This window comes from Hydra viridissima, unplaced genomic scaffold (genome assembly GCF_058129835.1).
Source record: "Hydra viridissima isolate aposymbiotic clone 2 unplaced genomic scaffold, HvirCarnegie_v1 scaffold_3, whole genome shotgun sequence".
In the NCBI taxonomy this organism is placed as follows: domain Eukaryota; kingdom Metazoa; phylum Cnidaria; class Hydrozoa; order Anthoathecata; family Hydridae; genus Hydra; species Hydra viridissima.
The window spans coordinates 16,305,879-16,408,050 of NW_028324302.1; the positions used below are offsets into that span (position 1 = coordinate 16,305,879).

At 28.2% G+C, this 102,172-nt stretch overlaps 10 protein-coding genes across 27 annotated transcripts; 6 read left to right on the top strand and 4 right to left on the bottom strand.

The window, feature by feature from the left end:
- Positions 1-571: 571 nt before the first annotated feature.
- On the top strand, positions 572-16,024 carry LOC145180716 (uncharacterized). Of its 15 annotated transcripts, none has more exons than XM_090082343.1 (10): positions 572-675; positions 2,432-2,551; positions 6,330-6,427; positions 10,065-10,145; positions 11,653-11,814; positions 11,995-12,154; positions 12,389-12,522; positions 12,751-12,849; positions 12,953-13,066; positions 13,389-16,024. In XM_090082343.1, the coding sequence occupies exons 2-10, from the start codon at positions 2,439-2,441 to the stop codon at positions 15,146-15,148; spliced, it is 2,721 nt and encodes a 906-aa protein (XP_089938469.1). In that variant the 5' UTR covers positions 572-675; positions 2,432-2,438; the 3' UTR covers positions 15,149-16,024. The 15 variants fall into 15 exon arrangements, with proteins under 15 accessions (XP_089938469.1, XP_089938470.1, XP_089938472.1 ...); XM_090082344.1 differs by lacking the exon at positions 572-675 and adding an exon at positions 749-767; XM_090082346.1 differs by lacking the exon at positions 572-675 and adding an exon at positions 1,452-1,771 and having other exon boundaries at positions 2,432-2,611.
- A 644-nt stretch (positions 16,025-16,668) lies between these two features.
- On the top strand, positions 16,669-25,532 carry LOC145201825 (prickle planar cell polarity protein 3-like). 2 transcript variants are annotated; one of them, XM_090082356.1, is made up of 8 exons: positions 16,669-17,074; positions 17,294-17,370; positions 22,032-22,209; positions 22,384-22,614; positions 22,701-22,916; positions 23,635-23,821; positions 24,261-24,459; positions 24,589-25,532. In XM_090082356.1, the coding sequence occupies exons 1-8, from the start codon at positions 16,934-16,936 to the stop codon at positions 25,079-25,081; spliced, it is 1,722 nt and encodes a 573-aa protein (XP_089938482.1). In that variant the 5' UTR covers positions 16,669-16,933; the 3' UTR covers positions 25,082-25,532. The 2 variants fall into 2 exon arrangements, with proteins under 2 accessions (XP_089938482.1, XP_079930917.2); XM_080074791.2 differs by lacking the exons at positions 16,669-17,074; positions 17,294-17,370 and adding an exon at positions 21,505-21,951.
- Positions 25,533-26,705: 1,173 nt separating this feature from the next.
- LOC145180718 (eukaryotic translation initiation factor 2 subunit 3, Y-linked) lies at positions 26,706-31,752 on the bottom strand. The gene is made up of 13 exons (XM_090082357.1): positions 31,468-31,752; positions 30,962-31,025; positions 30,681-30,742; positions 29,974-30,039; positions 29,564-29,685; positions 28,712-28,806; positions 28,403-28,561; positions 28,145-28,279; positions 27,962-28,056; positions 27,429-27,743; positions 27,142-27,314; positions 26,976-27,040; positions 26,706-26,776 (listed from the first exon to the last, which is right to left on the bottom strand). The coding sequence occupies exons 1-12, from the start codon at positions 31,531-31,533 to the stop codon at positions 26,986-26,988; spliced, it is 1,407 nt and encodes a 468-aa protein (XP_089938483.1). The 5' UTR covers positions 31,534-31,752; the 3' UTR covers positions 26,706-26,776; positions 26,976-26,985.
- Positions 31,753-33,867: 2,115 nt separating this feature from the next.
- LOC145201991 (CTP synthase 1-like) lies at positions 33,868-46,479 on the top strand. Its single transcript, XM_090082279.1, has 16 exons — positions 33,868-34,262; positions 34,645-34,815; positions 34,989-35,089; positions 36,120-36,236; positions 37,205-37,285; positions 37,368-37,448; positions 37,625-37,779; positions 38,243-38,375; positions 38,630-38,718; positions 38,977-39,071; positions 39,465-39,527; positions 39,799-39,842; positions 39,964-40,060; positions 42,567-42,622; positions 44,340-44,436; positions 45,977-46,479. The coding sequence occupies exons 1-16, from the start codon at positions 34,097-34,099 to the stop codon at positions 46,282-46,284; spliced, it is 1,854 nt and encodes a 617-aa protein (XP_089938405.1). The 5' UTR covers positions 33,868-34,096; the 3' UTR covers positions 46,285-46,479.
- Positions 46,480-53,594: 7,115 nt separating this feature from the next.
- Positions 53,595-68,314, top strand: LOC145202202 (PC3-like endoprotease variant B). Its single transcript, XM_090082048.1, has 18 exons — positions 53,595-54,050; positions 56,857-56,961; positions 57,183-57,272; positions 58,696-58,804; positions 58,941-58,978; positions 59,241-59,314; positions 60,924-61,012; positions 61,377-61,549; positions 61,839-62,060; positions 62,459-62,559; positions 63,162-63,383; positions 63,554-63,801; positions 63,913-64,082; positions 64,240-64,862; positions 65,829-66,050; positions 66,164-66,411; positions 66,542-66,714; positions 67,821-68,314. Exons 1-18 carry the CDS (start codon positions 53,739-53,741, stop codon positions 68,160-68,162), a joined length of 3,561 nt encoding a protein of 1,186 aa, XP_089938174.1. The 5' UTR covers positions 53,595-53,738; the 3' UTR covers positions 68,163-68,314.
- Positions 68,315-69,491: 1,177 nt separating this feature from the next.
- On the bottom strand, positions 69,492-78,916 carry LOC145180216 (uracil phosphoribosyltransferase homolog). Its single transcript, XM_090082546.1, has 8 exons — positions 78,382-78,916; positions 78,257-78,299; positions 78,054-78,123; positions 77,757-77,819; positions 77,549-77,643; positions 71,964-72,030; positions 71,759-71,857; positions 69,492-69,958 (listed from the first exon to the last, which is right to left on the bottom strand). The coding sequence occupies exons 1-8, from the start codon at positions 78,591-78,593 to the stop codon at positions 69,852-69,854; spliced, it is 756 nt and encodes a 251-aa protein (XP_089938672.1). The 5' UTR covers positions 78,594-78,916; the 3' UTR covers positions 69,492-69,851.
- Positions 78,917-78,992: 76 nt separating this feature from the next.
- On the bottom strand, positions 78,993-79,783 carry LOC145180217 (large ribosomal subunit protein uL18m-like). Its single transcript, XM_080055073.2, has one exon. It carries the CDS (start codon positions 79,781-79,783, stop codon positions 79,040-79,042), a length of 744 nt encoding a protein of 247 aa, XP_079911199.2. The 3' UTR covers positions 78,993-79,039.
- Positions 78,993-87,522, bottom strand: LOC145180215 (protein FRA10AC1 homolog). 2 transcript variants are annotated; one of them, XM_090082543.1, is made up of 14 exons: positions 86,979-87,522; positions 86,336-86,437; positions 85,295-85,340; positions 85,043-85,119; positions 84,498-84,542; positions 82,678-82,716; positions 82,427-82,511; positions 82,156-82,201; positions 81,663-81,721; positions 81,530-81,584; positions 81,415-81,457; positions 81,260-81,339; positions 80,183-80,291; positions 78,993-80,093 (listed from the first exon to the last, which is right to left on the bottom strand). In XM_090082543.1, exons 1-14 carry the CDS (start codon positions 87,035-87,037, stop codon positions 80,051-80,053), a joined length of 888 nt encoding a protein of 295 aa, XP_089938669.1. In that variant the 5' UTR covers positions 87,038-87,522; the 3' UTR covers positions 78,993-80,050. The 2 variants fall into 2 exon arrangements, with proteins under 2 accessions (XP_089938669.1, XP_089938670.1); XM_090082544.1 differs by having other exon boundaries at positions 85,227-85,340; positions 86,979-87,145.
- Positions 87,523-87,645: 123 nt separating this feature from the next.
- On the top strand, positions 87,646-93,243 carry LOC145180212 (uncharacterized). 2 transcript variants are annotated; one of them, XM_090082542.1, is made up of 2 exons: positions 88,865-89,000; positions 89,198-93,243. In XM_090082542.1, the coding sequence occupies exons 1-2, from the start codon at positions 88,986-88,988 to the stop codon at positions 92,342-92,344; spliced, it is 3,162 nt and encodes a 1,053-aa protein (XP_089938668.1). In that variant the 5' UTR covers positions 88,865-88,985; the 3' UTR covers positions 92,345-93,243. The 2 variants fall into 2 exon arrangements, with proteins under 2 accessions (XP_089938667.1, XP_089938668.1); XM_090082541.1 differs by having other exon boundaries at positions 87,646-93,243.
- A 4,353-nt stretch (positions 93,244-97,596) lies between these two features.
- On the top strand, positions 97,597-99,323 carry LOC145180260 (beta-1,3-galactosyltransferase 5-like). The gene has a single exon (XM_080055119.2). It carries the CDS (start codon positions 97,899-97,901, stop codon positions 98,886-98,888), a length of 990 nt encoding a protein of 329 aa, XP_079911245.2. The 5' UTR covers positions 97,597-97,898; the 3' UTR covers positions 98,889-99,323.
- Positions 99,324-102,172: the final 2,849 nt, after the last annotated feature.

Consider the following 102,172-nt stretch of genomic DNA (forward strand, 5'->3'; position numbering starts at 1 on the left):
ATCTTAGGAATATTAAAATAACACGTAATCGGTATTATTCTTTGATCACCATCGGATCAGGCTTGTTTTATCAAATTGCATAAACCACGTTGTTTTTTTTTTATTATTAAATGTTTAGGAAGCTATTATGCTATTATGGTTATATTTACTTTTATTGCTACCCTCGTTATGGTTAAATAAAAAAAACGATTGCTCTCTTTTTTCACATCTTCTAAATGCAGTTGTCGAAAAACATACAAAAATACTAAATTAATTAACTATACCACCACAGCAGTTCTGCTCATGCCAATTTAAATGCCACTTAATTTTAAAACAAAAGAAAATGTGATGTAAAAGTTTTATTCTCGGTGCTTTTTAATGTAAGGTTTTACTTTTTCTATGCGAATTTATCCGTATCATACGGTTTTAAAAGCTAATAAAACAAAAATACCACAATCGCATTGTTCACTTGTTTCAGTATCGTAAATTTGAAAAAATTTAAATTTGTTTTTTTTTTTTATTTTAAAACTTTCTGGTAATTAAAATAAAAAAAAATCATCTTAATTTTATCCGCTGGGAATTCCGTCATGTCAGGGAAATAAAGTTTAATGGCTATTTTAGTTATTGCTCAAATATTAATTTGGTTGCATTTGAGTTTTTATCGAGGAATTTTCTATATCACCTTTAAAAAGCGAGGTTTGTTATAAAAACTTTAATATGTTAGAAAAAGTTTTGGGATGAGATGCCTGAAGAATCATTATTACCATTACTATTCGCAGCAAACTTTCGTAATTTTCTTTTTGTAGTGTTAAAATGATAATACTTTGTAAATACGAGTGTAGTTACTTTTTTTTGTAAATATTTAACGAGGTGAATTTTGTTCGTTATAAGTTGAAACATATTCTTTCTACTGTGTTTATAAAATATTTGGGAATCAAACATTTTACATGATGTAAAATAAATCAAAAGAAAAACATTCGCAAAATTTTATTTGGGTGGATTTTAGACATTTCTAACTTCTCAAAGTTTAGAGTGGACTATTTTTTAAATCATATATATGTATATATATGTATATATATATTTATGTATATATATATATGTGTATATATATATATATGTGTGTGTGTGTGTGTGTGTGTGTGTGTGTGTGTGTGTGTGTGTGTGTGTGTGTGTGTGTGTGTGTGTGTGTGTGTGTGTGTGTGTGTGTGTGTGTGTGTGTGTGTGTGTGTGTGTGTGTGTGTGTGTGTGTGTGTGTGTGTGTGTGTGATATTTATTCGAATACTTGGCAATAGATAAAAGTCAGTTTGTAGTTATCATTAATAACTATAAAATCCAGAAGTATCAGTAAGTAGCTTAAAGTGACGTTACGTTTTACGGCAGAGTTTAGATTTATTTACGCTTTGTGCTTATCAAAAACTAGCTTAAGTTCGCACATTTTTGTTAATGTATATTTGTTTAATAAAGAGACACTCAAAATACAAGGATGCAGCTAGGCGCTCGCTAATAAGATTTGTTCCTTTTGTATTTTTTGGAATTAAGATTGTAATTTTACAATTTGACAAGTAAACACTCTTGTTGATAAGTGAAAAGTCTAACAACGTATAGTGGTTTGCGTTTTCAGTTATTTACTTTGGAAACTGCAACTAATCATGTAATTCGACTTTTTAATATAAACATTTGTTTGCTCTTCAATAAAAAAAACCTATTCATTGTCTTCAATCGCCAAAATTCAAAGTAAATCAGTTATTCTTGAAATTCGATGCGTTTGTTTCTACAATTGATACATGTTTGGGTAAACTTGAAGATATTGTATATATTTGTATAAAGTATAACGGTTCTTTAAATTTTTCTATTAAAGTTAGAATCGGGCAAAAAGATATCGTAAGTATTAAAACTTAAAATATTTTGCATGTTCAAAAAGTCTTAGGAATTTACCAATATTTTTGATTACAAAAAAATGACATAAGAATATTACCACGTAATGGGAATAACACGCTCTCATACATGTTAATGTTTTTATATAATGTCCTCTATCTTTACTTTATTATATTTTTAATAGTCTAAAGAAAGATTTTTTTAACCGATACATGTCACATTGATCAGTAAATCGGCCTATAGCCCCGATTTAGACCAATGCGACAGGTGGGTGTTTTTAAATATTTGAAGAAATCTCCCCGACAACATGATTTTGCGTGTGCAGAAAAACGCGCCGCAATGGTTCCAGGTCACAACCAGCTGATCGATTTGAAATGGAACAATTGTATGTCTATTGTAAAGATGTCATTAGGCGCGATGGAGGCTACATTACAAGGAAATAACATGCTTTCTCATGAGCTTATGTAAAAAAAAAAAAAATATTGGTAAACTCCTACTACTTTTTCACATGCAAAATGCATAAAAAAAAAATAATTTTTTTTTAGCTATCTTAACTGCTCTTTTACTTAACTTTTAGGCCAATTATGACAACAAAAGAAGACACCATACTTGAAGAGGACTCTGTAAATGATGAAAAGTCACAAAGTAATTTCAAAAATAGAGTTGGCGATGTGCTACGAAGAAGTAAAAGATTCATGTATGGTTGATCTTAATGTATTCAAATTTATTTGCTTTTGGATAACCGAAATAGCCAAAGGTAGGTGGCTAAGACGGTTTCAATTGCTCTTGATTCGAATTGGCTTTGTTTTTTTTAATTGGACTTAAAATAAAATGATTTAAAATCCAAAGGGTTACTGGCTGCCTAATTTTGATAAACACGTGTATGGAAAATTATATTTATGGTAAATGTATGAATTAAGTTTGTATCGTTGCCAATCAACTGTTATATTTATGATAAATGTATGTTCTGTAGAATTATGGTTGTATGGTCGGTAATTAACTGCTATAGTTAGACTACTGTGTTTATCGGGGCAAAAATTCAGAAATTTCTTTCCATTAGATTGGCGTGGGTCAGTTGAAAATTAATTTACGCTTTAACAACATTTGAATATTCGTTGAAAGATTCTCAAGAAAAAAAAGAACTATAACGGATATAAAAGTCTTTTAAACCCGATAGGAAAAATATAATTTTTTCTAAGTAGTAAATAAAATCATAATTTATTGTCTAAAAAAGAAATCATATTTTTGTATTACACAAGTCACATAAAGTGAATCACTAAATTTTCTACGGTGATTTAATACTTTTGAAAAACGAAGTTCATATGAGAAAGGAAATAAAGTAAACGACATTGTCTTTTCTAATATATAGACTTGAATCTCCGAAATTTTTCTGGGCCATCTCATACTATGTTAATTTTAGCAATTTGTAAAAATGGAGAATATAGTGAGTATCATAAGTAAACTTGGGCTGGCAATTTTCATTTCATATATATCTTTCAATTTTTCTTTGTTAGTTGTAACACGGGTTGAAGTCCGATTCTTGATATTACAGCAACCCTTCACCAATTTCACTGATTTTTATTTGTTTTATTTCACTGATTTTTTTATTATTGATAATTAATTGTATTCTACCTTAACTTCTCAATTAAAAAAAAAAAAGTGAAATTAGGTTATTCATTTTGTTAATAAGATAGAAATAAAATGCCGAATAAACTTGTTTATACATTTCCACTTTTAATCAGCAACTTCTTATGTTATGTTTAAGCTTGAATTAGCATCATGGTACCTTAGATAAACAAGTAATGCTAAACCAAAGACGACGAGCCAACTGGTTGTGAATTCGGTCTTCTATTCGATAGCATTTTGTAAAAGTAAAATTCGATAACATTTTGTAAAAGTTCGATAATTCGGTCTTCTATTCGATAATTCGATAACATTTTGTAAAAGTTCTAAAAATGTTTTTTAAATTACAGATTCTTTGTCTTGTTCAACAACAACAACAACATCTAATTTAGAAAAGTCTTAAATTACAGATTCTTTGTCTTGTTCAACAACAATTTAGAAAAGTCTTAAATTACAGATTCTTTGTCTTGTTCAACAACAACAACAACATCTAATTTAGAAAAGTCTCAAACCTTTATGAATGGCATAAGTACCTATCAAAAGATGCAGCGAATCCATGATTAAAAATAAAATTAATTTTTTTATAGCATAAAAGTTTCAGAATAAAAGTAATCCAACAGCATCAATGAAATGCAGCAGAGAGTATTTAAACGATTTTTAAAATGCAATTATGTTTCAGACTTGTAGTTAGTTTCAGACTTGTAGATTGCAAATAGTAATTATTTTACAGATTTTGGATCAATTTCAGTTTTCAAAACATGATCCAATTAAAATTGTTTTAAATCTCACAGCAAGTCATAAATTGAATAAGAAAACAAGTAAAACAGAATTGCATTCTCTTGATTTAATCATAAAGCATGTTAAAAACCATACAACATGTTAAAAAGTTTATAAAATGAAACTCACAAATGTTAAGAAATATATCATCGTTCTTATATAAAAATTTCGAATATTTAGCAAGCCTCCAGGTGTCACCAAAGACTTCAAATTGATTGTCCATAAGTTTCATAAAAGACGTCAGATTGCTTGCTATTAACTTTTATAAAAGACATCAGATTGGTACAAGACCAATAAGTTTCATGAAAACTCAAAATATACGTGCTATCAAAATAAAAGATGTAGAAGTTTTTTGTTTTTCGCAAAAATCAATTTTTTTAAAATGAGCAAAATTTTAATTTGGGCATATATTTCTTTATTTACTAAGTCTATAAAATGTATCGTAAAAAAATAAATATTTTAAACGTAGTTTGTCACCTTTAAAATCATTAGTGGTTAATATTTATAGAGTAAATCAAATTTAATTGTTCATTTTTATATACTCAAAATTTGATTTTTAAACAAACCATGATAATGGTTTAAAGCAGCCCCTTTGTCAACCAAAAAAAACAATTGTATTATTTTTTTTTCTTTATGCTTTGTGTAACTAACATTAAAGAAATATGTTTTAGCCTAAAATACTGTGATTAAATTGCTTTTTAGTTAGAATGAACGGAGTAATAATTAACGAAAGTTTTTAGCCAGGCTAATTATAAAACCACGTGCTTCGTAAGAAGTAATTTGCAAAAAGGCAAGCGGCGCAATATGACCTTTTTTGCTTGCTGTATAGAAATAACGACAGGCTTATAAAATCAAGTCGGTTCATCAGCAATCTTTTTCTATTGAAACATTCATGACGTTTTAGTAAATTTTATTAGTTATAAGAAATATTAATGCAATTTAAAATAACCTTTTTTTCTTTTTTTTTTTTCTACATTACTAATAATACTTGGAGGTCGAGTGGTTAAGTTAATATTAATCAGTTTTTTTACAGATCAACCCTGCTACCAATAACAAATATTTGTGCAAAACACATGAGTTGTCTTTCGTTTTTCGTCATAACGTCGACTCCAATTTATCATAAGAGACAAAAGCCTAAAGTGCTCAGATCTGTTATAATATTTCTTTTATTTGCTGTCGGATATCACCTCATTCAGTTCTTTGAACTTACTTTGTTTAAAATTACTACAAAACTTCTCTTGTTTATTATTATTTTGTTTTTTGAAAACAACATTTTTATTGAAAGTACGATCATTTTGTCTTATCTTGCTGTACACATTACATTTTTCTTCCGGATGTTTTTAAAAATGCTAAAATTTCAATCATTCATTATTTAATGAAACAAATAACCAAATGCTCAACGTTGTTTTCATGTAGAGTTGTTAAGTTTTATGATTGGCTTTACAAAAAAAAAATAAATAAATAATTTAGAAGCCATTATTTGTTTCTCAATTTTAATTTAAGGTAATTTTTTTCTTAATCCACAGCTGTTTACTTAGCTGTAAACTTTCTTCCGTATATGTTAAACTCAGGATTTTAATAATTTTCAAGAAAATGAGCCGCAGAAAAAAAATCAATTTTAAATTCTTTTACAAAAAGGTTTCACTTAACTAAATGTCTGCATTCATGTTACAATGGTTGACAAACCACACGACAGCAATTCTATTCCTACTATTAAAATAACTATTTACATCTAGTGTATTTTTTTTTTTGTGTGCCTGTAATAAGTCATAATTATTCTTTTAACAATATATTGGTGGAGATTTCCATTAGCTCCAATAAAGGATGCGAACAGCAAACGAAATTCGGCTAAAACAAATCTTCTATAAATATCTTACAGATATAAAGTTCTACTTATTTTACATAAAGCATATCATTTATCTTTTTTTTTTTTTTTTTTACTTTATTCATATTGTATTGTTATTTAACTTGAGTATTATCATTTCAAAAATATAAAACCGGTCATTACTTTGTCATTAACAATTTCCAAATAAACTTTATTATAAAAAATGTGAAAACTAACGTTGTTCTTATAGGAGTGGCAGAAAAAGAGGGTCATTCATTGAAAAAGAAAATGCACCTACAAACTTAGAAAGGGATATGAATGGTTCACAGTCAGGCTCAATTAAAAGAGGTGAAACATTTTTTAGAAACTTTAAAACTTTAAAAATTTTTGTATATCATAAAGTTAACGCTCAGCATAATCCACTTCAAATGATAAGAACATCCTACTATTGCTGCTGATGGCTGTTATAAAGGTGATAGTTACTATAAAATAATAAGATCATCCAACTATTGCTGCTGATGGCTGTTATAAAGGTGATAGTTATAAAAAATGATATAAAAAAAAATGATAGTTATAAAAAATGATAGATATAAAAAATGACACTTATGCGCTTTAAAAGCATATACTCGTTAGAAAGTTTGGATATAAAGCACATTGAAGTATGTCTAATCAGATTTACGCTCATGCTGCTATTTATACCTATACTCAAACAAACAGCTCTGACACTCATAACTTTTAAAGTATTTTAAGAGTTATGACAGCGCTATATAATCCTCATAAAGGAAAAGTTATCTCGAATTTTAGAAAACTGGCGAAGCAAACTTAAAAAACAATAGCCTATGTGTGAAATGTGCACTTAAAAGAACCAATTTTTTTAAAAAGCTGAAAATGATCTTAAATATTTTAAATTCTGATTATTTGTTTTATTACGAATTCATATTAACTATAACATTTCAAAAGTTCAATTTTTGGTCCTAAATTAACAATTACTTTTGTTGCCAAAAGTTTGAAATACTTTGAGTCATTTTAAAATAATGCCTGGGAGCGAGACTTCGAATGTTTATTCACAGTGATTCTGTCATTTTTCACAGTCATTTCTGGTTGGAGTAGTTTAAGTAATAAATGCTATTTGTATTTTTGTCACTCATCTAGATGTTATTTTCCTGCACCATCAACACCATTCTAATGAAAAGTATTTAATTAGTTTTAAAAGATTGGATCTTATATTTGCTAATGATATTTGTATTTAATTGTTTACATCGCGATTAACGCAACCCTGTTAAAGCACGCTCATTCTACGTCTATGGCTACTGCGCCGAAATACCGGAGCAAAGGTTTCATTTTAAACTGTTATCTAGTTAAGTTTTTTTTAAATTAGACCATAAAAAGAACAGGAAGTTAAAAAGAAGTGCGTATTGTGTAACATTTTCTCTTCGTGTTTTTTTATTTGCTGTGATTTTAAAGCATTTAGCTAAAAAAAACTTAACTAATAGATCTAATACGTTAAAATTCCTACGTTAAAATACGGGGTTTATTTTAAAAATATGCTAGGTTCTCTTGATATATTTTACTAATAAACATATATTCTTTTCTTTATCTTTATTAACTTGAATCGTTTTAATTATACTTACTTTATTGTTATATAGTGTTATCACACAATCTAAATTTGGTTTTGTTCAAATTCAATTTTCTGACTTTTAAAACCTAAAATTTTTCAACTAAACCCCGTGTTTTAACGTATGGATAACGTATTAGTTTTTTTAGTTAAATGCTTTAAAATCATAGCAAACCGGTCAGCATCCTTAAAAGAAATAACGTTTTTTTAAATATTTATTTTTGTAAACCCAAGGTTATATTTTGTTTTCATTTCATATAAAAACACCCTTGGGCGCTGTGAGCATTTGTTATGCTTATATTGTAAAAAGTAACATGTCATTTTGCGAACTGAGGATTTTCACGATCCTGAATTCCATACTTTGTTGACTAACAACTGTGATTCGAGACCAGTCCAAACTTTTATGTTTATCAAAGAGATTCTTCCATTACTAACGTTAAGTAATATATAATTAAATTCTTATTAGTAGAGCTTACAGATTTATTCCTAAAACACATATTTCAAATAACTAATTTTAACTCGCAAAGTTTTCAATTTAAAATTCTAAAATAACACTAATAAAATCTGAAACGGTAGCCTTTTTAATTAACAAATTCTAACTAATCATCGGCATTTGGTTTTTTCCGTTAGTAACGTATAACAACGAATAATAATGAATAAATTACAAACTTTCATATTTTTTAAGATAAATAGAACTTTTAAGATAAATAGAACTTTTAAGATAAATAGAACTTTTTTATACGTTTAAAAAAGCAAAGGTTTTTTAGTGTGCCAAACTGGCACTATTGCGTAATATTTTCAAAGGTTGAATGATTAATTATCCAGCATTCGCGTTTGGTTTTTCGGTTTTTAACGAATAATAACGAATAATAACCAACTTCTATATTTATTTTTAAAGACAAATCGAATTCTTGAAGTTTATCAAAATAGAATTTTTTTTATGCGTTTAAAATTGTAAAGTTTTTGGTATGACAAGTTCAAACAAAAATTTATTATTAAAAATTGTTATAAGAAATAAGTTTAATAGCTTTATTAAACGAATAGCAATAATGCGCAGTCTTGAAAGGGTTGAAACAAAATAACACAAGGAATGCGATAGGTATCGCATTTTATTTTCTAGAATCTTACAACACTTATATATATAAGGAATCTTAATTCTGGAATCTTATAACACTTGTATATAAAAATTTTATAAGTTCGCTTTTTTTTAAATGACCAATATAGAAGTTTGTATTCGTTATTATTCGATAAAAAGCAAAAAAGCCAAACGCGAACGCTCATTAATTATCGTAAGTTCGATTTACTTCAAAAGACAATATAGAAGATTGATAGAAAATTATTTTGTACTTTATGCGTTATTATTTGTTATCTAAGGGAAAAACCAAATGCCAATTACTAATTCCAAATAAATAGAATCTAAAAATAACCAAACCATATTAAATAGACTGTAGAAAAAAATGACGCTTTTAGCTTACCAAAAAATTTCGAATAATGCCGACTGATATTGTATAATAGAAGTTATAAGTAATTTTGATAGAGGCCGGCTTAAAGCTGAACTGTGATGGTTTATCTTATTCAATGCAAGGGGACTAAATAGTTGCTATTAAGTTAATAAATAAAATTAGAGCAAAAATACTATAGAAGTATAGAATCAATAAATGCGTAATTCGTTTTTTATAAAACCATAAAAAGTAACATTGATTTACATTTATATGTATGCTATAAATGTAAGCTCCGATTTTGATGGAATGTTGCAGTTTCTGAAGATGGCACTAAGATTTTTGTTTCAAATAGAAAGTATGCAGGAGAGTAAATGAAGGAGGGAGAAATTACACCGAAATCGTTAATGTACGTATAATTATGTTAATCGTGCAATTAAAGGTGGCAGTTAAGTATACGGCTGGTGTGAACTCTATGCTCTCATTTTTCAACCAACTATAATATTACAACCAATAAAAGAGTTGTATTATTGGTTGTTAGTTAACTAGAGTAATAGTTCATTTAGGAAAAGATATATTAGCTATCTAAATATTTTATTACATATCAATGAGGTATCTTCTGACTTTAAACATTTGATACATCTTGAAGTTGGTTAGGATTTAAAACAAAAAAAATCAGATATGTAGATATTCACTATCAGCTTTTCCTTCTATTTTTCTATTATTAAAACTTAATCAGTTTTCTGTTATTAAATACTAAAACATATTAGCAAAATACTGAAGGAAGTCATTTTACAACATGATATTGGTTTGACTTAATTAAAATGTAAGCTGAAGAAGTTTAGTATAGCAGAAGTTGTTTTTTAAAATATGTTGCTATTGTTAATTTCTTTTTTCAAATAGCTATTCTATTTACCCACATTTGTTTTAGATCCAAGTACTATTGGAAATGGTAGAAAAATAAGCCAAACAGTTTTTAGTTCGGAGCAGCAAGTTCTTATAGATGGTAGAAGTAAGTACACCTTAAATGTACAAATAAACACCTGTCTATTTTTATCTTATTATAAAAGTTCATTAAGAGTTTTTATACATTAAATGTTTATATTCTATAATTTCATATTAATTATGTAAAATGTTCTCTTTTCATATTGTCACAATTTTTTTTATTTTGTATTAACAACTTTTCATTTATATCTATAAAATTGTCTCTTTTCTAATCACAGTTCAATAGTTAGTGTATATATATATATATATATATATATATATATATATATATATATATATATATATATATATATATATATATATATATATAATAAACAAATTAATGTAAATATTATTTTTTAAAATGTCTTTAAAGGATGAAAGAGATTAAGAAATATTTAAAAATATTGGTACATTACATTAATCCTATGCGTTAATAGGTGATAATGTTTTATTATAAAAAGCTTGGATTGAATTAAGTTATATTGAATTAAGGAAACATTTCTTTAATGAATATGCTAACTGAAATAGTAAATAATATGATTTATGTATTTTATTAAATTTTTTATTTTAGTAAGTGGCCTATAATTTGGTTGCATTTGTTATAATTAGGTTTACTTGCTGATATTTGTTTCAAAGGAGATTTTAAAACAAATAAATACTTGATAGTGTTTCAAAAATTAATTTATATAAAATATATAACAAAGCCTTATCAGTCTGTTTAAATAAAGTTGTTGAAATCTGACAAATATTTATAGCATAGGCATAAAAGAATGAAGGATACTCTGTAGTTTAAATTAACTAAACAAAGTTTTTATTTATTAGACTTATTTAACAAGTAAATAATATATATATATCTGAAAGTTTTGTTTTTTATAAATTCAAGAATATTAATATGACATTAAATAATGATTTAATAGAGAATAAGATAAAAATATCTATTCTAATTTTTAACAAGTAATATATATTATCTTAATTGTTATTAAAATTCATTTTTAATGTACCTAAACCTTAGCCTTATAACTTCTTTTGTTAATTTTGAAATTTTGCATGTGGGTTGAAATTTTGCATGTGGGTTATGTGTGTGTCTGTATATGTGTGTGTGCATACATACATATTCATATATATGTATATATATATATATATATATATATATATATATATATATATATATATATATATATATATATATATATATTTTATAGATTGAAATTTTGCATGTGTGTTGTGTGTGTGTGTGTCTACATACATACATACATACATACATACATACATACATACATACATACATACATACATACATACATACATACATACATACATACATACATACATACATACATACATACATACATACATACATACATACATACATACATACATACATACATACATACATACATACATACATACATACATACATACATACATACATACATACATACATACATACATACATACATACATACATACATACATACATACATACATACATTCATTCATATATATGAAGACCACATAAAATTATTTTTTAGGTATTAAGCAAGTTGAGGTGACTGGTGAAAAATCTCCAGAACCTATGGATTCAAAAAAAAGTAAAAAATTAAGTCGGAAAAAATCAACTGATAATTCTGAACTAAACATTGCTTGCCGTGACTTAGGCAATGCTAATTTTGAGGGTTGGCTCATGAAAAAAGGTTCATGGTTTATGTTTTTTTTTTGGTTTATTTCTCTTTTCAAAAATATTTGCATAGTTTTTTGTTTTTTTTTATATTCTAGTAAAATATTTTACTTTTTTACATGAATGTATGGATTTAATTTAGAGTTAAATTTTCATATTAATTTTAGTAATATTAAAAATTTTACAAATCTTTTAGCTGGTGGTCATGGTTTAGTACCAGTTAGTTGGAAAAAATATTGGTGTGTTGTTAAATCAGGTATTATTTATTGTTACAAGACATCCTTTGACATTGCTGCTGATTATGCAATACCTATTAAAAACTTCTCTATCGAAGATGCTGATGAAAAAAAGAAGATGTAAGCTATTTTGTGTTTTCTAATATTTTTAAAGTATTTTTAATTACTCTCTTTGTCCTAAAAAACTTTTCCAATTTCTATTCTAAGTCTTTTATGAAAATGGAATAGTATTTTGGGACCAAGGGAGTATTATTTTACACCATCTTTAATGATCTCTTAATTTTGTTTTTTGGATGTACAATTTAACACTTCATAATTTTTTGTTTTCTTCTTTTATCAAAAAAATGTTTTTAGAGCCTTTCGAATGAAGCCAAATGATGAGGTCACAAAGCATGTTGTCTTTGCTGGTGACAATGAAGCAGAAATTAAAAAATGGGTTGAAATATTAAATCTGGTTATCTCTGGTGTTGATATCTCATTGACAAAAAGTATGAAATTATTATTTTTTTGAGAATTATTTTCAATTTCAAATTTCTGATTTAGAGTTCTTCAAATTTCATGAAAATATTGATAAAACTCTGTAAATATCAGCAAGTTTCTATTAATTTCAATACATACATTTAATTTGCTTGTTTTTGAATATTTAAGCAGTATAATTTTTTTTTCAATTTACATTTCTACCTTGAATTTTCCTGTTTTACCTTAAATTTCTACAGATGATGCTATACCAGATTATGCAGAAAGAAAACGGGTCTATAGCACAAATCAACAAACAAAAGAAGTTAAGCGTCATGGAGCTTCTGCATTTTCTTCAGGTGATTTTCTATATTTGCAATTTCTATAACTTGATCCAACTTATTCAGTGTTTATTCACATTATGTAATGCTTAAATATTTTTTATAATTTTTCCATTTGTAGCAGATACAGAGACAACTGGAATGCCAGGTGGATTTAGTACACGTAACTCAAGCATTTCACAGCCACGAGCTAGACTTTCAAGCAATACTTCTAAGCCTGAAACATGTTTAGCAGGTTAGTTTTATACAATTTGCTTGTTTTAAGTTAGAATTTTAATCTTGAAGATCTTAAAAAGCCGTTTTTGCACAGTCTTTTTTTGTTTTTCTTTTTTAAATAAGTAAAACATTTGCAGCATAGAAATTTTTAAAAGTTTAAAAGCTCTATGCATATTTTGTCAGTTTAATAGATAATATGGAAAATATTTACCACAACATGGATTGTACCTATTTTTTTCTTACCATGTTTCATTTTTATTAGTATAAGATTTAAAATAATAAATACATTTTTTATTTTCTTTAAGTAATTATATTTAATTCAAGTTTTGTTTCTTTGTTAGTGGGTTCAATGTTCTCTTCTATTGCTGATATTGAGGTAGATACACCCACCAAAGATGTGCCTATAAATGAAATTTTATATAAAGAAGTTGTAGTTGAAGTGGATGAAGCTGAAATAAAAAAAAAAGCAGATCTTGAGCGTCTAAATGCTGAAATTGCAAAGCTCAATTCTGATATGTTAGTCTTAAATCCTAATGGAGAGAGAAAGAGCTTTTCTTCACCAACTAAAGTTTTAGGAGTTAAACAAGAAGAAGCAGTGGTTATGTCTGTTAATAGAACACCATCACCAAAAAATTTTGTTAATGAGGCCACAGTTGAAATGATTGTGAAGGATGAAGATAAGCATGAAATAAATAAAATTTTGTCAGGGTTAGAAGTGACAGAGGATACCCATCTTTTATTACAAAGAAACAGTGATAAAGAACTTCCTGATAAAATTGAAGAAACTGAACTGGATAAAATTCATTCAGATAAAAGCAAACAAGAGTATGTTGAAGAGTTTTCTCATAAAGTTTCAGAAAATAAAAGTGTTTTATCAGAAGATAATAAAATCGAAGAAAATAAAATTGAAGAAAATAAAATTGAAGAAAATAAAGTTGAAGAAAATAAAATTGAAGAAAATAAAATTGAAGAAAGTAAAATTGAAGAAAGTAAAATTGAAGAAAATAAAGTTGAAGAAAATAAAGTTGAAGAAAATAAAATTGAGGAAAATAAAATTGAAGCAATTACAAATTTTTTGATAAAAGATTTCTCTCAGTTAGATATGGATGATCAAAAAAACATTTTGAATACAAATAAAGTGGAAGATGGAACTGAATGCAAAGACACAATTTCAGTTGATTTACATGTCACAGAAACTGTTGCTAGTAGTAATTTATATGATGCATCAGTTTGTAATGATCAGTTTACACCAGAGCTTCATGATGACACAGTTGTCAAAATAAATAACCATACAGTTGTGACAGAAACTAAATATGATTATGAAACTGTAGAAACAGTGGCTGATAAAGAAAATATTGATCTAAATATATCATCAGAAGATCCTTCAGAAATACTCTTTAAAACAGATTCATTGGATATTGTATCTACTAGGAGGAGTGTTTGTGAAGAGCATGAAAAAGATATTTCTTCAGTTCATCAGTCAAATGAATCTGTTAGTCAACTTTTGCAAGATGTTTGTGTTAACGTAGTTAAAATTATTGAGGAAAATGATAATAATATTCAGATTGCAGCTGACAATCAATCAAAAGTTGAAGAGTCTTCTGATAGTTCTAGTGAGGATGAACTAAGTTGTGAAGAGTCAGTTTCTGATCTAAAAGTACCGTTTGAGAAGGACTTATCTAAAACAGAAGAGTTATTTGTTCAGCAAGTGGATAATTTTGTTGCCAAAGAGACTGTTACTCTACCTTTTACTAAGCTTTTTGAGCAAGATACTTTGGATAATCATATTCTGTCTTTTAATGAAGTTGTGGAAACTAAACATGGCATTTTACAAGATGAAAAAGACAGTATAAACACTGTCTCCTATGGAGTTGATTGTTCATATTCATCTACTGCTGTGGAAGAAAAATTGGTAGCTGGTTTGCTTCCATCTCTTGAAAAAGATGAAAGAGTTATATCAGTAAATCTTGGCGATGATTTAGAGATACCACCATTAATTGAAACTAGCCTAAGTGACGCTATTACAATTGAACTTACATCAAATAATCCTAACAAATTGGATTCTTCGTATATTTTTGAAAGCATTGACACATCTTCGTGATTTCATGAATTTCATATTTTAAACCCATAAAGAGTTTTAAGATTAAACTTCTTTGATACGCTCAAAACTTACAAATGATCAAGTGAAAAAATTTTTTAAGCTTTTCTTATGTTTCGGTGAAATAACTTTCTTTTTTTTTTTTTTTTAATTTTCCTAACCTCTTCATTCTCTAATATAAATCGGATATTTTTTTGTTTGTTTTTATTTATAGTTTTAGTTTTTTAGATACATGTAGTTCTTAAGAATTTTAGAAGAAGCTAAAAGAATTTTTTACAAACTCGTATACTAAAGTTTCTTTTTAGATCTTTTTTTTCAACACTGCTTTCAGCAAATGCTCGCGTTTGCTAGGTTGAATTATATCATAATCTTTTTTTTTTTTTTTTTTTTTTTTAATCTCTTTTGTTAAAAATCCTTTTAAGAAATGTTCACAAGTAGCTTAAAAAACATCATCTGTTTATAAATGTCACTTTAGCTTAGTTTATCTTTGGCGTTGTCTCAAGCTTTTATTGTTTTAAACTCGTCGTCTTAAAGCTTCTTTAGAGTTTTTACAGTATTTTAATTGGATTTGTTTTTCATTTTATTACTGATTTATTTATTTGTTGTGTTAAAGCGGATTAAATTTTGGAGTTTTGGCATACTTATTAATTTATATGATAGCTTTTGAAATCTAACAGACGTTAAAATTTGCAACGAAAATTTAACATGTTGCAAAAAATATTCATTTAGGAACTCTTCTTTGTAATTGTAAATAACAGCATTATGTATTACGTTGAGATTATTTTTTTAGCGAATCAAATACTTTCTTCTTGTTTATAAATTTACTAAGGTCCTTCTAACAATTCTATTTTTGAAAAAGAAACCACTGTCAGTGTAGTCTTTATGTTTGTTTTAGTAACTATCTTGAAATCTAATCAAACAAGACGGCATTGTCTTATAAAACAACAGATATAATTCGAGAAAACTGTTAAGAGATATGATTCGCGTAAGTTTATCTTGAATCGTTTAAGCCCTAGCAAATAATTATCTTGAATTATTACGTTTTAATAGACAACTGAAAAACGCGTAGCTGTTAGACATTCCTTTACCCACTCCTATTCCTCTTTTAAGCTTCTAAGGGTCGAGTATATAATTATGTGCCGAGCCAATCTTTTTATAAATTCAATTTAACTTATCCGCAAAGCGTTTAACTTTTAGAAAATCCTGCTAATTTCAGAGTAATTTCAAAGCCTTTACTTGGACCAATATTTTTACTGAATTTTATACATTAACGTTTGTTTTTAAAAAAATAATAATAATAAAAAAGAGAAGATACACGATAAAATTAGATACATAATAAGAAAATACAAACAGCAATTTTGAAGTTCCAGATAAATATTTGAAGTAAATAAGTAGTAGAGGACATTAAAGTTACGCGCTGAACTTGAACGTTTGTTTAATGATTAACAGCCTGGCGCTTTTTTTTTTTTTTTTTTTGTCATGCCCATCCACTATATACCTCCTAATCATAAAATATTTTGGTATTTTCATTAAACTTAAGTACTAAACTCTTGTTTAAAAAAACAAACATTTTCATATCGATAAAAAAAATTTGATTTTTTGCAAGAATATGAAGCCGTTATTAATCGGTATATAAACAAAACTTAGTTTAATCGATGGAAACCAGGTTGAATAGAATATCTTGCAGTTAAATAAAGGAAATTACAAAAAAAAAAAAAAAACAGATAAAACCTGAAGATAAAAGGATTTTGATATACTGGAGCTACTAATAAGATATGCCTTAGCAATATGGCGGAGTGGAAAATGCGTGTAAGTTCTCATGGGTCAAGTAAAAGTAAGAGCAATGTTGATGATAACGATAGTTTTCCACCACCCCCTGAACTTCATCGTTTTCTTCCGAAAGAGAACGGTGTTAAGTGGCAAATCGAGGTACTTTTAATTTTAGCAATATTTAACACAAATGTGTGCATGTCCCTGTGTGTTTATGTATATGTGTGTGTATACATTATAAATTTTTTTAGCAAATATCAATAAATATAGCAGTGCAATATAGGGTTATATACAAATCATAATTATCAAAATTTTAAAGTTATATCCTTAGTAATAATTTTAGAAGAGGCTATTTAAGTGATGTTTTGACACTTTTAGCAGACACTTGGTGTTCAAGATGGTGCACCATGCTTAAGTTGTGATGATTGTACTGGTTTTAAAAGCCATGATTGGAGGTATGATTAACAAAAAAACAAACAAACTTTAAATGAATGTGTAAAAATATAGAGTTAGATATATTTCCTAAACTTTAAAAACCTGTGTGTGTGTGTGTGTGTGTGTGTGTGTGTGTGTGTGTGTGTGTGTGTGTGTGTATGTGTGTGTGTGTGTGTGTGTGTGTGTGTGTGTGTGTGTGTGTGTGTGTGTGTGTGTGCATAAAATGGTCATATGGTGCTGGCTATTATCTAATTGCTTAAACTTCAAGTAACCATAGATTGTTGCCTAACTTAGGAAGGGAAATAAAAGTAGAATTCTTTTTGCAAAAAAAATGTGATTTGTATAAGCATATATATATATATATATATATATATATATATATATATATATATATATATATATATATATATATATATATATATATATATATATATATATATATATATATATATATATGCTTATACAAATATACATATTTATATAGCATTCTTATAGTTAAATTAGTTGTTATTTTATAGAATATTTTTAAAAATTTATATAGATGTTACACAGTAAGTGCAAATTCCTTGTGTTCTAAGAGATTAAAAGTTGTTATAAAGAGAATAGTTGACATGTCAGTCTGGTTTTGATATGCTATTTCTTGAATCTTTTTGTATATAGTTTCTTTTAAATCATAATAATATCTCTGTAATTTTATTTTAGCATGAAGCCTTTTGCTTTACTTTAATTTAATTTATGCCATTTTGAGCATAATTTGTTATAGAAACTTTGGCGGTATAAGCTGTTCTTCCAATCAATCTGAAAGCAAACAATTTTTCAATAAATATTTGACCTTCACAGCAAGTTCTATTGTTTAAGGCTTTTAAAAATGTCAAGTTTGCATGCAATGTGTATTTTGTTATCTTCTTAATCATGTTATAACTGGCTGCAAATTTCTATTGTAATTTATGTAAAGATTTATTTTAAAAAAAATTTCAAATGCTTGATATTTGTAACAGGAAATCTTTTATTGCACTAAAGGATTTTCTAAAACCAAATGTTGTCATATTAATGATTGATATTTCTGACTCCTTGAATATGGTTAAAAAAAAAAAAGACATTTAACAATAAATGATACTTAATTATTCTAATCTTCTATTTCACAATAAAAAGTTATCTTGATTAATTAAATTAAACAAACTAAGATAATTGTCTGATCTAAAAAAAAAAGTTTGGAATTACTAAGTAATTTTTTGATCCCCTTTTGGAATATTTACTGTTTATATTTCATCCCAACATAGAACATATTTGGTATACAAAATAGAATGCAAACAGATTTTAAATTGCAAAAATTTAGTTTTTTAATTTTAAATGGTTTAAAATTAAAAAGCTAAGAAATAAAAAAAATTCTTTACCAGTTGTTCACTTGAAAGCAATTTAATATTCATGATGTATGTGGAGTATCAATGATGGTTTTTAATAAATAATTAGCTATCCATTGAAATTTTGAAAAAAAGAAGTTTGATAAATTAGTGTTCACTCGACTTTTTTCATTATAAAGATGAGCTTTCTTTCAAGATATTTGACTTGCAATTATGTTTTTTTTTTTTTTTTTTTTTTTTTTTTTTTTTTTAAAAACATTCATATGTACCCTCTTTATTCTGAAAACAAGATAAGATGGCATTAAAGGTTGCAAATTTTTGTGGATGTTATTTTTTGGGGTCAGCAATTGCTATAATATAAATCTCCAATTGTAATATGTGGTTCTTGTTACTATTAGGAAATCATGCAAAGTTTCTTTTTTTCAAATGTTTTCTTAGATTAGTAGTTTATTTAATTTAATCATTCTTAAATAATAAAATCTGTTTTTTTTTTTTTACAGCAAATTCAGTTTGTTTAGAAGCTAAGGGAAACATACTCATAGAAACATACTCATAGAAACATAAGTTTGTAAAGTATTCTTAATAACTGTTCAAATTTATTTTCTGTGTAATCAGACAAGATGATTTTAACATATTATAAAAGTAAATGTTTGGTTAACTGTAGTTAGTTAATATTTTAGCTTTTAATTGATGCAAATAAAGTTTTGATATTATTGTTGTTGATTAGTCATCAAACAGATTCATATTATTTAAGTTAGTCATTTGATTTCGAAGTTAATTTTGCATGTAGTCTTTATTAGTTTTTTCTTCCTGCTCTTTCTAAAATTTGGATTTGTTTAATATTTTTATCTGTAAAGTCTTTATCTGTTTTCCTGAATAGAAGATTTGATTAAGTTCAAGATATTCAGTTTGAAGTTCTGCCTACAAATATTTGATGTCATCAAATTCTTTTGTTTGCTATTTTTGTTTTGGTTCTTTGTTTGTATATTTTTCTGCATCAGAGATTTCTCTTTATAATGCACAACAAGTTTTATGTTTTTTTTCCTTATTATTTACATAGACTTAGTTGATAATGTTTATATATACTTGTATTGTTATTAATTTTATAATAAATGTGTATATGTTCTATGTATAATATGTATATACGCAGAAAGACATACACAGAATGGTTTTTTTTTTTAAAAAAAAAAGCACAATAAGTTTGTTAATACTTTTTTTTTTTTTTAACACCATAGAATTAACTATATTTGATAAACTTTTTTTTTTTTGCATAATAGGAAAATTCTCTTTAACTAAAATGTCACTAACAAGTTCACAAGTTGTTTAATATCTGGTACAAAGTTCATTACTTTTTAAATTAATAATCAGCTTCTTTATATGCATGTAAAAACATATACTGGAAAATACTATAAAAAAAAAAAAGAGAAAAAAATAGTTTTAAATCAAAGTCCTTTTTTTTCCCCCGATTGTCATAACTATTTTGTTAACTAAATCAGCTTTTATGTTAACTGTCAGCTTTCAGAAGGGTGGCTCCAGCATCTTGTAATAATTTCATCCAACATCTGCAACAGTAATTTCATCCAGGATTTATAACATTAGAAAAAATTAAAGAGAATGAGAACATCTTAATGAGATATAAGAACTTCATCAATCAAGAGCTAATCCAAGGTTAAGTCATCATGAATTTATCAAAACCTCAACAAACACTTTTCTTTAAATATAGTTAGAAAGTTCTTAAAAAACCGATTATAAACACCAGAGATAAGTTCAAAAGATTAAGGTGGTGTAAGGAGGGAACTGCTTGGTCTTTGGAAAAACAAATATTCTTTGGTGATAAAAGTAAATTTGAAGTAATAGATAAGGAAAACAAACTTTTCGTTAAAAGATTTAACTTGTGGGAATGATGGTATTTGGGGCTGATTTAATTTTAATGGAGTAGGTTTGTGTAGTATATTAACAGGTTGAATCAACCAATATTATTTTTGTTGTTTCGTCAATTTTGATTTATTATTGTTTTTGTTTTTTTTATGTTTTATAAGAATTTAAAATACAATTTTATGTTTTAGTATGACAGCCTGATTCAAAATTTAAGATAAAATTTAGGTCAATAACATATAATAATTTTTATTTTATGGTATTTTAAGTAATCTTTAAACAAAAAATCTTAAGGTACCTACCTTTTTGAAACCACTGTATATGCATACATTGTATGTATGTATGTATGTATGTATGTATGTATGTATGTATGTATGTATGTATGTATGTATGTATGTATGTATGTATGTATGTATGTATCAAGGGGTATGCCTAAAAGAATGTAGTATAAAATATATTTGTTATTATCACCTGACCTTTGACGATATATGAACTTCTAAAACTTCCAGAATTTCAACAGTCCTTTATAAATGTAAATTAGGTGACACATTTTCTAAATGTTGTTCCTGGCATTGTTATTTCCTTAATTTTTGCTTAAAAATTCCACTAAATAATATGGAGATATTTTTTAAAATTGTCATATCCCAAATATATATATGTATATATGTATATGCATATGTGTATATGTGTGTGTGTGTGTGTATATATATATATATATATATATATATATATATATATATATATATATATATATATATATATATATATATATATATATATATAAAATATATCTATAACACTGCCTAAGTTATTTTTAAACTATGCAATATTTTTTTCGTTGCTATATTTATGTTATTTCTATTGTGTTATATTGCTGTTTGCTATTAATAAATTGTATGCAAACCATAGTCATTTTAATGTTGTTTTATATAATAGTGTAAATGCGCCTTCTAGTTGGTTTTGGCATAAATTATTAAAGGTTTATAAGAGTTTAAAAAAGTTTATAAAAATGTTTACATCTTATCAACCATCATTAAATGATTCATGTAACCCAGTCCTACCATCAAATAGTTTGTATGGGAAAGAATCAAGACTTTCCAGTGAAGTTGAAAAAGAGAATGGTTGTATGAGAAAAACAGAAATAAATAAAAATGTGCCTCATGAACATTTAGGATCTTCAATAGATATACTGTATGATGTTGCCCTACAGAAAGGTCCAGTTATTTTAAATAAAAATAGGCCCAATAAGCGTAATCCTCCGCCAAAACCTCCTAGAAGAAGTGTATGTAAAAATTCAAATGAGTTAAAAGTATCAAGTGTCCAGCATACAAATTCTAAAAGTTCCACACCACCCAATGCACTTGGGTAAGTTTAAGCTATGGTCTCTAGTTATGTTTATTGAGATACTAAAAGCTTTGTAGTTCAAAATTCCTTTTTTCTTGTAGAAAAGTTTGCACAAACTGCTCGTGTGACAAAGTTGATCATGTGATAGATAATAATGACTTAAGTAATGGTTTTAAAATGAAACACATCACTGATAGCATAGTTGATGACAATTCTAACTTAGCATCTAAAGAATTAGATCATTACTTGTGGGTTCCACCAGGACTAGATGAAGATTTGGTATTTTTTATTTATTTATTCATTTTTTTCATGTTTAATTCTACATAATAGATTTTTCTACTGTTCATAGACTAGTTTTTGTTGCATTTTTAATCATTTTGAATTTTGTAAAGAATTTTAAATCATTAGTTCTCTTTAAAATTACCTTTAATTTAATCGTTTGATTCAATACAGGTAGAGCAGTATTTTTCTTGTCTACCAAATGAAAAGGTTCCTCACTTTAACAACCCTGATGGTATTAAGTACCGCAATAAACAACTAATTCTGCAGATACCACTTCAAGATTCTAACATTGAGAGTCTTACAAGTCTAACACCAAAAGAGAAATATTTACTTGACGCTTTTAAACGGGAGAGGGATCCAGAAATATCAGTTGGAAAAGTAGTTCAGGCAAAAGAAAATCTGGTAAGAGTTTTGCTTCAAGTTCATCTTTCATGCACTATATATTTTTTAAAACTAAATTTTTAATTATAAAATGTTTTGCCTTTTAGAAATGTAAGAAATGTAAAGATACTATATTTGAAGATGATGTTTTTGTGGAGGGAGGCCCTTTGAATAAGGAGTATGCATGGCATCCGTCTTGCTTTACTTGCTTTCATTGTAATGAACTTCTTGCTGATCTTGTCTATGGTTATCGTAATAAACATATTTTTTGTGTCAGACACCATGCTGAGCAAATTAAGCCAAGATGTGTCATGTGTGATGAGGTAAAAAGCTTTAAACGGGATTTTTTTAAGTTACTCTGTTTTTTGATTTGTTTAAAATAAATTTTGGTTAGTTCATAATATGTTTGGCTTGATTTATAGTAAATTTGGATTGATTCATAATAAATTTAAATTGGTTCATAAATTTGGATCGGTTCATTTGGTACTCTAAGTTTTAAGAATGTTTTTATGTGAATATAAAAAATTCATATCAATAATTCTTCACAATTTTTTTAATGAATTTTTTTTATTCTGAAAAATACTAGTTTTTTTTTTAACATTATGGAAAAATGACTAGAAAGAATTGTAGGCAGTTTGGTTTACTGTTAAAACTCCAGTAATCACATTTTATCTAACTGTATAAAACACTCACAAGTTCTGGCTTATATCAGTTGTATTATTTTCACTGAAATGTGGCTCATGTTGATAAAATTAATGTGTGGAAAAATATCATCTTTATTCAGTTTACGCACTGAACACTTAAAGTTTTAGTTTTTCATTAGATTTGCCAAATTGCATCATAAAATTAAGTTGAAAAGAAAGTTGTGACCTTTTCAGACTATTAGTGATTTCTTGAAAGTGAACTTATTTTGTACCTAGTTTTAATTTTTAAAATTCTTGGTTAAAGCTGTTGTTTTGTTTTTTTTTACTGTTTTGCTGTGGCTTTTGGTTAAAAACATTTTTTTGTTGCTAAATATTTTAATACATTGTTCTGCAATAGTTAGTATTTGGGGGCGAATATGTTCGTACTGAAGAAAAGGCCTATCACTCACAACATTTTATCTGCTCCTATTGTGAAAGAGGTTTGACTGGTGAGCAACATCTTGTTGATCAAGGACTGCCTATTTGCATTGTGTGTTATGATGAAAAGTATGCTTCTATATGTCATATGTGTGGAAAGACAATAGGTAGGAACCAGTTGAAGGAAATTTTTTTTAAACTTTTGATTACTTTTTAACCTATAATTTTTTTCACTTCGTACTACTTGATTTTTTTTGTTGTTGTTGTTAAGGAGTAAATAATGTTTTTTGTTGCTCATACGTAATGGTTTTGTTTTCTTTTAAATTGCATATGACATATACACATCACCTTGGATTTTAAAACAATTCTTTACCAATTCTATTTTACTATTCTGTTATTTTTCTATTCTGATGTTTTTCCATTCTGACAATTTTATATTCTGAGTTATTATAGCAATCTAAGAACTTTATTACTACACTATTAGCTTTCAAATAGTGCAAAAGACCAGAGTTTCAATCAACATTAGATAAAGACGCGAAAAAATATTATTTAATAAATATTTATTTAGTTATTATATTTTGATTTATTAAAGTGTTTCTTTTGCAGGAGTTGATGAGGAAGATGTTATATACGATGAAGAACACTGGCACGATGCATGTTTGATTTGTAGTCTCTGTCATTGCAAATTGAGCGGAACAAGTTTTGTTGTGAAGGATGATAGCTTTCTTTGTTCAGAGTGTTATCAAAAGACAGACGATAAACGATGTAAGAAATGCATGAAAGGCTTTGAACCTGGCGTAAAAAGGTTAGTGTTTCAAAATCAAGCAAGATAAGAAATTTTTACTTTAACCAGCTTTTGCATTTTATGTTTTAAAATGTATGTAGTTACATTTCATATTTGGGTTTAAACGCGATGTATGATCAATACATTTAGATTAGAGTTGAAAGGTGATTTCTGGCATGAGAATTGTTTTGTGTGCGAAAGTTGCAAGAAACCTATCACCTCAAAACGATTTATCCATCATGAAGGAAAGCAAGTATGTTGTCCTTGCTTTGACGCACATTTTGCTAAACGTTGTGGAAAATGCAGTGAAGTGTTACGCGAGGGCGGCGTTGCATGTGGAGGGAATTTTTACCACCGAGATTGCTTTGCATGTGATAATTGTTCAGATCTTATTTCCAGTCAACCATTTCAGCAGAAAGACGGGAAGAGGTTCTGCACTCCCTGTTACAAATCTCTGTTCGCCAAAAAGTGCACAGCATGCGGAGATCATATAATAAACGGCGAGTTTTACACTGTGGATTCAGACAACTGGCACAAAAATTGCTTTCGATGTGTGATTTGCCACGAAATATTGTACCGACAATCTTTTGCCCAAGAAAACGGCGTCATCAAATTAGTTTGCGAAAATTGCCAGGAACAATGATTTCAGTAAAAATGATATTTATATCAGATCAGTCTGTTTGAAGACTGTAGCATGGTGATGTATAGATTTGTCAATTCTGCTTCGGCAAATAATGCTAGAAAACATTAACTAGATATTGTCATTCTGCACATACTTTGTATCTATCTTTTTTTGTAGTTATGAAAGGTAGTTTACAAACATAATTTTCTAAATGAAAAAGACATTTAAAAAATAGATAAAATGCAAAGTTAGAAGATCAATATTTTTCAAAGGATTTGTGGAAATTCGCATACACGCTAAGAACAATTCGGTTGCGTTCTCTCAAATTTTATATATAAACAAGACTCACTACCCATCGATTATGGCCAAAAGAGTTATAAACTTCCTTTTTTTATTGATACTTTTATTTGGTTTATTGAACATTAAAAAAAAAAAACCTTTTTCATCAATACAATATTGGATTTGTTTGTCATAATTTTTCTTTTTTACAGATTTTTTTTTATTATTTCTGACTTATTTTAAAAATTTAAATCGTTCTAGAAATTTAAAAAGGAATTTGTCAGAGTTCTAAAAATAAATTTCTTTTTCCAGTAAGCTTATCTGCGATTAGAGATCTTGTCTACGACTAGAGATTTTTGCGAGTAAAGCAACGAAAATCTCTCGGTAAATGGGTGTAACAGTTATATTTCGTGAACGTCAGTCTCTGAATAAGACTAAGGGAAGTTCCCCACAATGGATTTTAGAAGCTTTGAAAGATAGTTGCAATATCTAGAGGATAAAAGTTAAGTAGTAGATAAGCTGGTTTACATGATGCCGCTGCAATCAAGTTTGTGGCAACATCGTTGACAATTTTATTTTGTCGAACTAAAAAAGATTAACAGATTTTTTTTTTTTCAAAAACATTTGTGAGCGTAATGATTTTTTTGTCGAGTGAGGTACGGCACATTTGAAAGCTGCAAAATTTCTGAGCACATTTAACAAAACGACGGGAAGATTACGTAAGGTGAACTTTTGCAAGTTGTAATCAGAGTTTCATTTCATTCCTACGTCCTTTAGGAATGACTGGGAATCATTAACAACGGCTAACTCTCAAAATGTAAATGATACAACCTTGCCGACCGCCCTCCTTTAAAAAGTGAGATAAAAACATTTTGAACGTTATGCTCAAATGTCTGCTTCTAAGAAAAGAGTTAAATCTTAAAATAGTTTGATCCGATTTAGTTGAGTAAATTAATTGTTCCGAATAACTAATGCTAGTTTTCTAGGGGATAGTCAATTATCCTAAAGGACAATTGGGAGAGGAGAGCACCGTTTTTTCAGGAATCCTCCTTTGCTCAGGATGATCATTTTGATCATCCTTAGCAAGGAAAGGGCCATTAATTTGGGAGTAAAATAAAGGGAACATTGATTTTTTTTCAAAGTACCTTACCAGCCTGATTTAATGGCTGTAGTTCCAACAACAAAAAATTGATAAGAATTTGGGTCAGAGTTCCTTTTAATTATTTCTCTTAGCATTTATCTAAAAAGATGATGACGCACACACTTGCACTTTTTTTTAGAAAAACACTAAAAAAGAATCGTACCTATTCGACTATTAAATTTTTGCATATTTAGACCAGACATAATTTTTAATAACCAAGCAAAATTTAATTGGTAATTTATTCTCAGAAAATGTTCAAACAGTCAATTCCACAGTAAATGTTTATTAGCCTCCATCTAAAAACATAATAAGAAATTAGTAAATAAAAATAATAGTGGAACATGTCTTAATCAAGTTTTCTTTTCTAATGAAAGAAGAAAAAAAACAACAATCTTTTAGAACTTTTATCAGTGTATTGTCAATTTATTTAATAACTTTTGTGATTTTATTTACTAAATGGCAAGTTTTACTAAATTACAATTAGAAGGTGCTTACTGTGTTTTAATTACTTGGGTACGCTTATGGTCACTCCACGTCTGATTTCACCCCACCCAATCAACCTTTTAGTTAAAGAAAAAAGTTAAAGGAGGAAAATGATTACAATTAAAAAAAAAACAACAAAACAACAACAACAACAGTTACAAAAGATAAATTTATTGACCTCCAATGTCTATCTACTCTCCTGCTCAATGCAATTTTCTCCCCAATTTCTGTACAGACAGGTTGTGTAAGAACTATTTTAGCTAAATCTGCTTTAACAGCCAGTACTCGGCCACCAGTTGATAAAGAACCTATATTCACCATCAACATTTCGTTTTTAGCAAGCTTTTGTACCTAATAACACAATTTCTTTTCACAATTAAATTTTCAAAACTTTTTAAATAGAATAATAAATAAAATTAAAACCTCAATTTTTACAACTTCACAAAATGGTTGAAAAAAATAAACCTTTGCTCCTTTTTTATCGCCTTCAGTCTTAACACCAAGTAATCTTCTTAACAAAAAATAACTTATTTCAAGCTCTGTATACATGTCAGGTAATGCACCAACTGCACCTAGCACTTGACCAACCATGCGATCAGCACGACAAAGTGTTGGATCAATTTTAGTACCAACGCCTATTAAGCCTCCTGGTGCAGCATACTGCAAATCATTGTGTTCAGCAAATAATGACACTATTTTAGAAAATATAGGTTGGCATCTTAACTTGCCGTCAGAATCCTTTGATATTATCCCAGGACGGATTTCTATTTCTTGATTAACCTAATCAAAAGTTAAATAACAATTCATTTGCATTAGATATTCACAGGCATCAACACCATTAAATGCCTTTTTAAACTTCTATTTAATCATATTTCTCAACTCTTTGATTTATCAGCAAATCAAATGTTTAAGAGTTTCAGCAACCTAGTCAAAGGAAAAAAAGAAAGGAAAAAAAGAAATGAAAAAAAGAAAGGAAGAAAGAAACAATTTTTACATACTTTTAAAACACCTCTAAGAATACTTCCACCAGCAACACCACCTTTTAGATCCTCAACCTCACAACCCGGTTTATTTACATCAAAAGAACGAATAACTAGAAAAAAACATTTGTAAACATGACCAAAAAAACTTATACAAGATCATAAAAAACTGAATAAAACAACAGCAGAGTAAAATTTTACCAATTAGACGTGGTTGTGATTTAAAATCTCGAATAGGAACTGGAATTTTTTTGCAGATGTAATCACAAATCACTTCAATATTGTATTTCAATTGAGCAGATATAGGAACAATTGGAGAACCTTCAGCAATTGTACCTAGTAGATAATAAGTAGACAATAAAGAGCTAGAAATATTGCTTCATTTAGCCAAAAACCAATAAAAAACATAAGAAAATTCAGATGTTTCATTTTGTAGTTTTAAGTTGAAAGCCATAAAACCTTTTACAAATCTTAGAATCTGTTCATGCTGTTCTTTAGCTTGAGTTTCTTTAACCAAATCAATTTTATTTTGCAAGATAATCATATGTTTGAGCTTCATAATTTCTATAGCTGCTAAATGTTCTGATGTTTGTGGCTGAGGACATGATTCGTTGCCAGCTAAAAGAGTTTTTAAAATTATTAAACAACTCTATATTATATTCTATAAAATGCGAACATATATATTTTTGAATTTATATGTATGAAATTATATACACTATATTTACATACACACACATAAAACTTACACAAACATATACTTATCTTTACCTATAAGTAACAAAGCAGCATCCATAACAGCTGCACCATTTAACATGGTAGCCATGAGAATATCATGACCAGGGCAATCCACAAAAGACACATGCCTTTAAACGAAAACAACAACAAAAAAACAAAATTGATAAATTACTTTAAAACAATTTATAGACTAGTATATACTAAGCAGTTATTTTTTGTGTGCATGAAATCACAGTAAAAAATTTAAACAAAAGCAGAAAATGAAATCTATAGAATTAAAGTTTATTCTTCAAAACTTTGTGATTCCGCTAGGTAGCTTTTCCAACAAAAAGCCAGCTTATTCCACTTAAAACAAGCTAGGCAGAGAAAAAGATAGGTACAATTTTGCTAATATTTACAAACACTCACCAATTGAAACTCCACTCTTTCTCTATAAACTTATAAATCTTCTAAGAATTTGCTTATTAGTTCATTTAAAACTTCATTTTTATGCTAACTTGTATTTCCTAATTTGCTAACCTCTTTTTTCTTTTCTAAAAATTATTTTGTGGATGAAAATAGACTTAAAATCAAATTAAGATGGCACAGGATAAAAAATCATCTACTTTAGGCAAAAAAGAGTATTATTTCTACTACTGAACTAATTATTGCATAACATATCATTCATTATCAATAAAGTTTAACTAACTTAGTATCTTTTAGTTTTTTAAGCTCTCCTTGTTTACAACACTGAAAATTATAAATAATTATAGTGCTTATGAAGAAAAGGTTTTGATACAATGATAAAACTAAATATCATTCATTGTACAAAGTCATAATAGAATTTATAAAGAAGAGCTTCTTACATTCCTCTATAAAAATTTCCAATAACATTTAACTTTATACCTGATTAGCCTAAACTTTCCAGTACAGCTTGGCCTATCACAGGGAAAAACATCTTCTTTGTTACTACCACAAGATCGGTAACAACCAGGTCTTGGACATGCAGAATTATCGCATTTGTATATCTGGAAACAAAAACTCTTTTTTTTATTTTTTCAGTAATAACAATTATACATGTACTCCCTGGTAGAGCCCACAAGTTTTCTATACATGTATATCTTTTAAACTATTTAAATTGTATATTTACAGAATAGTTAACTATACATTTTTTACTTATCAATTTTACTTAAATATCAATTATTTTTAGGCTGATATTGCCTAAAGTTAATTTCAATTGTAGTCTCACAAAAACGTGTTGGATTACTATCCTTAAAACAAGCACAAAAAAATGAACATAGTTTAACAGCTATTACCTTAGCATTGGCATATCCCAACTTTATAGTGATGTTTCTTTCCAACTCATTTTTAAAACGAACAGTCTATAAAGATAAAAGTAAATCTAAAAACTGCACTATTTAAGATTTAGTCATAATTTGAATAAAGCACATCTTAAACAGAAAGAAAATATTGAAATTTATATATGAAACACTAAAAAATAGCCATCATATGAAATATATATATATTTTTTGCAGTCTCCAGGTAATTTTTGCTAGTGTATACACTTACAGGATAACCTAGATTATATACTTTATCTACAACATTCACACTGCTTTATATATTGCATCTAAAACATTCCAGTTTCTAAGAAATATTTTACTTGTCATTAACTAGACATTGGATTTGAAAAACTTGAAACCAAATCTGCTTCAAGAATGTTAAAAAACAAAACAGCTTGTTGCATTTCAATAGACAATTCTTTCTATATGATCTGCCAAACCTATCAGCTGATTGTAAAGGAACTTCAAATCATGTGAGAACTTTCTATCAACAAAACCAATTTGTAATGCTTTCATAGCATTTACACATTATATCCTACAATATGTATTACACAAATATTTTTTCATAAAAAGCATAGTCTAAAGCATGCTGATATATGCATTCATTTATATCTATTGTGTAACATACCTAAGTACTAAAGTTAAACTTTTCTATCTACAATACTACTGTAACTCAAAATTACCTGAACACCAGATATAGCTTTCACAACTGTTGATTTTCCATGAGCTACATGTCCAATTGTACCTTTAAAAAAAAAACTTTTTATCAAAAAACTATTTTCTGGAAAACAACTTTAAAATAATAATAATAATAATAATAATAATAATAATAATAATAATAATAATAATAATAATAATAATAATAATAATAATAATAATAACAATAATAATAATAATAGTAAAAGATAAGAAAACTGATTTAAATATACTTTCATTTCTAATTATAAATATTGAATATACTTACCAATATTTATTGTTGCTTGGCGACTAATAATTTCAGGTGAAAGTGGATTTAGCCTTGAAGGATCCTTTTTATAGAAGGACAAATGACTTTATTCAAGTATATTAATGAGTGAAATATTTTATGTAATATTTACTTAAAAACAAATCTTACTTTCTATTTATCATAGTCACTGGAAAAAAAACTTAACAACTCAATATATAGTTTACACAAGTTAATTATATTTTGATATACTGTTATTGGTATCTGATGTAGAGTAGTACTTTCTGTTAGAACTCAAGAAAAACCAACATGTTCAAAATGATTCTTTAATGTAACAAAAATCAAATAAGATACTGTAGAGTTAGAACCAAGGTTAATTAAAATTCGGATAAATTTAAGAAATATGAACAAGTCAGTATACTTTTTTTTTTTTTTTTTTTTTTACAAAATAGTATATTATTTGTAAGCCTCCTTTGAAATTTGCTTTTGTAAATGTATTTTTTTTAACGAAAACAATTTTTTCTTACCAATGTAACTAAATCTTGCTTAGCAAGATGAGGCTGAGATACCGAAATATTGTCCAAATCAGCCATCTTGTTTTTCAGAAATATTATGTGATGGAATTTAGATAAGGTAAAGGTGGTTTTCTACATGTTGGGGGTAGCCATCTTTGAGAAGCATGGAAAAGGAAATAATCAGTCTTGGTTTTACTTAACTATTGTTTACGGAGCTTACGTGCATAATTTTTTGTTAAGGAAATTCAACCACGAGTAAGATATTTTACCTTCCGAACCTAAAGGCCGGTTTCAAATGGTTGTAAAATTCTAGAAATTATATTATACAGTCACCTACCCATATTAAGCGACTTTCAATCCATTTTAGACTATTGTCAAGCAATTTCAAGTTATTTTTAAACGAAATTCTGCTTATCATCATTATCATTATTAAAAATGAAATTTTGCAAAAAATGAGCGTGAATTCTTAAATTAAACTGCATATTTAAATTAATTGCAACCAACGAAATCACAAAACTACTGGTTGTATTGCCCCCAACGTCAATTCTAAAAAACTTAGTCACAATAACTAATTATTTGCAGCAAAATCACGAAGTAGAGATTAAAAATCCCTTCGAGATTTAACCTTAATTTTTCGGAAAGAAATTATGTTAACAACCCTACCTCAATGTCAGAATTATAACCGCTTTGTTTAAGAACTTTTGGTATCAAAAAAATTCATTTACAATTCAAATTTCTAAATACTTAGAAAAATTTAAGCATTACTAATGTTTTTACATTTAATATATATTTTAGTATAGCAATAATAGTAGCATTCGAGATTTAAAAGACGTGGCCACTTCTCCCATCTCTCTTCAATAAAACTAATTATTCGACTGTTTGTCGCAATTAATAAATACTTCCTATTTAAGTTTCCACTTGTCGCGTAAGTTAAGACAGTTTTAAAAAAGGCCGTTGCTACTTTATACGCATGCGCTAAATTTTATTAATTTTTTTTTTTTTTTTAAATTTTTTTTTTAAATCTTGTTGATGTCATCCATATCCCTAACCCTTACCCTTACCCTTATCGCCTATCTAACCAGCTTAAATATAAATCGCACTGTTATAATAAAATGATTGCGCATGCGTGTACAATATTGCACTCTGAGCAGCTTGTGGCTACATAGAGCGCATTGCGCTCTACGAAGACACTTCGTTTAAAAAAATAGAGTTATGACTTAATACTGCCACAAAGTTGATTAGTTGTAGATAAACGGTGAAAATGAGCACACTCTTTTAAGTAAAGAAAAAATGCGTACACTGTATAAAATATACAGTTTTAGTCTTTTATCATTTTATTCTCACAATTTTCTAATTATTCTAAAAAAAGTGATTAACATTAAAGATTACTGAAGTCTTCAAGCACAAATTCCATTTTTCTCAAAAGTAGAAAAAGTGGACAACTGTGGGTTTTCCTCTGTACTCCTTTAACTGTATTGTTTTCATTTGAAGCTGCTTCTCAAAATAATCTCGATTGAATCCGAAATAATGATAAAAAAAAAATTAAAACCGATGCTGAAATTATTTTTGTAGAGAAAATTAATTTGTCGTTTTTTAAAGATCCAGAGTGTGCGCAATTGTAAATTTATGGTTTTTGCTAATAATCGCGAAAAATTTTTAGAACTTTTTTAATTACGAAGTTCGTTGTGTTACGAGAGGGGTGTCAGTTTTATAAAATTACTCCCTGATAAATTTTAAAATAAAAGAAAGCTTGAAAATTACTCTTTTACGCTTGGTTTCAAATAAAATTTAACTATCGCACGACGGTCGCATCTATTACAAGATTCAATCTACTACATTTAATGTAGTAGATTGAATTCATTCTCAATAATATCGTCGAGCATTTGTCTGACGAAAATGAAAAAATAGGTGATCTTTGTCAACATAAGGTTGCGCAATAGTTACAAGTTTCTGGTGTAATAAAAATATTTTAATGAAATCAAGAATTAACTAAATATTCTAAGTACGCATGCTCAATTCTGTCCAATAAATATTAGGCAATAATGTAGGTATGGTTTCTACTACTATTAGCTTTTTGACATACGCACGTGCTATTATTTATTTTCTCGCCTCAGAGAATAAAAGTAAGAAACCAGGTCACCTAGTTGTTTTATAAAATCTCACGTGTTAGCAAAAAACATGTTTTAAAATGATTTTGATTATATCTTTGAAATCTAACCTAATATACTGTATAAATTTTGATATGAAATCTTATTTTAGTATTACTTCATTTATGAATTATTTTAAACAGAATGTCTAGTTTGAGCTTCATCTTTTATTTTCTAATAGTATTTCAATCCCATTTATCTATATATCAGATTAATACATAATTCATCATTTTGTGTAAAAATTTCTACCTACCAATCCATTTTTAAAATAGCATTTGATAATGTAAAAAAAAATTGCTACCTTATTCATAGTATAAGGATTTTTAATTTTGTTTTTTAAATTATTTAAAGTTGCATTTTTGTCAGAGTAATATTAATTGTATTTTTTTGGTGAAGGTTATAAAAGTATTTACAACAATAACAAAGTTGCAGTTACAGTTTTACTTATATAGAGTTTGAAATTGTTAAATTTTTGGTTGTTTAATGTAGTAGGGATGAAATACTTACTTGTTACTGGAGGTGTAATTAGTGGTGTTGGAAAAGGGGTTATTTCTAGTAGCATTGGGGCTATATTAAAAGCAAGTGGGTTTAATGTTACTGCTATCAAAATTGATCCGTATTTAAATATTGATGCAGGAACATTTTCTCCATATGAGCATGGTAAGATAGAAATATATTATGCTTAAAATATAATAAATATAATACTACTACTTCTACTACTACTACTACTACTACTACTACTACTACTACTACTACTACTACTAATACTAATACTAATACTACTACTACTACTACTACTACTACTAATAATAATAATAATAATAATAATAATAATAATAATAATAATAATAATAATAATAATAATAACAATAATAATGATAATGATAATAATGATGATAATAGTAATTTTATAACAATCATAACAAAAATTTTATTACTAGTGTTACTATTGTTGTTACTGCTGCAAAGGTTATTACAATTGAAAGTAATAATTGTAGTAGAATATATTTGTAATTGTTATTTAACTCAGTTATTTTTACAGGTGAGGTTTTTGTTCTTGATGATGGAGGAGAAGTAGATTTAGATCTTGGAAATTATGAACGCTTTTTAAATATTCAACTACACAGAGATAATAATATAACCACTGGAAAAATCTATCAGAAAGTAATTGAAAAAGAGAGGAGAGGGGATTATCTTGGGAAAACTGTTCAGGGTATGTGTTTAATATATGTTCTATAGACAATCCTATCTCATTTAAATACTGAATTTCAATTGTTACCTTTGCAAAAGGTAAGCCCTGATACACTTCTAAAAAAAAAAAAAAGAAAAAGAAGAAGAACATTTTTTTTTTAAATAAAATCCATATAAATTATGTTTGGTTTGTAGTTATTCCCCATATTACTAACGAAATTCAAGACTGGATTGAAGAGGTTGCAATGCAACCAGTGGACAAAAGTGGAAATGTGCCAGACATCTGTCTTATTGAGGTTGGTATAATATATGTAAATTTAATTAAGAGATTTGTGCATAGAAGTAATCCCTTTAAATGTCTTAAGAAAAGGCACAAAAATATAATCCTATAGTGGGAGTTAAACTTGCTTTTTAGGATTAAAAATGTGATCCATTCATGAAAAGTATGTATATAGTAATAAATTGGTTGGTCACCTTATAAAAGGGGTGTTAATTTCAATTTCTAATTAGTGGTATTCTTAGAATATATTAATCACTTGTTAATATGTTCTAACCTAAAGTCTTATAGAAGTTCTCTACCTCATAAAACCTTATAAGTTTCTCATGAGTTTACTGGGATACTTTTAATTGTTTTTTCAAATCAATAGTTGATAAAATCATCACTTTTTCCTATTACTTAATTGTTCTTGACTAGTTCTATAGTGAAGATTTTTTAAAATTAAGCTCATATGAAATCTGGTTTAGTTTTTGGTGAAGAAAATTTTGGTTCATAAACTTGTTTTATTCATGCAATAATGTTTGCGAAAGTGCAATCTTTAATATATTTATGTAAGTAAAGCGATTTTCGATGCTTTCACTATCTTCATACAGCTTAGCATAACTGAACTGATACTTTTAACTGAAACCAGAGTAATTTTAGCATCCTTGTTTCTATCTTCTAACAAAAGTGGTTCGCCAACATTGTAAATAGTTTACAATATTAGTGAACCACTTTTGTCCCATCATCAAACTGTTTATTTACTATTATTATTATTTAATGACATGTCTCTTGGATGTATTTGGTGTTAATACACCAATTATTTACAATATTTTACTATTATATTATGTCTATAGAAATATTTGTTTGGTGCTCTATGTTAATAATTTAATTTGCTTGAGACCAGGATATATTTTCATGTAAGAGAAAAGATATAAATACAAACACACACATGCACAGATATACAGATTTATATGCACACACACAAGTTATTTAAAGCTTAAAAATGTGTTTTTTTCTGATCATTACTTTACTACTTAAAGTGTTCTATTTAGTCTTTCATTATATAGCTTGGTGGAGTCATAGGGGATATAGAAGGTATGCCTTATGTTGAAGCAATGCGTCAGTTTCAATTTAAAGTTGGGCCTGGGAATTTTTGCTGTTGTCATGTCAGCTTAATACCTCAGGTAAGCTTAGCTCAGCATTTCTTTTTAAGTCTTTTCATCTTTTATTTGAAAGTATATCAAAATGTTGTTTTTTATATAACAACTTCTAAATAAAAAAAAAAAACCAAATAAGTTTATTTATTTGTTGTTTTTATAAATAATATTTATTATTGTTATTATTATTATTATTATTATTATTATTATTATTATTATTATTATTATTATTATTATTATTATTATTATTATTATTATTATTATTATTATTATTATTATTATCATTGTTATAATTATTATCATTATTACTATGATTATTATTATTATCACTATCATCATCATTATTATTATTACTACTATTATTTTTATTATAATTATTATAATAATTATCATCATCATCATCATCATCATCATCATCATCATCATCATCATCATCATCATCATCATCATCATCATCATCATTATTATTATAATTATTGTTATCATTATTATTATCATTATTATTATCGTTATTATTATGATTGTTATTATTATTATTGTTATTGTTGTTATTATTATTACTATTATCATTATTATTATTATTATTATTATTATTATTATTATTATTATTATTATTATTATTATTTTTATTTTTGTTATTATTATTATTATTATAATTATTATTATTTTTATTATTGTTATTATTATTATTATTGTTATTATTATTATTATTATTATTATTATTATTATTATTATTATTATTATTATTATTATTATTATTATTATTATTATTATTATTATTATCATCATTATTATTATTATTACTATTATTACTATTATTATCATCTCAATCATCATTTTGATCCCCTAAAAAATGCCAAGTAGGGATGTCTCATTAGTTTAGATCCACTGTTCTAGTTCCTTTTTTAGTAGTTTCTAAAATGAGTGCAAAAATTTGAATTTCTATCTATATTATGGGTGATATATTACAATATGTTATATATAATCTTTTATAGACCTCTGGAGGTGAAATGAAATCAAAGCCAACTCAAATGAGTGTTAGAGAATTGCGAGGATTAGGTCTTACACCAGATTTGGTAAACTAAAAGACTTTTTTTGTATAACTTCCTTTTAAAAAATCTAAAAGAAGCTAAAATAAATTTGTTTCTTTGTCTCCAGATTTTGGCACGTAGTAAAGTTGAATTGGATGCTGCGTTAAAGCAAAAAATATCTATGTTTTGCCATGTAAATCCTGATCAGGTATTTATATTTATAAATGAATTTGTTAAGGTAATTTAAATCATTATATTTACTGTTGTGGATGGAGAAAAATAACTATTTTTTCTTTTGTTAATTTTTTCTAGAAAATCTTTGTTTTAATTTTATCTTTTTTTTTCTTTTAACTCTTCATGAGAATTCTACTTTGCTTTACATAGGTAATCAGTGTTCCTGATGTGTCATCACTTTATCGTGTTCCAACTTTACTTTATGAACAAGGTTTGCTTGATCAAATTGCAAAAAAACTCTCACTGGCTTTACCAATCATAGATTCAAGATTATTCCTTTTTAATTGGAAACAATTAGCTGATAGGTTTGCATGTTAAATTTCTTGTTAAGGAAAAAAGAGATTTGTTTTTATTTTAATAATGCTTTAGGGTCATTCCATGTCAACTCAACAAAAGACAAAAGTTATTTTTGTTAAATTTTACTTCACCATGAAGTAAGAATGCTATTTAAATCTTTAGCTCATATCTTAATTAAAATTTAGAGAAAAAAGAAATTTGAGCAAAAAATGAATTTGAAAATTCACTTTTTATTCGAATCTCACAAGAGCATATTTATTAATATATTTAGCCTATTGTAAGGGGATTAAATTATTACTTTTAAAGCAATAATGGTTTACCCCTTAATAGTTCATTGTATTTTAATTAAATGAATAATGTTAAAAGCTTCAAATTTTATTTCATATAAAGGAAAAGAAAGTTAACATATATTATAATTGAAGTATTTTCAATTATCATATAGTTATATTAGGAATGTAATTTTACTTTAAGGCATGATCAGCCATATGAAGAAGTAAAAATTGCTCTTGTTGGTAAATATACAAGACTTGAAGATGCTTATATGTCTGTCATCAAAGCATTGAGTCATTCAGCACTTGCTTCACGTAGAAGACTTGTTGTTAAGGTATATTTTTTATATACTCTCTACTCCTAAAAAATAATCAAATCAAAAATTTTTATCAACATTATTAGTTAAAATACGATTATGTATAAACTTTCAAATGTGAGTTTTCAAAAGAAAATTTTAACATTCTGAGATATTTGATACATTTAACAAGAATATAAAACAGCTCTGAGGTGTTGTAAACAAAACTTAATAAAACTTGAGTATCTCTAAACATAAAAAATGCTAGTAAAAAGAACTATATTTTTTTTTAGTGGATTGACTCTGAAAGCATAGAAGATTCTACCAGAGAAAATGATCCTGTGAGGTATCATGAAGCATGGCAATCATTATGCTGCTGCGAGTAATTTTCATTGTTTATTAAAACTTTTTTATTCTTTTTGATCTAAATTTATTATAAAAGTATTAAATGAAATACATACATTTGTATTACTATATTACATTACTTTATTACTTATTACTATATTGTTTTTAGTAAATTATCTTAAACTATCCATTAAAAAATCTCTCCTGAGATAATAGTGTAACTAAAAAATATATTTAAAGCTCTTTCATTTGTGTCATAAAACGTGAATAGGAAAAAAGTTTTTGTATGTTTCAGTGGTGTACTTGTACCTGGTGGTTTTGGCCAACGTGGATCTGAGGGAAAAATACAAGCTGCTCGTTGGGCCAGAACAAGCAAAACACCATACTTAGGTGATTTTTTTTTTAAAAAAATTAATATTGTTAAATAAATTCTACTTTTGATGGAATTGTTTATTTAATTCATAAAACTTTTTAAAATTTTTTACTGAACCTCAGAAGTTGTTTCTGTTAAGTAGAAAATACCAGAAAATATTTAGAGGTAACTCATGTGAATTAAAATTTATAAATATTAGCCAATTCAGAAATAATTCATTTTACAATTTGCATTACTTGTAAAAAAAAAATAAAATAAAACTCTTATAACTGTTTGCTTTAACTGAATTTTTTAGTCTGATCACTTTCTAAGTAGAATAAACTTTTTTGTATCTGGAAATTAAAAATATATAAATATAAATATATTTATATTTATATATTTATATATACACACACACACTTTGATTTAAGGCATTTGTCTGGGACTGCAAGTTGCTGCAATAGAATTTGCAAGGAATGTATTATCATGGAAGGGTAATTTACTGTTTTATCTTGTTATGTTTTTTTCCTTCAAGTTTTGTATGACACAGAACTCAATAATAAATGCAGGTGTTAAATTAAACATATCCCATAAAATTTCAGCATAAATAACTGAAAATACATTTTGAAATATCACTAAAGCAATGACCACTTCATCATGATAAGTTTTACTTTAAATACCAGAATGTTGATTTTTTAGTTCAATAAACTGCTTATCTGCTTAAATGACTGATGAATATCTTTTTTTTTTCAATATTTATCTTAGATGCAAACTCAACAGAAATCAATCCACTGACCCCACATCCTGTTGTAAGTTAGTTTTAACAAGAAGAAAACATGAGTTGAAAATAAAGTTGAAAACATGTTTTGAATAACTTTATTCATTATTTTGCTAAAGATTTTATTAAGTCGAAGGTCAATCAACTTATAGGTAATAGAAATGCCAGAACACAACCAAGGTCAGTTGGGTGGAACAATGCGTCTTGGAAAAAGGAAAACTATTTTCAAGAAACAAGCTTCTGTTATAAGTATATTTTTTAAAAAATATTTTTTCAAACTCAAACTATTAAAGTTTCTTTTCAAATTTGTTATGTTGATGGTTATTGTTTTTACTTCAGGGTCATTCAATAAGAATTCCATATAAGAAACTCGTTTTACAGTAATATTTAATTTTAGTATCATGAACTGATTTCAGAACTATATTTGTAGATAAATACATTAAAAAAATATTATTAGCACTTCATAACTTGTTTTAACAAAAGCATGAGAAATAATCAAGGTTAGGTACCCATTTTTTTCCTGTTATACAAAACAATATGTTAATATTGTTTTGTGTAACAGAAATTATAGTTAACTTTTCTTTTTATTATTGAAAGTTTTTACTGGTTAAATGATATTTGCATTTTTGAAGAAATTTGTTAACGATAAGCATGATACTTTAACTTTTAATGGGAAAATAAAAACAAATTTTTTTTACCAAAAAGACTTCACTTTTTGCTATGCAAAAATATTTTTGATTAACCAATTGTAAAAAAATGTTTTTACTTAACCCCTGATGATTTGAACCAGGTACTGGAGTTTTATAATGCAGCAACATATCTCAATTAACTCCAGGTATGAAGAATTTGGTGAAAGTTAATGAAGATAAAAAAAAAAAAAATACAAAAATGTTACTTAGTACTCAGGTTAAAAGAATGATAATTGCCTTGTACTTTTATTTGAATTAGATCATGAAATAAAATTTTCCAAATTTTGTGGATTATGTTCTGTACAGAGCTCACATTTTAAAAGATTCCTCTATTGCTGATCTGTTCATCAGAATTTCATTTATATATGCAAAGCCATAAAACTTAACTTTATTCCCACCACATAAATTGGGCAAACAATTAGATTTTCTGCAATTCAATTGGAAACTCTGCAAACCAGATTGTCTTACTTTTTTGTAATTTGTGACAATTGTTCTACCATCCAAATTTTAACGCTATTAGAGGAAAAAAATAAAGAGGGTTTAGAAGTAACATACATAAGTTGCTAGAAGAAATTCTCAAAATCTTTCACAGGAGTGACAGGTCAAACAGTCTATGCTCTATGCCCTATGTTTGTCCCAGCTACAACTTTTGAAACAAAAAAAAATACCTATGAGGCATTAATCTACAAAGTCCCAAGTATCACCAGATGTAAAAACTAAAACCTAATTTCTATAGCTAAACAAGAAAAAAACATTTAATGTTTTTAAGGCATTTTGTCCTACTAATTGCACTTGGAGCCCCATCATAAAGGTGTTTTACTTTTTTTTTTGCCTTTGTTGAATGGAATTTTTTAAAAATTATTAAAAACACTTTAGATGTATGTGGGTGGATTTAACTTGACAAAAGCCAGTCTTTAACAGTTTAATATGGGGCATGACACTAAATGTCTTTTTTAAAAGTGGCTGTAAGTAAACAAAAAGTTGTAACAACTTTTTGTTTACTTACAGTTCATAAATTATTAAAGGTTTTGTAAGAAAATTTCAAAATTTATATTAGTGTGTCTGTTTATTTTGTATAAACCAAACACTTGTTAGTTTGTAGCACTTATTTTCTTGTATTGAAGTATCATGAAATCTTTTATAACCACTTTTAAGTTTATCCCAGTTTAAAAAAGCTTCAAATTTCTGTTTTGTCAAGGAAAGATTACTAGTTCTTTTTTTATAGAAATTCAAAGATAATAGAGTTCATTTAAGCATATGCAATTCCTGTAGAGCAATACTAAAAAGCCTGACAAGGGAGACAATTTTTGCCTTTGCCTAACTAAACAAAGTGATTATTAGACCACAGGTTTGATCCTTGTGATAATTGAATTTGCCAGGTCAACCAATTAAAAGTACATCAAGATTTAAAATAAATATAGTAGTTTTGATAAATTATACTCAGTCTCTGTTTTCAAAAGAGGAGTTAAATTTGAATTTTCACAATCCAGTTTGAAAACTTAAAGAAAATGATAGCTACTGATTACATAACTGCTTTGAAAATTCTTCCTCTGTAATATCTCAAAAGGTATCCTCTCCACAGGGCACAATAATACTGAGCAGAGAAAAGTAGTAAAACTGTAGCTATTACTCCAGTTTCCCCCGAAGCTCAGTGTACTCAAAAAAACTTCTCTAACTAATATGGATTCCCATAATGAAATGGAACTTTCTTTCAACAACATGTGGGAAAGCAACTGTTGTTGAGGGTAGGAGGGCTTTTAAAACAATTCCATAGAAAAAAAAGTAAAGGTTTGACAAATTATTTAAAATCCAAGTCAGTTTATTGATGCTAAATATGAAGATTCAACAGTTAAAATAATATATTTGACCAAAATCAAAATAAGTAGACATAACAGTTATGTGATATGTTGTGATTAACAGAAAATGTTAGCATCCTTAGATTTAAAAGAATTTCAATTTCTACAAAGCTATTTACAGTTTTTAACAAAAAACATAGACTTCAACTCCTAAGGTATGATACTATATGAAATGACTCTACATTATTTTTTTGTTTTCTTTTTATCAAGGAAAATTGTATGGTGATGTTGATTTTATAGAAGAAAGGCATCGGCATAGATACGAGGTATAATTTTATTTTTAATTTTTACGTAAGCATCTTGTAATAGCTAAGCCTAAGGAGGACACCACAGCTATAAACTTGTATGTGAGCTATGCAAGCAATAGGCCTTTGTATGTGAGCTGTGCAAACAATAGGCCTTTGTATGTGAGCTGTACAAACAATAGGCCTTTGTATGTGAGCTGTGCAAACAATAGGCCTTTGTGATATAGCTATAAAGTTAGGCTAGTCACCTAAATAGGCCTTTGTGCTATATAGTTTGGTCTTTTTGTTGAGCAAACAATCATACTGCTGCTTAATTTTTACAAAAATAAACGGTTTGTGCTGGATTTTCCTCAACAAAAAAAAAGGATCATTTTCTAATTAGGCAAATTTTTGTTTTTATAATGGGTTGTCTAGCTAGGAAAAAAGATTATGAGCACTTCTGTTTATTGTAATGTGTTCATATTGTAAAAACAAGTTGTTGAAAGACAAATTTTTCATGAAACATCTTTAATTCATCTTAAACATCTTATATTTAATTCGTATGTAAACATCAATTTGTTGCAAATAAAAAATATTTTACATTAGAAATTTGTACTTAGAAATACCAATATATTTGGATGTGCTATTTTTATTCTTTTGTGCATGTGTGCGCATGTGTATTTATATGTAGTATTATCCAGATTGTTTCATTTGGTAAAATGTTAAATCAACTTAAATCATTCATCAACAACCTGTAATTGTTCCATCTATCGTTTTCTTAATAAATATTTTAGCGAATTCGTTATTAATGTAAGCAGATAGAGATATAGAGATTATTGTAATTGTGTCCACAAATAAACATTTGTGGAAAATAACTTTGTTGTTTTAACTAGATATCTAGTTAGATAAAATAACTAAATTTTTTTCTCTAAATGTTTATTTTATGTATACGAAAATTGTCATTTCTTAAATTAGGACTTTCTTAAAGCATAGGACTTTGTTAGGTCACACCACCGTAACATGCTGCAAAAAATTTATCAAGAAGTGTAATTTAAAATGAAATAAAAATTGTGTAGATAGTTTGTGTAAAATACACTATGTATACATATTTATATTGATAAGTTATAAAAACATTTTTTATAATTTACTTTTTTACTTCCTCAAATATTTTATACTTTGACTTGTTAAGAATGGTAGTGAGCGATAGTTGTATCAAGTAGTGAACGATAATTGTATTGAATAGTAAACAATAGCTTGTTTTACTGTTGCCTGAGTATTTTTTTGTGTGGTGCATTTTTTCATGTAAAGTATTTTCGTGTAAAGTATTTTTTCGTGTTAAGTATTCAGGCAATGATAAAATAAATTACAGCATGAAAAAATGGTTTGAAAATCTGTAGTCTACAACAAGAACAAGTAAACTTCATTTCAATTAAATTTTTTGTTAAAAAGTGCGACCTATTTCCCAATAGCTCCTCTTATTCCATTAGCTCTTAATCCAGTCTCTGTATCACATTCGCACTTATGCCATTTTCCGTTATGCTAGTTTGCAAACACATAGTTTGCACCTGTTTATAGTTATTAAATTCTCTTTTAATAAGGCAACCCTTTATAAATTAACCATCAATTTATTGCCAGAAACTATTTATGAAAGCTTTATATGTGACTTTAATCAGTCGATTATATTTTTATGAGTACAAAATATAATAGAGATTATGAACCAAAAGCACGTAAAAATTATGATTAATACCCTTGTTATTAGGTCAATCCTACATTAACTCATTATTTTGAAGAGAGAGGCTTCACTTTTGTTGGGACTGATATTGATGGAGAGAGAATGGAGATTGCTGAATTGAACGGTGAATTATGCTTTTAAAGTTTTTATGTTTTTTATTTTGCTTTTAATAACGAATTATATTCCCATTATTTTACTAGCTAATTTCAAACTTTTAAAACTTTGGCTTTATCATGGACGTATAAGAGATAACAGCAATAGAACCAAATTTTAAGCTTAATTTTATATAGCTAGACATTCTTAATATTTTAAGAAATAACGCTGATGATGATATAGAAATTGATATCATTTACTTAACTACTTTAGTACATGTATAACTAGAGATATAATAAATAATACAAAATATCAACTAGTTTTGTAGCTACCTAGAGCACAATGGTTTCATGTCCAGGGAACTGCTCCATCTACTATATTGCTGTAGACTTCCAGTTTATGAATATTATAGAACTTTCTGTTTTTTAACAAAGAAAGTTAAAAGTATTTCACTGGATAAAAATTATAACATCTTTAAATTTGATTAAAATTTGATTCCTTAAAGGTCCATTTTTTTGGCATTGAATGCAGAGAGTTTTTTCATTTTTAATGTTTTGATGAACAATACAAACATTTCTGGAGCTCAAACAGCACTACAGTTATGGATAAATAACTTATAGATAAAATGAATATAAATACAAAAAGGAAAATTATAATTTGTCACATATCTAAAGAATTTAGCAAAGCCAATTTATGGCAAACCACAAGAATAACTAAATATTTAACATTAACATAACATGATTTACCAGCTATATATAAACTAATTTTTTGTGACAAAAACAAATGGGTTATTATGTGTTTTTTATGAGAAATGAAATAATATAGGAAATATGAACAACGAAAACATGAAATATCTGGCCGCATTTTGCAATATAGTTATAAATTTTAGTAACTTTATAAAAAGTTTAGTTTTATCAAATGAATTATAAAAAAGTACATTAGAAAATACACCTACTTAAAAAATAGTGCATAGTGGAATATATATTATGAAGTTTATAGAGTAGTCGAGACAAAAAATGGCGTTGATCGGAAAAAGTACTAAAAATATATACAAAGTTAAGGCTGGTGAATGAAGGACCAAGAAATTATATGAAACCAGAATTTGTCAAAAAATTTTATTTAAGCTTTTATATATTGCGCAATAGTTTTTTTAGTCATTTTAAAATTGTCCTTACAAATCTATTTTATCATTAACAGATTTTGTTTACATGAAAAAAGTTCCCAAATTTACAAATGTTCATCTTGAAAAAATGATGAAAATCTGTTCGTGCCAACAACTAATTTCCTTTACCTTGTAATTTGTATAGTAATTTGTCAACGTGTGAAGTAGTTACTTTATCCTGGACAGTCTTATTAAACAAATGCTATAAATGTTTAAACTAATACCACGTGATCAGAGTTTCTGTTTTAAAACTGGGCAGCCATTTCAATAGATTTTTTTGTTGACGGGTGAAAATTTAGAGTTTGTCGGAAACTCGCATGGCTCTCTGATTTCTGCGGCCTCTTTGATGTAAAACAATGAGTTGCACGTCCATTTCTTATACGTCCATGGCTTTATTTTTAACTTTTAGATCATCCGTTCTATGTCGCCGTTCAATACCATCCAGAGTTTTTATCTCGCCCTGTTCAACCGTCGCCTCCTTATCTCGGTTTTGTTTTAGCTGCGTCTGGAAAGTTAAAAGGCTACCTTGGACGGGGGTGTCGTTTATCACCTCGCTCAAGTTTTTTGGATTGTGAAACTGAAACGTTTAAAGATTTATCTACACACAATGAAATTCCTACAACCGAATGTAAAAATGTTATTTTCTCTGAAGATGGTCGCTTAAACAACTTTAAAAACACTAGTGCTGAGGTTTTAGCGACCGAATATGAAGAGTAACACATTTTATGAAGATTTCGTAAATATTGCTCAGTATTTCCTTTAAGGCAACCAACAAACATGTAGAGACGGTGCGCAAGAAATTTAAATGTGACTCTTATTTTAGTATATCCAATAAACAGAATTTTTAGATAAAAAAAGTTTATTTGAATAATGTAATTTTATTTTATTTTATTTTGAGAGAGAGGACCATAACAGCAGTATGTTTAGCGGGCAGTAAGTTTGGTTAAATCCAATGCGACTTAAAGAAATTTTCATAGCGCAAATGTGAGGATATTTCAGGATAGAATTACATTTTGCGTTGTCGCTTAATCCAAGTCTAGCCTGAAATATCCTTAAATGGAAAATAAATCTTACTTTTATGAGAGTTAGCGAAGAAGCATACAAAGTCTCAAATGTTTGGTTTTTTAAACTACCGTTAAAAATGGAAACAAAAATAGAAGGTAACTAAACTTAAAGTCCGTTAAAATAGTTGCTGCTTATATTTCAATTCCTAATATATATACAAAGATGTTTAAATTTTCATTGAGCTATATGAAAATCTATATATTTTATAGTTACATTAATTTTTATTTTCCCCATTCACATTTTAGGCCCCCAGTCCCTTGGAGACCAGTGGCCCACTAGATTTAATTTTACTAGTAACAGTTAAACAAAATTCAGACACCCTAGAGGAAAGATTGTCAAGAGATAATAAATAATGTTTACACAAAAATACTAAACAAAAATCACGAAGGCCTTTTATTTTATAAGAGAATAAGTAATTTATATATAATAAATTATTAAAAAATAATCAATATATATATTGAAATGATTAAACTGATAAATGTTAATAGACAAATTTCATATTTATGATGCTACCGGGAAAAAATATGCGTATGTATACAAATATATGTATAAATATTGTTTTTAGTTGCCTTAATTATAACACAGCTAACACAGTCGACTTAAGGGACCTGTTGGTGATGGTGAGCCGACGATAAGTTAAGTAACCGAGGCAAACGTCTTTGACTTCGCTCAATTTGTGAGGAATTTTCTTGTCATGGAGTGAAATGACCTTTTGACTTTTAAAATTGTAAATTCCAGTGTCTTAATCCATAATTTGCACCCAATGCGTGTTTTTTATTAGTGCTAACTTGTATTTAGAGTTAGGCCATCTGTTCATAACGCCATGTTTTCCCCTCCGCAATCTAAAAAAGCTCGTTTTTAAGATGAAATTTTAGATATTTGTAGCTTTGATATGAAATTAAATAAAATATTAGTGCTAAGTGCAGTTGTTTTCTGTTGATTGATACTCATCCGGCATCAGAGATGTGTCCCTAGCTTTTAAAATTAATTGAGTGATAAGAAAAATAGCAACATATCACTTTTTTCCTAATACTCAGATTACTTTTAAAATTCTCTAAATCAACTGCCAATTCCTAAATATTCCAAATTAGATCCTTAAAATATTAAAAAATCAGACTATAAATGATGATTTAATGAAGAATAAATACGATTTTTATTATTGAAGATTTTGTGTACACGTATTCTGTATAAATATAAGTTTTATGTTTTACTAGCTGGAATACCCGGTGCGATGCGCTGGGTTTTCCAGCTATCAGATATAAAACTATACTGTATTAATCAGAAGTGTATTTGTAGCTATGTAGCCATGTTTTTGGGAACTAAACCACACTGTGGTAATGTAGCTTTTTCGCAACAAACAAATCGATAAATCTCAATAATCTTCTAATCAAACAAGAACCTGTCTTTACAAATTTTATCGCTCATTTATACAGTATACTTTTTCAAAAATATCCCTCAAAATCATCATAAAATAACCGCTAACACATATTTACAATTTTTTTGTTTTTCACTAGTAATAAGTACTAAAATTACTACTCCCTAATTACCTCCTCGCCGGGGGTAGGGAGTGGCTGGAGTAATATCAGTTAATAATACCTTCAACAGTGCGATCTCATATTAAAATCAAATAATCATAAATTTTCTTTTCTAAAAACAAAAATATTCGAACTTTGACAAAGCCAAGTTTGAGTAAAGCTAGTAAATATTTTTTATCCAATAAAATGACAAAAATGACAAATGCTTTCTGGTAGAAATTTATTACGTTGGTCGCTAATTTATTATTTAAGGTTGATATTTAATATTAGGTATATAAATTTGCTTCCGCCGTTTTTTGATAGATGTCGTTAGAGGCATGTGGTGAATAGAACTGTCGGATCTAAAGTGTCATTTAGTAACGTCTGTCGAAAGCACCATTTCCAAACATAAGTTATATTCTACTCGTTTCATATATCTTTAATCGCTTTAAAATGTCAGTTTACGAGCCTAATTCTTGTCATTTGCGAGAAGTTTTACTTTACGCGTTCAATTTAAAGATGAAGACTGCGGCTGAGGCTTATCGAATGCTCTCGGATACGTATGGTGAGGCAGCTATTAGTGAAAGAATGTGTCGTGAATGGTTTCAACGCTTCAAGAACTGTGATTTCAACGTCGAAAACCGGCATTGCGGAGGAAGGGAAAAAGTGTTTGAAGATGACGAGTTGACAACTTTACTCAATGAAGGCTCATGCCAAATCCAAGAAGAGTTAGCAGAATTATTGCATGTGGCTCAGCCAGCCATTTCCAAGCGCATCAAAGCCCTAGGAATGGTTTAGAAGCAAGGAAATTGGGTACCGTACGAGTTGAAGCTGAGGGACGTTGAGCGGCGTTTGTTTGCTTTTGAACAACTGCTTCAAAGGCAACGAAGGAAGGGATTTCTGCATCGTGTTGTGATTGGGGACGAAAAATGGGTTCTTTACGTTAATCCCAAACGTAGAAAATCATGGGGTTTGCTCGGCTATACTTCCACATCGACAGCCAGACCTAATATTCATGGCTCCAAGATTATGATCTGTATTTGGTGGGACCAGCTCAGTGTAGTGTACTACGAGCTCCTAAAACCGAGTGAAACTGGCGAACGATATTGAACTCAACTAATGCGTTTGAGATGAGCACTAAAGGAAAAACAGCCGCAATACAAGGAAAGGCACGTCAAAGTGATTTTGCTGCATGACAGTTCTCACCCCCATGTGCCGCGATAGGTGAAAACGTACTTGGAAAAGCTGAAACGGGAAGTACTACCACACCCACCTTATTCTCCTGACATTGCTCCATCTGATTACCACCTTTTCCAACAAATGTATTAATTTTAAATACTTTAATAAAAGCAAACAAATCGATATACTCCTAGATAAGTAGGGGAGTAAAAGATCATCTAAAAAAATTAACTACGACATTTGTTGTAGTTGATTTTATTAGTGTACTAGTAGTGTCTTAAACGATACACATTAAAGGCTTTTTTTCCAGATAATAGTTCTATATAGACCGATCAATTTGCTCAGTTTTTAAACTCTGTTCGTGAATAAAAATAAGCAATTGCTCAGAAGCATTTGTTCTGAGTTAAAATCAAAAGTTTATTAGCAATATCAAAAATGAAAATGTTTAAAATCCGTAAATAGAGTTTTGCTTTTGCTCACAAGTAATTTCTTAAAATTTTGAGTAAAAGCCGGTGTTTTCACCAATAGGAAGAACGGGGACTTTTCACAGATAATATCTTACTATTTAACTTAGGTAATATATCATTACTTTGAACAATACCGTCTACCAAATGTTTGATGAAGATAAAGATTGTTGAGGCAAATGGACTTTAAATGATTAGTTTTATTGTTGAAATTAGTATTATCTCGGGTTATATTACTCAACCTTGTTAGTGCTAAAACAATTTGATTTCTGCGATGCTGACCAAGCTGGTGAAGTTGTTGTTTATCTTCTGTGTCAGTTACAGGGAAAATCTTTTCTTCGTGAAAAATATCATCTTCATCATACTCAAAGTCTGGATCATTTAAATGTTTGACATTATTGTGGAGGATAAAAATTGTAGTGGTAATCATCTCCATCTAGATTCTCAGCTATGATATTATTACATAAAAATGATATAAAAATTTGTTGCAACTATTTTAATTGTTTAAAAAAAAATAAAAGGCATTTCAACTATTTTAAATTAAATTTGCTAGAACTTGGCTACTTATAACATGTCTGAGAATTTTGGAAGCACCTTATCAAGTGGCCAAATCATATTCTACATCATATTCTCGGTAGCTTATATAGTTTTAGATCACAATCAAGAGAAAAATAAAGTTAACCGAAAAGCGTTAGTTTCGTTAGCCCATGCAAAGGATTTTCGTTTCGTAATAATCATTTGAGCCATTTATGCTAAGAAGCACAAGCTGCAGAACTTATGATAAAAAGTTATTATGACAAATATATAAATTCATATAACCAATAAAAATGCATAAAAAGAAAAATATAAAAATATTGAATTTAAAAAGTTTTTTTACGGTTTATAACATCTGATGATCGCTATTTCATGAAACATTAAGTAATGTTATATAAACCAGACTATTTATTTAGTTTGTATAATAATAATAATAATAATAATAATAATAATAATAATAATAATAATAATAATAATAATAATAATAATAATAATAATAATAATAATAATAATAATAATAATAATAATAATAATAATAATAATAATAATAATAATAATAATAATAATAATAATAATAATAATAATAATAATAATAATAATAATAACAATAATAATAATAATAATAATAATAATAATAATAATAATAATAACAATAATAATAATAATAATAATAATAATAGTAATAATAGTAATAATACCAATAATAATACCAATAATAATAATAACATATATATATATACAAAATATTATACTATATTTTAAACAAGCGATCAATCAAATTTTAAAATTAAAGACAAATTAAATACAGAATATTTAATTTTAATGCTTTAAACGTAATGTTTACATTACTGGTAAAAAATATACAAAAACATAATGGCGCGAATATTTGTATGCATAAATGAAGTTTTTTAAACTTAATTAAAATCAATTGTCAGAGGTGCTCACTAAACTATGAGCAAATGCTCAAAGTTACTTGTATGTTTTTTTTTATTCACGCACTTGTCTCATTTTTGAGAAGCTGCTCAACTCTTTATGTGATTGCTCATGAGCAAATGCTATTGCTCTCAAGCAAGTAACTGCTCTTTATTATTTACGTAAAGATGAATAATTTCTCCAAAATACAAAACAAAAGCAATTGCTCGTTTTATTCACACCGCCTTTTTTTGAAGCTTAGAAACCCAAAAAGTTACTTTCATCCTATCTTGGAAAAAAAAGGGGAGGGGGTGCATCAAGTATTATTAAGACACTAAAAGAATCGAAAAAACCATTTGAAAATTATTTTGAAACAAAGATTTTAAACATTGATTTATCCTCAAAAGGAAAAAAAAGTGAACAGAGTTGTTCTAAATTACGCTGGCATTAAAGGACTTGCTGACAAACTTTGGGCTGGAAAACTTGTAATGGATGATTATATCAAATCTTGAATTAAAGGAGAGTAAAATCTTTATTTGAGATTAGCATTTCATGAGGCGAAAAGTAAATGCTTCGACAATAAACTTTGCGTCTTCTAACACTATCTTCAGTGTAAACCTGAAGCTCATACAGTGACTGATCAGGTTTTCCAACTCCTTGAGTGTAGTTGTAGGCTTGAAAGATATTTTGAACAGACATCAGAGGCTGTTCATAATGATTTTTAATCATTCATGGAAAGGTTACAAGTCAACAAATTGAACAATTTACAACTCTAAGTAACTTCTCAAATGTGTTTTACATACAATTCAAGGCACAATATCTCACTTTTATATGTTTTTGATATAAAAGACAAGGGAAAAAAAGAATTAAAAAAATAATTAAAAGTATCTTTAGAGATGGGAAATTGATCTCGAGTATTTCTATAGTAACTTGAGAATTCGGAGAAAATTTACGTAAATGCAGAGTTATATTTTGAGTTTTTTATGATATTTTCAAAAAAACACTCCTCTCAGACTAGATAAAAAAAAACTTTTTTTCAAACTTTCAGGAAATACCGTGACATATAGAAAAAATATTGCTTTAGACTTTTTTTTAACAATTATTCAAGGGAAAGAAATACCTTCATGTGGTTTTTTTTTGAAGGTATTTGTCCTTACCAATCGTAAAACAACAAATATCAATTTTTAGTGAGATCCAGTTTTGGCAGACCGTTAAAACATTCTGTTCTTAACATCTTTACTTAATGATGAGTACCCTATCTTTTTCACACTCATCAAAATCTAATTACCATGTTGACAAAGTTGCGAGATAAGTGACTGTAACTAATGGTTACATATTTGGTAAATTGTTTTGCTCTATTTTATATGTTTGCTCAAATCTTTTGTTAGATGGAAAAATTAAAAAAGCATGAACAAATTTAAGAGCCAAAAAGCTAAGAATTTTGTCAAAATCAGTTAAGTTAAAAAAAAATCGAAGAATGATTTTAACCGCTTTATAAAATAAAAATCATTTTGCTACATTCCGCTTGAGACCAAGATAAAATAAAAAAGGCTGAGAGAAAGCACAACTAAAAATGTGGACTCGCAATTTATACTGGGCTGTTTAGTAGGTTTCAACAGTATGAGATCGCTTTTGATCATTTTTTATACTATAACGCAGTCCACCGAAAGGTTCGACACCAATTCCGGTTCATACTCTTACTTAAGTTGAAAAGTAGTCATGTCGCGAAATCATCACGAGATAAATTAAAATGAAACCCTCAGCTTTATAAATACCTTATCATATATATCGAAAGGAGAACTCTAGTATCATACTGAGTTAATATCACTTTTGTTTGTAATTAATCTACTACGTAACAACATGTTATTTAATGCTATTACCCATTCATTTAATGAGATATGCGAGACATGTAATTAATTAGCATTAAAGCGATTAGCGTGAAAGAGTCTCATGATGTTACATAATCAATTACTCATTAAACTTTAAAAAAAACTAATTAATGCTGAAAGTTATTCTGCGCTGAAAAGTATACTGCGCCCAAACCTAAGCTACTGTTGTAGTTGTTAGTAGGTAAGTTGCTAGCTATTACTATTTAGTTCCTTCTAGTTGCTTTTATCACCATTATAAATAGTTTTGTAACAACTATTTTTATGTTTTAGGAGCGATTTGCTGCATTAAAATCTATTTTAAAAAATCGATCAAGGTTTTATCAACCTCCTTTCTTCAAAATGCAACAAATGCGTTTACTTATAGATTGTGAGGAATTGACAGGGGGTTTTGCGTCTCTTATTGAGCATGTTGCAACGAAGTTTTCCTTGGTTGTTTGCAGGCATTGGTGTTTTCACGGCTCATGAATTCTATGTAAACAACCTGCAGCGTTTGGGGCCCTTTGCAAGTTTTCAGCTCTGGCAGCGAGTTTTCAGTTTTAATTACTTTAGCGCAAATATTACAAAAATTTTTAAGTAGAATATCGTCTTAATGAAGTCTCTGCTTATGATTTATTATGATTATGAACTTTAGCAGTATATATCGCCAAAGATATGTATTGGTATTAGTGCTGCTGGCTGTAGTAATTAATATAACATATGGATGGACTGTTTTGAAAAAAAAAGATTATAAACGTAGATATCTTTCCCCGTCAGGGATCGAAAAAGTCCGCAGATATTTAAGTAGAAAATATGTTGCATCGCGCAATAATACGGATCCAGTTAAAAAACATTATTTTTCAAACACCTGGGCAGTGCGTATAGACCCTCCGGACCACCATGTAGCAGATAGAATTGCAAAGAAACATGGTTTTATAAATATAGGAAAGGTAAGATAAGCAAATCAAAAACAAAAGCTTTAAATATCACCTGTTTCTTTTATTAGGTTTTTGAATTAATTTTGGTTATTACCAGTATAGAGTAACACAACCGTTTATTGGAAATATATTTCCCTAAATGTGTTTATTGTAAGTTATTATATCTAGGTAATTTAAAATATGACAATAGAAAATTATGAAAGAAACTAGTTGGTTTACATAATTTTCTTTAAGTCTAAATTTTTGAAGAGTAAAACACACAAAATTTTTTTTTTTTTTTTTTCACGTTCAATCTCTTTTTCCAAATATTTAGAAAAATAGAGTTCCATCATAAAAATTGTATTATAAATTGTAAATAATGGCAGATTTTAATTTAAGTCTTATAAACTATATGTTTCATTTTTAATTGTTTTTAAAAAAATTTGTGAATTAAATTGCAACTTGATAACTTTAAAAATTTAGTCAACAAATAATGCCCAAACAAATTTTGATCATAGAAATGGTGTTTGAAAAGAATTAATTACAATGAAGGAGATTAATTTTAATCACAATTTCCTTTTACATTCAATTTAGTGCTCTCTAGAGCTATTTTCATTTTCAGAAATAATAATATTTATTTTTGAAATAGTAAAACTTTATTAGAAGTTTCATGTTAATACTCTTCTTGTAAAGTTGTTTCTTTTAAATTTTCACTGACAAACATTTTGTAAACTACTGCTTTCATTAAAATTTCTAAACCAATGTTTTGTATTTTAAAAGTATTTTAGAAAAAAAAATTATAAAAATTTAAGGAAATTGTGTAAAAAACTGTTCTGGCATATTGAGGTGATTTTTTTTCAACTGAATAAGCCAGTTTATTATGGTGAATTTGGTCTTACAAGTACATAGTTAAAAAGTAGTGAACATAACATGAGGTGAGTATTTTTTCCCTTGTCTACCAATTTGTCTAAGAACATTCACTATATAACTTTATGAATTAATTTGTATTATAGGCTTTGTTCCCTGCTGACCTCACTAAATTTAGCTAATGGTAGCAGTTCTCTCATTTTAACAAAATACTAGAATTCACTGTTCAGTTAACTATACTGTGAAAATTAATATTTGATTTTGTGTACAGTTTATGTACTCAGTGTTATACTTACATTTTCAGAGTAGTTTTGCTAATATCATTTGGTACAGCTTTAAGTTAGCACTATTGAGTATAAACTGCAGCTTAATATTTTATAAAAATAATTTTTTTTGTTGATAATATTGAATCTTTTTAATCAAAACATGAAAAAGGTGTTTAATTTTATCTTTTGTTATACAAATTTCTTCAGAAAGTTTTAGTAATTAACTCTCTTGTTGGTCTTTCAGTAAATATTGGTAAAAAAATATTTAATATAAAATGCAACTTAAAAATTAGATAACTTAATGAGTAGTTATTCTTAATATGAATTACAGACATTGTCAGAACAGAATTTAGTCATTTTTTGAGAAAACTTTTTACTTTAGATGCAAATATTGTAACTTAGAGTAATTGTAGAAAACCTTTTATTCTGAGAATTTTTATTTGTAGAAAAATATACAAAAACAATACTTAAAAACAAAAACAAAACAAAAAAAAAGAAAAATCTTAGTCCAAACATTTTGCACTATACTTAAACTGTGTATACTTTATTTATACACAGTTTAAGTGTAATGTATATTTAAATAAATATATAGTATAGTTTCAATCTTCTTTCACAAATTTATTTCAATATTTAGCTGCTTTAATTACTTCTACATAGTGTTTTGACAATTCCACATTTGTTTTGATTATTGTGAATATTCATTTATGATTTAACAACTGCTAACAATTTTTTTACTGACCTATCTTTTTTTATCTAATAAAGTCCATAATTGCTGATTTAAATCATATATATATATATATATATATATATATATATATATATATATATATATATATATATATATATATATATATATGTTTTATTATTAAATTCAGTTTTACCAACACCATGACATCTCATGTCATGCAAAAAGCTTCTCCCATTGTTTGCCCTATCACAATTGTTGTACCCCATCAATTTTTTTTAAGTTAAACTTGGATTCATTGGATAAAAGAACTTTCTTTTAAAAAGATAGTGAAATTAAAAAATAATTCTTTGCAAAATTCCATTCTTCAGATGATTTTTTTTTTTTATAAAAATGGCTTCTTACTCAGTTAAACTCTACTTTATGAATTTTATGGTTCCTACTGCTGTAAAAGGAATATTTTTAATTTCTTGTATTTTTCTATGATAATTTCCTTGTTTGACATTTTAAAAAGTTTTCATTAAGTTTAAATCAAATATTTTTCTTTAAATGATGGACTTTTTGATGTAAAAAAAATTTTTTTTTCAAGAAATGTGATAAATTGCTAAAAATAATATAGTTGAAATGTAAAGTTATTAACAAAATGGGTATTTGATAAGTTTTATCAAGAACATTTGTTTTTATTGCAAATTATAACTAAAACATTGTATTACAATTAGTTTCTGTGGATGCAAATAAGCACCTGTCTAAGAAAAATAGAAAAAGTGTTATAGTAAACAAAGTTTTTTATATTTCCAATGAAAAATTTTAAACATAGTATTTCTATGATAAAAATTTAAAAAATATATTTTAGTTATTTTAACCCTTACTTATTCTAAAAACAAATTACAGCAGAATTAAACTCATAAAATGATAATTGACTTTAGTTCTGACTATATACTCTACTTAAGTTTGTATAGGCTTTTATTTAGAATTAGTGGTAGCATCATTAATTGTAGGTGAGAGGGCTTTTTCCCTTTAGATAGGAAATATTGAAGGCCATTATCATTTCAAGCATGAAGAAATAGGAGAGCGAGAGTTGGAAAAAGCAAAACACAAGACAGCCCTTCTTAATCTTGAAGATGAGGTATTTTAATTTGACTTTATTTTAACTTGCTTTTTCATACCTGTTTCAGTGTATCAAAAGGTTTTTACATATCTGTCTCAGTGTATCCATTGTAAATAGTATGAGGCACTGAGAACTAGCTTGAGAAACAGTTTGTCTGTCAATTTTGCAAATACTTCTAAAAAAAGTGTAGGAGAAGTGTTTGCAAAATTGAATTCGAATAGATTTATCTATTTATTTAGGTAAAATTTGCAGAGCAACAGAAAATATTAGAACGAGTTAAAAGAGATGGTATTCCAAATGATCCTTACTTCAAAGACATGTGGTATTTAGTAAGTGTTAATCTATTTTGAAAGATTTTAGTTAACCCATAAACTTTAATATAATCAAAAGAGTTTAAAAATAAAAACAACCTTAAATTATTCTCATTGTTTTTTTTTTTAAAGAAATTCTAACATGTGACAATTAAATATCTGGACAAACATTGTAGCTTCAATATGTATGTCTAACAATGTTTTATAATTTTATAATCCTACCTATTACGTTGCAAATTTAATCCTCCACAACATGCCATAGTCTTTATTTTTTCAGAACTTAGTTAAACATGTCTAAAAGCTTGAATAATCAAGAGGCACTCTAAAAATGAGTGTATGCTTTTGGATTTGCATCCGAAAGAGGACAAAATGTTTTTTGTTAGTCACTTTTGCATGTAAAATGTCCCAAAATCAATCATGTGCGATATGCTGCAAAGAAGGGAGAACAATATATTAGACCAGAATGTCTTAAGTGGTTGGACTGCAAGAAAAATGCCTAAGAAATAGATAAGCGCAAAGAAAAATCTGTTTGTAAGTAGGTGGTGTTTCACAGTGTAGCTTAGCCAAGAAATTCAATATTTCCCAGCAATATATATCCAAAATCGTCAATGGAAAGCATTTGTTATCGTAAAAAAAACAAAATGCCAAAAAGAACATCGGCTCAGTGGCTGTGCATCCTAGGTGCAAAAATTGGTTGAAATTTTTGGGAAAAAGTTGTTATGATTGATGATTGGTCATATTTTCCTTTAAGAAACACTGATATCTCTGGCAATGCAGGAATTATACTTCTAATTCTAATGCAACACCTAATGAAGTCAAGCTCAAAAGAAAAAGTAAATGTGAGTAAAAATTATTAGTTTGGATAACCTTGTCTGAGAAAAGTCCCAAAGCATTACATTGCTCTTTCTTGTCAAGCAGTCAACAAGGATGATCTGATCTAGCTTCTGCACACTATTCAAACAAAATGCAAGATTACCTAAAAGGCAAAAATATTGAATATGTGCCTAGAGACAAAAACCTTGCTAATAACAACGCCTGAATTGCTAATAACTGAATGCCTGAATTGCGTCCGATTTAATTTTTAGGATTGAAATTAAAAGATTGTATAAATGATGATGATGGTGTATGTAAATGGTTGACAAGCTGAAAATCTCCACCAACTAAGAAATTGAATTGAGTATTGTATGAAAAAAATCAACCAAAATCACATGCATAGACTTGGGGCGAGTAGTTTAACAAGAGTTGGCTGTTTGTTGAATAGGAATGATAAAATTTTTTCTTTTTAAAAAACAAGTTTCTTATTATTATGCTTTTTAAATTTATTAAATTGATAACTCCGTTCAACAGGTATTCATTTTCAAAGTTTGTCCAGATTTTTAGTTGTCACATGTGACATTGTTTAAAAAAAGCAATTGTTAATATCTGTTATTTTCTGTTAAAGCTCAATACAGGGCAGGCTAGTGGTCCTGCTGGTGTAGATATGAATGTTGTTCCAGTTTGGAAGAAAAATATAACTGGAAGAGGAATTGTGATATCTGTGCTTGATGATGGCAAGTGTGACCCTTTTTAAACTAATAAGTTTTGTTAAAATTTCTTTGTAAAACATAGAATTTTTTTTCTCCTCGTCAATCTTTTTGAAAATATTTCAGCAAATGAAAATGAAATGTTTATTTTTGTTTAATTTAGGTTTGGACTGGACTCATCCAGACTTAGAAGCAAACTATGTAAGCTTAATTTTTAATTCTAATTAAATAATTTTAATTCTGACTTTTTTCTTTTATTTTCTTCTCAACTTAAGTCTAATTTAACTTTATTTATCTATCTTAGTTTATTTTCAGTTTATTTTCAAGTCTAAGTACATGATTATTTTTGTAACTTTTGCTTTTTAATTTTTAATATTCATATTTCCAATATTTGTGCAACACTTGGTCAATTGATCATTTCAAAAATTTTTCCATTTAAGCTGCTTTTTTTTTTTTTTTTAAGGATCAAACTGCTAGTATTGACCTAAATGACAATGACAATGATCCTATGCCACGAGATAGTGATGCTGACAATTGGTATAAGTTGCAAAGTGTTTTCTTTTTTATTTAACTTATTATTTATGTATAAAACATATTTATTTAGAAACAGAGCAACTATAAAAAACTTTACAAGATTTTGGGCTAAAATGTTGTTAACTTTATTTACAGCAGCATTCAACAGATGTTGACTGTATATAATAGGATGGTTTTTAAACTTAAAGTTAAAAAAATCTTCTGACCCCCTACATTTTTTCTATTCAATAAATGAACATTATATTTGATTAGGCTTTCAACAAATATTTGCTTATAAAAATTGTGTCTAGGGATAGCCCATTGATTAATTTTCAAGCTCTTAGTTTTTAAAATAATAATCTTTTTAGTTAATAAATTTTCCGAAAAATATACTAAAATAGCATCAATTAATTTTCTGGTTAAAAAAATTGTGTTTTTCAAAGAAAATCAATGACTTTTAACCATTTAAAGAACTACCCTAACATACAACATTACCAAAAGGAAAAGTAGTTCAATTTTTGATATTTTGAAATTTCATGTGTATAGCTCATGAATTTTTCAAAATTTATCATAAGCTTATACAAGTTTCAAAAAAAAATCGGCATATTAGATTTTTTTAATTCTTTTTTCTAAACATTTTATTAAAAAAATTTTTATTAAAAATTCTTTGCAGTTTACTTTGTTGTTCTCTGTGACAGAAATTAAAATTTCATTGATGCTACCAAATGTTTATGCTCACTTTCCTTTTCTTTTTAACTCACTCATTAGTAATTGTGATTCTTGCACCATCTGGAACTGCTGTACATTTTTTTGTATCTGTCTTGCAAGTATTTTATAAAGGTTTTAAATGGGTTTTCTATATTAAAGCTGGTTTAAACCAGATTTGTATTCTTCAAAGCATGGATGGAACCATTGGAAAATAAAGTTAGATCCAGTCAATTCTCCTATATAATCAATACATTCTCCATCTGTGCAATCATTTTTGAGGAAAGGAACGTATTGGCAAAATTCCATTGAAACAAAAACTGCTACAAACCATGTCTAAACAACCATCAAAAAACTCATTCAAGTTTTAGGATTTTTTCATAATTTAAGCCAGTAATCAAACAACTGGTCCATCTCAGTTAAATTTCTTTAATTACTAAATAATATTGAATTATATTTTCAAGTGTGTTTTGGCATGGAATCCATTCTTCTAGTCAAATTAATCAACAAAAAACTAGTCTTTAGATGGTTCCATCATTTTTAAGAATATTTATTAACTGCACAATACAAATACACATACACAATTATGTCAATCACCAAAGTATTTGCCATTGGAGGTAACCATTTTTTTCCATTTAGTATAAAATATCTTTTTTAAAACTGCTAGAATTTTTTTCCACACAGTTATCAACTTTAATGCAACAATCTAAAATAAATTTTATTGGTTTAAAGTTGAAATTTGCAAAATTGTTGCAGAAGAGCATTTAACATCTCTTAATGAAATCTAGTTACAACTAATCAGGGAATAGTGTGTGTCATACTATAATGGAATCTTAGCTAAATTTCAAATAATTTTAGAAGTGTACAATATGACAAGTATCTTTATTTAGAATTGTATGTAAGTAATATTTGAATATTCTGTTTCTAGTCATGGTACTCGATGTGCAGGAGAGGCTGCTGCTATTGCAAACAATGGTATCTGTGGTACTGGAGTTGCATATAATGCTAAAATTGGAGGTTTCTATGATTACATTAAAGTTTTAACATAAGTAAAATCAAAAGCTTTTTGGGGTGATTATTGAGATCAAATTAACTTTTAATGAAGGTTCTTCAATTATTCATGAGATAGTGATTTAAGTACTTAAATTCAACCAATAAATTAATTGATTCTAAACTAACTTGTTTATACTAAATTTTGGTAATAAAAAGCTTTATTATGTTTATATTCTATTAATAATGTATTCAGGAGTACGTATGTTGGATGGTCAAGCAAAAATGTTAACGTTGAAAAATTGATATAGGAAAAAAATATAACACGTCATTTTACATTGTATAAAATGTCTGCAATATATAGGAAATGGTAATATAATAATATATTCAGGAGTACGTATGTTGGATGGTCAAGCAACTGATGCATTAGAAGCCAGTGCATTGGGATTTAGAGGAGATCATATTGATATATACATTAACTGCTGGGGCCCAAAAGATGATGGAAAAACCTTCGGGAAACCAGGACCAATGGCTGCAAAAGCATTAAGGCTTGGTGCTGAGCAAGTAAGAAGTTTTATTCAATATTTGTAATGAAGTGTTACACTATTGTTTTTTTTTACAGAGATTTACACAGAGATTTACCAGTGAAAAGAAATTTGCTTAACTTTAATTTAATTTTTCATTTATTTGTGCAAATATTTTAAAATCCAACCAACAAGTTTTAAGCTTTATTGAAAGTAGCATAAAGCAAAAAAAGGATTTTCTTTTATAATATAAAAATGAATAAAATTGCAACATAAATAAGGTTTAATAGATTCATGGTTATTTAAAGATTATTTTCATTTATGAAAAGGGAAGAAATCGATTGGGATCAATTTTTGTATGGGCAACTGGTAATGGTGGTTTAACAGATGATGACTGCAACTGCGATGGTTACACAACAAGTATATTTACAATATCCATAGGATGCATAGGAGATCATGGGTTGTCAGCTTATTATACAGAAAAATGCTCATCAACACTTGCTGTTACATTCAATGGTGCATCACACAAAGAGGGAAGGGAAAATAAAATGGTAAAAGAAAAAGTTTCTTAGCAAAAATAAAGAATTTGCTTTTCTTATCATACCCACGAAACTAATGAAAGAATGCTTTTCTTGGTTTTTCAAACCTTTAAAGTAGTAGTACTTTTCTAGGTCATTTAAAATAAACTTTTATTTATATTTTATTTATTTAATAAATAAACAGTTTAATTAAAATTTTTACAAAAAGGTATCAACATTTCTTATTAAAAAAGACATTGATACCAAATAAACAAATTACTAAATTTAGTTGAAAAAACATATGAGTTATTTAACATTTTTTTAATTTTTTACATCAAATAGTTTCTGTGTTGGTGGTTAAACTGTTTATATATTAAGTATGATTCTAGTTAATTTATGTCTAAAAAATTTCTTCCTTTTGTAACATTTAGGTGACAACAGATTTATACCATCAATGCACTGAAGAATTTAAAGGCACATCTGCCTCTGCACCATTAGCAGCTGGCATAATAGCTCTAACTTTGGAAGCAAAGTAAGATGTTCTTTTAAATGTGAAAAAGTGTTTTGTACTTAAAGTAACTTATAATATTAATAAAGTTATTTTGTTATGTTATTCATTACTTCTTTTATGGAACAAAAAAGCATGTCAAGTTGTGTTTAGAAGTTGTTTTTTTTAGTTACAGTGAATGTTTCAGTTTTTGAATGTTACCGTATTTTCTTGAAAAAGTGCCCTTTTTTTTTTACTTTCTTGTACTCTTTATGGGTGCTTATTCAAAGGAGTTTCCAGTCTAGAAAAATTCCTAGTTAGAGTTTAAATAGTCAAAGTGTTTTGTAGTTGTATGTAGTAAGATTTTCAACAAGATGCGGCGTGGTTTAAAGTCTCTATGTTCATCAAGTGGTACACAAAGGACAACTTTTTTAACAGGTGATGTATTCTTTTTGCGAGCTCTTAAACTAATTTTAACCTCTTTTCAAATTTTTTTTCTACCTTCTAAGTAGACTAGACTATTTGCTTTTATGCACACATCATGTTTAATGAGTTAGGTATAGTATCAAGGTTTTTTTTTAAATCAAGAAAATACGGTAACAGTGTAACAAGGCCTTTGTAAATTTTAAGGGTGTTCCATTTTTTAGTCCTTTGTTGACCTGGCGAGATGTTCAAGCACTGATTGTACAAACTGCACAAATAACATCTCCTGTAGATGAAGGTTGGAAAAGGAATGGTGCAGGTTATCATTACAATCATAAGTTTGGTTTTGGTAGACTTGATGCTGAAGCTATGGTAAATGCAGCATTAACATGGGTAAACTTGCCCCAACAGAGAAAATGTACCGCTGCAGCTGGTTTTGATCATCAGTATGTGATCTTTGTTTTTTTTTTACAGTGTAAAATCTTTAAATTAATTGTATCTTTGAAGTGCTTAGCTATCAATTATATCAGATATTAAAAATTATCTCAATTATATCAGATGTTACAAAATTATCTCATTTATTCTGATATTGAAAAATGAAACTGATATCTTTTAGAGATATTCCAAAAGGAGATTCATTACTTATCCAAATCCAAACAACAGAGTTTGAGTGTAGCATGGCACAAATTTTAAAACTTGAGCATGTCATATTAACAATTAGTTTTGTGCATCGTCGTCGTGGTGATGTTAGTATTGATTTGGTTTCTCCAAATGGTACGAGGAGTGAAATGCTGAGTCCTAGAAGATATGATGACTCTGATGAGGGCTTAGATGAGTGGAACTTTATGACAGTTTATAACTGGGGTAACGTAATCATTTTCAATAATAAGTTTTATTACAATATATATATTTAGTTTACTTTTAAAAAAAAAGAAAAATATTTTGTAAAGAAATCCTAATCAACTATATTTATAGGTGAAAACCCAAAGGGAACATGGCTTTTAAAAATTACTGATAACCCTAACCAAGATGATCCGATGAACTTGTTCAATAGTGATGCAAACGATGTTGAGACTTTAGAAGAGCAAGTGATTGATACTCAAACAAAACAAAACAAAGAACTATGGGAAAAAATGAGGCAAATTGTAAGTTAGTCCCAAATAAATTTAGTTGTCTTTCATTGATGCTATTGATAAACTCCAATCTGAGCTGAAGAATTAATTATTATTGATAGTAACTTGTTATGTAAAGTTGTAAATGGTTCTTTAAAATAAATTTTATTCTTTTTTTACTCACTTTCAGAATCCTAATTTTGATGTTCCTTATCCAACTGGCGTGCGAAAAGATAAAGTTGCCACTAAAAATGAAGATGTCTCTTCGCAAAATTTTGCTGGTTTCAAAACTGGAAGTGTGGATATAATAACAGATAAAATTGAGTATGACAGAAGTGATATTCCTGAAGTTACCAATGAAGATGATGAAAAACAGGATGAAAATAAGATCTCAGAAGGATCAAATAAGCAGTATGATAAATATGTTGTCCCTGTGAAGAAAGGAAAACTTGCAGTGTTTGATGAAAAGTACCAAAATCCCCTTGAAAATGATAATGAGAATGATGAAGATGTAAATAAATCTTTTGAATCAGAAGATCCTGTAGTTAGAGAAAAAAAAGATTTGCTTACAGAAGAAAAGAAAGAAATACTTAACTTTTACAACAAATTGAGGAACAAACGTAAAAAATACAGCTTTACAGGAAACAATGACGCAAAAATTAGTAAAAAAGTTCAAGTACAAGAGGAGACTGGAACTCAACGTGTTCAAGTTAATGCTGGATATGAAAATCCCAGAATATCTTGTGAAAGTGGAAGGAATGATTGTTCTGGAGTGCTTTTAAAATACTCTCTTACATTTTACGGCACAGAATAAGAGAATCATTCTTTAATTTGCTCGTAAATTCGTAATTGGCATAAAGATGTATGAAAAAAACATTAAAAAAATAGTTTTTTCAAGTTAAGCTGAGATGACTAATTTACCAATTAATCTTCAGCATTTTTTCATTTTAATCACGTGTTACTACTTTTATTGGCGGTTATCTCTAGTTGATCACTTGAAATGTTATAGTTATCAAATGATTTTAAATCTATTTTATATGTATTTGTGGTATTTGTCCACCTGTATTGATTACAATATTGTACATATTTATATATAATTTGCATATTTGTTTATAAGTTTTGTTTAGAGTTTTTAAATTGAAATAATGCAGATTTGTAAAATTCAAGTCAAATATTTTGCAACTCCAAAAAAAACGAAGTTTTCAAAACAACAACAAGTTTAAAATCGATAAGAATTTTTCAAAATTTGAACGTAACTATATTTTTATTTGTGATAGGGTTTTGTACTCAGGTTTGTTATGGCATTTTTTTTTACCGCATTTATGCTATATCTTTGAACAGTTTCATGCGCCGTGCACTGGTTTTTTTAAGTTAAACATTTTTAACACATAGCCATTTACGTCTTTTTTATTTATTTATGTATGGTAGTTAGAAAAATGTTTTGCTGTTATGTATGGTTAGAGAGTTAGAAAAATGCATAATTTAGTGTAGCCGGATGTTTGCCATGATTTGCTTCCGTTGTATAATGACTAAAGAGTACATGTTATTATAATGACTAAAGAGTACATGTTATTATAATGACTAAAGAGTACATGTTATTATAATGACTAAAGAGTACATGTTATTATAATGACTAAAGAGTACATGTTATTCGTGCACTTTTTTCTTTATCATTTAGTTTCTTGCATGTGCTTTAATTCTTTTCAAAAAAAAAATAATAATAATGAAAAGGAGTAAATTTCTTTAATTTTTGAAACGTTTGAAATGCTTTTAATCTAGTCCACAATTGACCTGGAGAGACGTTCAAGCACTTATTGTACACACCGCTCAAATAACTTCCCCAGTAGACGAAGGATGGAAAAGAAATGGCGCTGGCTTTCATTTCAATCACAAGTTTGGTTTTGGAAGATTAGATGCAAATGCTATGGTAAGCGCTGCTCAAAGTTGGAAAAACTTACCTGCACAAAGAAAATGCACAGCTGCTTCAGGATTTGACCATCAGTAAAAAAGATTTTATGTTTCTTTTTAGTTTTTGTTTTCCTCATATTTTTTTCAAATCTAAAAGTTATAATAAACATTTTTTTTTAAATTAACTTTTAATCTTCTTTCCCTAGAGACATCCCACGAGGTGATTCTTTATTTATTAACATACCCACGGTTGCATGTGAAAGCAGCTCAGCGCAAATTGCAAAAGTGGAACATGTAGTCTTGACAGTTAGTTTTGTTCACAGACGTAGGGGGGACGTCAGTATAGATTTAATTTCTCCAAAAGATACAAAAAGTCAAATGTTAAGTCCAAGACGGTATGATGATTCTGATGAGGGCTTAGATGAATGGAGTTTTATGACCGTTTATAACTGGGGTAAGTGCTTTCAAACATAAACATGTTCGTATGATTTTTATTCCACTCGTTAAGATACTTTGATAAACTGTGGTAGGCGAGGAGAGTTAATGCAAGTCTAAATTTTTCAACAGTATTTTTGGTTTAACAGGTGAAAACCCAAAAGGTATTTGGCGTTTAAAAATTACGGATAATCCAAATCAAGACGATGTTATGAATCTTTTTAATGGCGATAGTACAGACGATGTTGAGTCGCTTGAAGAGCGAGTCATCGACACCCAAACTCGGCAAAACAAAGCTGAATGGGAAAGAATGCGTAAAGAGGTGAACATGTTTGTTTTTAAAAATTAGTTTCTTTTTTTCTTTGTTTGCTTTAAGAATTGCGGTTTAAACGTTTTGTGAATAGAATAAGTTTCTGAACGTTGCGTTCTCTGAAATCTCTGAACGTTGTGTTCTAACGAAAAGTAAGTCTTAATAGCTAAGGCAGAATTTTATGTCGTATGAATAAACGTGGGTATGTTTTTGAAAAAATCGCCATATGCTCATGACAAAACTACATGGAAACAAAACGCCATGGAAACAAAACGCCAATTTGATGTTTTGATTTTCTTTAATAAACTATTGGTAACATTCCCTACTCATTTGAACCTACTCGAAAAAAGGATTGGTCAGCAGTGATGTTCAACCAATAATATTTTTGCTAATTTAAAAAGCCTGTTCATGCAATAGTAAAGCTGTAATCTTGATGACATCGCTAAGAAGTCATGAGAGAATGCTGTTTTAAGTTTTTCCTAAGGTTTTAAACCACTACTCTGGTTTTAAGCATAAAAAATTTGAAACGTCACTGTAGTGCTTTCTTAAAGTAAAAAAAAAGGGGCCTAAAGCTTCCAAATTCTTACTGTTGTGCAATCCACGAACAGGTGTAAAGTTCTTTAATTTGATGTCTTTTAATCTCATACTTTGGTATTTGTCTTTAAATAGCAAATTAATGAACAGACTCGCTTTGTTTTTTTATCTAAAAAAAAAAAAAATTAAATGAACAATTATTATGAATTACTTATTGATGATTATATTGGTGGATATTTCTGGTCAAAACAATAACTGAATATTGAATCGAAGAATCTCTAACGATGAGCAATGACGGTAATTAAATCATGACGGTGATATAACATATCATGACGGTATACATGACTGAGAAAAATAAAGTGTTACCATGACACAATGGCTTGAACGTGACTGGTGGTTTTTTCTACGGTACATAAATTTCTTTCTGTTTCTGTTTCTTATAGTTTGTAATTATTTTTTAAATTTTAAAGTTTGAATTGTTTTTTGTATTTTCATATATTTACGTTTAATTCGAAATTGTAGCTATTGGATTTTTACATTTAAAGAGAATATATAATTGAGCCCTCCTAACTATTGCTTTTTAGAATCCAAATTTTGATGTTCCCTACCCTAATGGAGTACGCAAAAATAAAGTTGCATTACAAAAAGGGATTAAAGAAACGTGGGTAAAATTTGAAAACAAAGACAGGATTCCCAATAATTCCAGTTATTTCTTCAAGCGAAAGAAAAAGGCTGTTATAAATAAGAACGAAAAAAATACTTTAAAAATCAGCAAGAAAGTACAAGTACAAGAAGAAGAGACAGGCACTCAGCGCGTTCAAGTCAATGCTGGCTACGAAAATCCTCGCATTGTTTGTCAAAACGTTTTCAATGATTGCTCTGGAGTTTTATTAAAATTTGTCCTCACTTTCTATGGCTCTGGCTGAAAGATGCCGAGATACTGACTTCTTGCAACACAAATTTTTTAGCAACTACTTTACGTTTTTTATACAAAAAAAAAATCCATCAAAATTTTTTTTTAAATGAAAAACTTTTTTGTGTTTAGTTTTTTTTTTTTTTTGCACACACACACACAAAATTAGAAAATTATGGGTGTCTTTAGTTGTATTCTTATTGCAACTTTAAGTATATACTTATATATAATTTTTCTCTGTTTTCTGTTAATGCTCTGGCAAGTTATTTTGTAATTCATCAAAAAAATCAAGCTTTATAGCCCATCTCAGCACTTGCTTAAGTTTGTTCGAGCCCCTAAATAACTAAAAGTATTTTCTATTGATGTTTGACACATCAATATTTCATGGAAAATTTTATTGAACATATATTCAAGCTTGATCATATTGACCATTTTACTACATTGATTTCATTACTCTAGAATCCGTACTTTGACGTACCGTATCCTACGGGCGTGCGCAAAGATAAAGTATCTGGATCAGCGGAAAAAAACGAGGACAATATGGTAGATACATCACAAAAACAAGCGATTGAAAGAATGCGATATAATCAAATTCCAGAAATCTATTTACAGAAAGACAATAGTACGAATATTTTTAACTCTGACCCTGGTGTTGGGTGGAAAAGAAATTCAATTAACACAAAATTTATGAACTCTCGGGGATATTCTAACGCTCGTAAGAGAAACTTTTTAACCGTTGGAGATTTTCTAAAAAAAAGTAAAAAGGTGCAAGTACAGCAAGAAGAAACAGGAACGCAAAGAGTTCAGGTAAATGCCGGCTACGAGAATCCCAGAATATCTTGCGAAAGCGGGTACACTACTTGTTCCGGAGTTTTAATAAATTACAAATTAACTTTTTACGGTACCGGTGAATAACAGCATTCCATATATATCTTTTTTTTTTTTTGTTATTGTTACACAAGTGTCAGTTAGGTTTTATAAATTTTACATAACAATCTATGTATATTCTGATTTCTAATGTCTTAATCACTGGAAATTATTTTCCTCTACTCCTTGAACACTATTACATCCATTGAACCCTTTATACTCCGTTAGTGGCGACGTCAGCATAAATTTCTTATTAGAATATCCATTTGCGTGATATTTTATTTTTTAATAAACTTATTTCAAAATCTACTATTTTTACTTGAATTTGTAACAAGTACGCTGGAGCTGCAGGTACATCGTACAAATAAAGTGTTAACACGCTTTATTGAAACACGGTATATCTAACTGAAGCATGTGCATCATTTTGAAGAATTATTAAAAGCAACTTTGAAAATTGAAAAGAACAACAGTAAAGTTTAGTAACTAAAGATTTATTTCAATAAAAAAAAGTTTATTCTCAGCTTTCGGCTGTCATAATTAAAGAATTTACATTATAATCCTTGAATAGACATCAAGTTATAAATATTTCTAAGTTTAATCACAGAATTAAAAAAGCATAAGCAAAAATTTATGATGAAGCTTACGCAACACTGAAAGTTTCTCAAACGAATAAAATTACGCTATATAGTTTAAAAACATAGTTAGCTCTTTTATAGGTTCGTAATAAAAAAATTACGCTAAATAGTTTAAAGACATAGTAAGCTCTTTTGTACGTATTTCATTTTTTAAAAGTATTAAGGTTTGTAATAAAAAATCTTTTTTGAAAGGTGCACACTTAATCCGTGCCAAAATAAACTTCTCCGAAATGATCTGGTAACTCGCATTGCATCTCGGTTGTTAAAATGGAGATATTCGGATGTTGTTTGTAGAGTGTATTGACACCTATCAATTAAAAATTGGTTTAAAATAATAAAATTGGTGTAATGAAATCGTGATTTTTGACTTTTTACGACAAATTAAAATGTTGTAAATCACTGATCTCAAAATAACTGGATACCAATATGGACTATCAAGATGACGGCGGTCAGAAACTAATTAACTTAGTAGGCACTTAAGTGCAATTTGTTTCCTTATTTTTTTCTTCTAAAAGATAGATGTACAGTTAGAGAGATAAGTTATCCGAACACAAAATTTTATTGTAAAAAATAAACTTTGGCAAGTTTATTCAAAAAAAAAAAACTTTTGATGAAAACTTATTCTGAAAGTAAATTTAGTAAAGATTTCAAATGAGAAAAACAAAATTACGTTAACTTTCTTTGCCCAAAATTTAATGATTCCTTAAGTCATGTTAAAATCTCGACGAAAGATGATTGACGAACATAAACGTTTCCTGTGTGAGCGCAAAACGACACCCAGAATTGAGCGACAAATTGCGAAGATGGTGCAGGAAAACTGATTTTGGAAGTCAAGTGAGCCTGTTTACTATTCGAAATCGATTGAAAGAGAGTGGATTTAAAGCAAGAGTTCCACGAAAGAAACCATTCCTTTCAAAAACCCATCGAGAGCGAAGACTTGCATTTGCTAAGCAATATGTAAACATGCCTTAATCATTCTGGAAGAAAGTTTTGTGGACTGACGAATCAAAATTTAATCTTGTAAAGTCCAATGGAGATAAAAATATGGAAAAAGGAAGGCGAAACATTCAAACTGAATTGCATTCGAGGAACAACGAAATTTGGTGGAGGCAATCTTAAGGTGTGGAGATCGATGACTTGGAATGGAACAGGAAAGCTGGAGTTTATTGATGGAATTATGGAATCTGAGGTGTATGTCAATATTCTCAATAAAAATCTTCTGGCCTCAAAAAATATTGCGAATGGGAAAACATTTATTTTTCAACAAAATATTGATCCCAAGCAAATTTCAAAGATAGCAAAGGAGTTTTTCATCCAGAAGCAGATTAAGTACTTGAAAGCCGGTGCACAATGTATTAAAAAGAAAGAAGAGCTGAAGATCTTGCTCCAAGAACTTGGGCTCAAACTGATTCAAATACGACAAAGAAGTTAGTTGAATCAATGCAAAATCAACTCGCAGAAGTCATTAAAGTCAATAGCGGCCCAACTCGATACTAAAAAGTCAAAAATTAGCTATTTGGAGAAATTTCGATCTCAAAAACCTTGTTCGAATGCTTATTCAACTTTGAAAATTTGTTGAATTTTGGGCAAAGAAAGTTAACACAACTTTGTTTTTGTTATCTTGATAAAATTTGTTTTTAGAATAATCATAAAAGTAATTCGATCGAAATTGAACTTTAATTGAATTAAAAATATACACACATACACACACATATACATACATACATACATACATACATACATACATACATACATACATACATACATACATACATACATACATACATACACGCACCATTTAGTTCTAAATCACCTAATGCTATGTACAAGAAGGTTAAAAACATGCAAGGTAAGCATACCCGAAATGTACAAACGTTGCATGAACGCTGAGCGCTGAGATAACTGGCTTAAAATTTAAAAAACACTATCCAGTTAACATGTTGAGGTCATTTTTATAAACTTATTTCACCGCTTAGCAGAGATTCAATCTTGACTGCTCTAGTTCCACAGCTATATTTTTGTAATTTCAAATGCCTCTTCGGGCCTCTCTATACCCTCCCTAGAGATTGTCAAGCATTAAGAATAATATATTGAACTGCAGACTTACTTAGTGGCGTTGCAAACAACGTAAGAATATAGATGTTTTCTTCAAGAACACCATATTCAAGCAGCGTTTCTACAGCTAAAGCAATGTAATCTTCGCTTACTAAAAAATTAAAAGCATAATCATAACATTAACAAACGCGTACATACAGATACAGAAACACGCGCACACACGCACACACACACATACACACGCACACAAATCTTACACAAGAGCGGATACATGAGTAGTACTTTTCTTTTATGAATATCGTTAGGAAACCTGGCATAGATAACCTAAAGAAATAAAATAGATAACCTTCACATAAACTAGTTTTCCAGTGTTTCTTTCAGGCATATCTTCGGGGTTGAGGGGAATCACCCCTTAGGAGTAGATCCAGTTTGCCTTTTTAAATTGGCCAAATTTATACCCTTCGGGTATAAATTTGGCCAATAAATTGATGGTGAAAAATGAATTATCATTTTGTGAAATTTGAAATTGAATTAAAAGGAAGGTATGATTTGAATTTACGCCATTGAAGATTTTGCTGCATAACCCAACTATTAACATATGATCATTGGATAATGATGCTTCAAGTACTTTAGCTACTTTTACTACTACTTCAAGAAAGATTTGTGAGAAGCATGTCTCACTTTAGCCATAATGAGCTAATTCACTTTCAAGATCTTAATTGACTGTATCTTTATGGGTGATGTATCTTTTTTAGCAACTGTGATGTTTCTTCTGGATTTATAAGTGATGAGGAAAAAAACTTCGGTAGGCATAGTGTTGGTATTGAACCAGAGTTCAATGTTTTTTAATATTATTTTAAGGAAATAAATCAGGGAGGTAGTACAAATAATCAGGGAGGTAGTACAAATAAACAGAAATCGCTTTTCTATTTGGGCTCCTCAAACTGCAATCTACAATGCGATCTTTCAATATTGGATTAATCCAGCGTTTTCCTGTTTGAGGTGTCAAAGTTTTATTGCTGGAAGCAGAAACATTAAGTATTAAAATTCCTTCATGTTTTCTAAAATTAAAATTATTGCAACCAAAAAGAAGAATTGACACATTTCAAGTAATCAGTATAAAATTGGTAAGATAAAAAAAAACTGCAACTGGCCTGACTTACTCTTGTATTTTACAAACGAATCTTTGAATTTTAGTTAGTAAATTAAAAACTTTTATTTCTAAATTGTTTTAAAAAAATAGTTAACATAAGAAACAGATACACTTCTTAGCACTTGAATATTATTTGACATTAATCAACAAATGTAATTAAAACTCTTTTTTATTTACATTTGTAAACTGGTCCTTCGAAAAATTATTTTTTGTATTTTTCACAACCTATAAGAACTCACTGATTTCTTGCTTAGCTGATTGCATCGATTTTTGTGTATCCGACTAGTAAAAACACACTTTTTGAAGTAATTTCTGTTGCGGGTTCAACCAGAGCGGCTAAGCCTTGACTGCAAAATCAGACAAAACATTAAATATTTACCTCCTAAAGCGAAGAATCTTTTATCGCTGCTGCCTATTACTTTTGTTCTTTCACTATCATATCTCAATGAAATTTTTACATCTTACATCCATTATTGGTATATGCAGTCTCACACTGAGACCTTGGATCTTATTTTTCGAATTTTGTTTAGATTGATAGCTTAACCTTAACTATATACGTGAAAAATGTTTTCGGGCATTTCGTATTCTAATTTTCTTTAAAAAAAAAAAAGACTAATGATTTGTAATTATTATGAATTGTTAGTATGATACAGGAAACAAAATAATATAGCAAAAGAATATCATTTATGTTTGTGAATGTATTTACTACTGAAATTGTCATACTTTAATGTGTAAAAGTTTCCGGCCACATAAAGACGCATGTACCTCGTAGAATGTTTACATTTAGTTCATGGAAGGTCATAAGAATACAAACTTCTCGTGAAATTGCTTCACTATTATTGATAGGTAAATCGACCGTGAACGGATATTATTGCAAAAAATCGTTGTGCAAATGGTTTAAAAGATCGTCCACGTAAACTACAAAAAGCATCTAAAAAGTAGATCGTATCATTAAACTCAAATCAACTGCGAACGTCAAGAAAACTGCTACCAAAATAGCACGCAAGCTAATGGATGAAAACTTAGCTCTTGGTACTGTACCATGAAGACTACGTGTCGTGGGATTTTTTCGTCGTATAGGTATTAAAAAACCATTAATCAGTAAAAAGAATAAGAAGTCCCGATTACAATTTTTCAAAAATCGTCTTAAATGGACAATCAAAGATTGGAAAAAAGTAGCGAATCTAAATTTAATCTTTTTGGAAGTGATGGTAGACAACTTGTACGATATCCTGTTGAGACAAGAAATGATGTTTGGTACCAAATTCCAACTGTAAAACACGGTGGAGGAATTGTGATAGTTTGAGGATTTCTTTCTGCACAAGGTGTCGGTCCATTGGTCGAGATCAACGGAAATATGAACGGAGCGACTTACAAAGATATTAAAAAAAAAAAAAAAATTTTCATTTGCTGAAGAAACAATGCCGCAGAATTGGAGACTTCAGCAGGATGACTCCAAACAAACATCCAAATTGTTAAAGTGGTTTTCTGCTTCAAAAGTGAGTTTTAAGCTTAATTTCAATCACCGGGACTTGAACCTAAAAGAATACTTATGGGAAATGCTAGATCGCCAAGTTTGGAAGGATGTATATTCAAATCATACCGCATCATTCACATCATTTAAGAAAGATTGGAATAAAGTTCGATCTGCTTATATTAATCGATTGAGTCAATACCACATCGTTGTGCGGCCGTTTCGTTGCAAATGGTATGGCTACAAAATACTAAAATAACAATTTAAATTTAAGTCTGTTATAGATCATCTGGGCTAAAAACTTTTCTTATAGTACAAAATGGCCAGAAACTTTAAATTCAATAATTATAGTAACAAATACATTTATAAACATAAATAATATTCTTTTGCCTTAACATTTTGTTTCCTAAATCTCATCGCAGCATCTCATGATAATTGCAAACCGTTAGCCTTTTTTAAAAAATACATTTAATGGAATTTTGGGTGGAAAAAAGAAGTTGAGAAACAAAAAAATAAATCTGAACTTTGAAATCTTTTCAGCTTTCATAAGAAAAAAAAAAAGATGTTCTAATAACAACTTGAAAATAAGCTTACAAATCCCTGTATTTTAGAGTGACCTTTTTGTTTGCATATTTGTCATTATTTTTTAAAATATAAGTAAATTACTTTTTGAACTGACAAGTTAACTTTTATAGGGAGGAAAGGTGCCTATGATGGCATATTTAACTTTAATGCTTCACTGATTCATTACCTGAAAACTTAAAAAATAATTTTTGACATGGGTGCAATCCTTCTAGCTTGCAGAATAATAATGAACCTCAGAATTTTTACTATTATGCTTTTTTTATAACTTTATACCATTAAATAAAAAATTACAAGTATGCCATCATAGGCAACTAACTGCTCCTATGATGGCACACTTTAAAAAAATTAGACAACCAAGAATTATTTTTGTTTTTCATTTATGGAAACACAACTTATCTGAAAAACAAAATTAAAAATAAATATTTGTTCAATAAGCATAGTTCACATATAAATTTTTTCTACTTCTATTTATGCCTGCACATAAACAATGACACCAAGATCTACATTTTTGACAACAAATCCATGGTTCTTTAGAGCAAGACAGCGGATAAAGTTCATCACAATACAGACATGCTGCATCAGATTCAAAATCAACTTCATTATTAATTGCTTTAATCTCCTCACTGCAGTATATTTCTTCAACTATCATATTTCTTTCTGTTTTTCCAACAAATTTTTCCTTTTCTTTACAATCTTTTTCTTTTGCCTTATCCTTTAATTCTTGGATATCTGGTGTGGTATTCAGAGGTCCAGTTTTTCCATGTTTTCATGCCCTTTTAAACTCAGTTTTAGGGGTTGCTAAAGGCACCAGAGACAACTAGATTTTAGCCCTTGCATTGAAACGGAAGATTCAATGCAGATGGAAGCTTCTAATGGAGGAGAATTCATTTCCAAATGTGTTGGTTTCTCAAACTCTTGTATGTCATCTTTGCTCTTAGCCTGAGCACCTTTTTCTGTTGTTAATGATGATGCAAATAACCAATCTTCAAAAACATTTGGATTGAAGGGATATATTCCAGTTTTGGCAAAAGCATGCACAGCGTTGGCTGATGTAGCACATTTTAAATATGCATTGTTAAAAAGACAAGCTACCTAAAAAAGTGTCAAAACTCAACCTGGATGCTGTCTTAGCCATGCCTGAATCTCTTGATCATAATATATTTGTAATGGACTGAAAAATCCAACATCAAGTGGTTGGACACAGTGATGTACTCACTGTGTCCAACCACTTGTGTGCAGGAAAACAAAATAGTACAATGCCATTTTCTTTTGCATATTCCAAAACTGTCAAGCTTTTATGACTACTATAGCCATCTAACAGAAGGAGTTTTTGTTATTTTTTGATGCATTAGAGCAGTGCACAAAATGTTAAAGACATTTTAAGAAAATCTCACCTGTCATCCACCCTTTTTCCTGGCAAAATGCTTTACTGCCTATTGGAGCATAATCCATCATTTCATTTTTTAAATCTTTTTCATGGAAAAATAAAGATTGGTGGCACAAATATTACTACCACATTCATACAACATACTACAGTCAAGTACTGACCACATTCAGCATTACTCAGTGCCCCTATTTATTTTCACCCTTTAGTAGCCAATATTTTTTGGCTACTAAAGGGTGAAAAGTACTTAAGCCTGATTTGTCAACATTGTATATGGTTTCAGGAGTAAATTTATATTGTACCATTATTGGAGATAATTTGATAAAATAACAGTTAATGTTTTTATTAAAAGCTTGTGCAAAAGCAAATGATGTATTTTATGATGTTCTCAATGAGATTTGTGGATTACATTTTAAATATCCACTTAACCATTTTTTACCAGCCATTTTAAAATCTTGAATAAAACTATGTTCGATACAATTCTTTTTTCGCTATTTCAAACACCAGTTGCCTTAGATCTTTAGTGGGTAAACCAAAAAACCTTGTCTCCATATCCATGAAGTGTATACTTAATTCATCTTTTAAGGCATGACTTAGTATTGTTCTATGACCTCCTAAATTTACCTATGCCATCATAGGCAACTCCTCAGTATGCCATCATAGGAAAAAGTCATCATATGAAAACAACCTGTATCAACCTTATTCTAATAAATATACAAAGCCTGCAGATCAAATGCATAAAAATTTTGTTTGTGTATGATGCATAATAAAATCATAATCCTAAATATATGAGGGCATTAAAACTACAACACCACATGCGAAAATTTTTGTTTGTTGATTACAAAAACACTATTTATGCCAGAGGGACGAATTTTCACCAGAATTAATGAATTACTAATATACACGTTGGTTTAATCACTTATGCACTAAAACCAATATTTTTGGAAATATGACCAGTATGCCATCATAGGCTCCATGCCATCATAGGCACCTTTCCCCTACATCTTATACATTTTTTTCTATATATTTAATGTTATACACAGTATATAAAGTAGGTCCATTAAACTATCCTCCCTGCAACCCCAAATACCTTAAAATTTTAGCATAGGAAGGTGCCTGAAAGAAACACTAATAAAGGCATAGAATAAAATGATAGTCAAAATGCATAACAAAATCTCAATTAAAAAGGAAATCTAATATAGGAAATAAGAATTGAAATTCATTAAAGTTTTCTTTTCAATTATACCTTATATTTGAAAGATTCTTCATCTTTAGTCATTAGAATCTTTCCAATGTGTATCCCTCGACAACAATCTCGTAAACCTTTTTCCATTGCCTCCCCTAAACAAAAAAATTGGGTATTTATTTTACTCTTAATGAACTAACTAAATAACTTTCTAAAAACTGATAAAGAATCATTCAGGATATTGACTTTAAATCAAGTGGGGTAATACCGCTTCTGATTATGCTGACTCCACATATTCCTTTGAAAAACTCACAACCAACATACTGTTCACCTTAAGTAATGTTAATAGAAATTCTTTTAAAATTCAAAATAAAATATTATCTAACATAATACACTACTTAACAATATTTCATAAATTATAATCCACTTTGTTAAAACTATTAAAAACATAAAAATTTATTTTTTTTGTAAACTCCAGGAAAAGAAATTGTTTAAACTGAAGGTCGTTATAAATTTAAAAAATACATATTTATAAATATAAAGTATCCAAAATTAAAAAACTCACAGGAATGGGTTGTAACACTACACTCTTTAAAAGGAAGTTGATTAAGCCCTTCCTCAACAACCAAACGAATCTAAAAATAAAATACATAAATTCCAGACATTGCAGTAACAGCTGTAACATACCAAAAATACAAGTTATATACAACATCAGTATAGCAAAAAATAAGTAGATGAATTATATTATAAATATCAGAATTTGCTTACTAGTCGATCAGCTGAGAAAATAAAATCAGATCTTGAGGAAGTTCTAAAAAGTAAAAAAAATATTTGACTATAAAAATGTTCTCAGATTTGTGATTCTAAAGCTATTTAAAAACTATATATTTTACTTGTCTCTTAAAACTGTCTGAAGCTCTTTGATTTGCTTATTTATCTTCATGATAACAAACTTCCCATGAGATGGGACATCAACTTTTGCACACTTGCTGTTAGACCTACCATCATTTCTATGTAAGCAGCAATAAGAATCTTTCAATTCAACTGTTTCTTCTGTTGATGTTTCTATTATCTCATTAAGTTTTTCACTTTCTTCAACAACCATCTTTTCAAAAATTTTATCGGCACTAAAACTAAATTGATGCTGCTTTGCTCTGTGTAATAAGTTATATTTTATGTTACTTAAGTAAAAGGATTTGCATATAATAAATTAATATTTGCTTGATTGGATAGAAATCAGCAGTTATTTGTTTCTAAAATAAAATCCTAAATTATTTGATTTATGTAGAAAATTTATTTTTCTTCACAGAAATGCCTTTTGTTAAACTTAGTTGCTATCCATCAAGTATAAAATATAAAATGGCATAAAAGTATTATGATTATGTTTTTAAAATCAAGTATAAAAAACCTTTTTTTTACTTCTTAAATTTGCATAATATAAAAGATGGTAACCAAAATAAAAACACCAAAGAAAATAATTTGAAGCAGAATGAAGAACAACTTATCAAAATACAAATGCATTTTTATTGCTCATATTACAGAACTGATATTTTAACCATCTAAGCAAATTGTATTGACAAAATTTTTCTTATCTTTTCTGTAAATGGTACCCTTTCTCTTTTCACTAGTACATAATCGATTAGGGAACACCCTTTTTGGTGGAGGTGGAGGTAATGTTTGAGATGGGCCTTGAAGCACCTTTGCAGCAGGTTCTGAAAGAATAATACCATTATTTGTTAAGATACCTTCAAACTCTCTGATTTTCTCTGTAGTACGATCTAACTTTGTTCTCCAAAGAACACGCACAATTCCACTTTGTTTACATCTCTCAGCTAAAACCCTTGCAATATTAACGACAGCCATTACATCAGTTGTGTTGTGTAATTGTGCTCTGATGTAAGGTTCACAAGTGGATGCATAGCATAAAATCTCTCCATTTATGTTCTCAATAAAGGCATTGGTATTGCGATTTGTAATCTCTAAGTTTAGCTTATTATAAAAATTCCGATAATCATATAATGTTGGGAACCCACATGGTTTATTGAATCCCAAAAGTTCCATATGACGAGGATTTTTGTTTGTGTAAACAAGTTCTAGCTTTTCTTTGCTTTTCAATCCAATTATTTCCTTTTTTAAGTTAATGGTCTCTTTCAGTTTAGCATTATTCAGAATATACTCTCTTGTCGGTGTTGTGTATTTATTAATTCCGCAAACAAAAGCAGAAGTATAAAAATTCTGTATGAAAATTTTTCGATCAGTAAAATGCAATAATTTCCTAATTCCAACTCGCAACATACTTATCTCTTTTTTTCTTAAAAAAAAATAGTTAAAGTATAAATCTTTTCTAAAAAATGCTAGGAAAAGCACTTCAAATGCCAGAAAAAGTTATACCTACAACACATTTTGCACACTTTTATTTTTAAAAAAATACTGTACATGTATTTAAATATTTTTTTATCATAAAATTTCAAATAAAATTACAAACACATTAAATATTTTAAAGTAAAGGGAAACTGTAGTTTGATCATAAAACAACTAAACTCAGCAAACAATGAGTATCCATTACAAAAACAAATCTTCCAAATATTCATCAAATTCTTCCTCCCTGTACATAATGAAGAGAGAAATACACAAGCATATAAAACTATTATCACAAATACCATAATATTTAACAATAAAACAAAAAGAACAAACCTTGTTTTCTCAACCAGACTTTCTTGAAGAGGCTGAGTCCAAACATTATCATCAGTTAATGATAATGCAGATCCTTTATTGTCATTAGCAGGTAAATCTGAAGAGACATCTATACAGAGCAAGAAGATTTTTAAAGAGTTTTCCTATTATAACTATACCAAGATGCAATAGAAAATTAAAAAGAACAATCTCTGGCTCTTTAGAATAAATTCTAAAATGTTAATTTAAAATCTTTTAAATTAGCATAAATTAATATTATATGAAAAATGTTTTAAATTAACTAATCAACACTGAACAGTGTTAGTAGTATACTTGTAAGGAACATTGGATTGTAAAAACACCTGTCTTACTATGATTTAAAATCTTGGATTTCTAGATATTTCCACTTGTTTTAAAGAAAATTGTAGAATATTTGTTTGAGAGAAATCCATAAACTTCTTATCTCCTTATTAACAATATAATAATACAGTTGTAGAAATACACGAAAAACTTTCCTGGAAGTATTTTCTATTAACTTTTCAGCTAAACATCACTCTGACAATTATTATCTTTTCTGGCCTGACCAAACAACATCACATTACACAAATGTGATGGTTTTGTACCTTAATTACCTTAATTTTATCACAAAAGCTGAAAACACCAAGCAAATCTGAATGACACCTGATCAATATTTTCTGGCTATTCTGAAAAGAATGGTTTATACAATAGACTGGTTAGTGAAAAACCTTGTTCAGATTTGTAAAAAGATTAAATAAAAAAACATCATTTTTTATGAATTGCAGTTTTTGTTCATTAAGTCAATTACTAAATCAAAAATCATTCATTAAAACCCTCTGGTCAGCCATTGACAGTAGTGTTTTCAATTTTTTAGAAATGATACTTTAACACCTATGCTCTTTTGAACAATGCACAAAATTTTTGTGACCTTAAATTTTTTAAAAAGTAAGCCATGATAAGATTTTCACTTAAATAGAAAAATAAAAAGTAACTTGCTACACTAAATCTTTCTAGATCTACTGTTACCTTTACTTTTATACTTTTTTTTTGATAAAAATCAACAATAATTTTAAATCTTACCTTTAATTGAAGAACCCTGATTTTCATGACATCTTAAATCTTTATTTTTTTTCTTTTTTAATTTTTTTGCTCTGTTATGCCTAAACCATTTGAAATTATATAAAATATATTATGAAAAACTAGAGAAATTTTAAAATATAATTTGTGCAACTTACTTTTTGGTATAATTCAATTTGTAGGAGCAGTCTGGGCACAATCCTAAATTAGGTATTAAAACCAATTAATTGAATAGCATGAAATTTTTTGTAAATTCAGTTGTAAAAAACATACTTAGCTTGACTAAAGCTTGCTTCTTCTCTTCATGCTCAGTGTAAACAAAATTAACCTACATTAAAAAATGTTCCACTAAAGTATGTAAAAAACTTGTGTAATGTCATGAAAACTTTATATTGACCTTAGTTACCTCCCAACTCTTCAATCCATCAGCTACCTGACATTTTCTAGAGCCACAGATGAACTGACCTAAAATTGTTTATCAAATGACTGATAATACTTTTGTAAAATGTTTCCAAAATTTGTTATATAAAGTTTTTAAATAGTATTTTTTTTTTTTCTTCACAAAACTTACTTACAAAGTATTAACATCAGTTGGTTTAAGTTTCAGTTTTTTTTTTTTTTGTTTTAAGCACAATCCAAATAAATATGGAAAAATTTTCATTTAATATTCTTTTTTTGTTAAACAATCAACTACTTTGTTAAACGTGTTGAAGCTTGATTAACTGCGATAAACTTGATTACAGTTTATTAAACATATTTAACCAATTCATTTATCACAGAAAGAGCTTCTTAATTTAGTACTTACTCATTTTATCAATATTACTCCAAAGTTGTTTTGAAAAAATTTCTTTTCCCTCTTTTAATTAAGTAGTTTTTAAAATACTCAAAATGAAAAAAACCTTTTCCTTCAATAACTTCTTTTTCAACTCTCCACCGCATTGCCACCTAAAAAGGATAGTAACCACTGAGCAAAATCTGCATTATAAAAAACATGCATAATGCTAAATCACTAGTGAACTGTAAATCTCTGTGTTAAATCACAACTTTTACTACTTTTCATGCTAAAAACTGGTTAAAAATAACTTTATAACCCATTAACAATTCACTATATGTTTCACATTTCTATTATCAAAATTTCTTTTTTTTTCAATTAAAAACTGTAAAAGTTACTTTGTTTTCTTTATAACGACTGAGATCACAAATGCAATATTCTTTGTATAGTTTGTCGTAATATTTTTTCGCTAACTTTTTTCCCCTAAAACAAATTTTCATTTAGTTATTACATAATACAAAATGTCTTTCTTGAGAAGTGAAATATAAGAAATCTATGGTTGTTAAAAAGAACACTTTATTCCAATTATTAATATAGCAAAAAAATGTTGGTTAGACAATAAAATTATAGATTGAGAAAAAGAGCACACCATGATTGCTCCCCTTCTTCTTCATCATCCCAGATAAACCTAAATGAAAAAAGAAATATTATAAGAATAGCTTTTGATTTAAATAAGCAAATAAATACAATCAAATCAGTTAAAAGTTCAATATTACTCAAAATTATTTTAAAATATATTCAAAATACTGACACTAGCGTTAGCAAAAACTAAAAACACATATTTTGTTCAAAAAATAGAATCAGATTGGAGGTTTAAAACTAATGTAGTTGCAGTTGTTACAAAAAAATATCATCAACAAAGAAATTTAATTCAAATTATTTTTTATAAACAAAGAAAATGACAAAATAAAAAAAAACAGCTATTATTATCACAATGGTCTTTAAAATACTTATTCAATAACAAAAGATATGATTATTTAAGATTTTGGGTAAGCGTCTGCATCTCGGAACCAATTTCTCAAAATGAACCGGGACAAGCGTAATGAGACAAGAAATTTCCCGGAAAAAAATAACGAGACAAACGAAAAGGTTGTCTCGGAATAAAGTTATAAATCAGGAAATCTTGTCTCGGAATTTAAAAATTGTATCCCGGATAATTACAAAACGTTTCGAGACAGATCAATTACATTAACTAGATATCTAACTCGCACTTTCACAGTGAAGAAAATTTTTTGATAACCAAGTTTATTTTGCCAGCCAGAAATGATGCACAGTGACTCAAAACAACAACAAAAATGGCAATAAACCCCTCACAACTTTTTCGTAAATATAGTGCCCTTTTTTAAATAATATTAGATTAGAATGATCATTTATTTAAAAAGTAAAAACATTTTTTTCATAAAACTTTTATTTTATATTTTATGGTTAAAAGAAGTTAAAAATTTTAATATTATTTTCAAAGAAATCTAAAAAATGAGAGATTTTTATTTAGTAAAAATGGAGAACTTTTAATCTAAATTAAAGTCTATATTTACTTTTAAGATAATCTTTTAACTTTATATTATTTTTGAAGAAATACAAATGTCAATAAACCCATAAAAACCTTGTGTTCCGCCATTTTTTAACAGTGGTTTAAAATATCAAAATAAATGAAAATGACAGAAGACAAGGTTTTTATGGACTCATTAGCATTTGTATTTCTTGAATTTGAGTTTTTTACTTATTCAAGAAGTACTAGATATTTGAAATAGCATTACTTAACAACTTCAGTATTTCCTGTAATATACAAGTAACATTGTTTACTTAAACATAATGGGGAACGTAATGTGATAATTGTCAAAGAAGTAATAAAATAAAATGTCTAACAGTTTAAAGTGAAAAATTATATAAAGTACTCAAAAATGTTTCTAATATGTATTAATAAAATAAAGATTAGATCTTATCCCAAATATAAGTGAATTAGGAGTGGATAAATTGCGATTTTGGAAGGATTTACTTAACAAAATCAAGTAAAACTGAAGAAATTAGCAAAGAGAATATAAATTAATACTACTTTAGATAGATTTATTTCAAAAGTAAAGAAAAGAACTAAAACAATATGGTAGTAATTATGATTCTTTTATAGAAAAAGAATACTAATGGCTTCAAGAAAATCTTATGATCAATAAAAGGAGCCATTTTAGTTCTGGAAAACCCCATAAACAATGGGTGGTCCTTGGAGAGCAAAGGAAAAGAGAAAAAATAAATAAACTAGGTATTGAACATCATGCTCTATTGTTAGTCTCTGCAAGAATTACACTTTTTAAAAAAAGTCAAATGTTTTATAGATCAAAAATGTTAAAGACACTTTGGATAACCTTTCCCTTAAATATGAATGTAAAGCAGACTGGGAGCAAGGGAAATACTTACTTGTGATTTTCTTTAATGACATCATAGTCTGTTTTATCATTTATACTAAAAACATACAAAAATTTATTCAATACAGCCAAATTTTCAAACAAATCAATATAACAATAATTATCTTACTTAAGGATTAACACATTAGCATTTTGTAAGATTTTTTTAAATTGAAAACATTTTAAATAATGGAAAAAATTTTTTTAGTCCAGAGCAATGAAAATTAAAAAAGTCAATCAGTTTTTCTCAAGATGTTAAAAATGCAAAAAGTAAGAGAAAACTTTGTGATAATATCCTGAAATCACAGCACAAAAGCTTGCAAATTGAAATGGTTACATTAAGTTTATAGCAAGAAAAGTTCCACTTAGTTCAACTTTGTTCGATATGTGCGAAAGTGAAACAAAATGCGGAAGAAAAGTAGCTTGGGTGTAAACACATCTATTAGATTACAATAATTACAATAAAAAATATATTTTTTGGAACTTTTTACAGTGACAAATTCTAATGTGTCAACCCTTATATAAAAGAATTATTTTTCTATGATCATATTATCTTACGTTGATCTTTTGAAGTCCTCCATCTTCCCACCATAATATGCAAGGTAATCATGAACAAGCTTCTTATGTCTGGCATACTTAACAAATCAAGTTAAAGAAAAAAAGTATTCACTTTTAATGAAAGATTTTACAATCAAGATAAATATAATCAAAAGCGAAAAGATCATTAGTTTAAAATTATTACTGTAACATTTCTGTAAATTAAAAGTTGATGATTGGAGAGTCAGCTCATATACATATAGAAAATGATACAGCACTCATAGATAAAAATTCTTCCATGTGCACTTTTTTTTCTTCTCTAAAAAAAAGTAAAACTATTTTTTATTACCAAGAACATTAATTAATTACTAATTTTTTAAGATAATTGTCTTAATCACCCCTTGGAAAATATTACAGCCAATTTTATAAGTCACCCTCTAGAAAGTATTTCTAATTACAGACAATTTTATAAGTCGCCCTCTGAAAAGTATTTGCACTTTTAATACATTTCTCACAAATTATAAACTTCACTGCTTATATTAGCTACTACTAATAAAAAAATATTATACATGCAATAATACTTGTTATATTAATGCACAATAACAAATAGTAAAGGTTTACACGCCAATCTTATAAAATAAATCATTTGGGAGAAAAATTTGTCGAGTATTTTCAAATGTAAAAAGTCAAACATTACATTTAACAAATATATAAAAACTTCATAACCCATAAAACAAGTTCTTATTATTACAATTTTGATGTGAGTTATACAAGCTCTTAATCTTTATTAGTTTCTTCTGAAGACCTTCAACTGAATGTGATTGTTACACCACTTTAACAAAAAGATTGTAAATTAAGTTTGGTAACATGATTTTAATTTTTTAATTTACTATACTTTCCGTTTTTGTCTTTAATACATTACAACTTTGAGCTAAAACTAGGTTTGAGCTGAAAATTGGCTGAATTTTGAGCTATTTTGAGCTATTTAAGAGAAAATGGCAATAAAACTCTGCTAGCAACATAGTGAAGTAGCTAAAAACCACTCAATATATTTTGAATCTCAAGATTGATTTGATGGTAATGAAGTCATCTTTGAATATGACAATTGTCATCTTTGAATATGACAATTGTCATCTTTTAAAGTGACCAAGACCACAAGCAATAAAATTGCTGGATTCATTCTGGTTTCTTATATCTACAATTTACCTTAAATATACAAATAATTAATAAAACAGCTTGTAAGATAAAAAAAAAATGTTAAAACCATATAGAGCTTTATGAAATGAGAGATAAAAGAAGAGGTTTAATCAGTACTTTTCATAGGAATCCACAAAACCTGATCTTGAGGGAAGTTGAGTAGAATGAGTATTTCCTGTTGTTTTGCACTTTTTTGCTATTTCATCATGCTTCCAAGAACTAAATAAATTTAATATAACTAGTAAGTTTGCTGTTTAACTATCATATAAAAAATATTTAGTAACAGCTGCAATAATTGTAAGCAAACTTTAACCTTTCTTATGAATAGAGCTGAAAAAATAAAGAGGTTGACTCAACAAGTGTACTTGTTAATGATATTCTTTTGCTTTTTGACAACATGCTTAACTTTAAGATGTGACAAAAAGATGCAAAAATAAGGTATCCTTATAGAAGGAAAAAAACAGAACATAGGGAAAGTTTAGGAGAGTTATTTATTAACAAGATTATTAGAATTTTAGGAAAAAACCTACAGGGACTGTTTATAAAAAGTTATTAATGGCATTTAGTCAAGACAAGAAATTTGTCAAATTTTATTTTCAAAATTAAGTTAATCTGCTAAATCAATTTTTCCTTCCATAAAGATAAAACAAACACGTGTGTATGTGTGCATATATATATATATATATATATATATATATATATATATATATATATATATATATATATATATATATATATATATATATATATATATATATACCTTCTTCTTTTATTGGATCCTCCTGCGTTATCTTCAAAGTCTGAACTATAACTTATCATCTTTCTTCAATTCTTTTCAGCAATCTATAAACTTTTGCAGTAAGTTTAAATCAACGTTTGTATTACTTAGAATTTACATGCACAATTATTAGGTAGCTGGTAATCTACGAGAGAAAAACAGTGAAAAATTATATTTTACAACTATTGTTAACCCACCTCCCACCACTTTCATGCTGACTTATGGTTTACTATTTTTTTTATTCACATAAATATCAGTCATTGTGATTTATTGCTAAACCAGTTAACAAAAGGTTTTAATTTATAAATAATACTTTTATCATTATCGTCTTCTTGATGTTACTCCCTAATTAAACTAAAACGGTTTGAGTCACCGTTTTGATTGATTTATTTTGTTTGCTTTTTTTTTTTTATATACAAAATTATATTAGACTTTTCTTATTAGACTTCTTGAGGAACTGTGAAATAATTTAATGCAACTTCGTCTCGTTTTCATGCTTTTCATAAGAATAGGGGAAGAGAGTGTTACTAGGGCAAGTTCACATGACACCATAACAAGTGCCGCTGGCAATTATGATATAGACAATAACTTCCCAATTAAAACTTTCCGGAACTGCCTTGAAAAGACCGCCTCTCGCCGTTTCATATTGCTTTTGTGTAATGGAACGAGAAATGTCAAAAATATAGTTAAATGATGCAAAATTCAAAAAACTCCATATTCAAATTAGGGAATCCATATAAATTCATAAAACCTGCTCATTATCCAAACAGGTTATTGAAAATATCTAATTAGCTCAATGTGATGAGATTTGTGTTTTTTCCTAAAGCTTAGCAATATAGATTTTATTAACATGAATTCAAAAGATCAAATGCTAAACAATGATTAGTAGGATAAAAGTTCCATCAAAAAATTGACCTTATAGAATAACCAGGCCTTGGTTCATGATAACTTTGATGAATCTCAAAAGAAAGCTAATTTAAGATTCAATATATTTTCAATAAATTAAATTGAAGTAGTATCTTGGAGTGTATTTCTAGATTTTATTATTAAACGATTGATTCAAAGTTTTCATGCTCTTGTTTGCAATATGGCATTAAAATTATTTCTTTTTTCACCCCAGTTCTTTAGAGGGTTTCCATAAAAAACCTTTGTAATGTTAGTTGTTAATGCAAAAAAAAAGGTTTGTAAAAATGTAATAAAAGTAACCAATCTAAAATTTTTTTTCTGCTTGAAAAGAGTGTCATTTTTTAAACTTTTTCTTTCTTTTTTTTTTTTTTTTTTTTTTTTTTTCATTCTGGAAATTTTATAGAATGTTTCTAGCATAAATTTAAGGCTTATGAAATGAACTTTTGTTGTACCACTATCTTTTCATCTACAAATTTTTATTATCTTTGTTATAAGTTATGTTTATTGACCTTCTGTCAGGTTCAAGTTCTTTATCTTTTCAGGAAAAAGATTCAGAAAAGGCTGAATTTAATATGAAAGGACAAGGTCATGGACAAAAGAAGAACCTTTTTTTAGGAAGCATTTAACATACATACATACATACATACATACATACATACATACATACATACATACATACATACATACATACATACATACATACATACATACATACATAGTATAATTTTTTTAATGATGCCAATTATAATGTTAAAATTCAGCTTCACTTTTACAAAATTGATTTTTAGATGAATAATTCAGTGTTCTTATCTCAAACAGCTGATCAAGTTCTGTATACATCCACCAAGCATAACACTCATGATGATATTTGGCTGATACCTTGTGATGCTCAATTCTTCTGTTTTGCATGTGCTATTGAAAACTTAGAAGATCCAAAGTTACTTATAATTCGCAAAAAGAAAGTAGCTAGTCACTTCCTAACAGCCATTATTCAAAATAAAAATATATGGAAAGTTTTATCTAATAATCAGGAGGTAGTACTGCATGTTACCAGTCTGCTCATTCAGATGCTGGAAGTAATTAATGATGATGAATTTTGCAAGTTACTTAGTGAATGCTGTCTTGTTTTTGTAAGGAAGTCAAATCTAGATTATGCAAATAATATTGTTAGCAATCTCTTAGTATCTAAATCAATGTTATTGGTTAATGGTAGTCATAGTGAATATCTAATTGGTTTATTTTGTCAAATTATAGAGCTTTTCCCAACAGTTATTTATGTTTTATTCAATGAACAGGCTTTGCATGTCAAAAGTCTAATAAAGTTTGCGATCAGTTACAAGCGAGACAGCATTTGGCATCTCATAAGTCTAATTTTAAAACACTCTACTGAAGATCAACTCAAAGAGTTACCTCAAACACTAGTTAAAGACTTACTTCTTACTTTAATTGACTGTATGAATGATTTAAATTCAGTAGTGGTTGTACAATGTGTACGTTTTTTATCTGAAAGTAAGTACTTATCAATCTCATTAAAAACACATGAATGTTCAAAATACACATCAGCAAGGCAATCTGTTGTTGAAGCAATTAAAAAGATGCTTCTGTCACCTGATGACAACATTCAAATAAATGCTATTCAATGTGTAATATCAGTTTGTAGATATGACACAAATAGTTCTATTAGAAATATAATGCTTGAAAAAGGCTTAACTGAATTCCTTCTTGAGTTGCTATCTTCAACTAAACAGCAAGTTTTATCAGAAACCTTATGTGCCCTGCAACAACTAATTGAAGTAGAAAAGTTTTCTACAATGGGTCACCTTTTGTATGGTTTTGCACCAGTTGTTAGTGCTATAAAACGGTTACAGGATCATCCACTACATGAAATTTTTTACAATGGTGTGATGTTATTTTATTTGATGTTAAATAAAATTACTTCTTCTGAACTATTAAGTATAACAGAGAATCAAATTTCTGATGTTTTTGATCTTTTAAAAGTTTCACTCATGAAAAACAATGAAAATATTAGGTTTTTAGCAGTGTCTTGCTTTCAGTTGTATATGCTTAAGTCTGAATCATTTGGTCTTCTAGCTTTAGAACAATCTTTTAAACTGATTGAGATTATCTTTCTTTTTATTGAGACAGATTTTTTAATCCTTCATGCCAGCAAAAGTCATATACAGTTTGTCTGTAATGCTTATAAAGTAGTTATGCTTCTTGCTAGAAAGATACAAGTAAAAGTGAAATCATTGGTAGATAACTCAAAAGATGAATCATTTGTTGATTTAATTTACTTTTATGTAGATAAAAACTGCATACCAGAAGCTATTTCAAAGTTCCTACCATTAAAGAGTTTTGATTTTGAATCTATATTCTATGAAATGTTATTAGTAGTTTTAGAGTTAGATCAACAGAAAGGTGAAGAGTTGGCTCGAAAACTAGCACAAGCAGCTTTTCTTCGAAATGTTCATGAGTTTAAAGTAGTTTCTAGAAAATCTTCTACACAGTTTGATATTACCACAGCAAAACTGCTTTTTTATTTATGTCTATCAGTTGAGAAAGATAATTTAGAAAATGAATTAAAAGAGAACTTGTTTAAATGTTTTGTTACATTTGATATTGCATTTAGTGATTGGAAGTTTTTACTTAATAAACATTGTTCTAATTCTTTTAGAAAAGATTTAGAGTTTGTTACAAATGCAAGAATTAGTATCTTAGCATTGTTAACATACAGCCATGCAGCTGGACAATGCTTTACCAGTATTTTAGTTCTGCATCCTTATCTGCAAGGATTGGCATCTTCCAAGTCTTTGTTAGACACATTGCCAATCCTCGGAAAGCGGTTTCTTATTTACTTATGGTGTCAAGTGAATGAATTGTCTATTCCAACAACAAACCAACACTTTGCTCAAGCACAAAAAAATATGATTGACTTGTGTTTAATTCATGTTGATGTTACTAATATCTTTTTTACTTGTCTACCGTTGTTAATATGGAGTTTAAAGTTAGATGTTGATGCAGTAAAGCAAAAGATTACAAGAATCTATTTGCAGAAAATTTCTGATAAGGTAGAAACAATTGATAGTCTACTATTGCAAGTTCAGCATGCTAATCAGCAAACAACATTTGTTGATGTGCTGCTGAATGTTTTATCAGATTGTAAAGAATTAAGCATTATTGAGCACAGTTTGTTTTTGTTTTTTGAACTATCAAAGTGTTTAAAAGAAGATGAGTTAAGCAAATTGAAATGCTCAATACGAATGATTCTGTTAATTAATGAAAGCTCCTTGTCTTACTATAATATCTCTGTTGTATTTAAGTGCTTGAATTTTGTTGAAGCAAATGACAAGAGTTGTTTAATATCAGAAGAAAATTTGAAACTTTTTTGCCGATCTTTGAAGTATGCTAGTGATAATCTTTCTCCAAGATTGCAGTTACAAGTATTGAATTTTATCAGTATTGTTTTGACAAAAGCTTCTGAATTTTTTGACTCCAGAGTTATCTTCTTATTATTGAAAAATATCAGTGTTCTAGAGGAATTCGAATCAAACGTGTTCACAAAATTTGATTTGTTATGCATGTCAAAAAGTAGCGCTCTTGTAGAAGAGGTTAATGCTGTTAGTATACTTATATTATCAAAGTTAATTGATAGTGTTGAAAAGCTCGCAGCATCCCCTAAACGTTTGCGAGTTCTTAAATGTGTTTTCATTGAAGGATTAATGTGTCATCAATTAACAACTATTCAAGCTTCCTTGCTAAATTTTTGGAGAGAGTTTCTTAAAACAAACTGCCGTTCAAAACTTGTTCAACTAATTACTAAAAATAATAGTGACTTAATAAACGTTACAATGACTCCGCAAGATTTACATCTCGTGTGCATTGGATTACAGAATTTTGTTTACCATCAGGACGTAATCGTAAGAGAGTTAGCTATCGATTGTATTGAACAGTTACAAATAAAATTTAGTGAGAAAAATTTGTTTTTTCGTAGTCCGTGGAGTGGAATAATATTAGCGGTTGTTTTGGAAAAAATATTAAAACCAATTGAGCCGAGGATGGTGTGTTTGTTGACCCTTTTTGTCAAAGAGAGGCAATTAAATCAGCAAATTATTGATGCAGTGGTTGAGCTTAGTAAGGATATAAGTAGCTATGAACTGAGTTTTATAAATGAAGTCCTGTATTTAATTGAAATCGCGTGTCCTCGTATCAATGACATTTCGATTCTTTGTGATATTCGCAGAAAGTTAAAAGAAGTTGATAAGTCCCGCTTTAAAACTCCCAACAACCATAAGAAAATTGAATTCCACTTCTTCCGTGGTGTTGTGTTGTCACGTGCTCAAGATTATGACACTATGTCTCGGTTTCAGAAAACTTTTTTGGCTTTGGAAAAAAGCATTTCGTTAATTGAAGGAGAATTAAGCACCGAGAGTGACGAAGCGTAAATGGCTTGATATTTGATTGCTGTTAGTTGTCTTGGTTGCTTAGTTGTTGGTTTTCTCGATCTCATAGCTTCTCTTTGCTTTAATAAAGTTTAAGCCCCGAATGCAAGAATAGAATTTGAAATATCAAGTCAGACTTCAAATTTGAAACTCTATTTCAAGATGGGTCAATATCAATCTTGAAGTTTCAATTCGATTCTTGCATTCGAGTCTAAATGTTCTCATGTTTCCATTTTATTCGATTGATCACCTGAAAACCTTTAACAATTTAATCATTTATTTTAAAACCGCGAAACTTTTTAAAAAGTAGAAAGCGTTCAAACTGCAAGAACTAATCTTTAAAAGTTTAAAATCAAATATATTTAGGCGAAAAGAAGAAGAGCTGTTTTAAGATCTGCAATGTGATTGGCTTTACTCGAAGCAGTTTGAGTTCATTTCGGTTTCACCATATAAAGCACTCTTAATGGGATGGTAACGAAGATTTACTATACTGAAACTTCATTTTTAGAGAAGACAGGCAGTGCAGCGAAAGATATTTTGTTTTGGCATTCACACACATTCAGTCCTTGAAAAATTTGCGTCACCAAAGAAAATAATTAAAAATCTTTAAATAATCTTTAAAGAGAAAAATCATCTTAAATCGTGATAAGAAAATTTTAAGCTTATACTTTAATAAGAAAAATGATCGTTTCACTCCTCGATAACTTGCTATTTAAAAACTGTTGTACTCAACCGTAGATGAAGCATCGTTGATTAAGCTATCAATAATGCAATTTTTAATCGATTGTTTCTTCTGAGTTTGTAGTTTATTTTATAGCCAATTATTTAATAAGAGTTGTAATAATGGAAGAAATATTTTGTGTTTTAGAAAAAAAGATGTTGAGAAAACAAGATTTGGCACCTAACTTTTTGTAATTTTTGTTAAACTGTTACCATGTTTCTTTATGCCAGTCTTGAATAAAGAATATTTATAACATTGTAAAAATGCAAAAATATGGAGTGCTATCATAACCTATTTTTTTAAGAATGATAAAGAATTAAAACTAATTTTACCTCTACGGACGGGAAGTAGTCTCAGTTTTTACAGTTTGAGATCATGAAGGTGTCAGAATTTCTCCCGCTTAAGAGTTTTTATGGAGCCTTTCGTAACAATTTTTTTCAACTACCTTTGGGTGTGACGGAGTAATCAGTTTACAAAACAAATGATAAACAAAGCCCATAGATAAATGCAATATTAAATGATTGGACTTACTGTCACAATATCGGTAACTAGCTAACAGATTCTGGACAGTTCCTAGGGAAAACAAGTTAGCCTAAGTACTTTTAACAGGAAATCGAAGAGTGTTAGTAACTCATAAATTTGCTGAATATCCTTCGAGAATGTCCTTGATATTGTAAGACCAAGGACATCCTTAAAGAGTTAATTTAGAGTCATTCATGCTAAAATGCTGACCCATTTATTGACGTTGTTGAGAAAGATTGATTTATTTTTGAATGTATGGTTTGGCAATACTCTAATAATAGTTACGAAATTAAGAGTATTCTTGGCCTCTTTAGTCTATTAACATGCACCATTTTTTGTAAAAGAAAAAAAAAAAACTTTTCCCTTCATTTCTTGAATAACCATTGGCAGATATTCAAAGGATAAGTAAACATCCAAAGTAAATGAGAATAAATATTCAAAACTGAATTCAGCAATGTTTTACGAATCTTTAAGAGTAAGGGAGACCGGGGCTAGTTGGCTACAGCTTTAGTTTTTGAGCTCTGTGCATTTCTGGGTGAAATTTTTTGAGGATATCATTTTCCAGTTCAAAAGAATATGAATTTGGCAAGCATGTTCAAGTATCAAACAAATAAAAAAAATAATAATAATTGGTTGCCAAAAAAGGCCTTCAAAAAAGAAAAAAATATGTACCAACTTACCCCAGCCCGGGGTAAGTTGCCTATACTCTCAGGGTAAGTTGGCACACCATATAAAAAGAGACAAGTTTAGCAACATTAAGCATATATTTCAAGCGCATCTTTTAAATGAAAAGTCTTGATGATTTTTATCAAACAATATTTTTTGAAATTAACTTTTATTGCCCTTAAATCGATCGAATAGACTTTCCCTCTGTAAAAATAGCATCAACAGCATTTTTTGTAACATTTTTAGAATTTACAGGCCTGTCTACTTTTTTTTTATAATTTCGCATGTCTGTAGATCTGTAGTGTTATATAACTTAAGTGAATTTACGGCTAATGTGAAAAGTTGTAAATTGGCACATGTTGCCAACTAGCCCCGCGATCATTGTGCTAACTAACCCCAAAAGCGTTTTGCTCACAAAAAGGCTTATAAATCCCCAAAAACGCGAAATATTAAGAAACACAAAATGTGAATGGTTAGAGTAAACTATACAACACCAGAATCTGTTTGAGTTTACTTGTAACTAATGCTACTGCTTTTTAAAATTGAAAAAATTACAAAATTAGTAAAAAAACACAAAAATCGCCATAACTTCTATGAGCATGCGATTGGAGCCTTGATACAACACTGAAAGATGAATTAGTTAAGTGGGAAGGTTCCACGTGAATTTTGGAAATTTCTGGTGTAAAATTCCAAAGTTAGACCCAGTGTGTCAACTTACCCCTGTAGCCAACTTTAATAAGTTCCGTATTAAAATTTGGTTTTCGCAAGGTGTAATGGGGGTTGCTTGTTTTACACGTCTATCACTTGCCAGATGATGCCCTTGTCGCAACCATAATTTAACAAATGGATTTTTATATAATTTGAAATTTATATAATTCATATAAAAAGTTACGAAAAGCGACAGTGAGTTATATTTAAACATTGAAATTCAGAAGAAACAATTCTCTGTAAGTGGATCAATAGTTTGTTTTAACAAGTACTAACAAGTAAATGCGGTAATTAGAATTGTTAAAAACAAATAAATGAAAATATGTGAAAAAAAAGCAATTAATTTTGTAAAGCAGAATTTAGGAAAACTAACTTTATAGTAATCAATTAATTCGAATTGGTTTAAATGAAAAAAAAAATAAAAAAATCTTAGTTGCACGATTGTTTTCAGAGTTTTTTTCGAAAATTTGAAATAAAAAATTTGGTGTGTGTAAATTCTCTCTATAGATCAACTGTTTTGCAAAGCTTTACAAAAAAAAAAAGAAAAAAGAAATTACCGCGGTGTGACCTAAAAAAGTCCTATGCTTTAAGAAAGTCCTAATTTAATAAGTGACATATTTCGTATTTATGAAATAAACATCTGGGGAAAATAACTTAGTTATTTTAACTAGATATCTAGTTAGTTCAATGATATATATTAATTAGATATCTAACTCGCGCTTCCGCAGCGAAGCAAATTTTTTGCCAGCCCAGGTTTGTTTTGCCAGCCTTAAGTAGGTATGTGTGCAAAATTTTTAAACTATTCAGCTATTTAATTTTTTTACATCATTGTAAAGAGCTTTCAATCAGTATAACGATGGTGAAAATTTCATAAAAAACTAATGATTCTAATAACAATTATGCCCATTTAAGTGACAAAAATTCATTATAAGGAATGCTTAAGAAAACTGCAACCAACTTAAAAAATTAGCGTTCGGCTTACGGTGGTTTTATAATAGAACTTCAATGTTTAGTTTTTAACGCATTACTTTGGCTCGATTTTTTTTTTTATTCAACTAATAACAGAATATGGTTTTTATTGTGTTTTTGTGTGTAAATCATGTTTTGAATACTTCAAAAAAATATTTTAAATAAAGTTTCATTTTTCTAAAAAAACAATTTTTTAATGAATAAAAAAGTCAAATATACAAAATGTTCATAATCTTGAATCTCCCCCCCCCCCAACCTTTCCAACAGAAGAATATTTGGTACCTTTACTGCGTGCAAAAATAGAATATGAGCGTGTCATTATTTTTTAATAACATTTGGCAGGTGCATAGAAAATAGATATATAAAATTGATTCAAAAGTTAGAAAAAAAACCCATCATCCCTTCAATGTCAATTCACTTCCAGAACAGGAATGAAGTTTTCAATAGCAATGAAATCACTAAAAACGTTAGTAACTGCAAAAAAAAAACAAATTGCAATAAACTTACAAGTCTACTTTTAAAATATTATCTAAGTTAATATAAAGTTCTAAAAAAAAGACAAGAAAAATCCATCCTTACGACACCTACCTCGAGCACGCGGTGAAAAAATGGTCACAGATTTTAACTTTAAAATCGGTGCCGTAAATCGCAGATACGCACATACCACCCTTAAGGGACACAATGATAAATCAAATCAAAACAAAAATGAATTATTGTCAGTTTAAATAAAACGGCTACAGGCATTAAAAACTTTAAAAACTTGCTTCACATTTTCTTACGGAATTTTTGTGAAGTTAGACATCTAGTTAACATATATCATTGAGTTAGTTAAAATAACTAAATTCTTTTCTCTAAATGTTTATCTTATATATACGAAATTTGTAATTAAATTAGGACTTTCTTAAAGCATAGGACTTGTTAGGTCACACCACCGTAGATTGTGTTAACACTTGCAGGCACATGCAGACACGCACATAGACGTCGAGTTTGGAGTCTTGCGAGGATTTGTCCTTGGCCACACGCTCAGCTCGGGTCACCTTATTAAGTTGGACTGGACCTCACTCTCGAAGGCACTATTCTATACTTTGTACTAAAGTTTTACAAATTTAAAATGCTTTATACTATAAAACATTTTAATTTGTATCGTATTTTCATGGAGGAGGAGAGTTGAGATACTCTTGCTTTTTAAGTTGGGTTTTATATTGAAAAAAAAAAATAAAACAAAAAAAAAAAAATTAAAATGCAGCAAATATCAATCACAAAATAATTCTTGTTGTCGAAAACCGTACAACAGGTATGTAAAATTTCGATATTATATTGTTTGGCCTTTTAAACGCTCCGTTTGATGCTTCTTTTTAATTCAATTCTTTTATTAAAGTTAACAAACGCGTATAAAACCGTCGTCGTTTTATTTTAAGCTTCTTTAACATCACTTCATTGTTTGTCGTTCAAAATTTTGAGGAATCATAATCGACAAAACGTAATCAACCGAAACAAAAGCTTCGGTTAGTGTTACTAAATGTTGGCTTTTATCAGCCACTTGCAATTAAACCTGCTGTGAAAAATTTATTCTTTTATTAGAATTATCCTGACTTTTTTCAGTTTTACCTCTTTTATTATTCAAAGTACTATATCGACTACAACGTAAGGAAGACCAGTGCCAAAACAATCTATAAATTTAATAGTTTTTATACACAAATATAAACGCAATCTATACATACATACATACATACATACATACATACATACATACATACATACATACATACATACATACATACATACATACATACATACATACATACATACATACATACATACATACATACATACATACATACATACATACATACATACATACATACATACATACATACATACATACATACATACATTTGTTGAAGCTGTTTTTAAATTTTATATTATAGTTTAGGATTAAATTTTAATGTTAGCAAATAAGTTAAATGTAGAATGTTACGATCAAAATGGTGTGGTGTCAGAAAACGTTATTGGGTAACAGTTTTCTTACTGCTTGTTTTAATCATTCTCATTCGACTCCTTACAGTTCCTATGAGGTTTATTTGTGTTCTTGACTATGAAAAAGTTTATCTAACAGAAAATGTAAATCATCTTTCTGGTAAAAAACATATTACTAAATTATTGTCAAACTTTAGCTGCAGTCAAGAGCATTTAAAACTCCTTGTTTTGGTGACCAGCAATATTTCAAACTTTGAAAGACGAGAAACAATTCGCAGAACTTGGGGAAAACGTTTAAATGGGCATTCTAATAATAATTTTCGTACTTTTTTTATACTCTCTAAATCTCCAGATAAAGAAACAATGCTTGCCATGCAAAAGGAATCAGCTAAACATGGTGACTTAATATTATGTGATTTTTTTGAAGATTTTTATCAGCTTTCTCATAAAGTAGAGGCGGCTTTTGAATGGGCACATAAATATTGCTCCTATAACTACTTACTGAAATCTGATGATGATGTTTATGTAAATTTATCTCGTTTATTTGAGTTACTTAATAATGATGAAACTCCTAAAAAAAAACTTTATCTGGGTTATCAACACCAACAACCACGTGTTTCCAGATTTGGTAAATATAAAGTTGAACTTAATGAATATGCATCAAATTGCTATCCTGATTATTGTGCAGGTGGAGCTGTTGTTTTGTCAAATGATTTAATTGAAAAAACAATCCCCTACTTCCAACCTGCACCTCTAAAGATTGATGATGCTTATATTGGTATACTTGTAAAAAATGCTGGAGCATTTCCTATGCATAATGAAGGATTTCAATTCTTTGCAGACACATGCAGTTTTGAAGCATATTCTATTGCAATTCACCCTGCAAAAACTAGAATTTGTATGGAAAAAATTCATTATGGGATGTTAGAAAAAAGTAATGAAAATGAATTTGTGAGAAATAATTACATTGAAAATGAGTTTTAATATATTTTTGAGAATTTGATCTTATATAATTTTGTCTTAAGTTTGTTTACCATACACACATTTATTTATATATATGTATCTATTTATATATATGTGTGTGTGTATATATATATATATATATATATATATATATATATATATATATATATATATATATATATATATATACATACATACATATATATATGATATATAGACACACACATACATATATATATGAATATAAATATCAGGACAGAGGAGTTGGAAGCAATTTCATAGCTCCTGGAGTCAGAGGCATTAAATACGTCCAGAAAACAACAATTTTAATAACTCTTACTCAACTAATTACTGGTGACTGCTTCCATCTCCACAGCCCTGATAAATATAATATTTAAATCACAGATATTGATTTGTAAATGATTTTAACTAAAAATAAATCATATATTTTCTTTCCATTGAAAACTTTTTCTTTAATGCTAAAAAGTTTGATTTTTAATGATCTTCAAAGTGTTAACAAGAGTTGCATTCAAGTCTTTATTTTAGTTGCATTCAAGTCTTTAATTTAGTTGAATTCAAGTCTTTATTTTAGTTGCATTCAAGTCTTTATTTTGTTGCATTCAAGTCTTTATTTTAGTTGCATTCAAGTCTTTATTGATAATTGACAGTTTTAGTTTTTCTCTCGCTAATTAATAAGTTAAACAGTTTCTTATTGCCGGAGCAATAAACTTCTTTTTTCATTGAAACATTGTAGTGTCTATTTTTTTCTATATCTAAGAAATTTAGTCAAATGTCAATCTTATGTCACCATTTATTTCACCAGGCATATATTTACAAGTGACTTTGCTAACAAAAATTAACTTAACATATTTTACACTGCATTTATAGAAGGAAAAAATTCGCAACAAGATCATTTTGACAAAAAAAAAAGCGGTTCTTCAATTCACTGGAAATTCGCAACAAGATCATTTTGACACAAAAAAAAGCGATTCTTCAATTCACTGGAAATTCGCAACAAGATTATTTTGACAAAAAAAAGCGATTCTTCAATTCACTGGAAATTTTCTCCTTCCATTTTCTTCCATGCGAAATGCGCGAAACTTTCTTTTACAGCATTAAAATATACACGAAATGCATTTAGTTAAATGAATTATTTACAACGGAAGTCTTTAAGGGGAAGTTAAACAAAGATCGATTAAAAGGGTCAATGACTTGCACTGTAATTTGGTCTATTTCATCTCCGAAGTTGCAAATGTTTTTTTTACCATTCAGCATTAAATTCACTTGTAAATTACAATTTACTAATAGTTCAAAAAAATAATTTTTCGTTCAAATAAGAATAACTTTGTTTAAAGGCTCATAAATAGTTATCAAAAACGGATTTTTTAAGCATTTTCTAAGATTTAACTTTAATTTAGATTTAACTGTTTACCTCGAGTGAAATTTTTGTTCCATGTTTTCAGAATTTTATTACCGCATATCTTTTAGTATTACACTTGAAAGAAAGATAATCCCATTTTTCTTATAATCCAATCTTCTTTATGATAATCACGTTTCATATTATCACTCGCGATTTCAAACTACAGACCAGCAAAGATAATACAAAAATACAAACAAAACCTATGTATGAGCATGTAACCTCAGAGTGATTATTCAAAGTATGTTCTATTTATGCTCAAAATGCAACAATAAGATTCTATCAACCGATAACAATAACTGAGTAAACAGGTAAAACCACCCATCAACAACTTTAAATAAAAACTTTATTTGTAATCAAGCTCAAGTATTTCACTATTTATTTGTAAAATTTAGAAAAGCGATTTTAAGCAGATAGTTAACTGAACATCCGGATATAACCGAATACTGAGTTGACTCTCTGCCCAGATATTTTTTTTTTTATTATTATTATTATTTCAAAAAAGGTTGTTACATTTTATTGTGAAGTTACTAAATCTAAACACTAAAATAAATAAGTTTTTCTTGTAAATATTGATGATGAAAGTCAGTTTGAATTAAAATTCAATCAATCTATTGCACCGTTGTAACAGTTTGGTGTTTTAACGGTGATATTTACACTCCAACTCTGCATTCCAGAAAAACTAATATGGTTCATATAAAGTTTAATTTTCAAAATTGTTGAAGGCTCCATTAAGTAACTTTGCAAGAGTTTCTCGATGTTTTTTGCATTTAGATTTAAATAATCGATTTCTTTGTTTAACATACTTCTGAAAAAGACTTTTAAACTGAAATCATATAAAGTAAGATTATATGCTAGATGAATCAGCTAAACGTAAGTTACGCATAATGAGCCCCGCGACAATAGTCGTCAATAGTTTCCAATGCTTTTATATATTGTAGATGAATTCATTTTAACTTTAGCATTAAAGGTCTGCGTCTCGGAATCGTTTTCTCGAAACGAACCGGGACAAGCATAACGAGATGAGAGATGTCCCGGAAAAATTTGACGAAAAAACTGTCCCGAAATAAAGTTATAAACCGGGACAATAAATTTTCTTTAGGAATTTAAAAATTGTGTCCCGGATATCGTCGTCTCGTCTCGTCTCGAATAAAAAAATAACGAGACGCAGATGCTAAATTAGCATACGTAATTTATTAGAGAAAAAATAGTTATTGTGGATTACAACAGTTTTAAGATTTTTTTTGAAGAATTAAGTATGCACTAAGCGTTTCGCATTTTTGTAAAAAGCAAAATCATCAGAATTGAAAAGAACTTCTTTACTTGTTAACTTTTCATAAGCTCATTAACTTTTCAAACTGTCGCTGCTGTAGATTTTTATTTTTATTTTCTTAAAGTCTGGGTTTGTTTTATGCTTAATAAAGTATTTCTTGGATATTAATTTACCGAGATTTGTTCTTTACAAAATTCGTTAAAGATTCTGAAGACCATTTAAAATTTTCAAAGATTTTCAAAGACAATTTAAAATTTTTTATTGTTTGATTTTTCACAAACCAAGCTGACGTCACAATCGTTGTCAAATAATTGTGAATTAGAAGCTGAACATTTGAAAGATTAGCTAAAATCTCCTTTAGAAATCACAACTGGCATAACCAAAATAGTTCGCATTCTACTTTCATAGCGGTTTTCGCAAAACAGTACAATTATTTTCATTACAAAAGTAGTCATTCCTATTGGCACAACAAATTGTTAAATAAAGCATCAATTACTTTATTTTTATTGTCATTTCCGTTACAAATTTTTGTGGTCTGTTGAACCATGAAGAGACGGATTAAATTGCTTTTTTTTACATCAATGCTGCTTTTGAAACTTAAATTGCGCACATGCA

Coding starts and splice junctions, on each gene's coding strand:
- LOC145180716 (XM_090082339.1), top strand. Junction 11,815..11,994: donor GGGTTGGCTCATGAAAAAAG/GTTCATGGTTTA, acceptor CAAATCTTTTAG/CTGGTGGTCATGGTTTAGTA. Junction 12,155..12,388: donor GCTGATGAAAAAAAGAAGAT/GTAAGCTATTTT, acceptor AAATGTTTTTAG/AGCCTTTCGAATGAAGCCAA.
- LOC145201825 (XM_080074791.2), top strand. CDS start 21,596: ATGTTTACATCTTATCAACCATCATTAAATGATTCATGTAACCCAGTC. Junction 22,615..22,700: donor TTCAGGCAAAAGAAAATCTG/GTAAGAGTTTTG, acceptor TTTGCCTTTTAG/AAATGTAAGAAATGTAAAGA. Junction 23,822..24,260: donor TATGTGTGGAAAGACAATAG/GTAGGAACCAGT, acceptor TTTCTTTTGCAG/GAGTTGATGAGGAAGATGTT.
- LOC145180718 (XM_090082357.1), bottom strand. CDS start 31,533: ATGGCTGATTTGGACAATATTTCGGTATCTCAGCCTCATCTTGCTAAG. Junction 30,040..30,680: donor AAGCTATATCTGGTGTTCAG/GTAATTTTGAGT, acceptor TTATCTTTATAG/ACTGTTCGTTTTAAAAATGA. Junction 29,686..29,973: donor TGGGATATGCCAATGCTAAG/GTAATAGCTGTT, acceptor TTTTGTTTCCAG/ATATACAAATGCGATAATTC.
- LOC145201991 (XM_090082279.1), top strand. CDS start 34,097: ATGAAATACTTACTTGTTACTGGAGGTGTAATTAGTGGTGTTGGAAAA. Junction 37,286..37,367: donor TAGGTCTTACACCAGATTTG/GTAAACTAAAAG, acceptor CTTTGTCTCCAG/ATTTTGGCACGTAGTAAAGT. Junction 38,719..38,976: donor CAATCATTATGCTGCTGCGA/GTAATTTTCATT, acceptor TGTATGTTTCAG/TGGTGTACTTGTACCTGGTG.
- LOC145202202 (XM_090082048.1), top strand. CDS start 53,739: ATGATTATGAACTTTAGCAGTATATATCGCCAAAGATATGTATTGGTA. Junction 62,061..62,458: donor AGGGAAGGGAAAATAAAATG/GTAAAAGAAAAA, acceptor TGTAACATTTAG/GTGACAACAGATTTATACCA. Junction 63,802..63,912: donor TATGACAGTTTATAACTGGG/GTAACGTAATCA, acceptor CTATATTTATAG/GTGAAAACCCAAAGGGAACA.
- LOC145180216 (XM_090082546.1), bottom strand. CDS start 78,593: ATGGTTGTTGAAGAAAGTGAAAAACTTAATGAGATAATAGAAACATCA. Junction 78,300..78,381: donor CAGACAGTTTTAAGAGACAA/GTAAAATATATA, acceptor TTTACTTTTTAG/AACTTCCTCAAGATCTGATT. Junction 78,124..78,256: donor TTTTCTCAGCTGATCGACTA/GTAAGCAAATTC, acceptor TTTTATTTTTAG/ATTCGTTTGGTTGTTGAGGA.
- LOC145180217 (XM_080055073.2), bottom strand. CDS start 79,783: ATGTTGCGAGTTGGAATTAGGAAATTATTGCATTTTACTGATCGAAAA.
- LOC145180215 (XM_090082543.1), bottom strand. CDS start 87,037: ATGATAAGTTATAGTTCAGACTTTGAAGATAACGCAGGAGGATCCAAT. Junction 85,341..86,335: donor TTTGTGGATTCCTATGAAAA/GTACTGATTAAA, acceptor ACTTTTTTTTAG/AGAAGAAAAAAAAGTGCACA. Junction 82,717..84,497: donor GTCATTAAAGAAAATCACAA/GTAAGTATTTCC, acceptor TTTTTCATTTAG/GTTTATCTGGGATGATGAAG.
- LOC145180212 (XM_090082541.1), top strand. CDS start 88,691: ATGAATAATTCAGTGTTCTTATCTCAAACAGCTGATCAAGTTCTGTAT.
- LOC145180260 (XM_080055119.2), top strand. CDS start 97,899: ATGTTACGATCAAAATGGTGTGGTGTCAGAAAACGTTATTGGGTAACA.